The sequence below is a fragment of the Chamaea fasciata genome, unplaced genomic scaffold (assembly GCF_029207755.1).
Source record: "Chamaea fasciata isolate MVZ Bird 193981 ecotype frontalis unplaced genomic scaffold, bChaFas1.0.hap1 SCAF_4, whole genome shotgun sequence".
NCBI classification, from domain to species: Eukaryota; Metazoa; Chordata; class Aves; order Passeriformes; family Sylviidae; genus Chamaea; species Chamaea fasciata.
The window spans coordinates 38,080,908-38,202,005 of record NW_027094089.1 but is presented as its reverse complement, the minus strand read 5'-3'; the positions used below and the strand labels follow the sequence as shown (position 1 = coordinate 38,202,005).

The 121,098-nt window shown below is 39.8% G+C and overlaps 2 protein-coding genes across 4 annotated transcripts; one reads left to right on the top strand and one right to left on the bottom strand.

The window, feature by feature from the left end:
• Positions 1–27,073: 27,073 nt before the first annotated feature.
• Positions 27,074–58,430, top strand: GDA (guanine deaminase). Of its 2 annotated transcripts, XM_066181319.1 has the most exons (14): positions 27,074–27,263; positions 32,397–32,485; positions 34,195–34,366; positions 36,961–37,048; positions 38,303–38,408; positions 41,203–41,230; positions 42,603–42,710; positions 43,180–43,287; positions 45,359–45,456; positions 45,978–46,045; positions 46,486–46,632; positions 49,477–49,595; positions 50,927–50,954; positions 51,679–58,430. In XM_066181319.1, the coding sequence occupies exons 1-14, from the start codon at positions 27,141–27,143 to the stop codon at positions 51,747–51,749; spliced, it is 1,353 nt and encodes a 450-aa protein (XP_066037416.1). In that variant the 5' UTR covers positions 27,074–27,140; the 3' UTR covers positions 51,750–58,430. The 2 variants fall into 2 exon arrangements, with proteins under 2 accessions (XP_066037416.1, XP_066037415.1); XM_066181318.1 differs by lacking the exons at positions 50,927–50,954; positions 51,679–58,430 and having other exon boundaries at positions 27,091–27,263; positions 49,477–50,918.
• A 15,546-nt stretch (positions 58,431–73,976) lies between these two features.
• Positions 73,977–90,185, bottom strand: ZFAND5 (zinc finger AN1-type containing 5). Of its 2 annotated transcripts, none has more exons than XM_066181316.1 (6): positions 90,101–90,185; positions 86,935–87,092; positions 86,413–86,524; positions 85,902–85,999; positions 75,860–75,985; positions 73,977–75,605 (listed from the first exon to the last, which is right to left on the bottom strand). In XM_066181316.1, exons 2-6 carry the CDS (start codon positions 87,083–87,085, stop codon positions 75,457–75,459), a joined length of 636 nt encoding a protein of 211 aa, XP_066037413.1. In that variant the 5' UTR covers positions 87,086–87,092; positions 90,101–90,185; the 3' UTR covers positions 73,977–75,456. The 2 variants fall into 2 exon arrangements, with proteins under 2 accessions (XP_066037413.1, XP_066037414.1); XM_066181317.1 differs by lacking the exon at positions 90,101–90,185 and adding an exon at positions 88,877–88,895.
• Positions 90,186–121,098: the final 30,913 nt, after the last annotated feature.

Here is a 121,098-nt window from a genome sequence, read left to right as displayed (position 1 = left end):
AGAGGTGTTTATTTTTCTACGTCGATTTATATAGATTTTGGACAATCACCAGGGGCTGGAGTATGAAGATTGCCGCCACTCCAACCACACTGGCCAAACTAGAAGTCTATCAGTTGTCCTTCCTCAAGAAAGGAATGATAAACAAGAAGAACAGTTTACAATAACATTACTTTTGTTTACATAAAAATCTATAAGAAACTCCACTACAAAAATACAAACATCAGAAGGCTAAAAAACAAACAAAAAGAAGAAAATCAAAACAACACATCACATACAGTGAATTTATAAAGGGTTCCTAAACTTTGAAAGAGTTGAAGTGAACTCTTTCTATGGCTTGACAACATATTCGCAGACAAATTACCTGTAAGAGACAGAAATAAATATTTGGCTTTTTATTTTATTTAGAAATAAAATATTTGGCTTATTTCAGGTAGCAGACTTTTCTGTTGGAGCCCCTAAAATAGTTAAGATGAAATCACACAAAAACTATAATTTTTTTTCCTGAAGTCAATGAGAAAACACCTATTTGTAGTAATAGGGGTAATACTCGTAATTTAGTCATCAATAATAAGCTTGAATTAGAGGAGTTGAAAACAGGAGCCACAGGCATTATGATTTTACCTGAATCTCTCCTTGCATTTGCCTCTGACATAGCTTCAGAAACCCGAATTGAAGGGTTTAGATGTATTCTTACAAGTGCTTTGAAAACAGCTCCAAATACTTTAATAATTTGTTTTTAAATGGCAACAGAGATGACCATGTTTTTATACAAAAACAAAACAAAACAAAACAAAAAGAGTTTGTGCCTGTTACAGAATGACTGCACTCACTTGAAATCTCTCTTTTTAGGAAATCTTGCATTTTGGTGCCTCAAGATTGTAATACATCTTCTTGGCCCTTGACTCACGGTTTCCCTAATCTTATGTAAGCAAGATGACACAATGTGTCAAAACTATCTATGAAAAGTATCCATACTTTAATTATTACAAAATGTATCAGCAGTGAAATTTGTAACATTTGTTGAATAATATGTAGTGGCAAAGCTACATGTGTAACAGTTTGACCTTTTTTTCCCCCATGGACTCTTGTCTCCTTGCTATTATGTTCCTTTTAGGGTTATTTCATATCCTTTCCCACAGCCACTGGGACTTTCGAGTTTCCAGCCGGCTTGAAAGTTGATACAGGCTCTGACTGTCAGCAACAATGTATTACCCCGGGTTATTCCTAGTAGAAGGAACAGAATTGATGCCAGAACCATATAACAACTGCTCTGCTTTGTGAGTCTACCTTGGAGATGGACTGTGTGGGTTTCATCCTACACAAGGGACACTGGTAGATCAGCTTCTCAGAAAGAGCAACCTCGTATCACACCCACTACCAAAAGGTTGCTGTGCACACACACTACAAAGTGGTAATGCTTGAGAGATGTATGTGAAATGAAAAAAAGCTGTGGGTCTTGGGGAAAAAGATGAAAAGGCCTTACAGTATGTCTTCTAGTATTGGAGTGAATTATTAAAAAAATATGAATATCGCCCTAATGCTGATATCCCAACTATGACGAGCAAAAGACTCTAACAGTTTAAAGTTAGAAAGTGTATGTTTAATTACGACGCCGGGCAGCATGCGGGATAGCTCCCAAACACACACGCACCCACAGAAGATCACAGGGTCTTTTTTATGTACAGAAGTATTGAATATCCAAAACACAAATGTATACTCATGACTTTACTACATCCCATTCCCCATTTTGTATGGTAATTAGCCAAAAGCTATTAAGCATGCGTGGTTTGCTCTTTGAAATGGGTCGGTGGTCTTTTTTATGGGGCAGGGTCTCAAAATGATGAAGTGAGTCTTCTTCGCTTTGACTTTTTAACCTTTTAGTGTTGCGTGACAACTGAATCCTGTTTTCCCAGGAGTATTTGATTTATGAATTTATTGTCCTTCTCGAAGCCCATTGGTTAGTCAGAATACACAAACATAAGTTGACAGGCCTCATGATTTATCAGTTCCTTAAATCCAGCTTCTGCTTAACAAAAGGGAAGTCTATCTGTTTTACTTCAGCAATATCTGGTTTAACTAAAATCTTTAATTCTTCAAAATTAATGTTTCAGGAGAAATGCAGAATAATCCCAAACCTTCCACATCCAAGGAAAAATAAACCCCATAAAACCAGACAACTTCTATTCCTTCAAAGCAACAGCAGATTTACTATTGCCTGCATGACAAAGATTTTAAAAGTCTCTATGGAAATGGCTAATATCTCATTCTCCAAAGAAAATAACTCTTCAGTAGCAGCTTAATCTTTCTGACAATAAGTTAGTGATGGAATGTTCCAGAATGAAACAAGGTTGTATGTGTATTACTTAGAGAAAAGTCATAATACAATCTTTATGTTATAAAACTAATCTTACACTTTAAAAAGATGACATGGAATTTGCCTAGAAAATGTCTAGAAAGACTCAGGTTGTATTACCATAATCTTCCCTTTTTAGGAAATTGTTGCCTTTAGGTTTAAGCCATCCCCAAACTGTGTGGCAACCAGAACCTCAGAGCTATGGTTTTTATTGTGTTTCAGTGGGAAGTTTTCCTTTATTTCCACTTTTTGTACTATCTTAAATTGTATTTGGGTATTAGTTTTCTGATATTATGAACCCTCTTTTCAAGAAAGAATTGCATTTTGGATCGCCATGTCTAACTAGTTGCTTCTTTCTCATCCTCATGACTGCTCCTAAGGTCTACGGAGACCAAGTACAGGTAGTGGCTGTCTCTGTTACTTCAAAAAATCACACTAGCAGCTGACTATTTGTGAATCCCCTCCCCCCTCCCAAAAAGAAAAACAACAATGTAATAGATGTACTGTATAAAATTCGTGTATTAAAAATTTGTGTGTGTAAAATTATACAGTGGAATGTAAAACCCCAGATTCCTGGAAGCAGTCTGGGGGCGTCTCCAAACATTCCATAGTCTTTTTTTAGCCTGAAGGTGTTATTTCGACATCTGCAGGAAAGATAATGGGGTAACGGCCTATTAATCACGGGCTGACCACATCTTCACAGTTAATCAGAGGATCTGATATCGATCTGGGTGGAGATCAACAGAAGCCTTCCAACAGAAGATTCAGAGACTCTTCTTTCAGACTTTCGTTCAATTCCTTAGGAAGCTCTTTCAAACATCCCTCACGGGGTGTAGGACATTTCAATGATTGTATTATTTGCATGGTGTCATGTTCTTCAGGCGAATCCGTGTTCTTTGTGATAGTCTTGCTTTCGCCTCAGGGCAGAAAAACACCTACCCTGAGACCCCGAATTTGTGGGCAGTACTCCAGAGAAACACCCTTTGCTGCTCCCGGATTGTCCACCCAGCATTCGATCGATGTTGTTCTGACTTATCGTGGCGTTTTCCGAAATTGATTTTTTAAATTGTTAAATAAATCTTTGGATTTTTGAATTGGCTCTGGTCATTTATAACAACAACAACAAAAAAACCCTAAATGAAACAAAATGAAACCCAAAAACAAAACAAAAAATCCAAACAAAACCAAACAAACAGAAAAACAAACAAGCAAAACAGTAGCAATCACAATAATACCCCCCCTCCCCCGCTGTAGCACTTACCCAGGGTGCTCTCAGAATGAATCCTGTTGGACATTCTTGTCCCTTTGCCACTAATGTGTGCCATTAATGAGAACAGAGTGTGTGGTTCTAAAGGTAGGATAATACATGTGCTTTAGTCTTTAAATGTAGAGAAGGGCCTCTGTCAAATATCTGATCGTGTCAAGAAGGGTTGTCCAGCCAGGTTTGTCCAAAATGCCGTTTAGAGGCAGAGGGTGGGGGGAAGGTGGGAAGAAGGGACGAGAGTGTGTCAGGAAGCAACTTGTGAGTATGGAAGTACAGAAATTCACACAGCCTGCACCTGCCCTCTCTTCAACTCTGCAGTCTTCAGCTGTCACTGTAATGTGCATGGAAATTAGTCCAAATAAACCTAGAGCTTTATTGTAATTAGCCTGACAACAAGTTGGTGTTTCTTGCTTCCCAGCATGTCAACTGAGGTTTTCGGCAGTTTCCAAGGGATTAAATACCTTGTTGATGTTTGAGATAGCTTAACTTTTGTTGAAATGAAAGTAATTTAAAGGAGACATTAGAATGGACAGTAATTACTGTTGAGTATTTCTTCTGGGGCCTAAATGGAAATGATCTAAAAAAGGATGATTCAGATTAAGAATCCCACTCATAGAACTGAAGCTAGACCTTCACAGTGACAAAATAGTTATCACTACTTTACCTTGGTAATTTGATAAACTTTTTAGTGAGATTTTTTTTGGGGTCTTTTGTTTGCGTTTTTTTTTTGGGGGGGGGGGGGGGCGGGGGTTGGGGGGTGGTTTTGTTTTCTTAATATTAAAGAATTTTAGCATTAATGACCCTGTTAAGTGTAGATCTTTTCTTCACAGAGCTACTACTTAATAACCGTAGCTCTGAGTTTTGTTAGTCTGCAATTGGGGAGTGTGTTGTGGCTCAATCCAAGCCAGCAGTCAAGCCCCAGGCAGCCACTCACTCAGTGCCCCACCCACAGGACTGGGGAGACAAAGGGAAAGATTAGAAAACTCGTGGGGTGAGATAGAGACAATTTGATAGGGAAAACAAAATTCACACAAGTAAACCCAAGTAAGGAGTTAGTTGACTTCACCCCATAGGCAGGCAGTGTTCAGTCATCTCCAGGAGAGCAGGGCCCCATCACACATGATGTTGACTTGGGAAGACAAATGCCATGACTCCAAATGTCCACCCTTTCTCCTTCTTCCCCTCATGTTATATACTAAGGATGACGATCTGGAATATCCCTTCGGTCAATTTGGGGCACCTGTTCTGGCTCTGTTTCCTCCCAGTCTCCCACACACCCCTACCATACCACTGCGGCAACACCAAGAGCAGAAAAGGCTTTAGCTCTGTGTAACCTCTGCTGAAAAATAACAACCATCTCGGTATAATGAACCCTAGGTTCAGCACAAACCCCTAACAGCCCTATGACAGCCACTGTAAAGAAAATTAACTCTACCCCAGCTGAAACCAGGACAGAATGCTGAGCTTCTTCTTAAAGGTAAATGATGTTATAAGAGAGTTTGATTTACTGATCTTGAGTAAACTATACTCATAGTTAAATATATCTTCCCTAATTGATTTGACATCAAGATAGCCCTGTGGGCTTCATGTTTGACATACTGTAATGAAGAATTGGGTTCGAGTTTTTTCATTTGTATTTAGAGGACTGCTTTGCTGTCTCATTGTAGAGAAAGGACCCAAATCTGTGTGACAGTTGTTGCTTCAGAGTATAATGATGCACGAAGTCACAGAACCTCCTTTTTTTCCCCCCCACTTCGTAAGTGTGGAACGAAGAAAGCAGTGCTGACTAAACCCCCTCGGCGAATGAGAACATTTGTTTGTCAGTGCCAAAGTACAAGCTTTTCTGCTGCTGCCTTTGCCGACGTCCTCACGTTTCTCTCTCGAAAAAGCTACCTTGCAACACCAGGTGTCACTGTAACAAAGTGAAAAAGTTTGCTCGCAAGTTAGCTTCACCGTGGTCGGTGATACATTAGGCTCGGTGTCTCGGAAGGGCTTTGTTTTCATTCCCTGGAGCTGGCCGGCCAGCTTTTATCTCACGGGGCTGCGGCTCCTCTTGATCTGTGCACTGAGCTGAGAACCAGGTCATCTACACTTCTAGCAAACTTCTGAGGGGAGGAGGCTGGGATCAAGGGCAGATAGCTGAGCTGAAAATCCTGCTTTTAATGTGAAGTTTGTTTATAGGGAAAACTTAAACTTAGCCTGGCTAACGCACCTGCACCTGCAGTAGCATGAGTAGGCAAGTGCTGAGTTTCCAAAAGTCAGAGCTAGCGACTTCATACTGTAAGCTGGCCTCTTGTAATGTGAATATTTAATTCATTAGAACATAAGCACATGAATGAAAATAAAACCCAACCAAACAACCAAATGAACACTACACAAACACGATAAATTACACAAATCAAAGTATTACACATATTTAGATTAAGTTCAACTCATGAATTTCCCCAGTAATCTTGGAGAATCTAGTGTAGATTTGTTGACCGAGAAAGAAGCCTGAAAATGAAAAACTCTTCCCAGAAAACGACATTTAACTGAGAACTCTCATTTTCCACAGCAGCTTCTCAGAAGCACCCCTGAGGTGCTAGCTGAGAGGACATGGAGGTGTGTGTTAGGACCACACAATTTTTAATTTTCTCTTTAGTAAGGAAAAAAGAGAAAGAAAGAAGGAGGGAAAGAGGGAAAGAGAGAGAAGGAAGGAAGGAAGGAAGGAAGGAAGGAAGGAAGGAAGGAAGGAAGGAAGGAAGGAAGGAAGGAAGGAAGGAAGGAAGGAAGGAAGGAAGGAAGGAAGGAAGGAAGGAAGGAAGGAAGGAAGGAAGGAGGGAGGGAGGGAGGGAGGGAGGGAGGGAGGGAAGGAGGGAAGGAAGGAAGGAAGGAAGGAAGGAAGGAAGGAAGGAAGGAAGGAAGGAAGGAAGGAAGGAAGGAAGGAAGGAAGGAAGGAAGGAAGGAAGGAAGGAAGGAAGGAAGGAAGGAAGGAAGGAAGGAAGGAAGGAAGGAAGGAAGGAAGGAAGGAAGGAAGGAAGGAAGGAGGGAGGGAGGGAGGGAGGGAGGGAGGGAGGGAGGGAGGAAGGGAGGAAGGGAGGAAGGGAGGAAGGAAGGAAGGAAGGAAGGAAGGAAGGAAGGAAGGAAGGAAGGAAGGAAGGAAGGAAGGAAGGAAGGAAGGAAGGAAGGAAGGAAGGAAGGAAGGAAGGAAGGAAGGGAACCCAAGAAAAATAATAATAAAAAAGAGTGTAGGCAGAAAACAGTTTGTCTGCCTTCCTGTGATAAATTTCTTCTCAAAAACCACTTGCTCATTTACCCTGGTAGGCCAGCCATAACTGAGAGCCAAATGCTCACACAGCTGCTTGCTAGATTCCTTCTCTGCAACATGGGAAAAAGAAGAAAAGTAAGGAGACTCATAAGATAATTACAGCTTAATAGACACAGCAAATTGGTACCCAACCCTAACCTTAATCCTAACCCTTAAAGTAAAACATAAAGTAAAAAACGAGTGTTGGGGCTGTGCAAATCAAAACCAGAAACTCACTTGCCAGTTCCAGGAGCTGTTTAGTTGCTACCAGAAGAGCAGGGCTTTGCAATGAGTAACACTTGTGGGCTACTGTGGAGAAAGTCAGGTCCATGTCAGCCAGACCCAGTACATGAATGTTCTTTCTGAATTGTTTCAGTGTCACAGCAAACTCAGCTCTGAGTGCCAAAAATATAAATAGCTGTAAAACTTTCATTGCAGACCTTTGTTGACACACACCAAACAAATTTGTAAGAAACTGTATCAACATACACATGGGGATCCATATGTACCAATCTAATGAGATGTTTGCCTCTCACTAAAAGCAAGCCACTGTGTTCACTAAGGGGTATAATGCATGATTGGTGGCTCTTTCCTTGAAAGAAAGATTTGAACCTGAATTTAAAAAGAATTAATGTCTTCTGCATTAGTCAGTAATTGGAAGACTGTCAACAAAAAATACCTGTAAGGTGCTGAATATTTAGGATTGAATATTAGGTGCTGAATATTTGGAATCATTTGTGTTTGAGAACAGCAGCAGCATTTGAGGTTTTGGTTTGTCTTTTGCTCTTTTGGAGATTCCTCAATCCCTTCACTTAATGAATATGTGTGTGTGTTCTGGAGAACATTGGTTTGAGTGTGGTCATGAGATGGATAAGGTGCAATCATAAGTATTTAGGAATAGAGACCGGAAAAATATTTATTGGTCACTCCTCCTCAGCAGTTTTCAGAGCTCCGTCTTATTTCTTTCACAAATAATTTCAGACTTTGACTGGTGATCTTTAGCAGATAACCATGTGCATGAGTACATTCAAATCTCTACTCTGCTGAAGGTGATTTTGAATACGAAGCCTTCTGCATTCTAGGCACTCAGATCAAAACTTGCTCCTGCCTAGAAGACCTTGTGGCTCACATGAAATCTCACTATAATGAGATGATTCATAACTATATCCACAAATGCTTGTTTATCCCAATTAGTCACACAGAAGCTGTTTTGAAAAGCTGTTATAGCAGTTTATATTTCTGATGTGAATTTTTCTTGCTGGAAAGGAGGTCTTAGGTCTCTATAAGGCAGATTTGGAGGTAAAACCTTTTCAGCCCACCAATAGGTGCAATCCATCTTCATCCCAAAAGTGAATTCTCTGACCCAGAAGGGTCAGAAGGCTGAAGGGTTAATCTTCCAATGATGTAAGACATGTGGAAACAGAGGAGTTGGATAAGACAGCTACCAGCAATTCTTCTGTTTTTCTAGACTTTTCTCAGGCAGAGCTAAAGATTTCAAACATCCCTCCTCTGCTGACTGTTTTTTGACTCTGAGGGTATTTTGTGCATTGAAAACAAAATAGATGAAATTTAACAGCATCTGTTAAATCTTCCCTAAATTCCCCATAATTTTTTGTTGCAAACTTAAATGATTTCTATGGTAACAGTGGAAGAGTGTTTCTAAATTTATAGCATCACATTGTGGGTGGGCATCAGTGCTCTTCTCTGCTGAAAGATATTTGCAATTGAGCCATCATAGGTAAAGGCTGAGATTTGCTTAAAACAAAGAATGTATTTTATGTTGTTTTACTTTTTAGGGAAGATACAACAGTCAAACAGTTCATTTTTGTTCACAATTTAGCTCATGAATCACTTGCCTTGGCTGCAGTAGATGTGGTGGCTGGATTAGCTGCACCAGCAGTGTTCAGGTGTCAAGAACTCTTCCTTTACATAATGTAAATCATAAATGTGTCAAAATCAAATGTCTGGTCACAATCATAACTGACGACTTCACCATGGTTTAATCATGAATTACAACATGAGCATTTATAATTAAAGACCAAATCAAGAGCATGAAATGAAAACACGCTTGAAAGCTGCAACTTTCACAATGCTGGTCTCATTTAGTAACAGTACTAATATTGAATTAAATTAGGTAAAATTAATATTCATTATAACAGAAAAAATCTAAGGGATCTTGATGCCCAATCTAAGTAGGCATATTCCTAGTGCTTTTCGAAATGGATAAGGTAGTGACTAGGTCTCTATTAAAAGTTGAAAGTAAGGTTTTTTTCTGAGGAATATTTAAATTTGATCCGCAGTGTTTCCTGAATTGCAAAAGGCTCTGCAGTAAAAGGTACAGACCATCATGTAAACAAATTGTATATGGAACAAAGCAAAGTGCATGGATATGGAGCAAGATATATTTTGTAAAGAGATATAACATTTTAGGAGTTGGATGTTGCGTTGGAAAATCTCTTTTTGAAAGCTCCTGCAGGTGTACATAAAGTAACACAGAAACATAGAATGATTTGGGGTTGGAAGGGACCTTAAAATCATCCAGTTACAACCCCCTCTAACATGGGCAGGGACACCCTCCTCTCCCAAAACTACCAGCTTTTTTCCCTCCTAATTAGGAGGGAGTGGATGAGAGTTTGAGCAAATGGACAAGAAGAGAGATATCATGTCCTTTCTTTAGCCAGTAGATAGAAATTATTAAGCAGAAATACTGTTTTTAATAACATTTTCCTAATCACATTTTTCAGACACTGCCTTCCTTATTAGCAATCTTTTTTTCTGATGCAAAAACAGCTACAAGGTCAAGCACATCAATGTAGAAGGCCTAGAAAATATTCCATGCACCACAAAACACTTGCTTTAAGAGCTTAAATGGTCCTCATGGCCTTGTGCTGGCAAACAACTGGACTCTTAATTCACCTTCTGAAAAATATCAAATCTGTTTTCGTGCTACCTTAAAAAAACCCCACTTTGACTCTGGCTTGGTCAGTTCATTTTTAACAATTGCTGTTTGCAGAGTGCAGGGATTAATTACTCTGATTAATGCCTATGGTATTTCTCATCAAATGCAGGCCTGTTTCTTTGAACAGTTTCACTGAAGTGGGTCCAACTCAGAACAAAATATAGTTTCAATAAAGCAGGCCAGTTTAAAGATATAAATTATACATTCCCTCCCTGTTTCTGGCTTAGAAGCAAGTAACCATGGTGACTGGAAAAGCTTAACTTCTGCACAGATTCTGAGATTGTCACCTTTCACAGTTTTATTTCCCCCAAAAGGAATTACCTTGCCAAAATAACTTCATTGCTTCACAAAGTGATGCCAATAGAAAAGTTTCTTGCAATTCAGCCTAACTCCAAACTGCTGTTGTATCACACAGCAGGTTATCTCAAATCTCATATCTACAGGGCAGGTCTGATGACAAACTGGAAAAAAAAAAAGCTGACCAAACAAGTCCAAAGGACATTCTCCATATGTAAGATAAGACTTTCAAAAACACCCCTGTGCCTGGGGAGCCTGGTCTGTGCTGACTCCTATACACATGAAGCTCGCTGCTGTTCCCTGTGCAGCTCACACAGCTGGTACAGGGTCAGCCAGCACTCAGCAGGTTTGTACCCAACCTGAGAAGTGTCTCCAGGACCACCACTGTGCTGGGAAAGTCCAGCTTGGAAAGGCCAGGAGGGAGTCAATTCCCAGAGGGAGACAAAATGGGGTTGCTGGTGGTGAAAGGTCTTTCCAAAAGGAAAGACCTGCAATAATATTTTAGATTCCTGAATGTGTGTTCCTACTTCAGTGTTCACTGAATCTTCAGCATGACTGACTGTACAACACCTCATTTTAAACCAGTGGAAGTCAGCTTAGCTCCATTAAGGACCAATCTATGAGGCAAGGTGGCCTCTGTGTGTCAGGCTCAGTATAAACACAACATTGAGAATCTTGAAATGGAAATTCAGTTTAGCCATGGAATTTATGTATTTTTATGAGCTGATATGAGACATGAGAGAAGGACTTCTCCGTTATTAAGAACAGAAATAAAATTTAATCACACTTCACAAATAGTCAGCTCATAAATAAAAGACCCCCACACTGAAAATTATGTTACTCTGAAGCAGAAGAATAGTATGGAAACATACATGATACATGCAGTAATTCTACAGAACTTCCTCAATGAAGAAAGCAGCAACTAATCTTTCAAATCCTGTCTTTCAACTATAAAACTAACCAATTTTTCAAGTATCAGCCAAAGCACCTGTAGAAGTAATGTTAGAAATAATGAAGAAGCAGACTTATTCAGTGTTCCAAGACAGAAAGAAGGGAATTATACAAGGGGAAAATTCCCTTCAGTTTCATTAGTTAGTTTCATTGTTCTTACTTAGTCCATTAAGAACAATGGACTAATTTTTTTTTCCCAGAATAAAATCATCAACTTGTTTATCGGGCCCTTCTTTATTATGCTATTCACAGTACTTGTCACAGATCTTACAAATGTTGTCTTACTCTCCACTTACTACTGCAGCTGCAGTGATGTATAATTTGAGTTCATAGCAGATGCAAGTCTTATTGCAGCCTCCTCTTAAGAAACTTCTAGTGTGAAATAAGGAAATTAATTTGATGTGGTTTTGTTTAGGAATGCCATTCTCTGATTTTGTGCTCCCATTAAAAACATGCACTGCTCGAGGGAGGGGAGCTGGGGGCACAAAAAGCAAAGATCATGGGTTGATAAGAGATAAGAACAAATTTACTGGAAACAGCAATGAGATAAGAAAATGAACAGAAACAGCAACAATACTACTGACAGAACATACAACAGAGTGATTCACAGTAAGATGCTCACCGACAACTGTGACCCGAAGAGAGCCCTTCTTCCCGGAAGAATCTCCCATCCCCCACTCCTGGCAAAGAATTGAGGTGGTATAGAATAACTTCTGGATTCTGGCCATGTCCATCCTGGGTACTGCAAAATATAACCCTGTCCTGTCTGGAATCAGGACAGATTTGAAATAAGTTAACATATTTTTTTTTCTCCCTTCCTTTCTTGTCCTCCTGTTACTGAATTCCCAGATTCTTCATCTAAAGTCTGTCCAGAAATTGGAGCAATTGTCTGTCCAGACAATAGAGTCTGTTGTAGTTGGGGCCTTTGAAATGGCTTAGAGAACAGGTTTATGATCTGCACCCATTATAATTATGAAAGAACAACTTATTACCTGAAAGAATGACATGACAGAACAACTTCTTGTAGAGGTCACTTCATTATAAGAGACAGGCTGACCTCAGTTCTGTCTCCTCACCCTGTCCTCGAGATCTCTTCTTGAGGAAAAATTAAACTTCCAATTTTTCAAGTAGAAACCTCAAAATCCCTTTAAGAAAATACTTTGGGAGTAGGAGTTTCAGGGCTAGTATAATAAGCTGTTTCACATCCTCCACATTGAAACAGCCTCTGAAACATTTTATCCCTCAGTTAGAGATCTGTTAAGCAGAAAGTTATGAGAAAGCTCTTTTTTGGCTGTGCAACCAAGCAAGCACCCAATGGAGATTGGAAAGTCACAACAAAAAGAATTGCTGCTAAGTAAAACATATAATTTCAGAAGCTTCATTCAGAAGAAAGGGAAAAAAGCAGGCCCAGAAGCACTGATTAAGCTTGCACATACAAGCTTATCTACACTGCTTGTGAAATAGATATTGTCCTAGCAGGCACACTTTCACTGCAAAAGCATACAGTATGTAAACAGTCCTAAAAAAACCCTCAAGGCTATCTTTAATCAGGTTCATCTGAGCATGATTTAAAAGAATGAGTTATCAACAAAGTGGGTGATTGCGTGTGGGAAGTGAATGAAGTTATTCCGCAGTGAGGAGTTAACAAATTCTGGTGGGTGTTACTATTTTTGTTTAAGGCACACTGAGTTGCTGTTAGTATTAATATAACCTTCAACTGATCAGTTGCTTAATCTTTAACCATTACAGGATATTAGAAAAGGTGTCTTCTCAGTCCCAAAACTAGTTCAATTAAGTTGCCTAAAAAATGAACTACCATCTGGCTTTTCTGATCAACTCCTTCACTGTACGAAGTTGTTTCACAATATAAACATTCTTTCTCCCTGGAGAAAGAAATGGGTCCCTATCAGTAATGAAATAAAAATTTAATATACATAAAATCTTGTGTTTCTGCTGTATTTTACTTCCAAAAGTATAGGCAAGCATAAACCCCAGTTTCATTTTGTGATGTAAAACACAATTGCCCACTTTTTCTATTGTAGTTTGACTGTGTCAAAATAGGTTGGCTTTTTCAGTTCAAACAACTGCTCAGCTGAGAGGTGAAAGAGGCAAATGAGGCTTCCTCTGCAGATCAGCCTTCCTTATAATTTGATACCTTTTTCTTAAATCAATTTTGTGATTATATAGAAGAGGTAAAATCAGGGAGTCTAACAGCAACCATTTCAACATCACTGCCCATTATTTCAGTTCAGCCAGTTCCAGTGTGATTCAAGATTCCTAAATGTATGTGGGATTTAAGTTTTGCAACAGCAGAACTTTGAGGTCAGTGTTTGAGGAGCCACTAATAGCAAGAAATTGGCAGGGGTAACTGAGAGATCCATTGCATTTTCCAGTCAGAAATTTGCTTGGATATTTTACATTTCTGCACGATTTCCATGATGTGACACACCAGACCTGGCACCACTGGAACATGGTTAATTATAGTTTAAAATGGTCTGGGTTTTGCTAGCACATGGCTCTGGAATACTCCAGACACATCCAGCTTTGTTAGTTTCCTGATGTCCCCTGGCCACTGGCTGTGCTGTGCAAATGCCTCTGGAACAACAGTGAGTTTCCTAGAAACCAGGAGTTGCCACATATCTTGTACCCAGATCACGACCTAACTGATCATAATCCTGCTTGGGGTTGCCCCTGGGTGTTGGATATTCCCTTCCACACCGTGAAGATGGCCTTCCCTCTTGGTAGTCATTACTGCAGTACTGGATACCAATTATATGACAGTTTCAAAATCTGTCTGGCTTTATCATGGAATCCATCTACCCAGAGCCTCCACTGAAGAATGGCACACATACATGACCTCTAATCTTGCAGACTTGGGAGGTCTGTAGCTGCTGCAAGTTCAGCTATAAAGTAATTGACGCGCATTTGCATTTTTCAGGAGGTAATGCTTTACCTAAATCTCTTGGATAAAAAGCATTTTAAAAGAAAAAAAATTGAGTGAAGCATTTTCTATAAATCAATTTTTGAGAATAAAATTAGAATTCAGTGTTGATACTGTGGGAGTTATTGAAACTGTCCTGGGTATGTAAAGGAGTTTCTCCTCTTTTCCCACAGCCCAGCAGGTAATTCTGCCTGTATTTGCCTTGGAAGCTGTAGGGTTGGGACACAGCAAAACTTGTGTGGCTGTAGAGTCACAGTGTAGAAGTTCTCTTTCTCAAAAGACACAGCCAGAGCAGAGAGTATTTTTGGCTGGCACTTGCCTGGTTGTTCCAGACATCCATTTCTCTCTCACTTGACAGAGCAATAGGATAAAACAGCTCTTCCCCTAGACACTGAAGCACTCACTGAGAAACTGTGGTAGGTGCCTCAGCTGTTTTTCTGCAGCTCTGTGTGGAGGACTGAGAAAAAGGAACTATTTGATTTGCATAAATTAACTGCCTTTTACAAAAGCTTAGTTGTGAGGTTTTTTCCCCTCCCTGTTGTATCTAATAGGAAAAAAACCCCAAATTACAGTGTTTTAACACTGAAAGTGTGTGAATGAGTGTGACTTACCAGGCACCAAGATTCTCAAAGGAGACAATCCGCTTTGCCTGCTGTCTTTCTGTCGTGGTGTACTATTTAAAGCATCATACTTGCATATGAAAAGAGCCTGTGAGTCACGACAGAACTTCTGAATCACAAAAAGTCTTGCTTGTGCCACGCATGAGAAAATAGCTTCACTGTGAATGCTAGCAGGCAGCAGATAATTGCATACTTGTGTGTATGAGAGTAGATGTCTGGAGCAGATCTTCTGAATTCCCAGGAAGCAGCCTGCTACTTGAGAGTTGTAAGGTTCACTGGGTGAACACGTAAATATTGATAACACCTGGTTTAAATACAGACGACATGTCCTGCATTTTCCAGTTCTTGAAGTGATATAACAAGTCACTTAAGAGACTGATGACATATTATGCTTCTGCACATAGCCTGTTTGGGTTAGGAAAGCTCGAGCCTGGAAAAGAGTGGGTAAAAAACCCAGACAATTTCCTGCAGGTGGAGGGACACCCTGGAGACTAGAAGTCTGAGTGAAGATGAGTGCCAGGAGATGCCTAGCATTCTTAGCCAGCAACACACAAGAGAGGTAACTGCCAGAGGTGACAGCAGGAGCCTACATGACATTCTGCCTGACAACACTGGGTCAGCAGTGACCTCCTTGCTGCAGACTGAGGTTGATAATTGGGAGCCTAATGCTGGGGGAAGTGAGGGTGTAAGTGCCTAGCTCAGTCCCCAGATCCTTGATAAGCTGTCATTCAATATGCCTCATCTGGGAAACCTTGACAAATTGCTTCATAATTTTAATTTAACAATTTTTCAAGAATTTCAGAGCAAAGATTTACTAATGTGTGCCGGTTGACATACACAGATGCTTTGGAGTAGAGATACCACTGCTCTTTCCCACAAGCATTGAAAGCAAGGATGAAAGAAAAAAGCAGAGGAAGTATTTACCTCAATGATCTTGAGTGCTTTTTTCTCTTAAATTAGAATTTTCTGATATAGTGGAGTGGTGAAATTCTAAAAAGCAATACTGAAAATTTTAAAAAAACTTCACATTGAATATTTAGCCAATCTTTTATCAGAAATAAGACAAGATGGGGTACCATACACAGACCATCCCACTAAATCATATGACAATGACAGACCTCTAGCCACACTATTCATGTGAAAGTATATTATGGTATCTCCACTAGAATTGTGAAGATACTCATGCTGTGCTCTAAATTCTTCTCTACCAGCCATTTGAAAAAGAAATACAAATTGTCATTGATACACTCTGCAAAAGACACAGATAGGAAGAGTAACAAATAGTAGAAGCCACTTCTGTGATCTGGACATATCAGCTTACTGTGATTGCTTCTGCATATGGCATTCAGTTTTCAATGCCCATGACAGACACTGAAATCAGAGAGAATCAGAAAAAAGATGTTTAAGCTGGGAAAATAGGCTGTATCTTGAAGGACAAAAATTGCAATCCATTTAATTGTCAAGCAGAGAGTGAAGAATATGCTTGATACCAGTGAAAGCACAACTTTCATAAGGAGTTTTTCTACTCAAAATAAAACTACTTTACTTTTTGTTTGGGAATCCAATGTGAACAAACTCAAAGTATAAATGAAGTGTCTCTTTTTTTTTTTTTTTTTTTTTTTTTTTTTTTTTTTTTTTTTTTTTTTTTTTAAATCCCCAGGAAAGGCAGTTTTCAATGTAAATAGTTCAGCACATTTAATTGAAGACCATAATCAATTCTCTACTACTGGCAAATTATTAATCAAGGTCTTCCTAGAGATATTTGAATAAACACATGCAACCTCAGGTGTTGCCAGTGGTACGTATTACATACATCATCAGACTATAGGATCACAGTTGTCTCTTGTTTATGTAAAATTTAGCTACATACATGAATGAAGTGAAAGGCTGAGGAACACATCACAGTTTGACAGCCTTGTGTTCAGCGTCTCAGCTTAAAACTTAAATGGAAAAGGACATCTCTTCATGTCACTAATGTGAAAAACTGAAAAGCACATTTAAAAATATTGAAAAATTTACTGAAAGTTTTAAGGAAATCTGAAAAAAACTTGGTGTAAACCTTAACAATCCTTGAATACTGCAAGGCAGCAAAACATGTCTGAGAACAAATTTGAATGTGATAGCATTCATCCATTCACTTAGGCTGAGGCCAACTACATGAGGTGAACCTCATGTACAAGGTACCTCATGAACCACAAGGCCAAGTGCTGGGACCTGTCCCTGGGTCAGAACAGTCCCTTGCAGTGCTATCAGCTGGGGCAGGGTGTCTGGAAAACTGATGACAGGAAAGTACCTGAGGATGTTGTTTGATAGCGGCTGAACATGAGCCCAGTGTGTGCCCAGTGGCCAGAAAGGTGGTACCATGTTGGTCTGAATCAGCAATTGTATGGCCAGTAGGACCAGGGTAGCAATTGTCCCCCTGTACTTTGCACTGGTGAGGTCACATCCCAAGCCTGGTAACCAGTTCTGGGCTCCTCATGACAAGAAAGACATTGAGGTGCTGGAGCTTGTCCAGAGAAGGGCAGTGGAGCTGGGAAAGGGTTTGAAACACAAGTTTGATGAGGGGTGGCTGAGGGAGCTGGGAGTGTGTAGTCTGGAGAGGCTCAGGGAAGACCTTCTTGCTTTCTACAGCTGATAGGACCATGTAGCAACATGGATCTGGGTTTTTCTCCCAGGTTACCAGCGACAAGACAAGAGGACAGAACCTCAGGTTGCCCCATGGGAAGTTCAGGTTGGACATCAGGAAGAATTTCTTCAGGGAAAGGGTTGCTAAACATTGGAACAGACTGCCCAGAGGGATGGAGGATTCATCATCCCTGGAGGTGTTCAAGAAATGACTGGATGTGGCACACAGTGCCGTGGTCTATTTGACAAGGTGGTGATCAGTCAAAGGTTGGACTCAATGGTCTTAGAGGTATTTTCCAGTGTAAAAGATTGTGTGTGTGATATGCAGGAGAAAGGCTACAGCGTAAAGAGGAGTCACACTAAAATAGAACTGAAAAAGTGTTTTTAGTTACAATCTAGTCAACAAATTAATGTGAGGAAATAATACCAAGCATGATGAAACAATGTTCTTGGACAACTCCTGGCTAAAAAGGACAAGTGATTCAATGCTTAACTTTCATTCATGGCCTCTGCAACATTTCTTTGTGCCTTGGTGTTCTGCTTTGTGGTAGTATGTTGTCTGTGTATGTGTTCATAAAGCTTCAGTCAGTAAAGTTTGTCCAGACCTTTTGCAGATGCATTTCCAGCATAACAGTTTTGCCTTGGCATTGCCTTTGGGAGTAGCACTGTGACGATTTTGTGAATTCCATCGGGATTCTTTTCTGGAGCTGTCAACAAGACCATGGATATATGACTCGGTATGTGTCCCCCACATCAACTTGAGATTCAAGAAGAAAAGCACACTATAAAATTTTGAACACTCTTATTACCTTTGGAAAAACAAGCAAACAAACAAACAAAAAAAGATGGATATCTTCAGAAGAAGGAAGATACTCAGAATCACAGAATGGTTTAGGGTTTTTTGACATTTAAACTCATCTAGATCAAACCCTCCATCACAGGCAGGGACACCTTCTACTAGTCAGGGTTACTCAAAACCCCATCCAACCTGGTCTTGAACATCTCCAGAGATGGAGCATCCACAGCTTCTCTGGGAATCTGTTCCAGTGTCTCAGCACAGTTCAAAATTTCTTTCTTATGGCCAATCTCAGTTTGCAGTCTTTCAATTTTAAATTGCTACCCCTACTAAAGGCCCAGGTAAAAGTCTTCCTTATAATAAATAATTACATAAGATCTGTGTAAGAAAAGTATAAGTTGAAAAAAACCACAATAAAATTTCTGCTGGAGCCATTTCTTCTCCAGGCTAAACAATCTCAACTCTCTGTCTTCACAGAAGAGGTTCTTCAGGCTAGTCATCATCTTCATCGCCTTCCTTTAACAAGTCCTTGTCTTTTCCGTTCGGGGAACCCAAGAACTGGATGCAGTACTGCAGGTGGAGTCTCACAAGAACAGAGCGAATGGACAGAATCCTCTCCCTCACCCTGCTGGCGACATTGTTTTTTATGCAGCCCAGCATACAAATGGTTTTCAGGGCTGAAAGGGCATGCAGCAGATTCATATCTAAATTTTCTTCTACCAATATGCCCAATATGCAGGGCCGGTCTCAGTTCACAGCCTCTACTGATGCTGGTGACTGCTCAGATCAGTTGGATATGGTTGAACTTCATGAGGTTCACATTGTTTCAGTCCTCAAGCCTGCCTAGGTCCCTCTGGATGGCATCCTTCAGCACACCAGCTGCACCACTCACCTTAGTGTCATCTGCAAACTTGCTGAGAATGCACTGTTTCTGCCATTAATAAAGACATGACCTTACCAGTGCCAATACAGATCCCTGGGGGCCACCACTTGATAGGGATCTCCCTTGGATACTGAGGCATTTATAGCAAATCCTTGGATACAGCCATCCAGCCAGTTTCTTATCCATCAAGCAGTCTATCAATGAAGCACATCTCTCCAATTTATCAACAAGGATGTTGTGAGAGACAGTGCCCTCAATGGCTTAAGGTTCCTAATTTAATTCATAATAGGTAAGGTTCAAACCTTGCCTATTGCCATGATTCAATGTATTGCTCTCCTGGAGGGTAGGAAGGCCCATCAGAGGGGCCTGGACAGGCTGGGACCAACAGCATGAGGTTCAACATGGCCAGGTGCTGGATCTTATATTTTGGCCACAACAATCTAGTGCAGCCCTACAGGCTGGGGACAAGGTGGCTGGAAAGTGGCCCAGAGAAAAGATCCTGGAGGTGCTGGTCAACAGCCAGCTGAGCAGGAGCCAGGGTGTGCCCAGGTGGCCAAGAAGGCCAAGGGTGTCCTGGTGTGTACCAGTGTGGTGGTGAACAGAACTAGGGAAGTGATTTCCTCCTGTTCTCGATACTGATGAGGCTGCATCTCAAATCCTGTGTTCAGTTCTGAGCCACTCAGTTAAGGAAGGACTTTGAGGTGTTGGAACAGGTCCAGAGAAGGGCAACAAAAGGGTGAAGGTTATGGAGCACAAGTCCTACAAGGAACAGTTGAGGAAGCTGGGAGTGTGTTGAGTCTGGATGAAAAGAGGCTGAGGCAAGACCTTGTCACTCTCCACAGCTACCCAGAAGGAGGCTGAAGTAGGATGGGGTTGGCCTTTTCTCCCAGGCAACAGCAACAGGACAAGAAGACACAGTCTTAAACTGCACCAGGGGAGGTTTAGATTGAACATTAGGAAGAATTTCTTCACACAACAGGTGATTGGGCATTGGAATGAACTGTCCAGGGAGGTGGTGGAGTCATCATTCCTGTGGGTATTTAAGGAAGGAGTGGGTGTGGCACTCAGTGCTGTGGTCTGTTTGACATGGTAGTTTTTGGTCACAAGTCGGACTCTGATCCAGAGATCTTTTCCAATGTAACTTGTTGCAGACAGGTAGAGATATTATAAAAGAAAGGCCCTATAAAAGATGGTTTAGACCCTGCTAATCTAGCTAAGATAGACGTGGCTTGTAAGTTCCAATAAAGAAAAACTAAAAGAGTTAACACAACAACCTATCCTTAGAAAGAAAAATAAGTTTCCACCTGCACAAACATAAATCTGTCCCATGAGAATCAGTGAAGAAAATACATAAACATGTCTAGAGAGAGAAAATTTGATAGACATATACAATAGCCCTTACCGACCAATGAACTGTTTCACTGTATTTTTGACCAGTTAGGTTTAACACAGTGCCTTCGTATATTTCCTATAAATATGAGCTTTGTAAATAAAGAGGGGGCTTTTCTGCATGAGGAAACTGAGTCCCACCTACTTATTTATTACAACAGTAACTGATTGTGTTATTCTGTGATAGAGGCTTGATTTGATACTATCTGTTGTGGCTCTAGAATTGCATACCCAAGTTGTGTTTACCAGCAAACGATTTGACGCTAGTTGATGGTCCTCAAATGCACCACGTGTCCATACCTAATGTGTCCATACCTAATACCACATACCTTCTATGTCTGTGTGTCTACACCTAATACATGATTCCTACATGAATAAGCTTACAGATCATATGCGAAACCAGATTTCTGTAGAAACATCCCAGATTTTCTAGTCTGTACTAAGAGAAAACTATGCAAGTATATAAAAAAAAAACTGCTGGAGGACCTTCCAAGCAGACTTCAGAAGGAGAATTTTTTTTGTGGTTTCCTGCATGTAGTTATCAATAGTTCCCTTCAATGAAGAGGAAAACCATAGCAAGCACACAAATGGTTCTCACCAACAGACACTGCGTTACTTGAAATGTAGACACAAGGCAAATCTATAACCAAAAAAATCAAACACAGCGTGGAAAAGGAATTTGAATGTGCAGGTCAGTCTGCTCAAACTGTCAATGTAAACACATTTCTTGGGTTTCTAGATGACACATGCTTGTAGTCCTTTCTGCTTATATGCTTGAGTGCTGAAGAGTCAGCAAGGAAGAAAAAAACAGTGGTATTATGAGAAAGACTTACACTATCAAAAATCCTCTTAAAAAATAAACAAAATATAGACAAAACCAAGGACTGAGGAAATTAATACAGAGAAGATTAAGGTATATACACATCTGTCATTTTCCAGCTGTAGGCAACCACGTTTTTTCATGTCCAGATGGTTTCTACAGAGGGTACTGAGCAGCAGCCATAATGCTTCTGCCTAGTTGAATGATATCCCATGAAGCTCTGTTAGGAAAGGGTGAGGTTGGGAAGTGCTAGTAAAAGAATGAGCATTATGACCAGCTTTTAAGTGACGAAAACTCCACTTTTCCCCATTTGTCACATGTCACTTCACTTTTGGGGGAGTAAGGGGGCTTTAACCAACTTTTCAGATTGAACTTGGATGAATATGCACATCTACAAAATGTTGTTTCTTTTTGCTGATCTTTCCTCCTTCCTTCCATTCTCTCTCCTTTAAGAAGAACTATTGGGAAGTTCAAAATATTATATAGCCCAAATGAGAGACTACCACTTTTAGATGGCTTCAAAATCCTGTTTTGGATGTAAAACAGGAACTTTCTGTCAAGAAGTCATAGAAATAAATTCCTTTCCAATTCCAGAACTGGTAATCCATAAAACTATGTACCTGTGAATAAGTAAGTTAGTTAATTCAGTGTAAATATATCACTATTACAAATGGAATTCAATAAGTGTTTGGTTATTTTTTTAATTCTCACAGTTTATATATTTATGTTTTACTATCTTCTGGAATGAAATGATGAACTAATAATACTGTGATATTATTTTTATATTTCTAATAGACTTCCTTCAACCTGATCACAAAACTTTTCATGATGATTTTGCCACTTTACTGAACACTGGCACACTTGAAGAGATCCTTCAAAAAGCTTAGAAATGTTAGTCAATGCATTGCAATTATTAAGTGATTTTACAGGAGTAGGTTTGGATGCTTAGACTATTAATCACATCTGTGAATTAGATTATTAATCATGGTTCAGAGTTCAGAAATCACTCAAAAAGAACATTAATTCCAGCATCAGTAGAATTTGCTCTTTGGTAAAGCAGGAAAACTGTTCATGTGTGGACAGCAATTTGGCAGAAATAAATTGCAGCATCTCACTTCATTACAACAATTTCTGACTACATGTCTAAAGTGTTCTATCTTCTGTTAGCAAGGCAAAGTTAGATAAATCATCACTGATAGTATGTTGGAGATTATTTGTTTTGTTTAGTTTTAAGCATGAAAATGAGGCTAATAACATAGTCTTCTTTGAATGGTCACCTACGGTGGCTTATGATATTGCCATGACCAGGGATGAGCCAATCCAAATCTATAATGTGTGTTGGCTCCACCACGCAATGCAATTCCACTGATAAAGTTTATCAGTGAAAGTTCTCAGGGAATAACAACCAGTCATGTCCATGTTTTTTTTTTCCCATAAACCTCTGTTAACAGCAGCAGACACCCAAATTTTATTGTATTCTCTTTTAACATGATTGGAGGTAAAGTCCACCTAGCACATTGATTCATCCTTTGCGTCTTGTGAAAAATACAAAAAAATTTGTCAACAACATCTTTTGACGTGTTTCACCCATTCAAGCTTGTACTGCTAGTGAGAGATGAGTTTTACTAATCTTTGTGTAGCATTTCCTGCCTCTTCTTAAGAAATTTTCTGGCTTAGTTAATAAAATTCCTGTTATGAACAAGCCTTGGCCGTAAAACAGAAAAATTTAGTGGGTGTAAGATCAAGCATCAGCCTATCTGTGCTTCAGTTAATTATGTATCTGTGAGCAAGCAGAATGTGCCATTTCTAAGTTCTAATGATGGGATGTTTTATGACAATGTTATGCCAGTACTGGCCTCTTTAGGAGATAGGAACCATCAAAAGGTAATTCCAGCATACCCTGGCGGTATCTGAGCCTTGCCTTCTGTGCTGGTTTAGCAAGGAAGCAAAGAGTACTTCCCAAGCCTTTCTAGGCTTGGGTATCAAAGGCTGAAAAATCTAACTAGGACTTGCAGAGTGAATACTCATGGCAGTAAATAACAAAGAGGTTGTATTTGTGGTCATTTCTTCATATTGTTTTTGAGTATTTGAGGTTATTTTCACTTTTAGATGGAGTGGGAAAAATTAAGTAAGGTAATGTATTCTCATGATATAAATGTTTGTGGGAAAATGAGGTGTATGAAGTAGCCTATGCTGGACTAAAACCTAGATCCAACTTAATTTTTCACTTCAGAGTAGGTATTTATAATGCTTCATTACTTTTTTTTTTTTTTTTTTAATAATCCAAAGGATTAAGTAGCTGCATAATAAGCTCTTCCTTATACAGGAAAAAAATCAATTATTGGCAGATAAACCAAGAGTATTTGCTTTTCTCTCCACTTACCTAGTTGCTATGTTACAAATTATGGACAAGGTCCATTTTGATCATAAATGCTATAATAACATTCATGGCCAGATTGGAGTAATCATTCTCATATCCTGGCACTCAGGCTGCACAGGCACTGACCTCAACAGACTCCTGATACAGGAGTTTCTTGTTGGTGGCAAGTACCTCCTCAACTATTTTTTGAAAGCAGTGGGGAGAAGTAGGTTTTTTTTTCTTAAATTTCTCAGATGTTGCTGGATCAGCTTAGATGACCTGAGACTTTGGATCAAGTAATTGAATTCTTCCTTGGTAGTGTGACAAATGAGGAAGAGGTCAGAAAGTGAAAGTGTTAAGGAGAATAAAGGCACTCTAATTCTGTTAAAATGTCCTTGTGCTCCTAGAAATATATTGGCTGATTATTCTTGTAATCCAGAGTATGTTTGGCTTCAGGACTCCCCTAAAGACTCATTTCTATAACTGCCTAGAATACAATATTTTAGAAGACATAGAGAGTCTGATAAGATACTGAATAATGAGTTGGACTTTTTTTTTAACAGTATTAGATCAAAATACTCACTATTAATTATTAAGTATATTAACACATATATGATATTATTAAATGCTACTAAAAGAACACCCATTGCATAATTTATAAGAAGCTAAATATCACTCTCCAGATCATCAACTATTTTGGGGAAGGATTAAAAAAAAAAAGAAAAGAGCTATTTTAAAACTTTAATTACCTTGCTACAGTCCCAACAGAGCTTTACGCCTCTATTCCAGATGTTAAAGTGCCTAGCCCGATTTATCCCAGAAAAACATACTTCAATCTTATAACATTTTGGAAAAATGACTCAGTTTTTCATAGTTGGCCAAAGTCTCACCTTGACTCATACAAGTATCTAGGGCATGCAGATGTAACTGGTTGCAAACTAAAAACCAAAAAATTCTGGGAGGAGGGAAGGGTGTTAACCATTCTTCCACCTGTAGTTTTTCCACAGCTCCCATGGTTTCACACGTGACAGCTGGAAAAAGCAGAAAAGACCTCTTTTTGACAGTTCTTTTGACAAGGAAGTTGTACAGCTTCAGAATGTTTGGAACACACTAAAACCAAAAAAACCCCAGACTAAAACAAAACAAAACAAAACAAAACACAAAACAAAAAACCCCCAAACAAACAAAAAACCCCCCAAAAAACAACAACAAAAAACCAAACCCCAACAACAACAAAAAAGCCAAAACAAAAAAATAAGCAATGTTAGTTATTGACATTTCTCCCTAAAAGTGCTAATGAAAGGGACTGTCCATATTTTTGGTTTTCTTCCCTTGCATAAATACTGTCTGGATTACATCTCACTCCAACCATGCATTTCTTTTTGTAAGGAAGCTGGAGGCAATCCCTGAGATTTTTAATGGAAAATCAGGGTTGAAGCAGTCAGGGATTCTCAGGAGCAGCCCCCTACCCCACCAATCACAACCAAAAGGTTCCTCAGGAACACTGAGGAACTCTGCTGAATATTATTTTGAACAGCAGCATAAGCGAGTTTGGCAGCAGTAGCTTCCTTGGTTTACCTCTCCAGTGGGCTGCCCTGGGACAGCTGTGTGCTTCACCTAATACAAAACAGGCTATAACAGCTTTTGGCACCAAATCTAGAACTCTTGTGCTGCCTGCTGCCACCAGGGCAAAGGCAACCCGCGTGGAGCAGCAGCTGTTACTGGGAAAAGTTGTTTTCACTCCTCTTTTCGCAGGAGGAGCAAGTGAATTTACCCTTGAAGGGCTTGGTCTCTTTGCCCTATTTCTCATCTTCACACCCCTAATTTTTCAGTAGCAAAACCAGCCTTTATCCTTCCTGCTACAAAAGAAAATTTTCCTTGCCTGGAGTAATAGCTCGGAAAAGAGCTCATTTCGGCTGCAGCCATGATGATCACAACAGCATCACCCTGAGAAACAACTTTGGAAGAGGGGTTTATGCAGGTACTAACTGAGAAGATTTTTGGTGCTATTTTAAAAAATTTATTACCCTGCTCTTCAAAGAAACAGAAAGTGCTTGTGTTTTAAACAGACTGAACTGCATGAAAGATTTTTATGCCAGTTTCTTCTCCAAACTTCAATAATCTGCAAGACTTGTGATTTGTTTTGTGTGCTATTTTCTCATGTCAAACATGATAGAAATACAATGAAAAACTGCAATGTGTCTTAAATACCCAATGTTATGTTATTGTCAGTTTTCTTAAACTGCAAGACCTCATACAAGAATTGCCAATATAAGTAAGTAAAAGTTACTTTCACATTTTTTCTTTTTTTTTTTTCTTTTTTTTAGACACTTTTTATTGCCTGACTAAGCTGATCTCAAAATCCACGTAAGAACATCCCACTGATATCAATAAATCCAATATTTTTTAAACTTCATTCTCATAACAAAACACATTCTTATGCAATGAAGGCAAGATAGAGGCTGATGACTTGCCTCTAGCAGATTAAAATTAAACTTGTTCTGCACTTTCCTGCAGTGTTTCTCTTTCTTCCTACCATTAGTTTGGAGAGTTTGTAGGAAAGGTAATCTGCCATGCATTTGTATAGTGTCAGCACAATGGGGAGTGCAAAGGTCTTTTAATGAAAAACCATGTAAGGACAAACTTCACAATGCAGCCTTAAGAATGGTAGTGTCAGTGCCCTTGGTGCCAAGTTAATTTGTCATTCATAAAATGACATGAGAAGTTAATGAAAAAGATGACTTCAAACATGAATTCAAAGGACATTCATGGTGTTATCCTTGATGCACATAATTCTGCCTTTGTGAAGTCTTATTCCAACACTCTCAGTAGTGATCCTCTCAGGATGTGTTCATTATATACTCTGACTTAGGCTGTTGACGCAGAGTATTGTTCTGGGGACACATTTCTCTAAGTTAACAAAATTAATTTTTCTCTGGCTTTCATTTTCCTGAGGTTGTTTTCTCTTTCTGTAGACCACCTCCGTTGAATGAGGCTGCCTACTTCTGGAAGTTCTGGTACCTCAGTTGGCATCTATTCTCTACTCCTACACTCTTTTGTCCAGTACGGAGGCTGAGGACTGACGAGACAGCCTGACATTTGAAGGTCTTAAAGGTCTTTTCCAACCCACAAATCCTATTGTAAATTAAACTTCTGCAAGTGGCTACAACCCACAGGTTAGTTGCAAAAGTGAGTTGCCAGACACTCGTAAAACACTACCGGATACCTTGTCGAATCTCTCACCGCTTCCCAGGAAGAGACTGGGACCCCAAAACCCACCGGGCATCTCTCCTGTCGTTCGCCCCTCTTGCACACATCCCTGGGATAGGGTCATCAGCGGCCGGGAGGCTGAGGGTTCCAGTGGCACCCCGTGACGCACCGCCCGGGCACCCCGTCCGCCACCCTCCCGGGAGAAGGCGAAGGGCGCGCCGCGGCCTCCCGCCCTCCCTGCGCCGAAACCACTCCCCGTAAAGAAAGTCACCAGGGGGTGGGGAAACGGTGACAGCTCCAGGAAGCTGCTGGCTGCACCAGGAGACACCGAGGGGAGGCAGCCCGCGGGGTGGCAGCTCCCAGCCCGCGCCCGCCAAGCCCGCCGCCATGGGCTCCCCACAGCGCCCGCCGCTCGCCCACGTCTTCAAGGGGACTTTCGTGCACTCCAGAGCCTCCGCCCCCATGGAGATCCTCCACGGACACCTTCTGGGGGTGGACGATAATGGGACAGTGAGTGGGGGGCTCGGGCTGGCTGTCGCCGTCGCGGACGCGGTGCGGGCGGCGGGGGAGATGCCCGGCGGCCGCTGCCGGTGCGTTCGGCGGGGGCGGCGGTCCCGCAGCCCGGCTCGCCGCGGGGTCTGCCGGGGCTGCCGGGCGGCCCTGAGTCCACCCCCGGGGCTGGCATGGGGCAGGGCCGGCTCCGTTGGTCTGTGGGGAGAAAGCGGAAAATTTTCGCTGTTCTCCTGTCTGTCGGGGCAGGAGCCGCGGTGAAGGGATTTCGCGCTTGGGGGAGCTGGAGGTAACCGGGGTAGAGCGTCTCCTCCGCACGAGTCTGCAGCTGGCGTAGATCTGCTTTTGAGGTGTGCTGGGTGTTCCCGGAGCAGCAGCGTGCCTAGACCTGGCATTCTTTCAGATTCTCTGTTTTCTTTCAGTTTCACAAGCTCGTTTTTTATTCTCAGGGAATCTAAACAGTGGCGGTGAATAATAGCTGTGTGCCCACTGCACAGCCTTCCGAACGAGGATTTGTTGTCTTCTTGTCACACACATTCCACACCCTCCCCCCCCAAACAACAAAAAGAAACCCAAAAAACAAACAAAAAACCTCCATGGCATATATAGTTAGATAGATGGTGATGTTGGGCATTTCAGTAGTATGATCCAAGCTTGAAACAAGCACTGCACTTACTGATAATGCAGGAGAAAGTCTGGCAAGGAAGCAATGTAATTCCCTTAACAGTATCACACTTGAAACTCGGTTTCACAGGTTGTGTAAGTAGGCTGGTGATTTCTTGTAGACTCAATAATATATATGGGCGACCTAAGGAAAATTACTTTAAAAAAAGTAATTTTCTTTCTTTTGGCTAAAGAACAAGTTTCAGTGTGTCAGGCTTCAGTAACATCTGTGCAAAGCACATGTTGAGTCCTAACTGTGTTTATTTTCTCTATTCGGGTCCATGAGGGCCTGTTTCAAGACCGTCCTTTTTTAGCTGTTGAGGAATCTAGTGCAAGGTGTATCAAAATCTGTGAGGAGCTGTATTTTGATGAACAGGAAGAGACTAAAAACATGCACAGTTATGTATTGCCTGGTGTTCACTAAAACAATAGGTTTGAATGAAAAAATGTTTGGCTGGTGTAACTCAGGTGCAGAAGACAGAAAGTCATACCCCATCCCACTCTCTTTAATGTAAATTTCTGGAAAAGTGTCTCTACACAGCATCCATATGAAATCAAGATTTTTTTAGTGATTTTCCTGAAAAAGAGGTACCTTAGTAAGCTACACCTAGGGATCTGTGCTCTCACTTACTCTCTCTCCTTCTCCTAGGGAACAAAGATTCACAGTATACTGTTTCCCTTGCATAAATTGGCAGAAGTTGGTGGTTTTTTTTTTTTTTTTTTAATCCATTAAAACACTCTCTTCCTAAAATAAAATTCCCACCAGAACACAGTGACAAGCACTTTTATTTTATTCTTTTTTTATTACAAATTCTTGTCATTTTAATATTCCAGGGGCTGATAAAATGAGTATCCCATATGCTCTCTTCTCTCCCTATTACTCATAATGTTGCCTCATGCAGAACAACCACTGGAATCAGAAAAATTGGCTTTTCAAGAAAGACATAGTGGTGAGAAAATGACTTACCTTTATTATTCAAATTTACTCCAAAACTGCTGATATTTTCCTCCCAAAGGTGTAAATTTAACTAAACAGGTACCCTTTTACCTCGTGTTGCTTACTCCATCATGGAAAAATTTTGTGTGGTGGTCTCTGACACTGTGTATAAGAGCTTGTATGAGCAACTGCATCCTGTTTTGCAGTGTGAGTCCCTGCATGTCCTCCAAGGGACGTAAAATGTCATCTCTCTCTGCTTTGCCCCAGATGAAAAGGAAGTTTTATGAAGAAAAATACTTCTTTCTGGTATAAAACTCCAAATTATCATCAAGTTAGCAAAGTAAGGACTATGTTTGCAGAGCAGTGTAGTGACTCTCTTGAGGAACAGCAAAGAGAAAGACCAGCATTCCTCAAGGTAAAGGAAACAGACGTAGGTGCAAAATGTGAGTTGTTATTGAAAAGTTGGTGTAATTAGCTTAGGGGAGTAGAATATTAATTAAATAGGAAAAAATATTAAGTTAAAAGCCCTTGTGAAAGTCACAGAAAGAGCAAGAGTTGTGGAATAAGGATTTTAAGCATAAGGTGTGATTTAAGCCTGTTGGGACAATGGGTGGACACAAGTCAGCTGTACAAGGAGGAAAGCACCAAGGTACCAACATCCATCTGGAGTTCCTTGCTTAGCCTTTCTCAGCAGGATGGACAGTTCCTTTAGCAGCTGGGTCTAGCAAGTGTTCTTGTCTCTCATTTAGCCTCACATTCCAGTTTTGGGAGCTAGGCAAACAGTAGGCATCATGTCTCTAATTGCAAAAGTCATTTAATAAATGTGGGAACAAGGAGGGAAGAGAGCATGTAGGAGGGGAAGGAGACCCCTTCTCATGTTCCCCTGTGAATGTCATACCCAGAAACAAAGTAAGACAGGCACTGCTGGATCCAAACCATCACAGCTGAATCCAATTCCTTCAGCCAGTATCAATTCACTTACTATTCTCTTGATAGCAAAATATTTGCGTTGTGGTGCTTGAAGGCACTCAGGGTTTGTTACATGGGAGTTGGTGCATGATTTAGTTGACCAGCTATGCTTTAATGGAAGAGTTTTGAGCATCACTTGGTATATAAAAGGCCTGAGTTGGTCACAAGTGTAGGGAGATCTTTACCCTGATCTTTGGATGCCTTAGCCCCATTACATGATTAATGTGAGAACTTACGGAACTGCTTGTGCAATGGTGTTAGCAGCCACTGATTCTGCTTTTTATGAAATACCTTTCCCAAAATGCCAGTTATTCTCCTTGACTTCCTTCTTCAAAGCTGAAGTTCTTAGTCTTGTGAACTTGCCTTGACTCTGTAGTGACTCTGCTGTAGAATGTCTTCTTGCTTCTGTGCTGATTGTTGAGGTGCAGAACTAATTTAAAGAACTGCAATCCAGTTGGCTACCTTGAATGCACAAGCAAATACTGGAGCAAACATCCAAGCTGAGGATCCCAAAGAGCTTAAAGCTTTCAGTATTAGAAATGCATCCTAAAGCAATGGGGAACAACTCTTGTCTGACTCAGTAATTCCATTGGGAAGTTTGTTGAAAAAATGTAGATGTCTTGCTAGTTTACCCATAGTCTAATTCAACCATAATAGACAAGGTGTCAGGTTTAGAATTGACTTAATGTATCCAGCTTCCTTGAAACATATTTTCTTCATTTTTCCATGATTTAAGTATTTTATTTTTCTGTGCCCTAAGAGTACATAACAGCCACTGCTTTTCCATGGCAACGCCTGTTTCCAGGATTTGTCATCTGGTGTTTCGTGTTTCTCTCTCTTTTTTTCTGTCCCTCTTCAACCATCTCCCCCAACCCCAGCAGCTCTAACATTGCTCATTCTGCATTTTGACTTCAGTGTCTGAATGACATTTTCTTTATTGCACATCAAATATTTCAGTAGGACTGTATTCCAAGCCTTCTGCAGCTATACAGTTAATTAAGTTGGATGTATTCCTCTTTGCATGGAAGACAATAGTGCTTCTTGTGAACTATTAATGGAACGCTATAATCTTGCAATTTTTCTAGTGTTGTATTTATTTATATGACATTATTTAATTTTTTTTTACTGAAAATGTAAATCATCTGCTCTTTAGACAATATAAATCATATCAGCCAAGATTAATTTAAATACTAGGCAGCCATGACTTCTTGTCTACAGTTTAGCAGCCTTTACAGTTTAGCAGCTTTGCTTATTTATTGTCCATGGAAAAAACAGAAAATGAAAAATGTCTATGCAAAAGAAACATACACATAAAAATGGCATGTAAATAACTGCTAAACAATGCTTTTTTAGTCCTCTTGCTCCTCCTCCTAGGTTTCTTCCTATTGCTCTTTTACAAGTACTAAGTCTTGTCTTTTCAAATGTGGGGTTTTTTTTCCTTTTTAACTGTTGCCCTAGAAACTACTGTCATGAGGGTGATACAGGCCCTCAGTGCGGACATCATCCTGGGAGCAGAAGGATACTGGTAGCAGGAAGAGTATTCCCTTGAACTTAGGGGAATGAACACTTACACCAAGGGAGTTAGAAGACCATGAATTGGTTTCTGGTGGAAGCTGTGATTAGAGGCAAGAATCTCTGTAAGCTCAGAGAGGCACTCTTTGGCCAGGAGAGACTTCCAAGTTCTCTGAATTGTCAAATGTTGGGGAAACTTGGATCCCACCTGGAGCCTGTAGTGGGCATTGCAGTTCCTAACCTCCGCAAACTCCGTTTCCTGAGGAGCTGTCATGCCTCTTAGTGACTGACCAGAGAACAAGAGTTGAGAATTCAGCTGCTGAGAGTCATGTTGTGGATTAAAATACCATGGAATTTAAAAATAAATAGGAAATGTGCTAAAATTCTGACTAGGCAACAGCAACTCATCATTAGTAGAATCTGTGTTCTCTAGGAGTCAAATGGGGTTGAGTTTGGCTCCAGATTGTAGGGTTTTATTTGGAAATAAACAAAGATCTCAGGATCTCAGGATCTTCGTTTAGCCCATTCTGTAAAATAAAAATATTTACACATTTTCCAGCTCAATTTCTTTTCTCATCCTAGGCACTGAAAAAAATCTAAAAAGCCCAACACAAGCAGAAAATTAGAAAATTCTTAGCTTCATGTCAGTCAGCCATAGGCAAAGCAGGTAATTTGACCCCTCTGGTTGTGAATACTGTAGCTGCATTCCTGTAAGGCTGTTGTACACCTCCTCAGCAAGTGACTGTACTGCTAGCACAATGTTACATTATGGAACACTAAGGTCTGTGCTGTTCTGCCTGTGTATTACGTGAGAAGGAATGAATTGTTTTTATTAGGAGTTATAAGATGGGTGCGGTTATTCCCTGGATTATGAGAAGCTGTTTCAAAATCATGCTTGGTAGTCAGGAAGAACAAGTGTCTCAATGCAAACCTAACACCTCTGTAGTGAGTGTAAAATTGGTTTTAAGATATAGCTTGTTTTTCCTTTGCATAAAGCTGATGTGGGATGCACGTTCCAAGTACTTAACTATGTTGTTTGGTTTTTTTTTTAGATTGTGTTTATGGAACAAGCTGACCAGCTAGAGCAACTGGCTAAGACGTGGGGGTTCAAAACATCTGACATAAGACAACTGAGTAAACAGTATGTGTTTTGTTAAGATTAACTTCAGCAAAAGCAGTTCATTCTTTGAGTGAGGTAAAGTGAGTCTTTGGAATACATTTTGACAGAGAGCACTTTAAATCTATATGATGCCCATACATTTAATGGGCAAAATTACATTTCAGGGCAGTGAGAGCTCTTTACCTAAAGGTGCCTGTGTTCTAGATGCAACTCAGAGGATAGACAGTCCATGTTCATTTTGCATTCCTTGGTTTGGGATTGCAGACGTGGCTGAATTGTGCTGGCTGACGTATACTGCACAGAACAAAATGCCATATTTAATTTTTAGGCATAATCACCTCCATGCTCACAGAAGTAAGTGCTATTCTTTCTTGAGATCACATTTTATATCCATTTTGTTAGTAGTGGGCTGTGCCTAACATAAAAGTCTAGATGTAGTAAATGTAGGTAACACATGACTCTGCAGATATGAAACTCATTTGCTTGGACTTTGATGCATTCTATAATAAAAATTTATACAATTCGAAGATATAAACCTTCTAAACATAGAGCTTTTGATTTCTCACCATACTGCAGCTGGAGCATTTCTTTTTTCTTCATCCAGTGAAGTCCCCCAACTCTATGGTGTAATGAAAAACTTTTGGACTGTATTTACTACTCTTTGCATGTAGCAGCACTTTAAATGACTTGTGGCTTACAATTGAGAGCTGCAGCATCCCTCTAGTAATCAATTGTCAAAAATTTTTTATGCTTTGCTGAAAGGCTAATCACACAGTATATCTGAGTAATCAGATATTTTCTTCACTTAAAATAGCCTGAGGAAAATGGAAGGCACTGAGAATATGGATCAGATTGAGGAAGACTATTCAGCATTTATAGCCTGCAAGAAAACAGAAAGAAGGGGAGCTAAAGAGACAAAATTCAGTTCATTCAGTAGTCAGGGAGAAGGAAAGAGGAGTGAGAGAAGTGTTATGCAGTAAGGAGTTTCAGCACAAAACAAAATAGCCATAGCAACTTCCTAGTAATGTTGGTATATTCATCCCTGTTATTACATGAACATTACATGACAACATACAGTTTTACAATTACTTTGTAAATATGCCTTTCCTGTCAAGATACTGAGCAGAGCTTTTTTCACCAGTGTCTGTGTCTGCATTTTTAGACACAGTGTCTGTTCTTCCATTAAGCCTGGAAATTCATTGATTTTATATATCTATATACACATGTAAATAATATAGAGGAAAACTGGCATATAGAAAGTCACATTTTGTAAATATAATGGTCTGGAAGCTAGAGGCATTCCATCTATATCCATACTAGTAAACAAGACTGTGTACAAATCTCTTTTTTAGGTAGATTCTACAGTGGAGTAATTTTAGTTATTGTGGAGTTGGTTCCCCTTTTTTTGTTGGCATTTAGGGTGAGTCAATATTAGAGATAATTAGATTAATCATGCTCTTATACTGTTTTTATCACCGTTAGATATATATATTTTGCTGTGTAAATGATACTACTCATCTGCTTCACACCAAAAGATGGGTACGAGTAGAGGTACAGCAGGAGTTAATAGGGTGATGCTGGAAGAGACAGGTTAATCTGTACTTGCCATTTATTCTGATGGATTTTTCTCAAGTATACTCTTTAAAACAAAGCTAACTACCATGGAGAATTTTGAGGCATTTTTGGTTGTTGTATTTTTGGATTATTACAATTTTATTTTCTTTCCTTAGTGAATTCTTCATGCCAGGATTGGTTGATACACACATTCATGCCCCTCAGTATGCATTTACTGGTACAAGAGTAGACCTGCCTCTTTTGCAGTGGTTGACTTCCTACACGTTCCCAACAGAAGCCAAATACCAGGACAGTGGTTTTGCAGAAGAAGTGTACACTAGAGTTGTTGTAAGTTCCACAAATGACATTTTCCTCCTTGACGACATTCATTTTTTTGTAATGTAGGTATGTTTTCAGAAGGTCAGCAGAAATAGTAGAGAATGGAAACCGCATAAAGCCAAGATAGCCACTGTTCTAACTGCTAGCCAAAATTGTCTATTACTAGTTCCAGTCTTGTTCTGTTGTTGCTGGCAATAGAGTTAATTTAATCACAAGGTTAACAATGAACTGTTTATCACCTTTTCTGAATAAAATGACCAACATTTAATCTACTCTCAGAATTAGTACAGCCAGCAGGTGCAGACAACAATGAAGCAGTAAACAAGCATAGTAAAAAAAAAAAAAATGAAATTCACGGGATATTTCCTTTTCTGCACAAAAATCCTCTATTATGGACTCCCCATCTGCAAAAAATGCATGAAAGAGAAGATACTTTCCATAGCTGACAAATCTGGGGTGTTCTGGAGTAGTAAAGGAAGACATTGCTGCTGCTAAGGTCCTTATAGTGGGAATGTCTTTCTCTGAAGGGGCCTTAGATGGAGTTTCTCAATGCTGTTGTGGGACAAAGAAACACTGTGTTTAAGCTAGACTGGTTCTGAGCATTGTGAAGTTTTTAAGATTGACTGGTTAGACAACAAGCAGCTAGGTCACATTGCAGAATACTATTATAGTTCTGTCCTATAACTGAAATTTATCCTTTAATAGGTGGACTGAAGCATCTTCAGGAGATTAAATTATTTGACCAGCATAATTTGCCTTGCATTTGTCTATTACTGTGACAGCATCTGTTGTCAACATAATAACATAACAAATCTGAAGTAAATGGTTATGCTGTTCCTTGCCACAAAAATTTAAAAAGAAATCACTTTCTGCCATCTGGCATGATAAAAACATGTAGAAGCAGCTTGGTCATAAGCTCTAGTGACACGCATATATGCCTTCAACTGCTTAAAACATAGAGGTAACCTCACCTTTGAGCTGTGTGCCCAATGCACTGTTACACAGCGCAGGGTGAGTGACCCTGGCACATCTAGGGACCTCAGTCTGCAAGGTGTGTCACAATATCCTCTGGAAAAGAGCTGCCAGAGAGAGGTGGAAGTCAGTTTTGGGAGCCTGAGCAGCACAGCCAGGCCCTCCCTAAACAAACACAACAGGGTCAGGAAAATGTCTTCACCCACAGAAGGTACAGAATACCAGTCACTCTGCAGTGTTTGATGGGGGCTTCACCTGTTAATAAAATAATAACCTTCACCTGTTAGAAACAGGAATAAACTTTCATGGGGAAAATCCTTTTTCATAAGTATCATTGTGCTTTTGAAGTTGTAATGAAAACACAGTGGATTTTTTTCAAATCAAGATCCTGTTTCCATCAAACACTTTCTATGCTCAGCAAAAGAAACAATTTAGGGGAAATTTTACTGCTTTTAGCTGGAACCTCCTCTTTGTGCTGATGATTTGGAAACAGAATGTTTTTAGATTTAATTTAACAATGTTGTTAGGATTTCAGAAGTAGAGGGTTCTGAATATTAAAAGTTAGGAAAGACAAAGGAAACTTGTGTCAGTAATCGCATTGCTAGTTTTGAGACTTTTTTGGGACTCTTGAAGATTGTCATTTGAATATTGTAAGGAAAAGATGAAACTTGGCTTCAGGTTTGTCAAATAATTACCTCTAGCCTTCCTCCAAACATTGTGTTGGATGTCCCACCTTCTATCTCATTAAAACAAAAAAAAAAAACCCAAAAAAACCAAAACAAAGCAAAAACCAAACCAAACCAAAAACCCAAAAAAACCCCCTCAAACAAACAAACAAACAAACAAAAACAAAAAAAAAAAATTCAAATTACTTGGCAGCCAGAACCCGAAAGTATTGTTTAAGTCTGTATGTTGGATAGGTGTTCAACATAGTTTGTGTCAGTCCCAAGGACAAGAGAAGCTACAAATTTCATAATAAATTAATGTAACTAAAATTCCTGGTCAATTATTATTATGTTCCCCAAAAGTAATATGAAGAGGTGTCAACCCCCATTTCCTTTCAAATAATATATTAGGTAAATAATTAGCTCATAGTCTGAGCAGTTGTGCTCAGTCTACTTTTACAGTTAAGTTTGTTATTTCGTATTTGGGGACAACAAAGGGGTTTGGTACATGAAAACCTGACTTGTTATTCCAGCTAGCTCAGGTTGCTGAAAGAAAACCACCATGTTTCCCAAAACCCTTGCTTTGCTAACACTAGATAGATAGTGCTTCACCATGAAAATTGGAGAGCCTTTCATAACGTTAAGCTAGGAAATAACAAAAATGACTAGTTGTTTGTATTTCTAAATATAAGTTGGTGTGTTTCCAGTTTGGGAGAAGGAATATAGACTGGTTTTTATGGGTTTAGCCATTGCAAAAATTCTGAGGAATTTTTTGTATTTATTAACCCTCAGACTTGAAAAAGCTTTTATGAAATTAAAAATCTACATTTTTACCTTTTCACTTCACTGCAAAATTTCACAAAAACTAAATGTTCTTGCGGTTTGATATGAGACTTCCTGTTCTGAATTTTGGCAGCTTTACTGATATTTTTTTTCCAGACAGTTAAAACTGATTTCTTATTTTAGAGACGAACTCTAAAGAATGGCACGACTACAGCTTGCTACTTTGCAACAATTCACACAGATAGTTCCCTTCTTCTTGCTGAAATTGTAGGTAAGTCTAACAGTGATTTTTGAAGGATATTGTGTGGAACATGTTAGTTGAAGGAAACAGTGTTTAGGAGTTTTAGACTAGCTAGGGATCTTTCTTCTAATTTGTTTTTTATTCATTGCACCTGTCACACTGTGTCCCCAAACCACACCTGTTACCCACGTTCACTTAAGTACCTCTATCCTACTGTTGCTCCTCCTTGTCTCTTCACTCCCAGATCTGCTGCTGGCTGAGATTGAATTAGGACTGCTGGACTTTTTCTCCAGCTGCAACTCTCTGCTTTTTCTAACCTTTTGTTATTTGAGGTTTGAAAGAACTGAATGACAGGAGGCCTGGGCAGTGCATTAATTTCCTGATACTCTGAGGTTTCAGCTGATAATCAATGCCAAAAATCTTCACACACACTCTAAAATCAGAAAAGTCGAAGCTGCATCAGAATATTATCCTTCCCTTCTGTCCACAGTTGCAAATGCCTGCTGTTTGAAAATCTTGTAGTTCTTGCAGGATTTCTCAAGGCTCAGACAGCTCGTGAAGCAGAGAAATTTAATAAGAACCTCAGATTTCATTAAAAGTTCCTAGTCTTTCTGACTTAGTAGGAAATTTTTGAAGCCATTGTATTTAACAACTCAAATAGTAAAAGTGGACAAAGACATCCAATTTAGAAACACATTTGTCAGCCTAGAATTGGATATTATATGCATGTTTTACACATTACTTCTGATTTATTCATTTAGCATGGGCAAATCTCAACAAAGAGGCTAGAATAGAACTGGAAATTTCTCCCTCCAACTGCATGTGGGAGGCCTGTTAGCAATCTTGCTCCTCTGCCTTAAGGAGAGATGGTTTGCTGAGATCTTTGAGGCTTCTTGCATCTCAAGCTAGTCATCTACCAGAGCTACTGTACTTTGATGCTTGTGTTTCTCATCCTCTGTGTCATAGCCATCTTCATGTACTACCATTAAGAATTCTGATTTTGGTTAAATTACAGTAATCTTGTTCTCATTTATAAAGTTGGGTATTAATGTGAAAGACAGCTCCTATTTAAGTGTTGTGTGTTTCCTTATTTCCTCTTTTCTTTTTATACTTAAAAGTCACTTGAATGATCCTAAGTGAGAGACAAGACAAGCATAAATTCTGGTAATCTTAAATCAGAAGCTGGGTGGGGTGGACTTTGATTTTTTTATTTCAGTACAAGTTTCGGTAATGGTTTCTGAGAACCAGTGATTCTGAGATTTATATTCTAATGCATCTCAACAGATAAATTTGGTCAACGAGCATTTGTTGGAAAAGTCTGCATGGATGTGAATGACAGTGTGCCACAATACAGAGAGATTACTGCTGACTCTGTCCAAGAGACAGAAAGGTAAATTGATAAAATTGATGGCATAACCTTTTAAAATAAGATTTTTCATACATCTGAAAAGTGAATGTGAATCTCTCTAAGGGCTTACAGGTGAGAATTTATTTGCAACAGGTTCTTTTCTTGCAACAGTACTGTCCCCTACAGTGCTGGCGATTCCTGCATATCCAATTGCTGCACAGCCCAACAGTAGCATCTCCCTGGCTTTTCCAAAGAGAGGGAGAAGCCACAGATCTAGAGTTTGAGAGGAAATGTGTGTTTTCTGCTGCCTCTTTTCCTTTTCACAGCTGTGTGTGTGGAGGTCATGGGACTTGACATACGATGGTGAAGTGGCAGCCATTTCCTTTGTCTCCATTAACTTCTAAGCTATTTCCTCCCACCATTTAGGTTAAGGCTTTATTCGAGTTGTAGAACTCAGCTTTCATATACCCCTTTTCTCCATCACAGCACCAATCAAACTACTCCAACATGCAGCTGAGAGAATGGATAATAAAATGGAAGGCAATGTTTGTAGTGGAGGAGAACCAAGACTGGAGAATGGCAGCTTACTATCTTGTGTTTCTCTTGTCTTTCACACCCATGTTCAGTAAACAGTTAAGCAGACATACAGCCCTTCTCATGGAACTTTTTATTTACTTATATAAATGTTTCAAATGTGATGCAGAGAGAGAAAACCTCTAAGAGTAATATAAATATCTTATGGCACTTGTGTGAGATCGCTTCCTTATTTTTACAAATCATGCTAAAGGCGTGATAGTAAAAATTAGAAATGGTCATGTATTTCTAATGGTGTTCATAGTTAAAGACATTTTTAAAACATGTAGTATTAGTTACCTTCACTCTTTTAACATTTGTTTTCCTCTGGGCAAATCCCCAGCTTCCCTAATACAGCACAATTCCTGCAGAATGGGCCTGTAAGAAGCAGAATTTACAGTTCTGATAGTTTTAAAAGCTTCAGAAGGACCTAAATATCTTTCTTTTAAATATCTATCTTGTGCCTCCATTCCGTTTTGGTTGTGTAATAAGAAACTCAACTTTGTTTCTCAACTTTGAGTGAGAGGTTGCCACAAGTGCTACATAGCTGTGTAGGGAAGAGAGCTGTGTGCTTCTTGGCATGGATCTGGAGTACTTACCTGAATCACAGCAATGCAATTGCAAAAGGGTGAAAAAGCTGTTTCATTAAGAGGGCAACATGTTATTCAGGTTTTTGTTGTTTCGTTTTGTAAGAACCTAAGAAATGTGATCTGCCACACTGTCAGAGAATGGACTACACTCGTTTCAGTTAGAGTTAACATCCAGAAATATTTGTATTGTATGCATGGAAATAAGGTACAATTCCAAGTGCTTCATATATTAAATTTAAATTCACCAAGGATTTGAAACTACCATTCTTTGTCAAAGATGATTTATTAAAAAGTTAGGAAATTGAGCTTACATTGCCATCTATGGTACTATTAGTTATAATCAGCTGCAAAGATGACAACCTATGTTCAAGTCTGTTCTTGAACAGGAAGGCAGTGATTTGAAGCTGAGCTTCCTTCCTGCTAGAGAAGTACATAAGCCAACACACTGTAGGATATGCTTGCAAAACATATTTCATCACATTTCATCAGTTTTGAAATAGCTCACACTGTCCAAAGAATGTGAGAAAGGATGAAAGCGGCCATATTGAAATTTTGGCTTGTCACCTGGGCATTATATTTCTGTTAGAACTTCTGCTCAACTGAGTATTTTATTATATCAGGTTAATCAGTAATAGGAGAGACAGGCAGATGATAGCTAATTCACTTTGCATTTTGGCTCTCAAAGTTAGACAATGGTGGGCTCAAACTCCTTTGGTCATTCAGAAGTTGAACTCAGGTCTCTCACTTCCACCTGGTGATCTAGTATGAGCTTCAGGCTGTGAATGTAGCCTCTAGCATAATTTTCTTATCCATCTGAAGACATTTGATAAAATTGATGCAACATGTGTTGTGATCAAAATGACACAGTTTTCTTACTACGAACTGTGACATAGAAATTCACAGAGATCCTGTCCAGAAAGCATCTCAAGCTGTTTTTCAAAAGTCACTTACATACACTGAACAAGTGGGCTTTCAAGGAATTTCCTCCTTCCAAAGTAGAAGGAAGTTTAGTTTGCTCTTGTGCACTATCTGTAGTGATTGCTTGTGGGTTTTTGTAGATGTCTGAGGTACCATTTTATTTAACAGAGTAAGTAAATCTTTATTTTCTGGAAGGTAGATCATCTGTAGGTTGACATTAATATAATCATTTCCAAAAAATCAAGGGTTCTTTAAGTGAATGAGGACATATGCATCTACTGTAAGATATAAAATATTGCTGCATCTTTTAAAATCCAGATTTGATAAGGTTTAAACACTGCAATTTGAATTCATGAACAGACAATTTTAAGTTTGGTATGTTTTTTCTTTCTTCAATATTGCAGCTGTAGGTTATAATTATGTTTTTAATTCACTTAATGTAGCATGTGTTTGCTTTTCAAGGAGAACTCAGAATAATTTCTGCTTGTCTAATGTTAAGTACTTCAATGAAAAAACAATAGTCTGCATGTTCAGAGTCAAGTTCAAAACTAGCATGATTTGGTGCCACTATCCTGCTTCATTGTGTTCCCTCTTTTTATTTCATCTGAAAATCTGGCTCAGCATTTTGTAAAAAAAAAAAAAAAAGATCTGTCTGAAACATTTAACAGGGTATCAAAGTATACACTTTTTATATTTTTCATAATTTATAACATAGAGGACAGATTTATAGCAACTTTATTTCTACCCTTTTCCAGGTTTGTTAAAGAACTACTGGAAAAGAAAGTAAGTAATCTTTTTGAATTAATTTCTGTATTCATAAGATGCTCTGTTGAACACATGAAATAATTAATCCTGCTATCCAAATCTGTTGTCTTAGTGACAATAAATATACATCTTTCTGTGTAACAGACAAATATCATCACTCTGAAAAATGTTCTCCTAGTCATGTTGAGAAATGTACACCTATAACAGTGTAAAATCAGTTTTCTGTGCTCAGGGCAATGTCCTGTGTGTTTCTCTACTGAGTTTGAAATACCCGACTTCCTAGAAAGGACAATTTTCCAGTTAAGAAGGGTGGAATTCTGTTTATCACTCTGTGGTATACAAGTATACAGACTAATTGAATTCTTGCCAGCAGAAATCATTGTTTTTTCAGTAAGGTTACTGATCCGTTATAAAATTAATGTTTTGGGTCAGTGCATGTCTTAAAGTGTGTTTCTAAACAAATTCATGCTTACACTCCTGTGGTAAAGATAGGAGTTTACACTCCAAAACTATACACAGCGGTACTTTTATCACTTTAGTTTTCTGTGGCTTCTTTTGGCATCCCATCTCAAAATAGTCAAGAGTAGTTCCCTGGAGTTTAATGCCTAAACCACATATATCACTAGAGTAATGCCTAAAATATGTATTAGTAGAGTAAGTTGGCTAATTTGCAAAGACCTGAGCTCCTTTTTTCTTGGAGATAATACTGCAGTCCAAGTTATCACTTACTGGCTGAGCAAAGCTCTTTCCTCTGATTGATGATAGAATTGTAATCCTGTTGACTATTTTTCTAGGAAAATTTTAATCTAGAAATGCGAGGTGTAAACCTCTGTAGTTCTTAGTGTCATTCCCACTGTTTTCTACTATGTTACTGATTATACCGCTATTCTTTCTACCTAGGGAGTTTAAGGGTTTGTGGCTGTTATAAGTAGAGAAGATTGGACAAGAAAATGGCTTTGGTTTTACAGAAGCCTAAAGTTTTGCACTGTTATATCTTCAATAGTCACAGAAGCAGAACTAAAAAATATCTGGTCATTCAACTGACCTATTTTTCGTCATGCATGTAGACTGTCAGCAAATATGAAAAAGTATCCAGTGCTGCTCAAGGCTGGTAAAATTTCAGTGACTTGATGAGAGTTCTAATGAAAACAAATTCTTTAACAAATTTCATTAAAATTGTTGTAAGAAACCCCCACTTTCATTCTCTGTTTCTGCAATAAAATGTCTAATGAAAGCAAGGAAATGACTATACAGCTTAATTCAAATTGGCAAGGATGCCATAAGCAATAAGCAGTGAAGACAAAATGTAATTGCCATGTGAATAATACTGTTACCTATGGTTACTGAAATATATGTGTAGAATAGAAATTCTGTCTTCTATTGTTTTCAGTATCCCAGAGTACAGCCTATAATAACCCCCCGCTTTGGCCCCTCCTGCACAGAGGACTTGCTGAATGCCCTTGGGGATTTAGCAGAAACCCACGATCTCCATGTGCAGGTAAGCTCTGAGAGCTCCACGTGCCCTTTAAATAGTGTGGACAGACAGAATGCTGACTATCTAAAGATACCTTTGGGAGGATATGCATATCTACGGCCCTGATCTCCACATCCACTCTGTTGTAGGCTTGTTATCTCTTTTACCTCACATAATACACGTTGTGTATTATTTTACCTATTATTTTAGCATCTTCCAAAAACTGGAAGCCATTGTGTCACCACACTACAGGGATGGACACGTGTACCATCTCATATCACTTTTAAAGGAACAAGTGGAGCTACTTCTTTAGGTCCAATGAAAACTTCTTCGGGTCTGATGAAAAAAGAAATGCAAGGACTAGATCTAACTGTAGGCTTTACAAACACAAGTTTTACAAATGTATGTCTAGCACCAGTAGATTGCTCAGAAGGTTGTAATGTCAGATTCAATGCTGTTTAAGAGACACCCCCTATGCATTTTCTTGTTGCAGAGTCACATAAGTGAGAATGAAGAAGAAGTCAAACTTGTGGAGAACATGTTTCCTGCCTTCCAAAATTACACTGAACTGTATGACAAAAACAAGCTGCTAACCAGAAAGGTAGTCACATAAAAACTTTCCCAACATAACTTACATTGATCCATGTAGAGAATATTATGGTTTACTGTATTTACCTGAAAAGTTTCTGTTGTTCTGTCCAGGTAAGTGACATCTGGGGAAAAGTAAATTCGTTTTATGCTCTATGTTGAGGTGTTGGATCTTTAAACAAGCCCACACTGTTCCTAAGTGTTTTAGAGGAGGTGAAAAATAAACACGTTTTGTGCTCCCTGATTAATTTTCCGAAGGCTCCAAAGAGAATTAGGGCAATGGAATCAGAAGGAACCAGATAAAGCTGTAGGAACTGGTAATTCTTGGACAGTACCTAGTTATCCTAAAATTCCAAGGATATTATTCAGTTTTTGCACACTGGTTTGCCTGAGGATTTTTTCTTAGGACCAGTTTCATTTCCTTCCTATGGAGAAGCAGCCCTCTCTGCTGAGTTCTAAATGTCAACCTTGCTTGCAGACAGGTGCACTTTACTGCTCTGACTATCCAAAAGCACTCTTGTCTCATTTTACCAGCTGATTTTACCAAGCTTTGAAAGGCACACTAGCCTGAAGAATTGAAATCCATTACAGCTTTATGCTGTTGAGGTAAATGTAATACACCTGCCAACTGTAATTACAGGTTGGAGAGCCAGGGCACACCTAATTAGATAGTGAACTGCCCATGCAAAAGTGAATACGAACTACTCAACCACTGTCAGAGTGCTAAACATCAGCCAACTTCATTTAAAAATTTAGAAGAGACTTTTCAGATGCACAAGGGGCAGCTGGAAACTGCCTAGGAATTAGCTATTGAACTCCCATTTCTGTGTTTGAAATTGTATCCCAGTAAATTACTTGTTTACTGTCCTTTTTGCTTGAAGAATCAATATGGGCTACAGAAGTATGTACACAGCATTAACCTTTGTTTTCTCACACGGTCCTTTGCATGCCGATTTGATGTGCGAGTGTTCTAAGGAGCATAATTTGTACTGCGAAAGCACAGGTCTTAATTCTGTGGCTTGTATGCACACAAGTGAAAATGGTAATGAAAAATCATGATTACTGGTGCCTTCTGGAGTCGGGCTCCTGGATATTTGGGAAAGCATTCTATTAAACACAAGCATAGTATCCGAACCTCAGATATTGTCTCCCCATCCACTCAAACTGAGACATCAAATAAATTTTTTAAAGTGTTTTAAAAGCAGGGTTTTTTTTTTTTTTTTTTTGAGCTGTTGCTGAAATGTTTCTTTCTTTTTAAAAACAGTACAGATTGGCAGGGATATGCTTCAGTAGCTACCATATGTAGGTCCTTATCTGAAGACATGACTATTCTCCTTGTGTTTTCAGCTACATTGAACTTCATGAGCAGAGATGGGAGGGGTATAGTGCCATTAGGAGATGCTCAGTGGAAGCAGTCTCTGTGCCATGCTCAATTTTATGTGCAGATTGCAAGGTCTAACAGCTCTTGCTCTTCTGTTTCAGTGGGCATTTGGCTGATGAGGTAATGCCAATTAGATTTGTATGGGAGTAATTGGTTTATGCACTATTAAATTATCCTATCCTATACTTCTGTTTTTCTTGTGAATTTATTTTAAAGTCAGTTATGTAGGCTAAGAAATTAAAGTAATTTATCAGTTGCATAAAAATTAGATTATTTTACTTAAAAAATATTTAATCTCTCTCCCCTTGGTGGAAACCTTTAGAGAGCCAATAGGAAACGTGCTAAGAGTACATACATCTTCCATTTTATCTGATATATTCCTAGCCCCAGTACTTAATCTCTCTGTTAGCTACAAAATATAAATTGTGAGCTTGCTACAGTGCTAGGACAACTGGGAAACTCCCTTTTGTCTTTGGTCACAGCAGTCACTTCAAGAGCAAGCACCCTGTATTCTAATATTTAAAAAATGCTGAAAAGCTAACCAGTTTTTCCCTTGTGGGTTTTAAGAGCTTCATTCAGGAAGTGCATTTATTTCACTAGATGGTAACGTGTCCTTTTTGGCTATTTAAAGCAGTGCAGCAAACGTTACAACCACAGAAGTAGATGAAATATTGAGTAAATTGGTGATTCTCTTTTTCTTTAGACAGTGATGGCTCATGCCTGTCATCTTTCTGAAGAAGAGCTGAAACTTTTTAGTCTTCGTGGAGCTGCAATTTCACATTGCCCCAATTCTAATTTTTCGTAAGTTAAAAAAAAAAGAAAATAGAAATGGTGTATACTTATATAAAGCTGTTGTTAGTGTAGTACCCTGAGTCGATGCTACCACTGCAAAACTATTTATATGATACCTCATTACACGATAGATGGTATGTTGGATTGAACATGACCATTCATCATCCACTTCTGCTTAGTGTGCTCTGGACCGATTTGTGGCCTTTCAGTTTAGTTATTGCACCTATATCCAGATCTATCTGAATATTTCTTTTCTAAAAATTTGGTTCTTTTGACTGCTCGGTCAGTGGTAGATTCAAGGCATCTCGCTTCCCCCTGAAGTGTGCTAAAGTTTGGGGGGAATGGACTAGAAAGTCTTCTTTTTATTGAGCAGACATGAGATGCTGCATGATATCCAGCCCAAATAAGTAATAAACCAAATCTTGTACACAATAAGGGAGAGTCTTCATCATAGAATGGCTCTACAGCCCTGCTTTTCCTGAACTTTTTCTGCATGTAGCACACAGAACGTGTTTTTTCTTCCAATCCAGGTTGTGCAGCGGTGTCTTAAATGTGCGAAAGGTTCTTGAACACAATGTGAAGCTTGGTCTTGGCACAGGTTAGTAGTTTGCTGTGAAATTGGTTTCTTCTGGAGACCATTGGGAGATACAAAAACATTCCCCTGTTCATATTTAAAAATCAGCATATCTCCAAATTTTGGTCCTCCTTTGTTTTCTCCACTGGAGTAAGGAAGTCTAGACTATTGAAATCTAGGGTTGGTCTGAAACTGTTTTCAAAGAAAAAAAAAATTAATGAAGAATTTTGTTGCTGAGCTTAAACAACAACTTTTTAGGTTTCTGTTTTTGTTTTGTGTTCTATTCACCTGACTGTGTGTGAGAGCACCTTTAGTGGGAATTATGCCTTCAGAGACAGTGCTTAGCAGTAGAACTTGTTGGGTTTACCACATATATATCTTCATAACTTTGAATTAAAACTTACAGAAATTTAACGTAGAGAATTATACCCAAGTCTTGTTTCTAAGAGTCTGATCCCTTCTAGATGTTGCTGGTGGATATTCAGCTTCTATGCTTGATGCTATAAGGAAAACAATGATGGCATCAAATAGCCTTCAGATCAATAAAGTGAATGAAACACGACTAACTCTTGAAGAGGCTTTTCAGCTTGCCACTCTAGGAGGAAGCCAAGGTAAGAAGAAAATTCTTTAGTGTGAACACAGAGAGCTACAACTCTTTTTGATTGTTTGTCTCCCTGTCTCCATGGGAGATTCACAGATTTTCTAATGGCAGAGTGAAATCTAATTGGTGGGCAGAGATAATCCTTCAGTTTCTCATACCCATACTAGGCTTTTCAGAGAGGAGTACTCTATTAATGCTGGGACTTTAATACAAAATCTTAATGGCTTTTCAGGGTTGTACATTTGCTTTGCAAAGATCCTCAGACTTCTTAGTCATAAGGCTATAAGTGCTTGTCTATTTATTGTACCAGCTGGAAATGTGTTTTCTCAACAACCATCACCTAGAAGAAAAACTGCAATTACTTGCAATTAATTGCAGTGATCATGCATTCTATTTGTCATCAGTTTCTAATTTTGCTTGTGCTTTTTGAGCTGTCAGTGAGGCAGCTTGTTGCAAATCAAGACATCATGCAAATCACTCCTCACTCAGTGAAAAGCAGAAAATTTAAACAGGCTTCCCACCATGGTTGTTCAAAACACAGTTGCATCTGCAGAATGCCGTCACATAGTGTATGGGTTATCCAGTTTTGGGGAATCAGTTTTGTTATGATCAGTGTGCACATGAAAATAGATACAATTAAAAAAGTTTTGGTGGAACCGGTATGATCTAGTATAGAGGAAATCCACACATAAGTGAAAACCTATTATTGTTTCAGTTAGCAGAAATGAGCTCTCTACCTTCTAAAGCACTGGTCTCGAGTCTTCTCAGTGCAACATGTCTGTAGCTGCCAAAAAGCTCCATTGGGAATTATCAATGGAAATTTAAAAGATGTAGTGAAAATGTTGTCAAACTGGACTGTGTTTGAATTCCTGGAGAGTGTAATAAGAGAAATAGAGAGGACAGAAGATGAGCAGGGAATAAAAGGGTTTTTTTTTTTTCTGCAATGTATACTGTTCTAAAAAGTGTGAGAATAAACTAACTGAGAGACAGAAAGGAAGACTCAAAAAAATCCCGAATTCATATGTGGTTTCCCTTCCCAGCTACTCTTGTGCTTTTCCTTTATTAGGTTTCCTTCGTAAAGTGTTAATTTTATATATCGATTTTAAGCTGTTATATCCTTACTGAATCACTTTTAAGGGTAGAATATAAATTACTTCTACAAGCTTTCAGTAGCATGGATACTGAAAGGGAGAATTTCAGTAGCCGAAATTTAAATGAGTGATTATTTTGTTGGAATAATTTGCTTTGTTAAGACTCCTAAAGACTTGTCACCCTCTTGTGTTTAATCTAAAAATTGCATTCTGCTCAAAAACCTGCAGGAACATGAGATCATTTTAGTTGAAACTAGTAGGTAATCAAAATATTTCATAACTTGTAGAAGTTTAAATGTCTTTAAGATATTGGGATATTCCTGCCACTCAAAAGTTTCAGTGAAGACTGAAGTTCCTTTATCAGAGCAATCTGTAAACAAATGAACAAATTATTTGCAGATATTATGCCCTTTGAGAACTTAATTTCAGAGCACTGGAAAAATTTATTTAATTCACAGATACTTTATGCAACTTCAAACGGTCCTAAAGTATTTCTAAAGAAGGACAAAGGCTTCTCTTTAGGTATTTTAAGCACTTGCAAGCACCCAGTCCCTGAAAATTAATTAATATGTAGGTTTTCAGGGCATGTGGACCTGAGAACCTGTGGTTGCAATGAAACTTTGAAAAAATAAAGGTAAGTAATAGAACACAAGCCAAGCCTTACAGGTGGGTATGAGACCTTTAGACTGGCTATGATTATTTTTCCACACCATATTTTTTTTTGTTCCTGCTAATTGCAATTACTCACTGGACACCCCTTTTATTATCATATTACTATGTATTACTATTGCAATAGGCCTGTTATAAATGATCAGAGCCAATTTCCAAAATCAAAGATTTATTTAACAAATTTGAAAAGCAGTTTCGGAAAACGCCACAATAAATCAGGACAATATCGATCGAATGTTGGGTGAACAATCCGAGAGCAGCAAAGGGTGCTTCTCCGGAGTACTGCCCACAAATTCGGGGTCTCAGGGTAGGTGTTTTATACCATTTTTCTACCCTGAGGCAAAAACAAGACTATTACAAAGAACCCGAAGAACATGACATCATGTACATAACATAATCATTGAAATGTCTGGTGTCCGCATGGGATATCTGAAAGAGTTTCCTGAGAAATCAAAAAGACGTCTGAATGAAAAGTCTCCGAATCTTCTGTCAGAAGGTTTCTGCTGCCCTCCGCCCAGATTGGTATCAGATCTCCTGATGAACTGTGAAGCTGTGGTCAGCCCATGTTTGATGGGCTGTTTCCTGGTTATCTCTCTGGCAGACGTTGAGGTAACACCTTTGGACTAAGAAAAGACTGTGGTATGCAAAGAGACTCCCTGGAACTGTTTTCAGGAATTCAGGGTTTTTTACATTCCACTGCAAAGTTTAATACACACAATTTTAATCCACGAATTTAATACTATGTATCTATTACAGGCCTATGCAACCTTTCAAAATTCCGTAAACTTTTTAGAAAATTCAGTCTAATACTGACTTAGCAAGATGAGTATTATATGCTTTACTGTTTCTCTGACTTAATTTAGTTGCCCTACTTGGAATTTGAATGTTTTTGCAATATAACCTATTGTTTCTTAAGTCTTTCAAGAGTTCAGGTGCTAACATACTCACTATTTAATTTGGTTTTGGGTTTTTCCTCATAATCATCTAAATTTTTATTTGTCTTATGAATATTTCAAGTAGGTTGCCAGGTACTTCTACATGGTGGAAGGAGGCTGGTCCTGAAGACGTGTTTATGAGCTTATTTTCTTCCTCAGCTCTAGGACTAGATGATGTGATTGGAAACTTTGAGGTGGGAAAAGAATTTGATGCACTGCTAATCAACACAAAGGCTTCAGATAGCCCTTTTGACTTGTTCTCTGCTGATGATTTTGAGGTAATCAGAACAGGATTGATGTTCAAAAAAATTAATGGAAATGATGTGGGGAAGGTCCATGATACAGACAGAAAAGGTCTTTTGATTCTGGTGACAGGAATTGGGTCTACTACACCCCTGCTGTGTGTGCTTCAGCCTAGATGTTCCAGATTTGTTTTTTCTTCAGAATCTTGCTGACCCCAGAGACAGTGCCCTAACACCATGAGCAAAAATGCATTTAATAATTTTAATGCATGTTTTATTAGCTCAAGATGACAATTACAGCTTGTAGTGGTTTGAAAGCTAAACAAATGAGAGGCTTCAAGTCAGAAATACAATTTAATAGGAAGAAAGGAAAAAAAGTAAAATAAAATAAAATAAAATAAAATAAAATAAAATAAAATAAAATAAAATAAAATAAAATAAAATAATAAAAAAGACCACTGACAGAGTCAGAATACAACCTGAGCAGGATAATGGAAGCAGTCCAGATGAGGTGGTCTTCCTGAAGCAGTGATCCCCTAGAAAGGTCTGGTAGCTCTGATCCTCTGGGAATCCAGTGAGTAAGGGCTCCTTGTTCTATCCCAAACTCCAGATTATATCCAGGTGAGAATGCTTGGTTCCTCCCCCTGGGTGGAGCATCTCTCAATGGGATGATGAGTCATGCAGGGGGTCCTTGATGGCCCATTAAACAGAGAGAGCTCTTTGAGGGAGTTATCTATGAGTCATGGGCAAGGCATTTGATGGGCCATTAGCAGAAGATAGCCCTGAGGGAGGGGGCCTGGGAAGATCACTGCCCCACCTGGATTCAACAGTTCATGAAGATGGTGATAGAATACTTTGTGTACATCCTATTCTACAGGACAGAACACAGCTATTTGCAGTGACAAATGGCAGCCAAGAAAAAGCAATTTAGTTTAGTCAATACTTAGAGTTCAGACTGACTCAAGATGGCTAATATGAGTTAAAAGCACAGTTTTTATCTTAACGTTAAAGCAGTGTTGGTTTCATGGTGTGGAAACACCTTCTCATTCAAAAACCTCCTCTGACTAAATAAGAAAGAGCCGTTACTTGCATTTATAGATGTGGCCAGACTGCCTGGAAATAATTCCAGTTCTGTAAAAAGTATTATTTTTATGTTAAATCTTTTAAGTTAAGTTATTGGCTTTACAAATGTTTAAATTTTAAACACTTGTTTTCATAAAATGAATTATTTATGTTAGGTTTTGATTTCGCTCTTACTAGGAATATTTAGGAGAAATGTTTTTATCAGTTCTTTCAAGCTTCAAATGATTATGATCTGGGACAGAAGATATTGCTTTCTGAATTTGTTTTCTTCCATTTTTTTATAGGACACCCTCCAGAAGTTCCTATATCTAGGTATGTTTTGATTTTCAGTTCAAGCTGAATGCTCTTTTCCTACATCAATTGTTGTCAAAATTAATGTTTGGGTTAATAGTAAAATTAATTTTATGTGATTAAGTATACATTTGTTTGCAGAAATTAAATATATTTCTTCAACTCTTATATGAACAGTAACATGTCCCTAATAATTAGTATTAATACTTTAGATTAATAAATAAAAAGTGGTTTATAATTATTTGTAAATATGTCTGGGCAGTATCCACATCGGGGCTGTGCTGCTGCTATGTTGTGATGTTGGGGTACCTGGTGCCAGCTTTGGCCACTGCTCTGTCATGCTCTAATGAGACTTTTGCCTTTCTGAGGAGCTGCCTGGGTCACACCAGCTTTCTTGCTGGCTGGTTCCCAAGTCAGTTCAAATTCTGTGCAACAAATCCTTTTCAGTACAGATACATAATATTTTCAGGGTTTGGATCTACTGAATACACAACAAATCCATGACGCTCTTTCAGCACTAAATGCTGTGTTTAATTGGATTTTTTTTTTTAATGGGTTGCTAAAACATTTCTTGATCTTTGTAGTGGCCCTGACACTTTCTCTCCAAATGGACTTTCTTAGTTCTAAGAAATAGTTGCTGCAAATAATGTGTTCCAAAACTGTTTTCGTGGACTGCATAATTTTCATTTATTAAATCAGTGTTTGTATTTATGTGCAAATCTCTGTTTTGACCATGTTATTTCAGGTGATGATCGGAATATCTCTGAAGTGTACGTGGCTGGAAAGCAAGTGGTTCCTTTTTCAAGCTCTGTATAAATCCATTTTCCTTTTTCAAAATACTCTGCTGATCATTCTGCATCTGATTTGGAGGATTGATTAAACACAGTGCCTGATCATCAGGAATGACACCTCACAATTGGATAATGTTATAAAACCGGCAAACATTGAAAGTTTTGTTAGACCTTTCAAGAATTACTTTACTGAAATTTTCACAGTTCTAGAGGGAATGGCTATTCAAATTTCATTGTAAAAATAACATTTGTGCATTGACTGGGGATTTGATAAACACCTTATTTAAAGAGGACACCTACTGGTCTGTTTAATAATAGTATGGGAAGCATTATGTGGAACAATGAGATGCTCATTGTCTATAGGAATAAAAAAAGTACTTGTAAATTGATTTTGCAGGTAATGAGTATAATGGGAGAATATAATTTCCATAATATTATCATCAAGTACGGAAAAAATCTGTGTAATTTTGGAGAACGTAGTTTGCAGTTTTTCCTAGGAGCATTTTTAAAAGAAATTTAATTTAAAATTATTTAATTATTTTTAAAGTGGAGTTAAGAAAGAGGTGTGTGCTTATAAATAAATAAGGGTCCTTTTCAAAGAGTTTAGACTTGTCATTTGTAGTCAGACACTCCACTGAATTGCCTTGATCTGAGTGATGGCTGAATGAAACTTCTGTTAAATTAGAAGCAAGCACTAAGATATCTCTGCAGGCTACACAATGGCAAACATTGTAAGAGGGTTTTCTGGACTAGGAGTGCTTCATCTAGTTCAGCATCCTGCAGAATCTTCCCAAACTCATTTGCTCCTAACTGTTCAGACAGGATGATATGATGTCCCTTCTCTTTTCTGTAAGGGAATTGAGTGCATTTTAAAAATTTCCAAGAGAAATGGTCTCTTTCTGGCCATTACCACCTTTGACTTGAGATGAAAATTATGACTGAGAAAAGCAGCTCAGCTTTACTGTGCTCTTTAGCATTTTTCAATGTGACAGCCATAATTCCAGCCCTGTACAATTCCAGGATTCCAGGTAAAAAATATGCCCTTTTTGTTTTGGAAATCTGTCTGACTTCCTTTCCTTAAAAAAGCATATTTTTCCCTGCTCTCTCTCTCTCTTTTTTTTGTTTTTTTGGGTGAGATTTGTTTGATGAGGGGATTTCTTCTTGTTTCTCTCTTACGTTCTTGCAACACAAACAATGCAAGCTTTAATTTCAGGGTCATTAGAGACCAATATTGTATTTAGATACTGTAAACATGTGTTGAATATGGTTTTAAGGCCTGCTTCAAACTTCTTTGATTTCACTGAGCCTTGTTTCGCACTTTTATCTCACTGCCTGGGGATATAGGACTTACCTCTGTTCACAAAACAAGGGAGGTCACTGCACCAAAGTTTCACTTCATGTCTACTTCAGAGAGAGTGCTTGGCCCAATGACACTCATGTTCCGATTTTAAAGCATTTTCAGAGCTATGTATTGTTATGATTATGCCTACATGAGACAGCATAGCGTCCAGGGGAAGTGTAACAGCTAATTTGGGCACTTACAGCAGTACAGTCTGTTCAGTGTGGTTTTCTTGCCAAAGCTGAGGGGCTGTACCAAACAGCAGGGAATAACCAGAAGGTGTCTTGCAGACATCACCTGGGTGCAGCCACTCGCTGAGAGTTCACTCAGGTATCTTCCAGGTTGCTGCACTGTGCCACTGCTTGCTAAGGTACAGCCTTCCTACCCATTATGTTCAGGACTTCTAAGTCTTTAGGAGTCAAGATCTAAGGATTAAGATTTACATACTCCATCAGGGTGTTTCCTCAACTATTATGTTTTTCATGTGTCCCAATCACCTACACAGAAGCACACTTGTTCAGCAAATAACAACCTTCAGCTCTTTAACTTGGTTTCTGATTCAGGGACATTATTTCTCATGAATTTTGACATGAATTTAATTGACCAAATTTCACATTTCAAAACCAAAGAACTGTGAGACATATGTTTTAATCCTCCCAGTTACTGTTTGAAACTATTTTTAGGGAATTACATGGTTTTCAGCTTTGGCTTTCCTGTGGTGGAGAAAGATCACACAGCCTTGTGTACAATGTATGGTAGTGCCCTACATCTTTGCCTCCAGAGCTATGAATTAAATTAGTGCTTTTATTTCAGTGGTCGTCTTAACTGTGTCTGACTTAATTGTTTTCCCATTATTTTGTGGTGTTTTTAAGAAAGGGATTCAGCATTTCTTCTTAAAATACTTTCGGGGGTGGACAGGTTGCTTAATTGCAATCTGAGAACACACTTAAACTTTTACAGTTCAGGACTACACTGCTGGCCCAGTTACAAAGGGACTCTCTAGGATAACTGCTGCCAGTGAGCTTTGGATCTGAATTTTTACTGGGTCATGAGCAGTTTGAGTGTTGTTAAATTCAGGGGCAAGGTAGGAACTCACCTTTTGATTATAGGTTTTTTAATGTCTAGTATCCAGACATTACCCAGACATAGCAAGAAAATCATCTTTTTAAGAATCTTAGCTGGAGGAGGAACTCTGCCTGCAGGTAGTGTCATGGGCTGCCTGCAGTATTCTGCAATGTCCAAGACCAGGAGGAGTGAGGCCCAAGGTGGATAGCATTATATTAGATGCAGAGGTGGTAAAGGAAAGAAATTTGAATCTGATGTTTGAGGAGGATGTTCGTGGAGGAATTCATATAACAAATAAGCTGAGGGGGTTTTGACAGCAATATTTAAGTAGCCCTGAGTGGAGAAAAAATGTGCTGCCAGAGAAGTTATGTGGGGTCGTCTGAGGCAGTCCCAAAAGCTTGTTCAGTGGAAGATGGCTTATGCATAAAAATTTTAGGGTTTTAGGTCATTCAAAGAATGTAGTAGTCAGAATTCTCTGAAGTACTTCAGGGAGAATTACCCACTAAGGATCACTAAGGATTCCACTGTAAAGTTTTGGTCCTTGAGACTCTGTGCATGTGCGTAGATTGCCAAGATGTTTGTTTCAGTGGGGGAGGATCAGTGGATAAAAGCACTTGTTGCTGAGACTTACACATCTACACTATATGCAGCTCAAGACTACATATATTCTGCTTCCTTGAATAGATGTCCCTACTGCATATGCACTTTGAAGCAGGCCAAGTAATGGGTGTAGATTCTTAGTGTCTGTTCTAGAGCCTGGAGTATATTTGGAAGGCAGCTGAGCCTCCAGTGTAGTTTCCTCCAAAATAAGCTTAATTCTTGTGTACTGAAACCACCCTGCAAACTGAACTATGGTTCCGTAAGGAAGAAGGATTAGGAATTTAGAACAGCACTATTGTCTCAAATCAAAATGCTAATGGAGGCTAGAACTTTAACTATTCCCCTCTGTCCTCATCCCGTCACAGAACTTAGTATCTGAATACTAATTGAAGCAACCTTCTTCCCTCTTCCTCCCTTTTCCCCAACACCACCTTCCCCCCCCAAAAAAAACCCAAACCGAAACAAAAAACCCCCCCAAAAATCCAAACCCTAAAATGAAACAACTGAACACTAAGGGGATATGAGTATGTGGAAGAAAATAAAGGAATAATTTTCAGTCAGTATAAATTGAACATATGACTGTGTAACTACGATTTTCAAGAGGTTTTATCTTTAATCAGTCAATTTACACTGTCATAAATTGACACATATGACAGTGTAAATTGACTGATTAAAAATAAAACCTCTGGAAATTTGTACATGCAACAGATTACAGATGTCTCTCCCCACAAGTTCTCTTACCAGATGGTGGATGAGATCTTTCTTTCTTAATATGTCTTTATGCTCAATGGTAGCACACCATTCAGACAAAGGGAAAAAAAGGGTATTTATGTAGAGCTTGCTTGTTGGGACAATATGCTTACTGTGTTCTGTGGTCAGATGAGCTCCTATTTATTATAAATAGAATGTATTTGAACTACTGTTATATGTTGATCTCATTGTGTCACTTTAGGTTTCGAAATACTAGTAAGAATTGCTATGCATTATGCAGCAATGTTTGAATTATTCCTGTGTGGCAAGTGGAGTTCTGCACTTTAAAATGTTGCCTTGGCCTAATGTTTAAATTTATGCTGTATTTTTGTGCAATCCTAAGATTTTGTAGGGGAAAAATGTGTATTTTTTCACTGTACTGAAATTTTCAGTAAGTCAGGTTTCTTTTTGAAAAGGGAACTTTAAAATTACCCTGTCTAAAAGTCAGTGCCTGATTATACACTTATGAATGGAAAAAATTCTAATGATTTTATGAACTTGAATAGTAACATTTAATGTAAAAAGAAATGCAGATAATTCTTTTTTTCAAATATTATTATGATAATGGATTGCAAGTTAGAAAAAGGTATTATTGTTGAATATCTACATTTTTATTGAGCAAAAGAGAACCTAGTTATTCTTGATTATTCATTTAAGAAGAATACTTAAATCTTGAAAAACAAAAAAACCCGAGTTGTTTCAAAGAATATCCCAGATTTAAAAGGAAAAGATACTAATGTCATTACTCAGACAAGATGTTTAAAAATATTATTTTAAACATTTCCAGGAACAATCAATAACAGATGATAATGTGGACATCTTTTCAAGTTCTGGATTTTCATGAATAAACCATGCTGCTTTATTTGCAGCCTGGTATGTGTTAGGAGCTAACTCACCTGTAAAATTGTGGTGTAGAGTCACAGAATAAACTGAGTTGGAAGGGATCCTCAAGGATCATCACGTCCAGCTCCTGGCCTTACATTAACACCATCCCCAAGGGCAGGGAAAAAATGAATTGCAGAAGACATTTGAAAAGACTGGTAGCAGAACACAAAATACTGCAAAGTAGAAAGGAGATAGATTGGAGGAACTCATAAAAAGATGTCATGTCAGTGAAATTTTCAGTGTGAAATGCTCAGAAAAAAAAGATAGATTCTTAGGTAATATTATATTAGATCATGGATGTCATTCCGTCTAAAAGTCATTGAGGTCCAAAACCTGACCAGGTTTCCAAAGCAGTTGCTTACATGCTTAATAATACAAGCCCAAATACCTGCTCATGGCATAATTATGTAACTCTTCACAACATCTAGACCTCTGCTCTAAGATTTAAATCAAAGTTACCTGTAATGGCTCCAGAAGAAACATAATGTAAAGGCATATTACATTTTATCTACACCTGTCTTGTGAAACATTTAGCACTGGCTAGAACAGGGCCTGGATTAGTCTGGTCCCAGTGATTAATTTCTGTTCATGCATGCCCCAGACATCATTCCCTGTCATGTGCCTGGTGCTGCAGTGATAACTGAGTTCAACCCAAGACAAAGAGTCTGGTGTGACTGAAGTGACTAAATACAAACTGTATTAAATATCAGATTGTTCAGAAATTAAGCTCATTGCTGAGACCACATCACATTTTAAATTACACAATCATATATCTAGTACTGAACTTATAGATACTATGACTTTGGCTTAAAGCTGTGACATTTTTAAGCCCTTGCACTACATGTGCAACAACTCATTCTTCTCTCAACAGAGAAACTAGCAAATAACATCAGCAAGATATGAAAAAGAGTAACAACAAAATCTACAATTACCATTCTTGGGAAACCGAAAAGACATCAGTAACATGAACAGCAATTTATTTTTTAAAGTTAATAGAACTGTTAGTTTATGTGGAAGGGCTGAGCAATGTTTTTGGGAGGCAGTTTCCTGGAAAATTCAATGGAAATTCTTTCTTCGAAAATGCCCAGAATCAGTGTTCTCCAACCAAAAGGTCCCTTGTATCTTCTGCAGAGGCAGTCACTTCTGCAGAAATGAATGCATTGGTCATGTCTAGACCCTCACTTCTTTACCCTGTCATGGTTCAGAGGCGCGTATTAGCTTAATTCTGGCATTGGTTTGTGGTTTTGCACAGACTTAGTCTTAGTTTGAAAATAACTGTGCTAAAGGAGTGGAGCTGGGAGAAGGATAAGGAATAAAGGGCAATCTTTAACCTGCCTGCCTAATGCTTAAACACAAAATATTTGTCCCACCAGGTAGATGTTGTTACGTTTGCACAGTTCTTAGACTCAATGATTTGGCTTAATGACTTGAATCAACTTGTAACAATTAAACTCAGTCAAGGCTAGGACATAAACTGTGAGCAGCTGACAAACATGTGAAAATGTTTTATTTTCATCTGCATTTAAGTCATCAGCAGCTTTCCTTAGCCAAGAGGTCCTAGGCATATTGAGATACAAAAAATGCCCTGGAGATAAGCCTGCAGGAGAAGGGGCCAGTTTTGGTGACAACTGACGGCTGTAAACTGCCTCCTGTCTGCCCTTGTGGCTTTGGAGCTGGGTCGTGTACTCCTCTAACAACTTTTACTGATGAAGCTTTTAGAAAGCATTAGCATGTGCTCCTTACCCGGGGATGTTTGCATCCCTTGCTTCAAGACAAATTTTCTTTCCCCAAAGGAGAGTTGACATCATGCTGGAGTAAGTTTTTCTGATGCTGATTTGTCTGCTTATCACCCGTTGTGCATAAGCTCTGGTTCATGTGAAAATGCCTAACTGGAGTTAACGTTGTTTAATTTATCCTTCCTTTTGTACTTGTGCAGTTTCAAGGAAGAAAAATGTATTAGGAGAAACTGGTATATGCGATTTCCACTGTTCTGCTTGGTTTTGGTCATGCTAAATAGGAAGTCATGTACTGTTGAAACAAAATAAAGAGAACTTGTGTTACACCAACCCTCATCTCTTTCTGTATTTGACTTTTGAGAAGAGAGAAAGCTGACAAGCTGACGAATAAACAATGAGGGTCAAAATTCACAGTAACATTCCCTGTTCTGTGGGTAGTCTGGGCAACACCCCATCACAGGAGTCTGCAAACTCTGCTTAGTATGTACAATGTTATTTTAGGGGATATTTTTTCAGATTCAAAGGTCTTACAGGTTTTGTTGTATCTTTACCACCAGATTTATTGTTTTCATAGATCAAAGCCAGTGCTTCAGTAACCACTTTATTTTTTTTTTTGTGTTGAAGTACGCTGTCCTGAAATGAAGTATGCTTGCTTCTTCTGCTTAGCAAAAGAATCACATCTCCTTTGATGTGTGTTTCTTTGCTTTCTTACTTTTCAAAGCCTAGGCATAAAAATGTCCCCAGCCTAAGCAGCTCTGAAACTCACCAAAACAAAAACTGCCATTAGAGGACCACTAATTACACTCTGAGAAATTGTATACTGAGATATTGAGAATTATGTGCAAGCTGTTGCCAACTTGCTCAAAATTTTGTGCACAAGAACTAAAGCTGTTCTGTATTTTCATGAACCAGCAGAGAAAAAAAAAGTGGAAGAAAACTTCTTTATAGACTACTGTTCTTAATAGGAGGGCCCATTTCGGCTTTCAACTCGGGAATTCTGCTACTTGACACTTTACTTTTGAAAAACACCACTAAGAAACACTTTTGCAGTGTTTCACTGGAGTACTCTGTTGAGACTTACCTGCTAAAAGCAGTATGAGCCCCAGGTTCGAGCAGAGTTCTTATGGTGTAGAGGGTTTCCAAGTCAATTTGACAATCTGAGAGCCTTTGGTATGCTCTCACTAAATCTCAGTACATAATTACCTGTTTCACTATAATGAGTTGATGCAGGCACAGTTTGTACAAGTGAAAACAGAATTTGCAATCTCCCCCAAAAGTAACAAAATAATCCTGAACTCTTTATCAATGTAAATTTATCAGTCTTCTCCCATGACTGTAAAGCAGAAAACAAAAAATTCTCTTGGTTTGAGATCAGATACTGGATCACATATATTTCAGCTTAATGGGTTTGATGTTCATGACTTAACAGCATAGTTCAAATGCAAAATCCAGGCTGCTTGCTCTATGTTTATACTCTGTAATCAGCTGTCTTCCTTTCAAAGCATGTGACTGTATTCCTGCATTATTTTTAATTAAGTATGTCCTTTAGGAATTACCTTAAAAATATGGCATAAAGGCCATGAAATCAAGCTGAAATATGAGCAATGTCTCTTCCTTTCATAATTAGTCTTAGTTGTAACATCTCAAAATAGAGAAGTATTTTTCTTCTTAGAAACTGGCAGTATTAAGCAGCAGGTACATTTTCATCTCAACCCCTGCTTGAACTAGTTTCACCTCCCTTTCACACTGGTGAAAGTTCACAGCTGTCAGAAACCCAAATTCATACAGAATATCAATTCCAGCTAGCTAAGGGCAGCATTAATGCTCACTGTATTCTCTTGGTGCTCTAAAAATGACTCCCTGGCCTTTAATTTTGAGAAGGTATCCCCACTGTTGTATTTTTATGACTTGTGAAACAGCAAACAGATGTGCCACATGAGATCAGCCCTGCTTTGCAGGACACAACAGCCATTGCTGAGCAATCCTCTCTACCTCAGCTGAGGGGCTGCATCTAGGCATTTCCAGCATTGTTATACAAAATTCACTTGCTTCGAGGGGTAACAGGAAGAAGTGAAGAGTTTGAAGTGTGTGCAGCACTTCTTCTGATACAAACGCCATCTCAATGCAGTTAAATGTGCACAGACAGCTCCCAGTTGCACCTGTCCCTGTTTTGGGAGCTGCTGCTGTCCTGTAGCAGCTGCTGCTTCAGGCTGTAGGTGCTGATGTGCAACTGAGACCAGATGAGGCAACATGAGGTGGTGTCATGAGCTACCTTCATAAACTCCTACACTTCAGTCTTTCTCCTCTTTAAAAGGAGCAGGTATTTGGCAGTATTACCTCTCCTCTGTAAAACCCTGTGGGGAGTTAAAGATGAAAGAAAATATATGAAAATAAGAGAGAAAAAGGAAAGAAAGTGCAAAATGAATAATTAGAAAAGCAGCAGGAAGGGAAAAAAAATGTGTTCAACTTTTTCCTACACTCTTTCCTAGGCTTCATCTTACAGAGGTGTTTCATACCAGTGGAAGCTGCCCAGAGAGGTGGGTGGAGGGTGGTACCTGCCTGTGCCACTCTTCCTTATCCCTGCACAGACCTTCTCCCGCTTCTCCTGGAGCATGACTCCACAAGGCTGGCTGGCAGGACATCTACAGCCGTCCCAATCCCCTTGTAAACAACAGCCTCTGAGAATCCCCCTTCAAAGTATCACCTTTTGTGAATCCTTCACACCTCTGAAGCACAGTCCATCACCTAGAGAAGTGACTGCTTGCATGCAATTTGCAGTCGTTGCCCTACAGTATCTACTACCATTTCATACTATATGGTCTCCAGTGCCACATAAACCTTCCATTAAAAACGTCCTCCTGGTTCCTTGTAGTACTGAAATCTGGAGAAGAGGACATGACCTGCCCAGGGAAACACCTTGTTGTTTAGGTCATGTAAATTTATAAAATCACTACAACAGAAACAAAACCCCCCAGCAACATAGACCCTCCAGGATGTGTGGAGCTACCTGATGGTTGTTGTCTACAGTGCAGATGTTACACAGGCTGCAATGCTGAGGTCTGCAAGCATGAAATGAAGGTGGGCCATGGTACCACCTCACCGTGCCTTACCTTGTCCCAGTCACACATGAGTGTGTGACAGCACATCACATGTGGCTGCAGGGTCTGTGCCAGGCTTCACAATAGGTCCTTCCAGGGCAGGAAGCTGTGGACATGGGTGTGCTTGTGCTTGCAGCTAACCCTCTCCATTATTTTCTCTGTCTTTCTGCAAAATGTGATTTGATTTAATTTAAAGTGCCTGGTAACCTTTTTCCAAAAAGAGTTTTGCTGCTGAGTGGGAAGAAAGTAGATATAATTTTAAGGTGATGAAAAAAGAAGTATACAGTTGTCAAAATGAGTGGTTTAGATCACTTGAGGAATCACTGTCAAAGGTATTAAAAAAGCAATTTCAATACAAATTTCCAGAAGCACAGCCTAACAAAGTTCAGTGGCAAGATTCTCTGCATTACATACTATGGGGATGAAACATATGAAGTAAAATCAGATAAGAATTTATTTAGAATTATTTACTAGGAGACATAAAACAGGTAAGGAATAAAAGGGGAGACCACCCTTTGGAGTCATGAGATTCAGGATGGACCACCTCATTTTCTAAACTACCAGCAGATATCTGTCAAGCTGAAATCCCTCACGAGTACAAGGGTGGCACTTGTGAGATTTCTCCCAACCTCTTGTAGACTGAATCATCTACGTATTCATCCTGGTTAGGTGGTCTGTAACAGACTCCTACCAGGACATCCACTCTGTTGACCTGACCCTGATCTCTACCCACTCAACCTGTCATCATCATCATGGGTTTCAATATAATCTAAACAACCCCTCACAAACAATGCTACCCCACTGCCTCTTCTGCTTCACTTATCTCTTCTAAAGTTCTTATAGCCACTGAAGAAAAAGTAAAATTGTACCCATTGCAAAAAAAAAAAAATCCCAACCTTTTTCTCCTCGCAAATGTTATCTGTAAATTCTACTGGGAATATTAAACTGTTGTGAGACTAAATAGGCATCAATCTGGCTTGAGCAACTCTTTCTCCTACATAATACCCATTCTGTAGTTTCACAGAAGTCTTCAGCCACTGATGACCCTATCTTCAGACAAAAAAATCCCATTACTTTCTGAGTTTTTTTTTTTGGGGGAGGCAAAAAAAAAAATCGAGCAAAGGGAGTGGGCACAAAAATGCCAGAGTTGTTAACAGTATTATATTCTTCACATGGGCAGCACGTACATGTCTATGGCACACGACCCCCTCCTCACTGTGTGTCCTCTGCAGGGATAGCATAACTGCTCTATTCATTAGGCAAGGATGTGAAAGGCACTGAGCTGGGTAAGACTAAAGGTCTATCTAGCAAAACCGTCATGTTTCTAGTAAGGCTGGTGAATAATAAGGATATGTAGGAGGAAAGCAGGACACAGAACAAGCCTTCCCTTGCAGACTCCCCTGCTTTCAGCCAGAAAATGATACACATTTGATTCAACACTGCATTAGAGAAGTCTGTTTTAGCTCTTTAGTTTGTCTAGTCCTTTTCTGATACATTCATATTTTTTGCTCTTTGCAAAATCCAGCAACTGTGAATCCCACTTGTTCATTTTTTGTTGGGTGTCACAGTCCTTTCTTCTGTTTGTTTTATTGGCTGTCTTAACACATCCCTGCTTCCCAGACTGCAAGCTCTAGTGAATAGTATAGTGTCACCTCTTCAACTAGCATCACTGCCCTTAAAAATGCTTTCAAGCAAGACTAAGAATGTTTTGACCTCTTTTTTTTTTTTTTTTTTTTTTTTTTTTTTTTTTGTTTTGTTTTGTTTTGTTTTGTTTGTTTAATTTATCAAATGGGTGTGTTCATGTTTTTATTTTGCAGTTTGGTTTGACACAGAAAGATTAGGGCTGGACAGTAAATTACATGTGAAGTAGACTGGTCTGGTTTCTCAGAAAACAAGGTGGAACTGCTAGTAGTGCCTATCCTCGACCCCCAAACCAGACTATTTCATAGACCTGAAAGCAGCAGAACATCTCACACATTTTGCAAGGGCCAAACAGGCTGGCATTTGCCTGAAGCCATTAAAATATCTTGCTACTCCATGCGAAGGCTGATAGACATGCTGAGCTGGGAATTGCTGGAAGATGGTGTCAGATTCAGGGTTCACCAGACTTTAAAAGAAATATTGTGCAGCTAACATCCTTCCCTTGATCCAAGACTGATTTACAGCATCATGTTTCCACCTTTTCCTCCTTCCTGTACAAACGTGCTGTGTGGTATGAGAGCCACGGTGAAGAAGATAGTAGAAACTCTATGACAGGGCATAGAAGGAGGGGAGAGAAGTAAGAGAAGGGTATTTCCTTCTCCCCACTATCCCTTGAGTGTGTAAAACCTAATTCTTTAAATAGATTCTTTCTGACAGAAAAGGAGTACAATCAGAATATGGAATGTTGCACTTCTAGTAAGGACATGAGAGGAGCAGGCAGTATGGCTGGCAGCAGTGTCACCCTGGGTGTGCCATCTCCTTTTGGAGATGTTTTGTGTGTTCCTGCTGTTGTGCATTCTAAAAGCACTACAGAACTTTACATTCTGGGACAACTTTAAAAATTTGCATCAAACAACAGACATACTTGAGGTCTGATCACAGTGAATTTAAAGCTTGCTGCAACTGAATGCACAGAGTCCAAAATATTCCTTTGGATCGTGACTCATATTCGCTTTCTCAGAGCACTCAGAACCATTTTTTTTTTTTAATTCTCCTGATAAAATTCAAGTACTGTGGTGACAAATGTGGGGTGGATGGATAAACTACATAATATTACAAATAGCAAGGATAAGAATTTGTAAGTTGTAAACCCAAGATTACCATGCAACTTCAACATCCTCATAGATGGAAAGACAATGAAAATTTCCACTGGCCCTCTCTTGGAATAAGGTCACAAAACCAAGGTATTAGACATTACCAAGGATTACTTCATAATTACCACGACAACCTTTTAAAAACACTTACTCATCCTTTTACTCTAGAAGGCAGGAACAAGAGCATGGTTCCACTGCTTTTTTATCTCTTTGGCAGAGCCCAGGAGAGACCAGCTGGACACTGTGGCTTCTCTGCCAATACAGGAAGTACAATGATGAGCACCTTCCTTGGCCTTGAGGATTCATCTGCCAACTCTGCCCCTCTCTGGAGCAAAGGAAGCCAATGCTGACTGCTTGCAAAGGTCTAAGCAACTTGCCCTGATAGACATTGAGAGATTGCATTGTATTGCTCCCCTCCGAAATGTTTGTGCTGCTTTGGAAGCACTAAACCTTTCTACAGGTATAATTTAACCAACCACTTCCAGTCTCAACAGCATGTGAAGATTTTTATAAAGAGGATTCTTGCCTGTTCAGTAAACAGTACACCCTGGTTACTAAAAATGTCTATATAATTGTTTTGGGTGGTTCTGTTACTTAGGCAGGCTTCTGAAGTGTTAATGGTGATATTAGTGCTAAATGCACTGAGCTGTCTTTTGCATTTACTGGAATTGTGACTCACGGAGCTGACTAAATTGCTACATGTTTAACTTCAGAACAAGGCAGAGCTAATGTATTTCGAAGTGGTATTTGATAAGCAGATTATTCCACTGCCTACAAAAATCCATACTAATAATTAGACAAAATTAAGTATGAGAATGAATTGTGTGCCATCTCTCAGTGACATAAATAGCTCCTACACTCCTCTCTGCAATTTGCTTGGTCTATTCACCCTGCAGAGTGTGAGCACCTTGAAGCAACTATGGCCTCAACATTGTATATGGTGGACTTTGAGACCCCTATTTTAACATTTTATCATATTGTCATAAAAACAGAACAAACACTCTTATCTCCCATTACAGCCATTTGCATGACAATTCACCTAAACATGACATAAAATTCCCTGTTGCAAATCTTTATAAAATCATAGAACAGGAAACAAGTACTCCCTCTTTTCTCACAAGTCAGATCAGATATAGGAAAATTCACATGGAGGCCCTAAAAAGAACAATCATACTGCAGGCATTAAACCTTCCTTGTTATTAAAGGAAAAGTGTTTGAAAATCAAAAAAGGGACTTGAATGACAAAACACCTCCACTGGATGATCCCCATGGCTACTTGCAGGGCCTTGTGAAAGCTTTTGTGGCACTGTTGTGCCTTGCCTCTGAGCATATGTAAAGTGAAGTCATTATGTCTTGTTGAAACTCAGTCTTCCCTGCCATTTGCAAAGAATGTGGGGGTATGAGACTGCTCACGCTGGAGCAGTGGTGATGGAGGAGGTGTTGTCCTCCACTCTTGCAGGCTCAGCTCTGCCTGGTGGCTTGGAGCATTTTATCTGCCTGATAGCCCCTTGTCCCAGCATCCTGGGGACGAGCAGAGGCAATATGTTGGGCATAAATACTCACCCCCTACATGATGCCCTTGGCAGGGCCTGGCTGCTGACTTCATCCACAAAAGGTTGAAACTCCAGATCCATCATCACAGAGTTGGTGTGGCACAGACAGCCCCAGGGCACCATGCCCTGCCCTTTTAGCCTACTCAAAGTCCTTCTGAGCTCTGGTGCTTAGCAATATATGGTCAAAGTGATCTGATTGTGCCACAGCTTGGCACTATCAGCACAGAAAAAACACACACACCTGGCTAAAATATTTACTTGTTCCTGGAACTTCGTTCCGGGACTAGCCAGTGTGACTGACAACTTCTTTAATTGAAAAAAATGGTGTCGTTTTACCCTTAGTTTTAAGCCTTGCGAAGGGGGAGCCTTAAGGCACCAGTTAGTTCATTTTATTTTAGCATTTTTCTAAAAGCAGTTTCCTTATATTGAAATTCCTTGTAAGCTCCCAGGGAGGAGCAAAACAAAAGGCCATTATTTAGCTGCTGAGCCACTGAAGGGAGAGATTTGCGGTGGTGCGAGGATGCACTGCCCGGCCGGTGTGGGCTGGGGCTGTCAGTGCCTCAGGTACGGCTGGGACTCCGCCGCCCCGACAGGCAGCCAGCACTGCCGCAGTGACACAGGCGGCCCCAGCTGGGCTCCTGAGGGGCATGGCAGCTGGAATTCCCGCTCACATGGGGATGGCAGTGACAGGGCTCGACCCGCAGCAGGCAGACCCTGATGGGCTGTCCTGGACACACTTTCTCTACAACTGAATTTAGTGAATCACTTTCAGACGTTCCAGAGGGAAACTGAGGCACAGTGAAGACTGTGGTTAGCCTCTGGCTATATTAAGCTGAATCAAACTCATGAGTTGGTTGTGTTTCTACATTTGTGGGCTGAGAATGGTTCTTCCCTTGAAGCAGGAAAGAAAAAAAAGCTATATAGTGTGTTCATGGCTGTAAACCCTGCACACGCAAAAGCATATATCTGATCTCTGAACACGAGGCTTTGCTTCTCTACACACAGCTTTCAGATGACTGAGCTGGGAGAGTGAGAGGCAGGGACTTTCAGATGCAGCTCTCGCCTAGAACAGAGCTGGGCAGCAAGCAGGTGTGTTTGAACAACACACTTTTTAAAACACAATGGCCAGGTTTGGGAAAACAGAGATTTCAAACAGTACTCTCTGTCTGTACTTCACCTAACTAAACTGTGTTTAGTTAAAAACAACCCAAACATAAGCTAGCAACTTAACTGATGTTAGTAAAACATTCCCTAAAATGAAGCATATTTAGCAGAAAAAGAAGTGGAAGTTACCCTGACTGCTTAGAACATGCAGTCCACAGTGGCATTCTTGCTTTCAGCTTTTCTAAAAATATTTCTCAATGTGTAGCCCAAACAAGCATACTACTTATACTGCAGGCTGTGCATATATTAACTCACTTCCTTCAGTACTAATAAGGTCTGCAAAGATATGTTCTCAGCATAACATTTTACCACGGCTAAAAAACAACACAGACACACATATACACAGAGAGATCAGCTTTTCAAAATATGCGAACTGCTTTAAGAAAATCAGACGTGTTTACTTCAGACTGTTAAAGTGCTATCACAAGTAGGGGTGAAATGTAAGAAAAGGCCAGTCAAACCTTGTGCAGGACTTAAGTTACAAAGTAAGAGTAAGGCAACAGAAGTGTATGGGTATTCTCCCCTATTGGTTTTTTTCTTGTTTGGCATTGGTGTGACAAAATTGTTCCCTGAGCTGAGGTGCCAGTGATTGAAGAATTTTAATAGCCTGATGAGGACCAAGTGTCATGCTGTGTGGATTTCAGCCTCTGGACAAGCATACTGGAGTTCATAGATCTTTTGGGGCAGTATCTGCTGTAAGGTAAATATAGAAATGGCAACTCTAGGCTTCATCTTGTTTTGCCCACCAACATGGAGCAGTGATGGTAGCTGTGTCTCGAGTAGTGCCTGTTCAGGCCTCAGCCAAGGGGATGCTCCTCCTCCCCTGGCCCTCCCTGATACCACTGTGGAGCTTGAGGAAAGCAGGTATGCCACAGCAACACTTGAAGAAGCAAGGAGAGATGGATCCAGAACATGGCACTGCTGCTTTTCCCAGTCAGGGGCAGTTTAGAACTCAGATGTTGCACCCCTCTTGTTGGCATTAGTTGGCACTAGTTGGCACTTGGGCCATTCCTAGATGTTGTACCTCTGCTTCTGGCAGTGTAATTCACCCATCCTCTCTGAGATCTGTCGCACTGCTCTTTAAAATGTGGTGGGTTTTTTGTTTGCCTGTTTAATTTTTTTTTTTTTTTTTTTTTTTTTTTTTTTTTTTTTTTTAACTTGGATTGCTTGACCAAAAACAAACCAGGAAGCAATTGCACAAGTTAGGGTAAAACTAGTGCTGTAAGACAGTCAAGCAGCTGGTGGCAGTCTGGTAATATAGCACAGCTGGAGCCAGAACTGCAGGACTATGTCCTCACTGACCTCTTCCGTGCTTTGTCCTCCCTTCTGTGCACTGGGGACAGCAACCCTTACCCACCAGCACAAGAGGCTCTGGGAAATGAAGAGGCAGAGTCAGTAAAAGTCCTGACATCACTATTCACTGATACAACCTTTGGCCTCCAGCGCTATTTGCAGGGAGAGTGTTACATGCCTCTGTTTACTGAAGGCTGGCCAGCATTGAGAAATGACTCTGTGTCGAAATGTGATTCAGCTTCAGCAGATGACAAAAACAACCCTGCTTAGGGGAAATGAGGAGTAAATTAACTTGAATCTCAAGGCCATTTCCTAACCTAGGACAATTTCCAAACACTAGCTTAGAAAATGTTGCTGAGAAGCCAGTGAACTGCTGCTACTGTCTGACCTTTATCCATTGGCAGGTCCAGACATCTAATTACTAACTTCAGTAAAAGTATCCCTCTAAATTCAAAGCTCTTTTGCAACCTGCAGGTGACTGGCTTACACTCAGCTAGCAAACCTTGAAGTCATGATGGCAAATGCTAATATTTGCACCACTGCTATGCTTGAAGCTTCCAGCCAAACTGTTTCAGCATGGGGACCGAAACCACAATTCCTCAGCAGTGTGTGCAAATCTGTGTGTAGTGGTTGGTCTCACCTGTCCTGCCTGCCTGTGCATCATCCTCACACTAGACCCAGTACTCAGTGAACTTCCCATGAGCTGCTGTGGTGACTGAACTGACGACAAAACATCCAAGACTTTGGTCATACAAGGTCAGTCAGGAATTCTAACAGAAATACGCAAATCAGTACAGGTATTATCCACCATATGAATCCAGCAATCAAAGGAACCAGCTCAGTCTCACTCTGCTGACTGAAACCAGACTGAAAGGGATCAAGATTTTTCCTGGGTCACAAATCTACTTTCCCCTCATAAATCCTATGCTACTTAAAATACAACTAAGGAAAATCTACTTTAGCCTAATCCTCTTTAAACCCAATCTGACCTGGTCTCCCAGAAGCATTACCAAAGTCAAACAGTCCTGTGCACAAACTGTTTCACAGGCTTTATTGGGAACTCAGGGTACAGTCATCATGCACCCAACTTCTCACTAATCCACTAAAGAAAATTCAATCAAATCTAAAAATGTTTTCCACTCAAGAAAAACCCTAAGCAAAAGATGACACAGGCTGGGTGGGTTATAAACAATATATATGTGCATTATGGTAAAGAGTAGATGAACGAGAATGAGGGATAGTGAATTAAACTGATTTCCTTTTCCTCAGTTTTGTGCTACAGTCTCACTGATACTACCAAGTGAAGATTCACAGTGGGGATCTATTTTGTTCATTCTCCTTTGCTTTTTGTTCATTTTTTTGAAAATATAGTAAACAGGCAAAAATATTAGACACAGGCATTGTAGGTCTCTGAAAATAAAAGGTCAGAGCTGTAGGTAGCATTTCCTCACCTACATGCTTGCTATGCAATAGCTTGGTAAATGCTTTCTGTGTCTAAAACCTCTCACAATATTGTGCCAACAAAGTAACAAACATCTCCACCAAAAAGCTTTAAAACAACAAAATATATTAACTACCAGTCAAGGCTGCTATCAGTAAAATCTGAAAGTAAACCAATAAAGAGAAGTCCAAATAAACATCTCTAAATAGGCACAGTTAACATTTAATGACACCTTTCAGACACTGCATAGAGGGACTGAGAGGTATGACTGCAGCAGAATCTTGAAGCTGACAGAAAAGTTCTGCAGTGAGCAGGGCCCCATACAAATCATAGCTTCAGTTCATTTATTTATTTATTTATTTATTTATTTATTTATTTATTTTTTAATTATTGTAGCATCTAGGAGCAATAGGAAGAACCTAGAAACACATGGACCAGGAAAAGGCTAAAAGTGACTTCCCATCAATAGTGCTCACCTGCCCTATGAAAATAAACTCCTGGTAAAATCCCCAAAGAAAGCATTTTAAAAGTATTGATTTTTCCCCACTCAAACCAAACCATGGTGAAGATGGCTGGATATTGAGGAGGGTAAAATCAGTTCAGACAGAGCCACATTGTACAGCAGCTTAGCTAGTGATACAGTGGGCAGCTAAGGTGCCTTGAGTCCTATTAGGCAAGTATATTTGGCTACTCTGCAGTCAGTGACTCCTTGGATTTCAACATTTTTCATGAAACATGCCAGTCTTGGTGGTTAATTTAGAAAATATGGCTCTGGTCTATCAATAGAGAAGATCGTGCTACACTGGTAAGTGGCACACACAACCCCCCCAACATTTAAAAAAAAACCCCAAACATTAAAAAAGCAAACAAAACAAAGAACTTGATCTACAGTCATAGTAAGATAATTGAGAAACATCACCTGTGCATGGATTAACACTGGAAAGCCCTTCTTCCAACACTGCAACAGTGCTGGCCATGAGCTTACAACAGGAACACACACTTGGAGGATCATCTGCGGGGAGAAGGAATTCTGCTGACCTGAGATATTCTAGAATATGTGGTTTTATTGCAAGGGTCGTGGGTAAAAAGGGCTTTGCCTTCAGCCACCAGCCTCGGCTGAAGGAAAGTCCCAGAGAGAGCAGGGGAATGAACAAGGGGGTAAGAGTTAAGAGAGAAGGGAGCGAGGGAGCAAGGAAAAAAAGAGAGCAGGGATATGAGATAAGAGAGCGAAAGAGCAGAGGTAAGAGTGAGCCGGGATCAGAGCAGAAGAGGTAAGAGATAAGAGAGGTAAGAGCAGAGCAAAGAGAGCGAGGTCCTTATTACAATGCATTATATCTCCTTTTGTGATGAATATTCTAATTTACAGTGACCAACCAATACAAGACACAAAATCCTATAGAATCTACATATAGCCTATAAGAACTAGTACATTACCATACTATGTTATATTTTAAATTCTAAAAACTACTCTTTAGACTTTTCTGTTTTGCTACATTGACCTTTGGTTCCTTAGCTAGCAGAAAGGTATCATTCCATCAAAAGGGATTCTTCTTCAGCTAGCTAGGCTATTGTTTTCAGATTATATAGTAAGTAAGACTCGGTATCCTACAATTCAAAGTAAGCTTCCATTTCTATTTCGATTATAGGTTTTAATATTTTCAGAATCTTTTGCTAAACAATCATATTTATAAGGTTTCCCTGGTTCATCTTCCCCAACACACACTGAAATGAAATAGGCATTAAAAAAACCCCTTGTCATCTGCATCTTACCATCTAGTACAAAAGACAAGTACAAGACAGCTTCTTTGGGAACCTATGACACTCGTCATTTCAATTATCAACTTTTTTTAAAAATAGTAGATTTTACCTACACAAATAAAATGGTCAAGCCAGTTTTTTTTTTGTTGTTGCTATTGTGGGTGTTGATTCTTGCATTTATTTCAGTACTCCCATTTTTAGCCTTATTTTAATTTAATTTACATCAAATCACAGACTGCTGATATTCTGCTAATTTGCATCCTACAGAACTCAATTCTTCATAACATGAGAGATCCAGTCTTTGGTTCTGCTATATTAGGCTATATTAGGCTGATGTGCCTTTTCAAGCAGAAATAGCCTCTGTACTTCTTTCAGTTAAAAAAAAACCCCCAAACTGCAACCCTGCTTCTTTGGCCATCACTAAATTACTTCCAAAACAGTCAACTTAAAGGCTGAAGCACTTTCTGCTGAGTGCTTACAGTAGATTAAATGACAACTCAGGTTTGCAAAATGGTATTTAAAACTCTCTGTGGTGATAACTCTCACTGCACTCACAAGAAAACTTTGTTCCTGCACTATATTTTGACAAATAGTCACTAATTATTTTTCCAGCTGAAGTTTTCTAGCTATTCAGGTTTGCCATATGTCAATTCCAATGCCATCCAGGTACTTTCAGATGTACTCCCAAAGCTCTTTGTGTCTCCTAGTCAGAAAGCAGCTCATGTCATTTGTGAGAAAACGTATTCTTGTTTCTGGCTGATGGAGAAACTAATGAAACAAGCAGAAAAATCCGTAGAGAGAGCAAAGTTCCATTTGTGACCAAGCCATAGCTGCTTAACACACCTGGATATCTGAAACAAACCAATTCCTCATCTGCTGTACATTTCCTCCTTCAAGCAGATGCATCAGATGACACTGCAGAGCGGCTCAGGAACACCGCGAAAATGACATACATTTTGACTTATCAGAGACACCAGACCTCAGTCAAATCCTTAAATAGCCTTTCAGTGACTAGGAGCCAGGACACTCAGTTACACTTGTGAACAATCACCTTCTAAAGGTGTGCAACCAATGATCAATAGTATGGTTTCAAAGAGCTAAGTACCACGAAGATAGGGGTTCTCGACCCCATGGCATCCTTATGCATCACAGCCAACAAGCAACCAAAGCATCTGGCAGCTCATCAGCACTGGAACCACCACAGGAAGGCCACCCTTACATTCGAAATTTCAGGTTTAACATTAATAGCTGTCAGTAAGTTTGCCTAGAATCCTGTGGAACAGAGTAGTGTGCAGCCATAACACTTGGGACTAGGCAAGCATTTCAGAGATTGAAGCTTATGAAATCATGACGGAGGTGTTTGCATTTACTGATGTGCTTATATGGCCCTTTTGTTTCCAAACCAAAAAAAAGTCACCACCAGTGTTTAAAAAATAGTGAGACTCTTCCCAGAATATTGTGCTTATGCGTAAGTTAAGAAGAGTTTTAGTCTAAGAGGCAAATGTTAAATGAAGATTAGTGATATGTGAAGCAATTATGTTTTTTCTAGGAAGACGTAGCAGTGTCTGCACTTAAGTTTAAATAGAGTCCCCATCCACACACTTTGTCAATACCTGCTCTTTTCAAACAACCTTCCCCTCCTTTGTTTAGTGAGCCTCAAAGAATCAGAGCTCAGGAGTGATTTTACAACTATATACACCATTAAAAGAACAAAGCTCTGGCTAGGTTGCTGACTTCAGAACAGGCTCATACCCCACTTAAGTGTAATTTACATGATACAGTTCAGTTTTACAGGAAAAAGAGGGATTTTTCATTCCATACTTTCCTGTACAAATGTGCCAAGATCAAATATTTCAACAAGCGTTCTCAGGCACCTTTGTACAGAAAAAAAATCAGACTGAGACCACCATAATCATTAACTAACAATATCAGTACTAGTACCAGTCCTAAACCACTGTAGCCAAGAAAGTATCAAAACCAGACAGTTCCTCAACCATCCAGCTACAACGATGGGGCATTCTCAGGTTAAAAAAAAAAAAAAGAAAAAAAAGAAAAAAAAAGCCAATGCTTTTATGCTGCAGTGGAGTTGCTGATGCTGCTTTAATACAGAAGGTAGAAATACTGTAATTTTGGTACTTTAAAGCAGTTCCCTGATGAAGTCCCATAGCACGGCTGTGTTCCCTTACTGGAGGTACATACAGTGGCTGGAATATTAACTCACGACATTGACTGTCAGCTGACTGGTGGGATACTCACTATTCACTTCTGATACAAGCAATTTTTAGGGATCATCCAGTATTGAAGCCATCTTCCTCCATTGCAACACATGCTGTGTACTCTATCCTTTTCCTTCCCATTGGAAAGGATAAACCAGGTACTTTTACCACGTGTATTTGGTTGTGGACACTGACAGTAACTCTGCCAAGGTCTGTGGGTGAGGATGTGGACAGAATAGTTTAGTCAGTGTACTGGTTCTATCACGACAGATCCACTGGAATTAAGTTAGTAGGTTCACTGCTAATACTTTCCTTTTCACCCTTTGAAGTACATTGTTGTTCGCTTGCATTTTTGTCAGGTCATCAAATTACCTGTATTCCAGCTGCTCATGCAATTTGTCTCAAAAAAAGCTGGTATATCCAAATAAACACATAAGCAAGCTTATGCATAAGACAACATCTGTAAGAACTTATATTAAACTTTGCACTTGAGCCTCTACAAGGTCACATTCTCATCACAGCAAGAACTAAAACCAATGAACTACCATAAAAAGAAGTATTTCCTTCTGTACATTATTTTTATTATTTACATAATACAATATAGCATAGATGCTGGGTAGCTTATGTGCAATACATAAATATGAACTATCTGTACATGTTTGCATATCTAATAACTCAGAAGAACAAAGAAGCAGAAACCTGACGTTTTTAATAGTGAAGTAAAAACCAAGACTGAACACAGGCAACAAAAATCAGGTCAGAAGTATTGCCTTGTGTACATATGTAACTATTTACAAATGAGAACAGGCATTATCACAACACTAGTCTAAACCGTATTTGTTTATATAAAAAACCCAAATTTCATACATCACAAAACCCCTTCCATTATAACACAGAAGTGATATATATTACCAGACAAGCATTGGTGAAGATTACTGCCTTTTCTAGAGTTGTTATTGTACAATGCCGTAGATAATGCAGCCCATGCAATACACCCAAGAACACTACAGTCCTATACCCAAGTACAATTAAAAATTATAAAGCAGCCCTCCAAGAGTGGTTCCAGCTACCATTTAAGTCCACAGCAGCCATGTTAGGTATGGTTTTCCATGCAAAATGGTGCAACTGTTGCATTTAAAACTAGAAAAATTAATCCTAATATTCTTCTAAACTTGGAACACACAGAACATTAGTACATGAATAATAAACTGCTCTAGTATTGCAGCAACTTATTTAGACCCATGTTGCTTGATAGAGATGCTGTGATGTCTAGAAACATTTGTAACTTTTTTGAAAACCAATGTTACAATATTGTGCAACACAACATTTTTAGCTATGCAAGGAAAAGCAGACTACTCTGTTGCATGTCAGTTCATAAGCTCCTAATGGGACATTTCCTTTGGGAATTTTTTTCAAGACCCTAAAGTTAATGTAATCTTTTACAAAACAATTATCTTCTCAAATGTATCCGATGTTTTCTATTTTTCTCAATGCAGCTGTTAAGTGACTCAAATATGGCATCAACACTCATCTTACTGGGATGGTAGACCCCTCTACATAGCTTGCATTCTGCTGGAAAACTAAAATGGAGTGTGGCAACTAAAAGTAGAATGAGATTTTAAATGACAGAAGTCGACTCCCAACTGTTTTGATGTGTCCTTCTCCAAAACAGGCACGTAACATCAGCCGAATATCAAATACCTCATGCACATCTCAAAAGGCAGAGCTGCTGCACATGCGGATTGCACAAATCTGTTTGGCTCACTATAGTCTGTCTCTATGCATGTGTGTTCCTGTGCAGGTTTCTGATCATCCATCTATTCTGGGGAGGGCATACATATTTTCAATGGCTGTATCTATCCAATTCTGCCTGTAACAAACACTCAAATATTTGAAGTATCATTTGGATAAACAGGACTAGAAGTAAAACTTTGGAAAACAAAGGAAAATGACCATGCACCTGCTCTTCTCGTGTTTTTTTAGGATGTATTGAAAAAAATAGCCCCACAAAAAGTCAGTCTTTTCTTAGGCAGAGCAGTTTATATTCTCTGAATTTTTTCAGCCACCACAACAGGATTTTCTTTTCTGATTTTTGCTGCAGCTTCTGCTTTATAATCATATGGGCAGTTATGCTTGTCAGAATAACGGTGAAGTCCACAAAATAGGTTTCCACATCGGCAGTCAAATCCTAGACACAGAAAAAGAAGCAACATTACTAGGAAGATTAGCTTTTAAATAAGGTGTTAATTAAGGGTGCAGTGACTACAAAGGGTATATGTTTATCTACTATGACATACAGAGTAAGAAAAATAAATGGATTTACTAAATTGAGTGAATTGTGAAAAAAGCTGATAAATTTAACAGAACACGTATTTTGTCAAGTTTAATCTAGCAAGAGGTAAAATCATGCAAATTTGTTTAAAATTGATGGTATTCTCATACCCGTAAGGCCAACCTTCTTCCTGCACATGAAACATCTGTTCTTCTTTGGTTTTGGCAGTTCAGCAGCTCTCTCTTCACTTTTTGAAGCACCAGGCTGAGAAACTGACGGGCTTGGTTGAGTAACAACTGTTAAAGGACACAAAGGAAATAAGGGTTAAATTTCCTTTTCTTGACTTCACTAGGTATCCAGTAGTATGCATATATTAAGGATTAATTCACCCACTAAGACCCTGACATTTGTTGCCTAAAGTACTACATAGACTCATGTAAAAATGTGAATCAGAAACAAGGATTTTTAGGTACTTTATTCATCCCTTCCCACTCTACTTGAGATACTCAGATTTTTCCCTACATATTAATCAGCTAGAAAATACACGGTACTTATTCATTATACCTATATTTAGGTGTATATATATTCATTATATGGTCTTGAAAAGCATGACAGAAATTCCATGTATACCTTTTATATCTAAATAAATCATTATACCAAGTAATAATCTAAAACAGTAATGATACTGTCACAGCTAAAGTTGCTGAACACAGATACCACTGTAGGAAATGTAACTAATAGGAACTTATTTTATAAAAAAACGGAATTCAGTAAAGTATTCCTGCTATAGTACTGCGTTGTTTTGCTACTTCTGTAGTGAAGTCAGATATCTAAAGCAGTTCACCAAGACAGCAGCTAGGAAGCTGTTAATTCCGTGACAGATCCAGAATACAGCTACAAAATACACAGTTTAAAAGAGCCCTCATTTAAATAAGAAAGTGCATATTTGCATCGTGTATCTTTGTTTTTGTAATTTATTCAGTTTCAGTTTTTTGTAATTTATTCAGTTTCAGTGTTCAATCAAGTATAGTCAAAATGAACAGTTTCTCAATTGCCTCTTCAGACATTTTAGAACATCTTTAGACACTTCTGTTTTATTGAAAGAAGTGTTTTTTTCACAAAAAATTTTAATTGATATCCTCTTCATATCCAAAACTGGAATCAAGGAAGGCTGAGAGATGCACTTGTACACAACTGTAATACCTGCTCTTCGTACAAGTTTGCTGAACACTCCCAGTGTATGATAACATCTACCATAATGTCTATTAACTACATAATGCACTTCATAACAAATGGAGTATACAAGTCTCAAGGACGTATTTGCAACCAACTTCATACAAACACGGTTTGTTAGACGGGATTCTTTTGAATAGTACTTGTTTTCTGTCATTGTGTTTGCATTGTCACAGAAAACTTCACAATTTGTCATACAACAAGAAAGGCCCCAGGCAAACCTTCATAATCTAAATAAGACTTATAAGCAACGAACTTTCAGTGCTCATCACCAAAAAACTTCATGCAGTAAAACAAATGACTGTTAATATTTTCTTGTATTTCTACATCATAGCAAGAGTCCTGAAGAACAACCAAGGTAATTTACGATCTGGCTTTTTTGTCACATCACAGTTATTTTATAACTTTTTCTTTGTGAAAACAGTTTGTTTTGATTAAGATTTTCTAGATGAACAAATATGACACTCTGAATTTGTCTTTAAATATTAAGAAAATCAGTCTTCACTACCAGTTTGTCTACTAGAGAGCCTGTGACCAAAAACTGGCTTAACAGCCAGCAGTGTCACAAACTGAGTGTACCTGTTGGATGTTATGCACCTTGGCTAACAGACATCAGCTATGGCCTTAAAAAAAAGAAAAAGACTAAACATCTCCCCAAAAGCACAGTCAAATCCCTATTAAAATATTTGTTATATGGCTAGTTTGTTTCAAAACTAAATGCTAATTGTAAGCCAAAATAGATGAATAAGAGGAACCAGAAACATGCACATTGCAATTTGGGGTGTAGTTAGCTAAGGGAAAGCTCCACCTACATCAGAACCAATTTAAAGATTTCATGTTGCATGCTGGCTGTTTCAATCTTTTCTTTTGCTGTATGCAAAAGAAAATGTAGAGGGGGGCAAATGAACAGTGATAAAAAGTCACTCACAACATACACTAATAGAAAATGAAAATGAGAAGAGAACCATTTATATCACTGCCTAACACATGTCAACAAGGAAGCAAAAATGAAAACAGCAACTTCCCAGGAATTACCAAGGCAAAAGGGCAGCTTTGTGGATCACCTTACCACAAAACAAAGCCTCTGACAACAAACTCATCTTGGGAAAATGTTACAAATTACTACAGGTATATTCTATCTTTGCACCAAGAAACTGCAACAGCACATTTCCTGAAAGCGCTGCTGAACAGGATCCTTCCCCTTCAACTAAAACATCTTCCAAGGAGGAAAAGCAGTACACAATTTGCAGTAATGGTCACTAAAAGGTACCAAGACAAGAGAGGACATAGCTCCCTAGATCCAAACTAAAATTATTACTTTATTACTCTACAATAAAGGATTCTCCTATTATTTTATGTCAACAGACTTTAGTCTGATTGGCTTTTATGATGTTAAATGTTTGTAAATGTGCTTGTGAGTAATGCTGAGAAGAAAAAGCTGCATACTGTGCCCCCTAAAGCTCAGAACAAAACTCTTTTTTCATCAACCTGTAGATGAAAAAAATATTGAAAACTTGTAGTTGTTCTGCTGTGACATCAGGAGCCCACCTAAACCAAAATACTATTCTTACAGTTCCTAGTCACAAAAGGCTTCCTTCAACCGAGCAAGTACAATTCCAATCCTCAAATAAATATTAATATTAAATACTAATATTTAATATTAAATTAAATTCAGGCCAGAAATCACACAACGTTAACCAAAGTGCTCTACATGATTTATGTATCATTACAGAACAGGTGGCTGAAAAAAATGCCAAAAGCTGGAAAATAGTGGTTACTGGTACCTGTCAACCTGCTTCCTCAGTAACAGCATTCAGATGAAGCAAACTCCTCACCACTAAAACTTCTCACTGCTCTAAAAGAGCTCTTACTGGCATGCATGCACTTTCTCATCCAAACTGGAGAAACATGGATTTGAAGGATGGACTATGTGGTGGATAAGGAATTGAGTAGATGGACACAGCCAGGGAGGTGTGCTCAATGGCTCTATGTCCAAGTGGAGACTGGTGATGAGTGGTGTACCTCAGGGCTCTGTCTTGGGATCCCTGCTCTTGGATCATCAGTTACACAGAGAGTGGGATTAAATGCACTCTCAGCATGAAGAAGGGAACCAGACAGGGAGATCTGGACAAGCTACAGAAGTGGGCTCAAGACCTCTGCTACTGTAGACCCCACCTGGAGTGCTGAATCCAGCTGTGGAGTCGTCAGCACAGAAAAGATGTGAATCTGCTGGGTTAACACCGGAGGAGGGCCAGGGGGCTGAAGCACCTCTCCTATGAAGTCAAGCTGAGAGAGATGGGGTTGTTCAGCACAGAGATGACAAGATCTAGGAATACCTTCTTGAGGCCTTTCCAAGCTTAGAGGGCTTATAAAACAGAGGGATAAACTTATACATGGGCAGATACTGAAAGGACCAGGGGAAACATTTTTGAATTACAAGGGAATTGTATTAGATGTTAGCCAGAAATTCTTAACTCCAAAAGCAGTGACACACGGGAACAGAGGGGTTGGAACTAGATAATCTATAAAGCCCTTTCTAACCCAAACCATGGTTCAGTGTAGCCCTCTCCATCCCTTTGATCATGTCCCTTCCTGTCTCTGGCTCAAGACCTGCAAAGAATTACTTCATTTGAACTCTACCAGATCAGTTCTACTACTACAATGCCAAAAACTTTAGGAACAACTGATTTTCAGAATTGGATAGGCTTTTATTAACTACTATTTTGGTCTTAAATAATTGCCTGTATGCACTATGAAGATGCATTACCATCATGCCCAACGATGACTATTATCCTAGAAGATTAATCCTACACTGGGGGTGGGTGCCTAAAAAAGGCACAAATACAGGCATTTCATAACAAATTTGGGACAATTTCCCTCAAATGTAGCCTAAACATAAGATGCATCTTTACATGAGGAGCAGCAAGGCCACTGATGGAACCAGTCAGCCACATGACAAAGTACAACAGCTACTCAATCTACATGCAAAAAGGTTCTACAAAGTGGGGAATAAAGTTCTTCTTAGACCCATGGGAGTGCCACTCAAAATTAAAAACCATTTTAAGAAAAGAATGTTCAAAGCTGTCAGTAGTTTTTCTTATATAAAACAGTATGTCTGCTTCAAAAAAGCATGTATCTTATCAGTAGCACAGAGATTCCACACCGGAAAGGAATGAATTTGATGTTTCAGCTGAAGAAAACATGATGAAAATAAACCATTACTATTTTCTAATACTCCCCATATCAAAAATGACCAGAAAGGGATATAAAAGTAACAGAATAAAGTTTTTAGAAGCTTCTCTCACCGAAGAAAAATTCACCAAAGTAAGATCTAAATACCTTAAACTTCAAGGATAACAGTGGCACAAATTCTTGAATGAACAAGGAAAAAAAGTGATTCAAGGACCACATGACCAATAGAGCTAACTGCCAACTCCTCCACCACTGAAGAAATGGTAAAAATAAAACAAGAGAGAAAAAAGGTAAAGTCAGAAGTTATCCGAAAGACATTAGATGCATTTCTGCAATTATGGAGCTGAAACAATAGTAGTAGTACTAGTAAAAATACTAGAAACAATACAACCCTTATACTGGACATTAGCACAATTGTCCTGGTTTCAGCAGGGCTAGAGTTGGTTTATCCTCAGTAGCAGGTACAGAGCTATATTTTGGATTCAGTATGAGAATAGTGCTGGAAACATTAATAAAACTAATGTTTTAAGTGTTGCTAAACAGTGCTTTTACTTTAAAATAAAGACTTTTTAGTTTCATGTGCTCTGCAAGCAAACAGGTGCACAAAAAGCCAGGAGGGAGCATCACTGGGACAGCCGACTTGAATGAACTAGCCAAAGGAATATTCCACACAACAGAACACGCTTCTCAATATAGAAATAGGAGGGGTGTTGACTGGCAGCTGTCAATCACTGCTAGGGGATGAGCTAGGCATTGGTCAGCAGGTGGTGACCAAATGTAATATGCATCACTTGTGAAGTTTCTGGGGTTTACTCTTCTTTCCCCTCTTTTCATTACAATTATACTGTTATTATTATCAGTATTGCTTATTTTACTTTGTTTTAATTATGAATCTATTTTTATCTTAACGCAGAAGGTTTAGATTCTTCCCCCCACAATTGTCCTCATCCCTGGGAAGCAAGAACTGAGTGAGTGGCTGCATAGTACTTAGCTGCCCTCTGGGGTTAATCTAAGACAACAAGGGGCTTGTACGTACAATTTTAGTCTTGAAAGATGGGCTGTACCTATAATGCTTTATCAAGTTTTTGCTCAGGAACAGCTGGTATGCCAATCTACCTGCCTGTGATGAAAGGCTGCAGAACAAACCTCCATCATGCTAACTTTCATGTCAAAGAGTGGGAATAAAAATGTTCTGCAGCATGCCACTCACTTTCCGCATGCCCAACTCTTAACTCGTGTATTTGCGCATTTAATATGTCACATTAATACAACAAAAATTCCCCAGTTTCAGTATCACAGAGAAACACAGTTAAGTTTAGTTATCATTAAGAGTTGATGTGTGTGGTGTATCACTATTAGAATAACAATAATGTGCTATCACAAACAGGCACAGAACCAGCAGCTAGGTCCTCAGCATTTCTGTATGCAGTGGACAGCTTCAGGGCTCACAAGAGATTTCATTTCTGAAATTTTTCAATCAGCAACATTTACCAAAGCTACAGCAGACATGGGGAACATGAAGACAAGCTAATTATTTTCAACACAATACAGAATTATTGCATCAGACAATGTTACTAATACAACGGAACTGTTGACAGAGAGCAACACGGTGAAACTACTACAGCCATGTGTGATAACAAACCAGAACTAACAAGGCACTTATTAAAACCAGATTTAAGGAACATCATGTGCTTACATCTTGATCTTACCAGATCTCATAAGCTACATTACTTACATCTTAAGTCACAATATTACCTGCTCTACATATCAAGGGTAACCCATTATAGGGTCTCTCAACCTGAATGCCGAACAGGTGTAAAACAGCTCTAACCCTAACAGCCTGATACAGAGCAAAGAGACATGCCAACCACCATCGCCGGCTGTCTTCTAACACTGCTGCTGCTGAATGAAAGGGTAAGTTATGGCATGGATGGAAGTTAAGAGCATTTGAGTATTTGTAAAATATGTAATTTACACAACACTGTTATCAGTTCAACGGCTGGTTTAATTTTTGATAAGCAATATTACTTGCATTTAACACTACTCCCTAAATCAGAGCATTACTGCATTAAAAAACCCAACCAAAAAAAACCCTAATTAATAACAACAAAAAACAACCACAAGAAGTACTAAACCCTTATGTCAGTGCTGATACTGTGTCTGGGAACACTAACAGACCTGACCAGAGGCTGATCATTCAGCAAAGTCATCACCTACAAAAGTCTAAGAAAACGGTAAAAATATGCTGTGCATTAAAACAATATGATTGTTTAAATAAACTTGTTTTTAAAACCATTTCTTTTTAGTGGTGTATTGGTTTTGAATGGACTGACTTTGATAGTAGGAGGCTACAGAGGGCTTCCATCAGAAAATGGTAGAAGCCTCTTCCACCTCTGACAGAGCCAATCCCTGGTGGCTCCAAAGTGGAATGTGCCACTTTGTGCCCAATCAGAAAGGGTGGAAACACCTCTGTGGTAACATATTTAAATAGAAAGAAAAACAGAAGTTGTTACACAGTTTTAATTTCAGCCAGAGAAGAGTGGAGACACACAACTCTGCAGACACCAGGGTCAGTGGAGGAGGGGTAGGAAGCGCTCCAGGCCTTGGAGGCAGCCTGTGGTGCAGACCCGTGCCCCTGCAGCCATGGATGTTCATAGGGATGTAGAGATCCACCCACACCCCAGGGAGGAGCCCCACACCAGAGCATGGGGATGGATGCCTGAAGGGAGGCTGTGACCCCATGGGGAGAGCTGTGGAGAGAGGAGCCCACACTGGAGCAGCCTGTCCTTGAAGGACTGCATTCCACAGAAAAGTGACCAACACTCTGGTAGTCTGAGGGGTGCCATTGCCCATGGGATGGACTCATGTTGCAGCAGTTCTCAGGGAGCTGCTGCTCGTGACACAGACTCATGCTGAAGAAGTTCATGGAGAACTCTCTTCAGTGGGAGGGACCCCTTGGTGCAGCAAGAGAATGACTCCTTCCTGAGCAGGAGAAGTCTCGGGTGATGAACTGACCATAACCCCCATTTATTCGCCGGCTCCTGACACCACTGAGGTAGGAGGGACAGAGGAGGTGGGAGGTGTGTAAAGCAGGGGTGAGGGGAAGGTGTTTTTAAGGTCTGTTTTTACTTCTCATTATCCTGCTCTGATCTTGTTAATGATAAACTCCATACTTCTAATTCAAGTCAGTTTTGCCTGTGATGGTATTTGGTGAGTGACCTCTCTCCATCCTATTAACTCCTGATTCTTTCTCTCCCCTGTCCAGCTGTGGAGCGGATTGATAGAGAGGCTTTGGTGGGTGCCTGGAATCCAATCAGACTCACTCACTACAAGTTACAAGGAAACAACCACCTGAGTTACATCCACCATGCCTTTCTTCAGACATTAAAGTACAATTAATTGTCTTAGCACCAGGTTTGCTCTGAAGGTGAATCTAGGTTGCAACTTCAACCTGAGCAAAGAAGAAAAAATCCCAACAGAATCAAAAGAAACAAGCTTCTCAAACTTCATTGTTTAATTTTTTTCTCAACTTCTCCACCTGTTAATCAGTTGTTTCAATTCCAAAAGCAAAAAAGTAAAATTTTACGCTACAAGACTGCAAAAAAGAGTTTACCTGATGTAATTGATGTAATCCTTCTTTTAAACTTTCTGATTCATAAGAGAAGTATACAAAATTTCTTTTCCTAATAAACATCTGGCAGAAGAGAATGTGACTGTTGAAGATACAGTTCATGATCTATCACCATTTGGTTATGAAATTGTCCCCAGCATCAGGCTATGCTTACAGCTACACTGTGTTTCATTAACAACTCCATGACTGCATCATCTTAGAGAATCACGTCTCAAAGAAACTACTAACTTTTGTTGCTATTAGGTGATGAGAATTATTTATCATTGTTCCAGTTTGTCCTTGAGAGACCAGCACATAATGGATACTACTGGAAAAAAGGAAGATAAAAAAAAAAATCTACCTAGTCCAGACACACCAGGATTTTTTTTTCATAAGAAGTCTAGTCCAGTTTCTCTTGCCTGCAAGACACAGACTAATGCATCTCTAAATACAGCCAACACTGTTAATTTAAGATGTCCAACAGACCCTAAGAATAGTATATAAGGACATTATCTTATGCTGTCTGGGAGCTGTGCCAAACAATAACACCTAAAAGGGAACTCAGGTATTAGAGCAGTTGAGGCTGCCTCATGAATTTACAGATATGTTCTCTCAGGAGGTACTTCAGTTCTTCAAGTTTTTCCAGAGGCATTTAAGTCCTCTGATAGTATTTCCAGTCTTCTCTACACAAGCCTGTGACAGCTTTTACTGGTTTCAACCTGTGAGATCATTTACTACAATTCCTTGGTATCTTTGAGCTGCTTTGGATTTTTCCCCCATTCTAATCAATAGTGAGCTGTGCAACCTATCACTCACCTGGACCCACAGTACCTGAAAAACAGGTTACAGATCAACAATAACTAAAGACTTTCTTTACAACTGGCAAAATAACAGCTGTTCTAAGAAAAGTAAAATCACCTATTACTTCTGCACTGCTACCATTTTATGTATTCCTATTTCCTTCTTGACACATTCCAGTGGAATTTCATAACACAGTACAATGGGTTAATGAATATTGTTGCAAAGTTGAAATTACTTTTCAGTCACATATTGAAAGCCTCTTCAGATGACATCAGCTACAGAAATTTAATAACTGCAAAAATTCCCTTTTAGTTCATACATAATGAAAAACCCCAATATATTGCATAATTGCTCTTTAGTTCGCGTCACAGAACCTTGACCTAGCATGACTTTTAAAATGTTAAAACCCTCTGTACAAATACTGAGCAATTAAACATCAAGTGTCAGACCAGACTTTGTTGGCAAAGATATAACTAGATAAAAATCACTTTGATACAGTGCTGAGTAGCATCTGATGCCATTTTCACCTCAATTACTTTGAAACTGAAAAAACACATTTTACCTTGGGCTTGAGTAAACCGTCTTCCTACTACACATCAGCTTTTAGTTTTTAAAATTGTTTCAGAGCTGGTAAATTAAATTAAGAAGCCTGGATTTGCTGAAGTACAAAACAAGTGCATTAAGTTATCCATTTGAACAAACTGATATGGATTCAGTTGTTCACTAGTTAGGTTAAGCTAGCTGGCCTTCCCTCTCTGCCTCACTCCAAGAAATAAGTTTACACACTGAAGTTTTACTACTCCAGTTATCCAGCATGAGAATAAAACTGTTAAATGGACAATTCACACACAGCAATTAAAGCTGCAACTACCCTACATTCCTGAAACAATGCATTAGTTATATCTATGGATTACTCAATTAGTTCAAGAAACATAAGAAACTTTTGTTGTTTTAAAACCACATATTCTCCCTTCCCCCACAGCCTCACTCCTCTGTAGAATGGAATTAAGCACCCTTCTCCAAACACAACAAGCCATTTTGACTGCCATGAGTCAGTTGGAATTGTTCTGCTAGGTAATAAACTGAATCTCAACAGTTTGACCTCAAAACCAAACACCTTGCCTTAATACGATTTTAGAGTGCCTCACTTTTAAAAACAAATGTTAGGGATCTAAAAACACTCTCATAAGTGTTAATTCTTTTACTAACAGTTAACACATATTTTCCCTTGATTCTGAGGAGACAGTACTCAAAAGTATCTTAAACATATTTCTTATGACCACCACCATAACAGGAGAAGGCTACTCAGAAAGTAAAACAAACCCTCCACTTGTGTTAAGTCACTGGTTGTGCCCAGTGTCAGGCTGAGAACGTACCTGGCTCAGTCTCCGTTTTTGGTGTTAATTCTTCCTCTCTTGAAATGCTCATTTCTGTCATTTGCTGTGTTACAGGCAAAGCGGCAACAGGCACGTTTCTGTTTAAGCACAATAAACACCTAATTTACATCAGTTTTACATTCATAATAAAAGTTTGCACTATCCAGACCCATTAATGAACTACTGGTTCAGTCACTACTAATAAGTTATCCTGACCTATGCTTCTACTATCTTCAAAATACACTTCTTTATTCTATGTTAGTATCCCTAGAAGAAAACAGGCAAGCTTGTAACAAATTAGTTCTGTAGATAAACAAAATCCATTCTTTTTACTGCAGCACTACAATACCAAATATTTGAACGATTTCTCAATTCACATGGATCCATACAGCCCTGTCAGCTCCTTTTTCCTCTGCAGACACTCACTGCAACAAAGCAGGATTGCTGCAGGCCTTCCTGCACGCTCACAGCACATTCAACCCAACATGACACAGTTCAACCTTAATATTACCTTGTCTCTTCAGATGTGCTGCCAGCAGCACCTTCACAATTGTTTAAGCTAGTGTCTGCTCTCTGTACAGATGCAGAGTCTGAGGTAGGACTGTTTGAACCACTGCTTGTTCCTATGTAACAGGAATTTGACAAGTTATGAACAAATTGTAGAAAACATGTTAACCAAATAGTCTACTCTACAGCTATGAACTGCCTGTATACAATTTTAAATGCTACTGCTTATTACTTTTTACTTAAAGACACTTTTTACTTAACAACCAAAATACAAATTGCATAAGAAAATGCTAATAGAAGTGGCTAAGTGGGAAAGCAAGTTATGGTTGAATGCCAAGCAAAACAGAACACAGTACACAGAAATTATCTTTACTGCGCTTTAAAGTAGTATACTCTTTGAATATTCATTCTTTCAGTTTAGCTTTCAGAAGTTCTGCTAAAAAATGTTCTAGTGTTCCTTGTAATCCTATATATTTATCATTCCAAAAGAAAGAAAGAAACCCCCAACAACTCCCCACACTCTTACCCATTGGGCTGATTCTACCACTATTCTGCTGTCGCTGAAGATGTTCTTTGTAGCAAACAGAACACATCCCATTTGTCCTAGGATTTCCATAAAATCCACATCCTGTACTACACAGCATAGGCCCTGGGGTCTGGTTTGTCTCCTGAGTCATCTCGATGCTGTAAATAAAACCAAAAACTGCATTAGGAGCTGGCATGTCACCAAAATCAATTACAGGGTTAAAAGTATTAAGAAGTAAAAGAATTATGTCTGCTCACCCTGCCCCACCAAGTGATATCACCATTCTTAAAGAGGGTTATATGAAGATAACTATTCAAGATTACAATTTATTGCTAAGTAATATCATTATGAACCTTTAAGACAAAAAAAAGTGTCATCATACTAATACTGAGAAATAATATACCTGCTGATCACTGGACTGCAAGTACAGGTTAATTTAATTAGACTGACATAAAAACCTCCTTAAGTACCAGCTTCTGAGCACCAACAGGTATGTGTGAAATAAGTAAGACTAAGTTCATACCCACAAAACAGTTCTGGCAAATAACGTAGATTATTTTTGCTGGACTGCGTAGGACTATTTTTGCAGAGCCAAGAGACTACAGCAGTAAAGCCCTGCTTTTTCAGCGCTGATCTCATGTAATTTTGAGACTAATTCCACAATTATCAGTACTTACTCTCACAAAACTCTTCCAAGGGAGGTAACATTAACAACTCCAAACTGTTGAGTATATTCTATTACATAGCTTACACATTTATGAAGTTAAAAAACCCTTCTCTAATCAAGTTGTGTCAAGACTTCTAAGCCTCCCAGAGGCAGACAGTGCTATGCATTTTAGAAATAAGGTTTTCACCTTCACTGCCTGTTAACCTCTGCAAAGCAAGGTTAGTAGAAAACTGCATAGCAGCCAAATCCTTGATTCCCAAGGGCAATAAAACTGGAACACAGTAATCAAGCATTTGCTACAAATTGAGGACATGTAATAATATTACACTAAAATTTAAATTTAGCAGAAGCTGTGCTTATGGCCCCTAAAGACATTTTAGTATAAACTTTGGATTTATGTTTTCCTAGTCAGAAATTGTCACAGTAGGAGATATTTGACAGCTGACACTTGCTAGAAGTCAAAAATGCCAAAAGCGAATCAGTTACACTGTAAAGAAAAATGCTTCTAATTATGACAGTTCACACTGCAAGTAGTAAACTTATGCTTCCCTAGTACTACAACTGCAACTGACAAGTGCCTTTAGCTAAATTAAACTCCTGAGATCACAGTAAACCAAAACCAGGAGAAAGTAAACAAGCAAAATTCATCTTGTCTGCTGGTGGTCACAGGACCTAATTTTCCAGGTATAAATAGCTGTACTATTTATAGATTTATAACACCTTCCAGGTATAAATAGTGTCCTTTCTGGCTACAACGGCTTCACACTTACTCTGATACAGTTTTACAGTCAAACACACCAGTCAAAGGAGCTAGAAAAAAGCCTAAACCACGTAGAGGAAACCTAAAAAAATATCTTGTCATCTTTGACAAGATGTAGACCTATGTCTATATAATACAAAAAAAGACAATCTCTGTTCTTTTGTTACTAACCAGGTAAGATCAACACACTATCAAACACACTGCCAACATCAATTGATCTGCCTAATTTCCAAGTTAGTGGGCTGAAACAAATTTCATCACTCACTACATTTATGTTGCTTTGGGTGCCAACACTAATATTCTAGCACAAACTAGACACTAAGCAGCTCCTTTGGTCTGCAGAGTCTTCCTCTACTTGAAATGCATGCCCGTAACGAAACGTTGCTACCCAACGCAGAACAAGTCGTGCTTTTCCAGGCTCCGGGAGGCGGCCGAGGTTTCACCCGCGGTTATCTTCAAGCCGCCCCCCGACAGTGGGAACCCGCTACGGCGCACGCACCCCGGCCGACCCTTACCGCAGCCCCGCGCCGGGGCACTCACTCACTCACTCACGGCGCGCCCGGCGGTGCCCCAGCCACCGCGGCGGGTCGGTCACATGGGCAGGCGGACGAGGGCCTGCGCTTCCGCCTGTCAGGCGGCGGCGTGACGGGCCCGGGCCGCCCGCTGAAGTCAGTCCCTATTTATATCTCCCGCAGGCCGCCGGCTCGGGCGGGAGGAGGCGCCGGCGAAATCCGACTGCCCTTCCCTTCCAGGGCGGAGCGGTGAGAGCAGGTGCTGATCTGCAGCCCAGAAAATGCGGCATCATCAGCCCGCCGCCTCCCGCGATGGGCGCCCCAGGGCAACCATCTCTCCAGCAATGCGCCCCGCAACCCGGGGCGGGTAGGGTTACATCCAACCGCTCCTCTTCGACAGGAGAGAAAAACGTAACTGGAAAAGGTCTCCTTCCACCAGCACCCCCGCCGTCACTAGCCCAACTCAGAGGAAGGGGAGGGTAAATCCCGTTAGCGACCCAGGCCCAGCGCACCTCAGTCACCCCTTGGGCCCCGAGGCCATGGCCGGGCTGCCGCCGTCCCGCCGGACGATCCCACACTGGCGGCGTAACGACAAAAACGAGGGCCCCCACGCGCGCTGAAACCAGCCCCCGAACCCGGGCAACTGTGTTAGCAACGGGCTCACTGACTTACATATTGATTTGGCTCAACATCCTCCTCCCCAAGAGGTATCACGACAACCACGAGAAACACAGAAACAAAACAAAAGGAGGATGCACAAAGGCTGCGAAGGTCATTCGCCGCTCACGACCGCGCTCGGGCGAGGCAGAGCCCGGTGTCGGTACGGGGGAATCGAACGGGAACAGGGAGTTCCTCAGGCGGGTGCAGTCCGGCGGCTGACTCAGACAAAGGGGGGGGCTCCTGCCAAGCGCCAGCAGTGCCGCGCGTCTTAACCGCGTCGCCCACCCCCTCCGCCTCCGGGACACAAAAGACCCTCGAGACTGCCGGGCTGAGGAGCGGTGGCACCGGGCGGGGGTGTCCGGCCGGGCCGCACCTCGCAACCGCCTGAGTCATGGTCGGCTCCGCCGTCGTCAGGCCCCACGCCGCCGCCAGACACAGGAACCTCATTGTCTCGCCGCCTGCGTTGCCCCGCAGCCGCGCCCCCGAAGCCCTAAGAGGAGGCCCAGGCACACACCGCCGCCGTGAAGGCCTCACGGAGCGGAGCCCAGCCCGCCACCCCTCACTCACCTCTTCCCGGTGGGGGCTACAAACCCCGCGGCGGGTGCTGGAGAAGGCGTGGCGGATAGCTCCGGGCGGCTGCGGGGCGAGCGCGGGTTGCGGGGGTCGCCGGGCTGGCGGCCGCGCCGCCGCCGCTTCGCTCCTTTGTTCCCACAGCGGCAGCGGCGGCCGTGTCGGCAGCGGCGCGAGGCGGCACCCACCGTGCGTGGAAGGCGGGCGGCGGGAAAGCGCTGGCGGAGAGTGGGTGGGGAGGGGGAAGATGAAGACGGCGACGAGGAGGAAGGTGGGAGGAGGGAGGAGCCCAGCCCGCCCGGCGGACGCGGCTCCTCCCCCTGCCCGCCCGGCGGTGCATGCATGCTGCCGCCCGACGCTCCACGCGTTGCAACTCTGGGGCGGGCCGGTACCGGTGCTGCGCCGGCCGTTCTCCCCCGGGGCCACGTCACGGAGCGCGGGAGCCCCGGGCCGGGAAGGCTCCGGAGGGCAGGCGGGACGCCTGCTTACCGCTAGGTGTCCGAAGGACGGAGTGCCTCCGAGCCGGCGCACTGCGGCGCGCCCAGACTTAGAGAACGTAGATTGCCTTTGAAATAAAGTTTTCTTGGGTATTTCTTTCTTATTATTTGGCCTAAATTTTCCTACAAGATCCAGGCATTTTGTGAGATGGAAAGTAAAAGTGCAGGAGCATTGCCGCGAAACGGAAGAGAACTTCCAATTTAAATTGCTGATTGTAAATTTCATTGCCAGTTGTCTGAAAACATAGTCCTTTCACTGCTCTGAAGAGCAGAGCTTCGAGAAAAGAAAGCATAAGGAAGTAACTGTGCATTTTACTTAATCCAATGATAACGGGTTAATTGTACTTGCCATTTTAGACAGAATCTTATCCTCCAAGAGGTTACCTTGAAAAGTACCGTGAGATTTACAAAAACCACCTTGGAGACCTTTTTAAACTTGTGATATTTGGAATGTCAAACACCCATCGAAGGAAGACACTCCCAAGGTAACCCTAGGATTTTACCACAAAGAGCAAAAAATCACGACGGTGATTTTGGACCTGCTGTTGTTTGTTTAGCAGCATCACAAGCAAGCTGTCTTCTGAGGAAATGGGTGACTGGTTCGAGGGATGCACTTTTAAAGAAGCCTTTTCTGATGAACATATTCATTGTAGACCAGAACATGCTTCTTCCATTGTCTTACAGCTGTTGTTTCTGGTTGTACATTGTGAATTCTTCAAAAATATGGGTACCTAGAACTTGGCAGATGAGGGAAGCAGGAAATAAGTGGTTTGGGAATCTGAGCACGGTTCCAGACACTCCTTTGAAAGACTGTAAGCTCACCTCCTGTTGAAGGGCGTCTGCCCTCTGAAGAGGCTTGAAATGCAGCGTTCCTGAAACGTTTTGGTGGAGATACATTGTTTTTGTGCGGTCCAACAGAGGGATGAGTGACTGTCTTTCCCACAGGTTCTCTGAAATGCCTTGGACTACTTTATGTCATATAATTTTAGGCTTTCACCTAAGAAGGATAATAGAAGACTGCCAGTACTGTCTTCCTGCTACTTTCTTCTGTAATGCTGACATTTGAGTATCTCACCTCCATTGTAGGGACTAAAAGAAATGTAGAGGATGACTAGACTACAGGATCTTCATGCTCTTTTTCTGTGTACTACTGAAAGTATTATGAACTCCCATTCTGAGGTACAACAAGATAATAGTTAATTATTATTACAATTATACATACTATTATAATATTAGAATTATTATTGCTATGGTGTAATTTAAGGCATGCTGAGTTGTGAATCTCTGTGACTGCGGTGAACAAGTGCCACAGTGAAGCTGGCTGTGTTGATCCTGGCCAGTACTTCTCAATTTCCTCTCCCTGTTGTGCCAATGACACATCAGTCTTATCCAGACTTATTTTAATCTTCAGAGTATACTGTGCTCCCAAAAGTCCTGTCAGTCCATGGACTACTCTGCATAGTATTCCCTTTGTGCGAATCCTCACATTCTTCTCTCATATCTCTCGTTTTCAACCCTCAAGACCTCTTTTTAATGTATGATACTTTATTACTTTTGTACCTCGTTTTCTGATAGTACTTTAAATAGTTTTGCATCGACGGATTACCCAATGGCTGGCACAGGTAATAGTTTAATTTCTCTAATGACTGCATTGCTTTAAAACCAAAACCAATGCACAGAATATAGTCCATGGTTTGACAGTCTGTACTCATGACTGGAAAACTGTATCTGACTATAGGTATTACAGATTTCTCCATCCAACTCTTTTCTGCAACACTGCAGGGAAGAAGCCCACATGTTTGGATGTTTCTGTCATCCAAAACACTGCAGCTCTTTAAGATACTTAGATGATCTAAATCAGTGGTGTCCAAAGTGGGATACACAAGGTGATCTAATGGGGTGCAGGAAGAAAATACTAGAACTTCAGTCATGTATACAACCGATAAAAGAAGTATATGTACACTAGCTGTGCGTGTTCAAAAATGCTTTACTAATGGGGATGCACCGAAAAAGTGAAGCCGTAGGAATCTTTGAAGGTCACACAGAAATCCAAGTAATTGCTGTGCCCTGACAAATTCATCAGTGGACACCACTGATCTAAATTATGCCAGGTTTTTTTGTTTGGTTGGTTTTTTGGTTTGTTTGTTTGTTTTTAATGCAGTAGGAGGATAGATTGTTTACTTTATTTGGCCATGTATCTTCCTCTGAATTGTTTTCCTGAGAAAAATTGCTGTACTAGTAGTGTATATATACTTGTCTTTTTAATCCTGATTGATTTTTTTCTTTTTCTTCCTACATTTTAACAGGAGTCAGGTAGGGTTGATCAGACTGCAGGGAATTTCTGCCCACTCTAGCACTTTATTTTATGTATCTAACAATTAAAGCATTGCCTTAATTTGCCCTGTTGGATTTCTCTGTATTTTTGAGCATCTCCTAAGCAAAGACCAAATTGTACTTGCGGTATGACCACACATCCTAATACAGAAAGCCTGAAACGCACAACCACTTCTCAGTCCTGGAGAATCAACAAATGTGTTTTGATTTTTTGCAAAAGAAACGAGTATTTGGAGTTGCGTATTGTAGCTGTAGTGTTGGTTGGTAAAGAGGTCAGAGGGATGAGGTAGCAGAGAAGCTGCAATATGAAAGCAGGTGAATCTGCAGCACCTATTTGCTCAATACAAATGAGCAATGTCCTTGTTCACATAATGCTCATGGTGGTGGCAACATTCTTTTGTCTGTGTAGCTGTACAGACCCTGCTAAGCTACCCAGCTCTACCTGTGGACAGAGTGTGCCTTTCTTAATACCTTTCCTTATGACTGATATAATTGTAAACTAGGGTTTTTTCACTGATACTAGGATGTATGTCATACAAAGGATAAATTTGTCAGGACACAGCAGTTACTTAGATTTCTGTGTGACATAAAAATATACCTACAACTTCACTTGGAGCAATTCACCTTTCTATTGTTTCAAAGTGGGATTCTTTTGATCTAATTTGGATGAGTGAATTATAATTTGCTTACCACAGAGATGTAAATATTTGACAGGATGTTGTCAGTAGTGGTCTATGAATGCCCTCATTAGATCAGGAAGAACACCCACCACCCTCCACTACACCCCCAAAACAACGTAAGTTTAACTCTCTTCTCATAGGAGTTTTCAGGAACATACTATTTCTGTTTTCAATTTCCTCAGAAAAATATCTTATCTCCTTCCTTGTACCCCTACACTTTCATATGGTGGGAACCCCATAAATATTAGAATATCTGGTCAAAACCAACCTATAGTAAATTTCCTCAGAGAATGAAAATTATGAACATGAATTGGTGGAACCATTAAAGAAATTTACCTTTTTAAGCTGCTTAGATCATTCATACAAAAGAGCCCAAGAAATTCATATGCCTTGGAGCTAAGACTGGATCAAGAACGTAGAAAGGAATAAACTTTACATCTGCTGCCATGTGGAGACTCATGCAGTACTAGCAACATTGTAATGGATAGATTTACAGGGTATTGGGTGTAAAGAAGCCAAAATCCTTTTATGACAAGTATCCCATTTTAAAGGATGGGATTTTAAAGGCATAACTGAAACTTGCGTATCAGGACAAAAATGTTCCTCAGTAACAGGAATAAGACAGAGTACTGCCACTTCAGAAAACTAGAGCTAATATGAGGCATTACTCAGTGTTATAAATAATCATGAGCCAATTCAAAAAATCCAAATATTTATTTAACAATTTTGAAAATTAATTTCAAGACGCCATGATAAATCAGGACAACATTGATCGAATGCTGGGTGGACAATCCAGGAGCAGCAAAAGGTGCTTCTCCGGTGTACTGCCCACCAATTCGGGGTCTCCGGGTAGGTGTTTTATACCGTTTTTCTGCCCTGAGGCGAAAGCACAATTGCTGACTGCTGCAAAGAATGCGGATTCGCCCAAAAAACATGACATCATGCAAACAATACAATCACTGAAATGTCCTACACCCCTTGAGGGATGTTTTGAAAGAACTTCCTGAAGAATTGTATAGAAGTCCAAAAGAAGAGTCTCTGAATTTTCTGTTGGGAGGATTGTTGTAATCATCTGTTAATCTCCACCAGGATCGATATCAGATCCTTTGAGTGTCTGCAAAGATGTGGTCTGCCCGTGATTAATAAGCCATTTCCATGTTATCTCTTCTGCAAATGTCGAGGTAGCACCTTCAAGCTAAAAAAAGACTTTAGGATGTTTGGAGACGCCCTCAGACCGTTTCCAGGAATCCAGGTTTTTTCAATTCCAATGTATAATTTTACACACACAAATTTAATTCATGAATTTTATACAGCATATCTATTACACTCAGAGTTACTGGACTTTGAAAATTTGCTTCCTGTTTACATTTTCAACAGACCTTAACTGAGCAGTAAGGATTATGCTAACTTCTTGCTGAAAGATGCCTTTTGAGGGAAAACCAACTGATAGGCCCTGATTCAAATAGTTATTTATATTATTGTGTTGTTTCATAGCATTACTTATATTATGTATTATATGTTATTTATAGTTTTATTTGGATTTGGTAGCTATATATGGATATGTAACAGTTCATGTAATTTGTGGCTATAGGAAATAGTAATCAAAGAAGACTATAGGAAATAGTCTTCAAAGAATATTATTAAATAGAGTTTGATTTCAAAGGAATATATATACATTACAAGAAATACGTTCAGATGCTTTAGATGGACATACATTTAAATAGAAGGGCAGATTTTCTATTCTGATGCACCTTTTGTCTTTTTACATCTTTGCTCTGAGGAGAGAATGCCTTTGAGTACTGGAAACCTAAAAGCAATTTGTTTGAACTTTGGTTCAGTTCTCAGAGGTGCCCACAAATACATGCAAAACTGGATAAAAAGGGTACAAATAATTTCTTTCTGCAAATTTTGGTGATTTTATGTTAAAATGTTCTTCTGGGACAATAAGGACTGACTGAAAATTTGTTCTGTATTATATTAAGAATACCACCTTCAGACAGCACAAGTTGCTTGGTGAAGCATCCAAGCCCCCATTCTAACTAAAATGCTAACATGGTTCTGAGGTCTTGCTTATTTTCTGGGTTTTTTTGAATGTTCAGTGGCCTGGCCTGTGGAAGATGGAGTTATGGTACTTCATTATGCTGTAGTGTGTACATGTCCTTGAACGGGCATTGTGGCAGCTATTGCAGTTTAAGGTGACTTAAAGACACTTCTCTGTAACCACAGGCACTCATTAGCAGCATTTCATTAACTGATAACACCAAATTTGTACTCATCACTCGATTTGCAAGCACACCAGAAATCTCAGATGTCTTCATTGTATCCCCTAGTAATTCTGCTGTAGCTCACACAGGTGTTAAAACAATGCATTCCCAGGCAAGCCAGCTGTCTGATGCATAGCCTGACTGAGACAGTCTTTAATGAGGATGCTTTGGCAAAAGTCCTGTTAGCTCCACCCTGAACAGAAGCCTAATGTCCTTCAAGCTGTCCAAGTTACAGCACCTAGAGATCCATTTACCTAAAATTCTTAAAAGCTTTTGAACATCTTGATGTTAGTGACTTTTAAGAGGTATGTAGCAACTCAGGAAAACCAAGATGTGCATTAGTCTGATTTCCATGACTTCTTTCATGTAGTGGCCAGGTTGGGCTTCCGCAAAGGGATTTGTTGCATGCCAGCCCAGTATTCTTGCTGTGGCAGCCTTAGATGGTGTTTCCTTAATTTGTGAATGTAAAAACGTTCATTAAGAACTTTCTCTTATAAGCCATTTACATCAGACTCCTTTCAGAACTGTCTCTGTTCTTGTTTTGGCAAGTCTTTAAACTGTCTGTAACTAAGTGTATTTTAAAACCCTTGTAAATATAAAAAAATGCAGGTAATTTTCATTAAGAAGATGGTAGTTTGATTTTCATGTTTTGTATCCCAATGTAAGATGTATTTGGAAAAAAAATGCTACCACTTCTGAGAATGCAATTTGAAAGATATAAATTGTGCGGAATTAACAACTCTGAGAAAGCATTGTACTTCATGGCCCTCCAAAGTCACCACAAGCCTTTGTGTTACCTGCTTATTAAGTTCTCAGCACTTGAAGATTTCTTTGTCTGTGCACTGCTGACTCCTTTCCAGGTACCTGATGGCATCAGTTCTAGCTTCTGCTTGTCCCTTTGATATTCTTACTAAAAAATTCATTAAGAAATTCATTTATAAAAGAATAAAGGTAGTGCTTACCTAGAATATATGATAGTGGTGATACAGATGGCAGCAGGGAGAACTGCCTATGTAGGTGCACTTCCCAGTATGTCTTGCCATTTTGGGTAATGCTGCACACCCCCTTGGATTTAAACCTGAATTAAGATGCAAAAAAATCCAGTGATTGCAACATTGATCTATAGTACTGACACATAAAACACGTAGCTTTTTCCTGCTGATGCCCTCATTACATTTGTTGCTTCTTTCATAAAGCTCCCAGTCTTAGCAAAAGATGCATTTCTCTCCTGGTATGAAGAGGGCCTGCTGTACTGGGTTCAAACTGGGAATTACACTGAAGCTTTCTAGTAATCAGGTGTAGTGGTTTGAAAGCAAAACAAATGAGAGGCTCCAAGTCAGAGATACAATTTAATAGGAAAAAAGGAAAGAAAGTAAAATAAAATAGATGCAATAATGCAAAAGACCACTGACAGAGTCAGAATACAACCTGAGCAGAGTGATGGAAGCAGTCCAGATGAGGTGGTCTTCCTGAAGCAGTGATCCTGTGAAAAGGTCTGGTAGTTCAGGTCCTCTGGGAATCCAGTGGGTAAACCCCCACTCTGGTGTTCAGAGTCTCAGCTTATATCCAGGCTGGAATGCTTGGTTCCTCCCTCTGGGCGGAGCATCTCACAATGGGATGGTGAGTCATGTGATAAGGCCTGATGGGCCCATTAACAGGAGATAGTCCAGGAGGGGGTTATCTGTGAGCTGTGTAGCAAAGGTGCTGATGGGCCCATTAACAGAAGATAAGCCAGAGTGGAGGAGGCAGGGAGCACTGCCTCACCTGGTTTCAACAGTTCATGAAGATGGTGATAGAATATACTTCAACCCAGGACATCAGGTTAATACCAAAGTGTGGATTTATGTACTAACTTTTGAACATGTTTGTCTAATAGACTGGGACAAGAGCGTGTGTGATGACAGTGGGCAAATCAAACAATCTTTGGTGCCTTGCCATTTGTTTAGTCCTTTGGCAACTACATCAGTGCTCTCAGTACTCCTCCTTGTTAAATATTAGCCCAGCCTGCTATGCTAGCTCAGAGACTCAGTTAAACCTATTTCTAGACATACAGCCTTAGAAACAAATTTACTGATATGAATGTCTCCCCATGGCATTGTATTACTTTTTCTACTGTGCTAGTAGATAGGATTAGCCAGTTTCTTTTGTTTTCTTCATAATCTGAAGGCTGAAGGCTGCAGAGGCAGGCAGAATCTCCCCTGAGAGCTGACACTCAGTGTGAAAATACTAAGGGAAATTTCCAGACCTATCACAAGCGACACCAGGGATACCTCCCTAGACATTTTGGTTTCATCCATTGAGGCTCACTAGTGGTCCTGCAAACTCAGTCACCATAGGCCTGAAAATCCCTATAATAGTCCTTTAATAAAATAAGCATTCAAAAAGTACAATGCAATGCAATGAAATACAATACAATACTGTTATAAACATTTCTTAATCTGGGAAAATATATAAATTATCAGAACTCTAAGGAAATATTCATTCTTTAGACATCTGTTTTCTTTTCTTGCTGCTTTTTCCGGTATGTCTAAGAATGCTGTATATCCTATATATCTTTTCATCCTGATAGATTTTCAGTACCTGGGCTTAATTTATTTGTTCTCAATACTTTTTGATTTTTAGCCTTATTCTTTCTGATGGGTTTCTATTGTTGATAACATTTCTATTAACCTCTGGTTTCAACATCACATTTTTTCTTAAATCACACAGTTTGTGACTAAGGCAGATTTTAAAGTTTGGTAGCCATGAGGGAGTTTACTGAAGGTGTTTATATTAAAATCTTAGAGCTTTGGATTTTCGGTTCAGTGGAATTTGAAGTCCATTCTTGTGCATCCAATTTTGTGTCGTCATGGTTACAGTAGTGGTATTTCCAGAGCATTTACAGTGCTTTTTCAAAAGATATTTTCTCTATCATCAGAATCCCATCAGAAGGAAGCTGTACATGTTGAAGAAAGCCTTCTTTACAGTGTGTTCCAACTCTGCACATGTAAGAGAAACTAATTGTTCATCATTTCCGTGAAAAGAAATGCAGTGGCCAGCAGATACCTTTCTTAAGTGGTCAGTTTTTAAGAAGTAATTGAATATCACCTCATTAGCCTGGTCTTCTCCCTTCTTTTCTAAGAGTCAAACTATTTGTTGAAGGAGGTGTGTTTCTTGGTTTCAGACAAGCTAAGCGAGTGCACAGTCTAAAGTGAGTTACCTCCCCTGTAGTTTAACTAATCCCTTTCCACCAATAAGGAGAAGCAATCATGAGTAGATGTAACTGAAAAAAATAACAGTTTACAAAAAAACCCCCCAAAACCAAAAAAACAAACCATCCAGAATAGCAACAGGTGAAAAATATTAGTAACCGTCGCTAGTTACCAAGGTGCCGAAATCTCACTGACCCCGGTGACAGAGTGACGCCCCATCTGGCAGAGCTGCCCCAGTGTGGTGGCCCCATTGCCGAGTGCTGTGAGGAGGCAAAGGGAGATGGTGGCAGCCCTGCCCTCCCCCTCCATCTCTCTGGCGGCAGCAGCTCTGCCTGCAGATGCGGCTGGAAGTTCTGGTGGCTGGTACTCGCTCAGGGGCTGGTACTCAGGGGCTGATACTCAGTCAGGGGCTGGGCATTTGTCAGGTGCTGGAACTCATGGAGGGATGACATTCCACTGTCGGCAGCAGAGAGCAAGCATCCAGCTTGGGCAATTCAGTCTACTGTCTCACTGCCTCCTCCTGTATTCCATAGCTCTCAATGCTGCTCTTCCCATGGGTGTGTTGCAGGGGCAAGAACAGTGTCCCTAAGCACTGAAAATGGTACCCTCTGGCCATTACTGCTGCAAAATTCACTCTGAAAGAGTTTTTGATTGTGAAATGCAGCTTCTTGTGTTGCTACTGTTGTCACTAGAGACAAGAGGCAAGAAGCAAGAGAGGCAAGAGACAACAGAGAGCCTAGAGTCACGCCAGCAACAGGAGAACTCAGCTTGGGTGACTGACTTCTGAAAGGGAACAGCAACCCTCTCTGCTGCCCTGCAGTTTCATTTCTGGCTGCAGGGTCTTGAAGAGACAGTAACAATTTTGAGCACAGATAGATAAGGAATACAATAACATTTTGGGTTACCCAAGGCAGTATTTTATCTTACCCCTGTTTTTCCACTTCTCTTGATTTATCACTTCAACATTTGAAAAGCCAAACAGAGCATAATTACATCTAAGACTTTAGTTTAATATTGAAAACATTTCTTTCCTTTGTTCAAAGGAACTGGTTTTTGCAAGACAGGATCAATATACATACGAGCAAGCAGTGTTTTGATGAAAATTACTGCAACAGCTCATGAAACACAAACCAAAGATATAGAGTATGGGAGAGCTTAATGAAGTCTGATTTCACTGGCAAAAAAAGGGTAAATCTGAAGTATAACTAATAATGTGAATTCATATTTGTCTATTTTTTTTTTTAATGGTAGCTTTATATTTAGGGAATTTTCACTCTTCAGTCCACAGAAAATCATACGCACCGCTGGTGCATTTTTTAAGTAGACATTCTGTTAATAGTGTTCTGCTAATTTTGAGACCTCATTTCTTGGCTGCCTCTTAGCCCAATTAGGAATTAGATAACTGTGGTGCAAGTACAACAGATACATGTTGATGATGTTATGTCTGACTGATTCTGTGCTACAGACTCTTCTGGCACATGTACCTTTCAATGCCAAAACTATGTTTTTGTACCTGTGGCTTTGTTCATCTATAGAAGGAAGAGGAAAGCAGATTTATTTTACTAATACCAGAGATGCTTTGATGGAACAAGAGTGATTTTTCAGTACAATATATCAGACTTGATATACTTTTTTTTTTTTTTTTTTTTTTTTTTTTTTTTTTTTTTTTTTACTGGCAAAGACAGAGATACCTGATTGCAGACTTAACTGGACCACTGGCATCTTGTAATCTGTTTTGATTCACTTGGCAACCTGAAACTTCTTTCCATGTCGCTTGAAAATTAAGAAAATTTTTGACCTCATTTGAGATCAAAAATTCTTTTCAGTGAAAAAATGCAATCTTTGGCAAAAAAGAGAGTCAAGAGTGGAAGTGTAGGATGGGGTCACCAGGGAGAAGGGACATCATACAGGGAACCTGGACAGCTGTGTGCTGCTGAGGCAGTGTGATGTGTGCAGGCAGACTGGGAATCTGTCAGCATGTCCACTAATTACCTCTATTTGCCTAAATCCCAGCTAACAGTTCATATCTTCCCCTTTCTGTTTCTTACACAGGACTACTTGCCAAGTACAAACTGGGACAATGCTGAGATCCAGGATTCAACCTGGCATTCCACATCACTTGAGGTATAAAGTGCACAGCCCAGTTAGTTGACCTGCAAACTCAGCAATACTGGAGCCGTATTGAGGAAAGTGGAATTGAAGCCAATGAGGATCAAAGCCAGGGGCGGGGAAATGAGTGTGCTTAGGAAACTGGCTGAGTCACTCAGGGAACCAAAAGAAACATAACTGTGTTGTCATCAGTCTCAAAATGATTACCTCAAAGTAGTTAAAATGTAGCTGAGAATAAGCAATAGTTATAAAAGGTGACAGGCAACAGACGAGCACAATTAGCCCTAATATTTTATAACATATGTAACTAGGGTCCTTTTGTAATTGATTGTGAAACTCTAACTGTCTGTAAGGGAGCAAGACGTAAACAATATGAGCATTGCATACTTGCAATTAAGACAACAGAGGCCAAAGACAGAAAACTGTAGCAGTTATGAAGTCTAACCAGAACCATGTAGAAATACATGTGGATGATAGCAAATACCAGTTGTTCCCTTTTGGGAAAGCTGATTTTATGGCAAACAGATAATCAAGATGAATATTTTTTCCCAGAGAAGGTACCAACAATGCACAGGTGACAGAGCATAGAAAATTACATTAACAGTCTCAGACCATCAGGACAACTGAGCCATGAAGAGATTATAACTTGCATTTTACCATTCTCTGTTTCTCTTTGCTATACTTTGGGAAAAATACCTGTGTTTTGCTAATAAAAAAAGTGTGTTTACCCTCTAGACTTGAGGTTGGCTATCCTAGAATATTTTAAAAGTAGTCCGGGTATCATTACTGGTAAAATTCCAAAATAATATAAAGTAATGAAACTAGTAATGAGAGAAAAATACAAAAATCTACGGAGATTCTGCCTACAGATTTCCCTGTTGTATCTCTTGCTTGTGGTTTCAGCCTCTTACAGGAATTTGCCTGGAGAACATTGATGACTTTTTGCCTATGATATCTCACCATATCCTGCAAATAGACACTTAGAAAGTTTTGCATGGCAAAACAAACCGGAGGGTTATGTGCAATTTTGTTGGTTTCTTCTACTACTAATTCAGGTTCTGGGACTTTGCCCTGTAGCAGAAGGGCAGGAGAGAGTAGCCAGACCTTTCCTCAGGTACAGGTAAGCCCTGATGTCAGCCAGGGCACAAGCAGAGGGGTGCCCATGTGTGGTTAAACTGTGAGTTAACCAGTTCCAAGCAGCCTTTTGATGACTACCCGCTGGAGATCTGATTTCCACTGCCAGCAAGACAATATTATAAAACCAGCAGCGAAGGTCCTGAACTGTTCTTCTGTGTTTTCATCAACAGCAGAGTGGGAAAATCCTCATTGTGTTTGCTTACCCACAGCCTCACTAGTTTAGCTGGCTTTGTTTCAGTTTAGATATTAGTAGTGTTTCGGAGGTACTAAGCTGTACTGACTGAGCTACACTAAGTGGAAAATAAACTTGTTTTAGGTTTCTAGTCTGGGCCTGTGTAGAAGGTCAGACAGCTACAGAAGCTGAGGACTGCCAGCCTCTTTGCACTGGTAATGAGGAAGCCATGGGAAAGATAAACTCAAGGCAAATGCAAAAGTGAAGACATGTCTCCTTGCTTCTGATGTGAGAAGGTGTAACAAGGACATTGCTGGTGCAGAAGAATGTAACAGGGACATGAAAACCAAAAAGATTGTGTTACTAACGGAACAGGGGCAAAGGGGTCCAATTTAAAAATTTTGTGCAGAACTTAGAGAACTATAAATACGGGTGATTAGTGTAAGAAACTGGCTTTGCTTGCATAGCATGGTCCTTGTCTCTCAATCCCCACAGGCCTAGACTTTATAAGTCTAGGCAGTAAGCCTAGAGGGGAGTAGCAATGGGCTAAGTTAGGAGATGTTTTAAAGATTATACCAGTGATATTTCTGTAGAGATCCTGCAAGTGGCACAAGTGACTTGTGACCTCTCTGTTTGGGAGTATACCAGAAGCTTTTCATTGATGTTTTATTGTGGGGTTTTCTAAGATGTCTCTCCCCATAATCTTTACTGAAAACAGGGTAATGTAAAGGGAGTGGTGAGGAACAGCATGGCTCTGTTGTTTACTTTCACATGATGGCTGGGGCCTGCCTAGGATTCATGCCCACTTTCATGTGGTGACCAGAGTATTGCTTTCCCGTTTTCTTCTTTTCTCATCCTCCCACAAAAGATGCAATCCTCCACAGTACGGAGTCATGACGATTCTGTCCCTGTATGCCTCCTGTGATACAACAATCGCGACAACCCTGCCATTTAACCTGCACATTTCATTCATGTGAGTAGGAAGGCTCTCTACTTGGGCTTTAGAGCAGCCCTGTAGCCATTAGAAAATATATTGGAAAAATTTGAAAAAGCCTCATCAAAGAGGGATGCCATAGATTATGGCTTTGAAACTCAGCTTGGCACATCCACTGCTTAATTGATTTATTTTAACCATTCTCTCTATAAAGAGAGAACCGGCACACACTCAACTCCACCTCTAAGTTTTGTTTGTCTCAAATTGCCTTGATGCTGCCTTTAAAAATCCAGGAATTAGTGAACATTTCTAGCTTGATTTCTGGCTGAGCAGATGAATGTGAGTGCACTGATTTTCACTTTCCAGCTTGCAGCTGTTTTGTAGCAGTGCTAGTGTGTGCTCTAGGAAAAAAGCAGACAAAAAATTGGCTTCTCTGCATGCTGCTGTCTTTTATTGTGTCCTGATTTGGGCAGGAGGGTTCTGGAAGGCTTTCTATGCTTTTGGCTCTCATCTCCCCTTTGTGAAAGGACTCTAATAATTTTGACTGTAAAATTTATCGTACTTGTAAGCACTTGTGCCAAGCTGATGAGTTAGTGATTTTGAGGAGGTTACAGTCATGAACCCTGGCTTATTAAAGAATTTGAATGGCTTACTGGCTGCTTACAGGCTCAAAACTGCAGAGAATAGGTATGCAGAGCCAACTGCATGTGGGCTGTATTTGTATACTTTTTCGTGGCATTTTACTTGGTGTAAATGTCTGGACATTTGCTTGCTCCTATTCCTCTCAAAAAATCAAATCAAAATTTTGAATTATTTCTTATGGTATAGGCAGTGGATTTTATATTTTTAATTAATTTTTCCTCCCCGTGTTTTAACTGCTGTTTATACTTTGGAAGAAAGAAGCAACTCATTCCTCCCAGGTCTAAAATACCTTTTGGGAAGGCTTTTTGTGATCCCTTCCTTTTTCATTCTTCATCTGTGTATGTCAAGCCCTATCCCCATCCCACTGTAGTGCTACTAATTATTTCTTCTTTCAGCGGTGACATGTAAAAATTCTTCTCTCTTTTCCTTCCTGTGGTCAGAATGGTGTGAAATTACAGCACATTAACAGGTTATCAAAGTGCATAGGTGGGGCACAAGGGAAGCCAACCTGCTGTGAGGTAGTTAAGAGCTGACATAAGGTCCTGGTGGGGCTGGGGTCACACGTTATCAATTGAAGGAGTTACCTGGCAGCTCACAGGAGCTGGTGGTAAAAATAATCCTGTGGACCATGTTTCTAGAAAACAGAGCATTATAAAAATGTGGATTTAACTGAGTCCCCAAAAAGTGAAATGATAAGACCAAAACAGCTGCAAAGGTTTATATTACTCTTTGATGTACTGTCTTATTACAGCATATGAACTATGTAAAAGTTTTTCTTAAGAAAAGACATTCTTTGATGTTTCATCTTGGTATACTTTCAAACCTAATCAACAAGAAGGGAGATTTAATCTGTGAAACAGATACCAGCTAACAAGCAAACTCTAAATGATTCCCATGTATCAGAAAAATAAATCCTTGTTTAAGTTAGGGCTTGACATGCTTCAGTGATCTCAGATCTAGGGGGAGGTTTAACAAGGCTTGGGAAGAAAGGATGTTCACTGATATTGGACACAAAGAATGCAGAATTTATGTGACATCTTGTAGAACTCCCAAGATAAGGGTGAAACTAATAAAGCCAGCTCAGTAATTGTGCTGCAATTAGCTCTGACTGGGTAAAAGGTAATTCCAGCAGGGGAGTCTGTAACCACCAGCTCACAGACCACCAACCCAAGAAACCCACTGACTCGAAAGAAAAGAAAGACTCAACATGCAGATTAATCAGCATGGAAAACAAGAGAATTGTTAACCAGTAGAAGATAGGATGCTAATTAAAAAGAACTATGTAACAAACATGTAACATTGTGGGAAATGAACACTAATTTATTTCCTAAAATGTATAAATTGTAAAAAGCTTTAATAGTTGGGGGGCTAGATTTGTGGAATTCCACCAGGCATCCAGGCTCGTGCAACCTCGAAATAAAAAATCAATGCCTCTCTACAGTGTGTAATTATTGTCTTGTTGCACACCAGGTAATGAATCAGTTTTTTTGCACACAACAGTCTAGCATCACAATATCAACATAATAGTCTGTCATCACTCTGTCATTTTACATGACTTCATCTCCAACAATGACTTTGTCTTCCCCCCCTTTTTTTTAAAAAAAAGGTTGATATTAATAATTTTCGGTATAAGGTACTGTTATAAATGATCACGAGCCAATTCAAAATCCAAAGATTTATTTAGTAATTTCAAAAATCAATTTCGAAATGCAACGATAAATCAGGACAACATCGATTGAATGCTGGGTGGACAACTCTGCAGCAACAATGCTGCTCTCAGCTACGGCCACTAATTTGGAGTCCCAGGGTAGGAACTTTATACGGTTTTTCTGTCCTGTGGCAAAAGCGCCGCTGCTTCAATGTCCTTCATTCCTCGAGGGGCGTTCTGAAAGGATTTCCTGAGGAATTGAAAAGAAGTCCAGGAAGAGTCATTGAATCTTCTTTTGGGGCACTTTATGAAGTTTTCTGCTAGATTTTTCCAAGTAATCGATATCAGATCCTTGAGTAGCTGCGAAGATGTGGCCTGCCCCTGATTAATGAGTCATTTTCACATTTTCTCTTCTATTTATGTTGCAAATGTCATGGCAGCACCTCTGAACTAAAAAAATACTTTGGAATTCTGGAGACGCCCTCTGACTGTCTCCAAGAATCCAGGTTTTAATCCCAATGTATAATTTTCCACATACAAAATTTTATACGTGAATTTTATACAGTACATCTATTACAGTACCACTTACATTGCTGAAATTAAAATTTTAGGTAAAGTCTTACAGCATGTTGTAACTTTAGGGATCACAAGACCGTTAATCCACACATCATTTCATGTCTGATATAAGATCAATTCTTACTGATTAGGGGAATGAACAGGAACTGTCTGTTAGTGTTTATCACTCACTGAAGAATCGTAGCATCTGCCAATAGCATTTTTGATTTTTTCTGAAAATTGCCTGTGCACAGTCTTTATCAGTGCCCCTTTGCTTAGGACCTCCAGCTTTACACAGATTTTTTTCATCTCCTTTTCCTAAGGTTCCATGAACACTTCCTAATTTTCACACTTTTTCAGTTCTGGATGATGATGAAGCAAGAGCTGGATATATGCCCATGAGTATATGTTTAAATGGTGTGTCAAAAAGAATCACCCTTCTTTAGATGAGCGTATTCTTTTTGCTGAGCCTTTTGTATGCTTGCCGTTTCAGAAAGGAGAAAAGCATTGTGAGGAGCTTCTGGTGTTGTTGAGTGGTAGTGACTTCATTCATCAGCTCAGCAGAACTTTACAAGATAAGGAAAGAGGTCACAAGAGAAGTTCTTCTACTGAAAATGCTGTGCTTCCCAAGTAGTAATCATTAGCAGTGGTTAGGTTTTAAGGTAAGGACAAGGACTCAAGAGTAGTTTTCTGGTAGGAAGGTTTTGTGGTTATTTTATGACTTTCCAAAGTGAGAGCTAATTAGTGTACCTTTCCATGGACACTTTAACTCTTTGCTCAGCTTTAGGAACACTCTCTGTGCTTTGTTCTCTCAGCAGCTATTCATCTGCTTTTAAGATGGATGAGAATTGCAATCAGCCTTTTCCTAGTTCCCTCTCAGTGCTCTTTGGGGGAAGCTGTCTTGGACCTCCCTTATGAGGACCTAAGCACTCACACTTTTCAGCTTCTCAGTGGACACAGAGATGAGCACTTTGCTCATCTTTAGGAACAGGGAGACTTCATTGAACTTAAAACTTTGCAGAGTCATGTCAGGTTTTACTTCCCCCCCCCCCCCCCCCCCCCGACAAAAATCGATTAAAATATTTTAAAAATCTGTACTTTCCATGCTTGGCCTCGAAGCCCAGGTTTTACAAAAAAATTATGCTTTCCATAAAGCCTTAAGTAGGTACTTTGTAGCCTAGAAGCCCCTGAGAAAGAAACATCAACATTGTGAAAGGTAGAGTTTGAAAGTCGAAGTTGCCATGGTAGCCTTAGTTCAAGCCCTTTGAGGTTAGGCATTATGTTACCAGCTTTAATTACATTGTTGCTTACATTTTTTGTTGCTTAAAATTTCGCCTACTGTTGTGCTAATGATAAGAAACCTTCCAGTGTTTGATTTTTGTTAGTGGTCCCCTATCCTCCAACTCTGGCTGCTCTGCATCCCAGGAATTCTCTTTAGGCCTCCACCTTGATTGATGGGCCCTTAAGCTCCCTCTGAGCTTATCAGAGGCAGTGTTCCTTGGAAATTCTGCTGCCTAACCAACTGCTATTGTCTAATGCCTTGGAATGTTATTTACCTGTACTATTTCCCTGGATGAAAGAATATTATATTTACTGGACTTCTGAGGAAAATTCTCACTCAGGTTATGCCAGCAGGAAGTCTGACAGACAACTACACCTCTACCCTTAGCAGTTCCAGATGACGCTCCTTGAGCTCTGCTGGGCCACAGTAGCTTCCCCAGCACCTCCCTCCCATTGCAGCACCTCTTGGAACTCAGCAACTTTGCACTTTACAACACTCAAACCACCAAAAACTGGCATTAGGATCTGGGCTGATAGTCCCCTCCTTGTAGCTCAACCCTGCAGTGGTTTGAAAACAAAACAAGTGAGAGGCTCCAAGTCAGAGATACAACTTAATAGGAAGAAAGGGAAAAAAAGTAAAATAAAATAGATGCAATAATACAAAAGACCACTGACAGAGTCAGAATACAACCTGAGCAGGATAATGGAAGTAGTCCAGATGAGGTGGTCTTCCTGAAGCAATGATCTCGTAGAAAGGTCTGGTAGCTCTGGTCCTCTGGGAATCCAGTGGGTAAGGGCCCCCTGTACTGTCCCAAACCCCAGATTATATCCAGGTGAGAATGCTTGGTTCCTCCCTCTGGGTGGAGCATCTCACAATGGGATGATGAGTCATGCAGGGGGTCCTTGATGGCCCATTAAACAGAGATAACTCCCAGAGGGAGTTGTCTATGAGTCATGGGCAAGGCATTTGATGGGCCATTAACAGACGATAATGGCCCAGAGGGAAGGGGCTTGGGAAGGGCACTGCCCCACCTGGATTCAACAGTTCATGAAGATGGTGATAGAATACTTTGTGCACATCCTATACTACAACCCAGGACTCACCCTTACCTGTTGAGAGGTGCAAAGGCATCTAACCTGAGCATTTCACTGAACTTGAGCTAATTTTTTAACAGATACATACCTCTGTACATACTTTGTGCTTGTATGCATGCCTGAATTGATTTAAATATGATTTTCCTTTGTATGTTTCATTCATGTAAAAAGTAAAAACGGTGAACCTTAGATTTGTGACGTTATGCTTTTGGAAATTTATATTAAACCTTTTTTTTTTTTTTTTTTAAAGAACTTTGATGGTGATTCTTTAATTCACATAAATCACTCATTCATGACAGATGTGGAGAAAGCTGGAAAAGTGGGGACATAATTTCTTGGATTTTTTTAAAAGGAAGCCACCTCTTAAACGAAATAATTGTCTTCTTGATATATCATGTCAATTTTCACAAGGGTCTTGAACAGAGGTAAGGAGTCCTGATACTTTTCTCATTATTTGAATTAAAGGAGTGATAGATAAAGGTAGTGGTAGAACGCAATTGACTTAAGTTTCTTAAAACACTGAAAAATAAAACCACAGTTGTGTAGCGCAGTTTGAGCTACTGGCCTCTCTTCCTCCATGATATACAGCACTCTCCTTTTCCTCTCCTTTTTCAGTCTGAGAGGCTGAGTATTAAATGTGAAGATGCTCAAAGAAGAATCAAAATCCCACACCTGTAGTAGTGTATGATTTTTTTGTTTGTTGTGCCAATGAACACAGGCTTTGTTCTCTCAGCAGTTATTCATCTGCTTTTAAAATGGATAAGAATTGCAATCAGCCTTTTCCTAGTTCCTCCTCAGTGCTGTTTGAGGGATGCTGTCTTGGACCTCCCTTATGAGGAGCTAATTACTCACGCTTTTCAGGAGCTGCTCAACTTCTCAGTGGACATGGACTATGTAGCAAATGACAAAGTATTTTTCTAATGAAAAGAATATGTTGGAGGAGAAAATAAATTACTACTTAAACAAGGTCTTTGAGATTGTTCTCAGAGAAACACAGACATTGGTAAAGAGGAAAAATAAGAACGTATTTTTAAAATCAAAATCTCATGGAAAAAGATCTTTGTGTTTGAGGGGATAGAATACAGACTCCAGTTTCACCAGCTGTATTTAAAACCATAAACTTCTGTTGTGATCTGACTAAAAAAATATCCAGGAATCCTCATGGAAGTCATTATTCCATCTCCTGGTGCACCACTGAAAGAGAAGAAAGCTTCAGTGTCACAAGTTACTCCACATGGACAAACTCTACCTTCCATGTGTTCCACTAATTTTACTAATTAGTGGGGTATGTTGTTGTCCCAGATGTGAACTCATTACCTGATGCACTGCACCAATTCACACACTGAGGTGAAGTATTTCTGTCTTTTATTCTAAATTTCATTCTGAATAAGGAGCATGGTGGTAACCCATGAAATGCTGGCTCACAGATCATCAAAACTTTACACTGTTCACACATTTTAACAATGTATAAATCAGTATTCACTGGTTACAATTACATAACTTTTTCATTTTTTTAGTACTCACACCTGTATTTATTAGTCATATCTCTTGTTTCCAATGCTTTTTAGTCTGGAAGTGCAGCTCTTCCCTTCATTTGAGTCTTTGGTCTGTTTTGAATAGGTGGACACTAAGTTAGTGGCTATGACGGCTCACTGCTGTTATTACCTTTCCCCCAGTTACTGCTCGGTTCTACTGGCTTCACCCTGGTAGCTCTCACCCAGACACCCAAATCACCTTGGGACTGCCATCAATTTCCCTTAAAACAAAAGATTAGCCAAGCATAGAAAATTCACAGTGCAATTACTTAAACATAACTGTCTAGCTATAGCTACTGATGAACAAAAAATGTTCGATTCAAATTTTGAGGTGCTTAAATCTTACCAGGCTTGATATCAAGGTCCGGAAGGGTCATAACCAGCAGATTTGGGGAGCATCAGTGCTTGGCTTGCTCTTTGCTTTTTAGTTTTATCAACATAGATACATTGGAGGATGATGGCACCAGCACTAGAATGGGTTGATGAGTCAAGCAGACGAAGAACTGTGCCTGGCCCAGCCCCTGCAATGTGCTGCTGCTGTAGTGATCTCCCTCTTGCATCGCTCCGACACTGTGCAACATGGCTGTGGGACTTTGCCACTCACTCAGGGAGGAGTGCAGACTCTGCTCCCCAAAACTGTGCTTCAGCACAGAAGGATCCTGGGTCTGCATCAGCCCATCTGCCATCCCCATCCAAGGTGTATGTGCCCATCCTACTGCAATGACTTGCAGCATGAAGGCATCAAATATAGACGGACAGTGTCAAAACATGAGTGCCTGTAGAGATTTCCCACCATTCATAAAAGGATGCATCTAATCAATAAGGATCTAGCCCTTTGAACCTTACAATTGTGTAGGTAAGAGATGTGCCATGAAAAGGGTACCCTTTTGGACCATTATAACTTTAATAATCTCTCCTTTAGCCTTCTTGTTTTTGAAAATATGTAGGTAGACATTGTCTCAGTAGAGAGAGAGACCAAGAGCAAAAGATGTCCAGTGAAGGGGGTTTTATTTTCTTGTCTTTTTGTCCATGAAAGGGTTCATTGTTCCACCTTCACAGTTCACTGCTGCTTGCAAAAAAAGGAGCAAATTACTGTGTGCCAGTGGAGGAAAAGGATGGTATTGAACTGGGATGAACAGGGTTTTTGTCATGACAAGAACGAGACAGATAAGAAATCAGTTGATTTGGGTTTGATGGCTGATGTTATATTTTAATATGCCAGTAGTGGCTGTGCTGTCTCTGATGCCTTTTGGAACTGTTTGTACTTTGATTTAATCAAGAATTAAAGCTTTAAAATGATTCACTAAGCCCCTGGGGTAAGCTTGTCAGCTGTGTTTACATTTAATTAGTAAATTTTGCCACTTTTCCCCTTAATCTCACTTTGCAGAGCCCTGTTGAGTCTCTTTGAAGTTCCATATTCCCTTTTGTTCTCTGGGTTCTTAGTTACACTATTCTAGCGTGTTCTTGATATGAAGTCTTGTAGCGATCCTTGTTGACAGAAAAAAATATAAACCCAGCCAATACAAAAAAAATTTCATGTTCCGTGTCCATAGCAGAATGGGCAATACAATAAGGAAAAAATTACTTTGTGGATGAGTGTTAATTGTATCTGGGGCTTTTGTGCATGTTGAACTTACTTAGTAGTTACCCAAGTAGTAACCCATGCATTGATATAGGGATCTGCAGTTGGCCGTGTATTCCTCTAGTTTAACATTATTGTCAGCAGCTGTTTTTCTGGGGTCTTTTTTGTGCTTGGCTGTGTACGTATCAAAAAGTCTGAATGATGAGGATCAGAAAATTTACAATCAAAGTGCACCAGAGCTTTCCTGGAATGCTGCTGCCAAACATTACACAATACCTGCAAACATGTTTGATAACCTATGTAACTACAATGAAAGGGAGGGAAGAGGCTTTCCTTTGTAGCAGTTACACATGGAGGACAATGAGCAGAGTAGCAGGCCAAGAAGGCAAAACTTAGGAATTGCTGAAGAATGGAAGTTGGTATATTCAGGGAACTGGAAAGGTATTGCAGAAGCAGATCTTACGTTTAAATGAATCAATAAATCATGCTTTCATGCTGCTGTTCTGCTCTTCAACTTCAGTGTCTGACTGCCTGTACACTAACCTGAAGTCACATCAGCAGCAGGCCCTGGAAACCCTGTGCCTGAGGAAAGCCGGCCATAAGAATCCGTGACTCAGAAACTCCAATAACACTACCTAAAAGGAAAGAATAAATCAGGGCTGTATACAGACAGTCTTCATGGAGCCGGACACTGGGAAGTGTCCAGCTGGTGAGTTGTTTTCTGCTACACTGCAAAGGATCTGTACAAGGGCTGGTGCTGCTGGGCAGAAAATTTCCTTTTGACAGGCATGAATTACTCTGCCTCCTCCCAGTAGCATGCCTTGGAGTGTCGTAACTGTTCAGCTGGTGATTCCTTTTGTAGTGAAAATAGTGACCCATGGAAGCTGAGTTGCTTTGATTCTTCCGGAGGTGAAGATGGAGCTTTATTAATCCTTCAGCCTCTGGAGTTCCCAAGGGGGTTCCAAGAGGTAAGAAACCTTGAATCCAAAGATTGAGATTTTCAAACCAATCTCTTTCTGAGAGCCCTCACTGTTTGCACAGCATGTAAGCAGCTGCAGTTTAAGAAATAGAGAGCTATTGTTTATGCAAATGTAATTTAATTTTGTCATTTTGCTGTTAAACCAAATGCCACTGCTGAGAAAGAGCTGGAAAATACCATTTTACAAAGCATGAGGAGAAATTCCATGGAAAGTAGTCTCTTTCTTTGAGCCAATAGGCCATAAGGTTTAAGTAGATGGCAAGTAAGGCACACTGCAGGTGAAGCAAAAGTGTGTTCTCAGGAGACCTTGGCTAGTGGTTCACAACCCATGAACTAAGACTCCTGGCCCAATACGCTAGTCAAGGTCTCTTTTGCCAAATAGATGCCTTCGTGTCTGTGTGAGGTTCCCTGATACCATATCCCCAGCAACTCTCCTTTAGGAAGTGGCACCTCCTAGTGTACTGAGACTTGCCTGGAAAATTGATGTCTTTCTCTTTCTGCAATGCATTCTGTACTGCTTCAGGCAATACTGGAGCCAACACTTCAGAACGGGATTTTGAGGTTGATATTACACATCAGGGATCACTTTTTCTGAAAAACATGCTCTGTGGCTCTCTTGCATCTATTTTGGTGACTGTTAGTTCCTGATACAATCAAGTCTTCATCAGCTGTCATAGATGGAGGAAGTAGAAGATTCAGAAGGCAGGAAATTCACAGTAACATCCATGAAGCTGGTCAGGAGGTGTCTTGAGGACCACTGGGTGGAAAACAGTGGGAAATAACTGTAATTCAAGAGATGTGCTCACCTTTGTCATTAGAGTTCTGCTTGTCAGGCTATCAGCACTGTATTAATTAGCACCTGTAGGCACCAATTGAACATCATGAACTTCTAGGTGCTCTATGTGCTTGCAGAAGCTCTCCTGTGTGTATATCCCCATGGCTGAAACTCACAGATCTTTGTCTTCTGTAGCCATGCATTGCTCACTTCTCCCTGATGATGTCTCTTTACTGCTCCCAGAACCACAATGTTCTAAATAAAGATGTTCTGTGTTGTCCTTGCTGAGGCAGGCACCCAGGCTTCTCTTTCCTTGGTCTCATGCTTGGTCTCTTTCTTGTGAAGCTGTAGAGTACACAGAGGGACCTGTGACTTCCCATGCATCCCCAGCCTGCTCAGCAATATGGCAGGATGAAAATCAGAAAGCTCTGTGTAAGCTTTTCTCAACAGTAACATGAACATTTCTCTGTTGCCAACTCCATGTTAAACACAAATCCAAAACAGGACCATGCTGCAACTGTGAAGAAAATTAGCTCTACCCCAGCCTAAACCAGTGGAGGCCCCTAAAGCTGCTGTCACAGCTGCTGACTAGCACAATGCTTGGCTTGCAGCCAGCTTGCAGTGACCAGTGTACACACACCATATGTGCAGTGCATTTGCCTGACTATCAGACAAGTGTGGGTTGCCTTTCTGGTGGTTGTAGGTGTCCACTGGCACTGCTGTTTGAAGGAGTCAGATCTGAGATGGCAGGAGAATATCCCAGGATTTTTCTTGTGTGATCCTAAGGAGGGGCATAGCAGTTTTTAGTTACTCCATGGCCTGCATCTGAGTACTAGGAAAATGCCACTGGGTATGGGGGTCAGCACTTTTATAAGCAAGTGAAACCATCAGAGGAAACCTTCTTTGTGTGAAAGTCACAACTCATTGTAAAGTGAAATCTGTTGGAGTGCTGCCACTGTGTGCCTGCTCAGATGGTATGCTTACCATGAAATACATAATCTTGACGTATCTCAAAGGAAGCAGAAAAGTTCTAAGTAATTTTCTGTGTTCAGTTGGCTTGTGTTGGTGTTACTGAAATAAATGGAGTTGCAAAAGTGAGATGTGCATATTCATTGCAACTGCTCTAGGTGACTTTTTAGAGACTTGTTTTCTTATTTGATATGATCTCCAAACCAGAATAATTCTGACCATGACACTAGAATTTAGCTTCTCTTCAGAAAATAATGTTTTATAGGTATTCAACAACCAGGGTGTAGTCCTGCCTTTTTGCACCAAAGCTCCACTTATAATCTGGAAGTCCTTTAACATTACAAAAATATCTCAGAAAAAAAAAAGTTACCAATCCTAGACTAATTGTAAGTTGAGTTGGCTTCCCAGTTCTCTTCCAAGTTAGAACCTTGGAAGAGTGACAAGATTTGTATGTTGTCATAAAATGCCACAGACCAGAGTTAGAGCCATGTCAGGGTAGGGAGGTTGAGCTGCCAGGCTGGCTGAACACAACTGCTGTACTCAGAGACGATGCTAGGTCAGCAGACTGCCAATTTCCTGAACACTAATTCAGAAAGTCTGTAAGCAAATGGCTGGAAAATGCAGGATATTTATCTCACTGTTTCATTATTGTTTCACAAGCATCACGATTCTTTTTCTTCATCAGTGGTGGTGGGCTGACCCTGGCTGGATGCCAGGGACCCAAGAAGCAGCTGTCTCACACCCTTCTGCAGGTGGACAGGGGAGTGATAATATAACAAAGAATTCATGAGTTGAGATAAGAACTAGGACAGATCAATCACCAAATGCCATCATGGGCAAAACAGTCTAGATTTAGAGATATTAATTGAATTTATTACTAACAAAATCAGAGCAGGATAATGAGAAGTAAAACAGACCTCAAAACCACCTTCCCCCCATGCCCTCCCCTTCGCAGCTCTACAGGCTATACAGCAGTGCAGGGAGACAGGGAATGGGGGCATGACCAGCTCATCACATGTTGTTTCTCTCGCTGCTCAGGGCAAGGAGTCCTTCCCCTGCTCACCACGGCATCCCTCTCACAGGAGACAGTTCTCCATCAACTTCACAGATGTGAGTCCCCCTCAAACTGCTGCAGCATGGGTCACTCTTTCATGGGGTGCAGTCCTTCAAGGACAGGCTGCTCCAGTGTGGGCTCCTCTCTCCACAGGTCTCCTCTCGGGCATCCTCCCTACTCTGGTGTGGGGCTCCTCTGATGCCTGGAGCACCTCTTCCCCCTCCTTCCCCACTGGCCTTGGTGTCTGCAAGGCTGTTTCCATCACATGTTCTCACTCCACTCTTCCTTGGCGATGATTACAACTGAGCAATGACTTTTCTTTGTAATTTCTAATTTCTAATTGGTCCAGGCTTGGCCAGAAGCATGTTGGCCTTTGGAGCTGTTTGGCATTGGCTCTGCTGGACATGGAGGAAACTTCTGTGAGCTTTCACAGAAGCCACCTCGGTAGCCCTCTGCTACAAAAGCTTGGCCATGCAAAGCCAATACAATTAGTTAAGTGAAGGAAATACTAACTTAAGGGCATGAAAATAAAACCAGACTGCCACTCTGGGCACTGATAGAGACATTGCTGAGATTATAGTGACAGTGGGGAACAAACTCCTTTCTTCTCTTCATAATTTTCTCATCTTCATTTCATTGTCCAGCTTTCTTTGTAATAAAACTCAAAATTTAAAAAAGAGCAGCTATATTTACTCAGTTGGACTACGTAATATCAAATTAGTTTTAATCTTGCAGTTAGCTGCTGCTTATTTATTTGCTCTACAGAGGCCACAATTACAATACTCTCCCCAACTGCATGAAAGAAGTGTGTGTGCATGTGTGTATTCAAACTGTCTTTTCTCTGTGTGTGGTGAGTGGATGCCAAGTACATTGTCCTCATTACCAAAATACAGATGAATAAAAATAATACAATACATGATAATCTGTTTTTCATGTGCATGAGGTGTGCAGGCAGACTTGTTTGGTGTGGCTTAGCAGCCCAAACTTTAAAGATTTATTCTACCATGTCTTGACACAAAGCTTTCTGTAAACTAGATTGCAGGCTGATGCCTTGTTATTTATTGGTGCAAAATATAAAGACACCATGTATGTCTGTCATGTAACTCACTGGGTAAGAGGAAGCAGATGTAACGGCTATGATCCTGCAGTAATGAGTATCTCCATTAAAGGAATGGAGAGAAATACAGCAATTAGAAACTTGCAATATCTGGTTAATAATCAACCTAAGCCCCATATCTGAAAATGGTTGTTCATTTAAAAAAATCTAAACACACTTTTGAAGTTCAGGGCTCTCTACTGTCCTTCCTTGAACTGACAGCATGAGAAAATAAAACCCTGGGCAATTTTTGTTCTCCAAGCCTACTCTCTCTGTTTCCTCAGGAACATACAGAAAATGTCATAAGCATACACAGTTAAAGGGGGAGCCTAACCTACCATATCAGCACTGTTTAACTCATGCTAAGGGCTGAACATATTTTGCAGCTGTCAGTGCAGTTCTTCTGTGACCCTTACCAGTACTCACAGTCCCTTAGGCAGCTTTATTTTTAAAGAAAAGCAGTACTTAACACTTGGAAATATGACAAGTCTCTGCAGAAGCATAAAATTGCAGGTAGTTTTGCATAAGTGTCTATTGAAAGGCAGCAGAGCATCCCTCCTGCTTCCATGCAAAATTGATTAAAAAATTTCTGCCCATACCTCTTCCCTGCTTTTAAACTAGAACACAATGTGGCTTTCTCTCTCTTGAGTAAAATTTATGTTAAGAAGGTGTGCTTATCAAGTTTGTGTGTCTGATGATTTGGAAAATATTTATACTTACATTCAGAACATGTTAGAGTCCACTGAAGGGCATATATTGTTCATATTTTAGTACACATGAAAGGAACAAAATGGGAATGCATTTGGCATATGTCTAGATGTAATTTACTGTGGTTGAGCAAAGTAAACATAAAAGGTGCCAGACTACAATTCTGACAAGCGTTTTGTTAGAAAATATGCAGCCATAATGTGATAATATCAGAGTTCAGAAGAAATCAAGCCTATTTGCAGGCTGGCATTCCTCTTAAACAAAGTGATCAGGAAAATGTTTGAATCTCATGAAGATTTCCCTATTAATATTTAATTGAAACAGTTACAGTGTGTAATAAGTATCTTTCTCTCTCTTAAGTATGTGTACAATGTATTTTACATTATGTATAATTCAACATAGTAGTTGAAAAATGTACAGTAATACAGTAATATTTTAAGATATTTTGAGCCTTCCTACACTTTCTCCTCAGGTCCTTGAGTTTCCTTTCTGAAGAATTTTGAAATTTTGGGTTGTTGGCCATTCAAAAGAATAAAAAAGTGAAAATTCTTCATAAAACTGTCACTGCTCAGTACTAGTGATGACTGAACTCTGGTGGAAAAAACAGATCAGATATAAAACTTCAGAGTAAGTGGAAGGAACTGATTTGAAACAGCTATGAAATAGAAAATATAGTTCGGTTGGTCAGAACATGGTGCTAATAATGCCAGGGCTTGTTTTCTGTACAGGCCATTCACTGAAGGGTTGGATATGATCCTTGTGGGTCCCTTCCAACTCAGAATATTCTGTTATTTTGTAATATAGTGTTCTTGAGAGTCATGATAAAAATACTGTCTTGCATTCATACGTACAGTGAATTTGTTGATAGAGAATAGCTTAAGACTGGACAAACAAAACTGGCTTTCCTATCTTCTATTTTTCTGATTCTGTGAAACCATATCATGTGCTTTAAGCTATTAAAATAAGATTTGAGTGCTCACTTTCAATTTCCAGGTCTACATTCAGTAATAGCAAAATGTGGGGCATTACTCAGGTTCAGACTGCTGCCTGGCACTAGTGGGTGTACTGTGACCTGACAAGGTCAGAAAATTATCAGTCCTGATTATGAGCTTCCCCCCAAGGCCAACATGTAATTTTGAAGGTAACTGCATGAACAGAAATTTTACTTATGGGTAAAACAAGACCCCTGGTGTAGACTTCTACGTGATTTATGAATGCAGAATAGAATTGTAGTTTTGAACATGGACGATTCTAGTTCATATTATTTTAACCTGTGCTGATGGCAAGGAACAGCATTATTCTGGATCCCCAGAGCTTGCCACGGGATTGGGAAGAAAGAATTAAGTCACAGGTTAGAATGAGGGTCTGCAGGAATTTGCAGAGTTAGTTGGCACCTTCACTTCAGAACAGAGAAGCCATTGTCACTCCACACTAATCTGCATGACATCTCATGAGATCAGGAGTCTAATTACAGCTGCCTAATGACTGAAATACTCGTGAGGGACAACTGGGCATGCAGTCCCATTGGAAGGGACACTGTATGACATGGCTTGGGTCCTGTCTGCCCGGGTGGTAAAGTTGCAGGTCAGCCCACTGTCAACAGCTCTCTTGTTGGCCTACTGCCACGAGATGCTAAAAGAGAGGTAGTGTTGTACCTTTTGAGGCAAACGATAGCAGAAATAAGTGTGCTATAATAATTTATTTTCTCCTGTGCAATGTCATTCACTCATGTCCAGAAATTCTGGTCTGTTAATACTCAGAAACTCTTCATGTCTGAGCAGTGTTTTCTTTCTCAGCAGATCCAAGGTTCCTCCATTGCAAAATAACCCGGCAATGACAGGGTGTTTAAATGTGCAAATGGCAGATAAGAAAGTAAGCAAAGCAATCAGTGTCACTAAGAAGGTGATGATTCCTATTCCACCCTTCAGTCAAGCTGCCACCTTTTCAGGTTTTGATATAAACTTTACTCTTCTGCAAGCCCCAATGTTCCTATGTTATCTCTTCTGTTAATTTTGAAACAAATACATGTGTCAAGATATTACAGCTGTCCAGACTGAACTGATCTGGATGTTAGGAATTTAAAATTATGATCTTGTCATTAAATTGATCTGGATAAAAGTGAAAATAATGGCATGAGGAAACTTTACAGCAAAAAGGACAAAACTTCTCATTAAATTACTAGCTAAGATCCGTGTTATTTCCTTTTCTACAAGAATTAGAGTTTTCCCCTTCCCCTTCTATCTTTCTTCTGTAGAAAGCTGTCCTTCTGCATTTTACACTCCTGGACATGCATTATCCATAAGCAGAGTGAAAGGCTAAGTCTTTAAGCACAGCTGTGCTTAACAAATATAGAAGGTAAATTGAGGCTGATAATTCATTAATAATATTTCTCCCTCAACAGATATTTTTAACACAAACTGTGGAAACACTGGAGAATATAGATCCACCTAGAGAATGAGTTGTCCCACTAAGGTTAGTGGATGATTTTCATGGATAAAGTATACTCATGATACTACAGGCCGTCCTCTATGGAAGAGGTTTTGCAGCTGTGCAGTCTGAAGTCCTGCTGTGAAGGGTACTGGTTAGAATGAAGAAAAAGACAGTATCTCCCCATGCTACTACAGCTCTATCCTTTTGATTTGAAAATTGAACAGAGGGTTTTTGGATTTTTTTTTAATTTTTTTTTTCCTGACTGTGCGTGTTATGCTTCTGAAAAAGCAAAACATTAGGCCTGAAAACATTTTTTCAGCATTTTTTTCTACAGTGAAAATAATTGCAAGATTTGAAACATAACCTATTTAGTAATTTCTTTCCACTTGTAAATTTGGAGTCCTTCTTTTGGAATACATGCACAGCAAAAATTTGGGTTTTCAGAGGTCATTTTCAACCAGTATAAGTAGACTGTGAGGTTCTAAATATTTTGGAAGCCTGTTCTAATCCCAAGCTTTCCTACTGAAAGTCAAAGCAAAGTTGTACTGCTTTAAAACAAACTAATTTACAGTAGACAGAGCTCACTGCTTGGTAAGAACTATTTGCCATCTTCTGCTAGTTGTTAGATTAACAATTTTTCCATATAAATGCAGTAAAAGTGATTGAACAAGACTCTAGCCTGATCATGTGTGCAGGTGATCTGAGAGCTGGGGACCTGAAGGCACTGGTCACCTGTTTCCTGAGATGCAGCTTTGGAGCCAGAGCACCTCTGCTTCTCACTGTGACTTGCCTCAGCCAAGTGCAAGTCATCAGCAGAAGGAAGGAAAATTCTTTTACTGAAATCTGATTCTGGCAGATCTCACAATTCAAGAACTCTCTGCCCTGGGAATGGTATCTTTGATTCCTCAGCCTCTTGCTTTGCAGGTATAAATTAGAGGGTCTCAAAACATTTAGACTGCTAATGCATCTGTAGATGCCAACATTTTAAAGAATCTGACTCTTTTTCACATCTATAACGCTGTCAGGAAGAGGAATGTCTACTGATGCTGGCACCCTGTTTGTTTTGGTTTGGGAAGACACGTATCTGCCAGGTAAAAGCTGGAGTTTGTCTTGGAATGGAGAGTGTAAACCACCTCCATTTTTTTTTTTTTTTAAAATTATAAATTAACAGTCAGAGGCTCTTAGGCAAAGATTTGGGAATAGGAATAGCAGTTCTTTACTAGTATGTATTACAAAGCAAACAACAACAAAAAAACCCCCGAAAAACAAACAAACAAACAAAACTACAGCATTAATAACAAAAGAAAACAGTACCAAGAACCTTGAGG

Bases quoted from the DNA above. Each gene is read 5' to 3' on its own strand.
- GDA (XM_066181318.1), top strand. From the start codon at position 27,141: ATGGGCTCCCCACAGCGCCCGCCGCTCGCCCACGTCTTCAAGGGGACT. The intron at 32,486-34,194 runs GTATGTGTTTTG...TTCTTTCCTTAG, and splicing joins ATAAGACAACTGAGTAAACA to TGAATTCTTCATGCCAGGAT. The intron at 46,046-46,485 runs GTTAGTAGTTTG...GATCCCTTCTAG, and splicing joins GAAGCTTGGTCTTGGCACAG to ATGTTGCTGGTGGATATTCA.
- ZFAND5 (XM_066181316.1), bottom strand. From the start codon at position 87,085: ATGACTCAGGAGACAAACCAGACCCCAGGGCCTATGCTGTGTAGTACA. The intron at 86,525-86,934 runs GTAAGAGTGTGG...CCTGTTACATAG, and splicing joins TGGTAGAATCAGCCCAATGG to GAACAAGCAGTGGTTCAAAC. The intron at 86,000-86,412 runs GTAATATTAAGG...GTGCTTAAACAG, and splicing joins AGCACATCTGAAGAGACAAG to AAACGTGCCTGTTGCCGCTT.